Source organism: Callorhinus ursinus, unplaced genomic scaffold (assembly GCF_003265705.2).
Source record: "Callorhinus ursinus isolate GAN/ISIS: 27379988/994484 unplaced genomic scaffold, GSC_fseal_2.0 scaffold45, whole genome shotgun sequence".
In the NCBI taxonomy this organism is placed as follows: Eukaryota; Metazoa; Chordata; class Mammalia; order Carnivora; family Otariidae; genus Callorhinus; species Callorhinus ursinus.
Genome location: NW_027397107.1, coordinates 5,260,892 through 5,403,350, shown reverse-complemented (window position 1 = coordinate 5,403,350; position 142,459 = coordinate 5,260,892). Strand labels below are relative to the sequence as shown.

Here is a 142,459-nt window from a genome sequence, read left to right as displayed (position 1 = left end):
CGGCCGGGGCTCCGTCTCCACCTCGGCGGGCGGCGGTGGCGGCCGCTGCTGGGGCGACTCGCGGCTGCTCTGGCTCTGCCGGGAGCACGTCTGCTCCACAGGGTCCAGGGAAGCGTGGCTGGGGCAGCTGAGGCAGTCTGTGGGGGCCAGCCCCTGGCAGGTGGCGCACGAGCTGTGGCAGGGGGCGCAGACGCTGGCCCGGATGATCTCCACGTCATTCTCCGTGCTATAGTGAGTATCGAGGACTTGGGGGGTGAAGCCTGGCGGGCAGTGCTGGACACAGCTCTTCTGGAGCAGGGAGAAGCCTTCCTCACAGACTGCCGGCAAGGGGGAGAAGGTGCGCGTCAGCTCAGCAGGCATGGCGGCCCCAAGCAGCCTCCAGCCCCAGAACTGTGGCGTCCCGGGGTCTCTTCAAACCCCCTTTCCTCCTAGCCCTGGGCTTCAGGACAGGTCCCCTCTGTGCCCGCCGCCTCCCCCCCCCAAGCCCCAGGAGCAACCACTACTGACCCACACAGGCCTGGCTGGTCGTGAGGGTCTTGCAGCCGCTGCTCTCGGGAGGCGGGTGCGCCCCCTCGGGGGCCGTGCCATACAGCACGAGGGTGAACTTGGTCAGTGTCCCTATCCCAGGGTGGGGGAGGAGACAAGAGTTAGGGAGCACTGGCACCGCTCCTGGAATCCCAGGGCCTGCCGGCTCCCATCTTTGCTCCCCCCTCAGTCCTCAAACACCCCCAGTACCATAGTTGTTGGCTTCGCTGGTGTTTTCAATCTCCAGGACCCACTCGCCAGAGGGGTCCTCATCCCAGGAATGGGTTGTCATGAAGGCCCAGTCATTAAACCCATCTGCGGAGTAGTCGTGTGGCCTGGGGGAGAAGGGTGCCCATGGCTGTTGGAGGCCTCTGGGAGACCCCAGCCAGGGGACACCAAGGCCACAACACGTGGACCACACACCCTCTCCCAGTGCAGCGCCAACCCCACTGGGCTGGAAATGCCTGTAGCTGTTGTTTCCCAGTAGGCCAGATGTTCTCCACCACAAGATTCTGGAAACGCGCAGGGTGCTTGCTACACACGGGAAGGCACGCTCCTGGCATGTAATGAGTAGAAGCCAGGAACTCCTTCGATGTGGGACAGTCCCTTAGGACAAAACCATCCCTCCTAAAGTGCCAACAGCACCCGCACTGAGAAGACCGTGGTGGCCACTAAGAGTCTGTGACAAGTCCAGGAGGGTGAACGTGTGCGAGTGTGAGGGACGGAACAGGCTGGGCAGGGGAGAGGGCAGGCACCTGGCGGCCAGCAAGGTGGAGCGGGTGCCCATGGGGCTGAGCAGGTGGATGGCCAGGTCACCACGGCGATTGTAGGACAGGGTGAGGCGGGCCTGCGCGTGCTCTAGCCGTGTGATGTGGCTGGGCTCCCCTAGGCAGGCGGTCACCGTCTTCCGAACCTCCAGCCGCTTCCCGATGTCCCTGTGCAGACAGCAGGGACGGTCTGCCGGCCTGGCCTGGAGGGCGGGGCCTCACACACACACACACACCCCCACCCCCCCCCCCCCCCCCCCCCCCCCCCCCCCCCCGGCACCAGCTGCGAGCCAGGCCTCACTTGGGTTCAGTGAGGATGTCGATGATGCATTTCCGCTGGGGGGGCACCATCGTCCAGTTCTGGGCCAGGGTCACCATAGCACCCGCGTCCAACAGCCCGTAGCCGTATGAATGGCTCACTGCGGGGGCAGGGAAGGCCGGGTCATCTGGGAGGCGGAGGGCCCCCCTACCCTCCCCCAGCCCGTGCACTGGGGGAGCCCCTGTCCTCACCTTTCCGGCCCACACCGTTGGTGGCCCAATCGTTAGCATTGAGGTGGGCGGGCTTTGAGGTCTGTACCACCAGGTGCTGCATGTCCCGCCAGGTGAGGTTCTTACTGCAAAGGGGGGAGGGTGAGGCCGGGGGCTCCGGCCAAGGGCTGCCCTGCAGGAGGCACTGGTGGGGGCGAGGTTGCTTACTTGGCTTCCAGGGTGAGAGCGATGATGCCAGCTGCCAGGGGGGCCGAGGCCGAGGTGCCCGTGTGAGACTCGGTGCACTTCTGCCGCAGGTCCGTGGTCACCTGCCGGGAGAGCGCTGTGTTGGGCCCGTGATGGGTGGAGGGACTAGAGGGGCCACCTGCCCGCCCCCTGCGCACAGGCCCAGGGCACCAACGGATGGCAGGGGAGCCGGGGCCAGGACACCTCAGGCCCAGCTGCTGCCTCGCTCGCTAGCTGTGAAGAGGCCAACGCCTGGCCCTCCCGGGGCCTCAGTTTCCCCAGGCACGAGGTGCGGAGCTCCAGGCTGGAGACCATTCAGAGCCGTGCCCATCTTCAGAGAGTCTGCCCTCCTCAGGGGCTTCGCACAGCCCCGTGGCCCCATTCCCAGCTCCCGTCCCACGATGACTGGGCCACCGGTTCCCCCAGCCACACGCGGTCTGGGAGGGGGGCCCCGAGCAGAGCCAGCAGGCGGCCCCCCCCCCGCCCTCCCCCCAGGGCGGGGCTCACGATCTGCTTCTCGTTCTGGTTGCCGCTGCTGTAGGTGGTGGCTAGCGTGGACGAGCAGGCCTCACTGTACCAGGGCACGTTGCCGAGCTGCGTGGCGCTGCTGATGGACAGCGTGTAGATGCTGTTGGTGTAGCCGTCACAGTTGCAGCTGTCGTGCTCCCGGCCCCCGTTCCCCGAGGCCCACACGAAGATGGAGCCCAGCCCGCCGCGGCCCTGCGGGCAGAGCGCGCCCCGTCACTCACGGACGGGGCCTGCGGGAGGCCCGGCGGGAGGGGGCTGGCGGGAGGGGGCCGCCGGGGGGGGCAGGGCCCCTCGTCCGCACACGCCACCCTGCTCCGCACCCCGTGAGACGCCCGCCGGGCCGGGCACTTGTTGTGCAAGTCCGTCCGTCTGTCTGTGCTGAGCAACAGACCCGGGCGGCTACTGAAATGCCCAGACCGGGGACTGCAGGGGCGGGAGCCACAGGGGATTTCCACCTATTTTTCTCTTTTGCTATCTGTCTGGTCCATTAGCATTTTAATAAATAAGCCTTGTATAAACTAAGGTATAACACAAGAATAAATGAACAGGAACAGAAAAACATGGGGAAAAAAAACTAGGGAGCAGACAGCGCCCGGCCTGGCCCAAGGGGCTGCACAGGGACCCGCACCGCACCTGGCTAACCCCCCGGAAGAAGGCCTCCTCGGCGAGGCGGGCAGGTCCATCCACGGTCTTGCCGTCATCCTCAGGGCCCCAGCTAGCACTGTAGATGTGGATGTGGTTGGGGTTCAGGCCCAGTGAGCGAGCCTCCACCGCGTCTGTCACCTCGCCGTCCAGCATGCGCACCCCTGGCCACGGAGGGGGGTGAGGAGAGGGATGCTGCGTGGGTCTAGCCGCCAGGGGCACCCCCAAAGCACACCCAGCCCTGCACCCAGAGGATGTGCGGGGGAAGGCAGAGGCCGGTGCTGGGAAGCCCTGAGCCCCTAGCCCCCCGGGCCTATCTGCCTCGCCAGGCCAAGAGCCCGAAGGGAAAAAGAGAACACACCCTGCCCTCAACCACACAGCTTGGCTTAGAAAGAGCCTCTGGGTTCCCTAGGGGGTGTGGCGATCAAGGCCTGCCCTGTAAGGACTCAGTGGGGGTGGTGGGGATTCAGGGAGGCTCCTGCTAAGAAGCCCTGCCCTGCCCCGCAGCGCAGGGGACTCAGTTCTGAGCTGTCGCGAAGCCTCTAACGAACAGCCACGTGGCCAAATGGATCCATGGATCCACAGTGGGAAAGTGACAGGCGCTGGCCGGATGGGAGAAAATCCCACCCACAGGGCCCTCCCCATGGACAGGGTGGCCAAGGCCCACACCCACCTCCGATGCGGGCGTTGTAGGCCACGCCTACACCACAGACACCGTTGTTAGCCACTGCGGCCACCTCGCCCGCACACCGTGTGCCATGCCTGCCGGGGCCAAGAGCACAGCATTAGCGGCGGACAGAGCGTGGCGGGTGCAGCCTGACGGACAAGAGGGGCCAGCACACCCCTCCAGCCACGGCCCCTGTCCCCTCCCACGCTCTCCGCTCTGTGGCCACCCCTGCTCTGACCGGAACTGCAGCAAGACCACGGAAACGTCAGCCTACTGGGGGAGTGGGTCTTAGTCCGGGCTCGACCGTGCTTCCTCAGTGGAAGGGAGGAGAAGGCAGGCAGGGGCTGGGGACCCGCCGTTGCTTACCTGTTGTCATTCATCTGTGTGTACCGCGGCTGGGGGTCAGGGTCCTGGTCGTTGACGTCGAAGCTGGCCCCGGGATCCTGCAGAGGACACGGCCATCGTCAGGAACAGTCTGACCACACTGGCAGAACAGGACCGCCCTGAGACACCCTTCACCGGGGATGGCTGCCTCCCTCCCCCACCTCCTCACATAATTGCCTGCCAAGTCTGGGTGGTTCTTCTCGATGCCATCGTCCAGAATGGAGACCACAATGCCATGCCCCGTGTAGCCCTGAGCCCAGGCCTCCTTCACGTTCAGGTCCCGCTGGGTGACGCCGGACTGCAGAGACACCCGCCCCATCACCCCAGCACTTACAAGATGTGGCTGGCTGTGTGCGGTCGGGGTACCATGAAGAATCCCCTCACCACCCCGAAACCTCTTTCCCCGCCTGCCCCTGTGCCCGCAATGCCGTCCCGGGCCGCCTGCGCTCCATGGGAGTGTCCAGAACTCTGGAAGGGCAGCCCCCAGGCTCAGCAGGAAGGGGCAGGGAGGGAGTGCTGGGCAGAGAGAAAGGAGGAGGAGGAGGGGAGGCCTCCACATCAGCCTCAGCCTCAGCCTCAGCCTCCCGCGGGAGCCCTCAGTGGCCAGATGGGTGCCGCCGGGGAGGAGTACCCACGACCCGAGGAGGCAACGTACCAGGTACCACTGCTGGGGAAATTTGGGGTCTGTGGGCTCCTGGTACACATCTCGTTTGGTCCTTCGCTTTGCCACCTGCTGCTCCAGCCACTGCACCTGCGGGGAGTGAGGGGGAGCCGGCGTGGGCGGGGGAGGGGGGCTCAAGCGGCTCCAGAGAGCGGCAAGGGAAGGGTGGCAGCCAGAGGGGCTGGGGCCACACTCACTTGAGGCTCCCTCTGCAGCCGGCTGTGCCGCGGGCGGTGAGGCGACAGGGACCGCTTTGTCACCGCTCGATGCCAGAAGTGGTAATAGTCGCCGAAGATCTGCAACAGAGCAGGGAGACTGGGCTGGGCTTTCCATCTGGCAGTCCCCGGGGAGGCAGCGGACGGGGGTGGACAACCGACTGCAAGGGGAGGCTCACGACGCCAGGGGGTGGTGGGGCATCTGCTCTCTGCCCAGGCCCCGGCCAGGGGGTGCAGGGGACGGAGAGGGACTCACCCTCCCGGGCAGAGTCTGGTCCCCTGAACAACCTCTGTTGGAAGCCGAAGGGCGGTACCAGCCACGGCTCCCATCCCCCTACAGCCACCCAGAACATGCTTCCTACCCAGATGGCCCTGAGAAGATAAGCCCACAGTCCCGGTCCCAGTGCCCAAACCCCTGCCCTCGCTGACCCCACCCCTGGCAATGACCCTGCGCCTAGGCCAGCTGGCAGTCGGCGCACCTACCTGGCCCAAGTTGAGGAAGCCGTGCTTGCGCGCCAGGCTGTCAGCCACGGCCGGGCCTCCGGGAACGTGCACGGCCCACGTGTTGGTGTAGACCTTCTGGGCATGGGCATCGGCTACCAGCAGGACCAAGGCTCCTGCCGCTACCACCCATAGCAACCAGGGCCTCAGCTCCATGGGGGGGGCCGGTGGCCGGGACCCCGGAGCCCCCGTCTCCTTGGCCTGGTCACAGGGCCTCGGTTCCCACGTGCCTGCTCACTGCCTGTGGCCCGGGGCTGACTGGCGGGGGCATGGGGCCGAGCAGGGCAGGGCTGTGAGGGGAGGAGGGCCGCCGGCTCTGAGGGGAACAAGGGAGGAAGAAGGGTAGACAGTCAGTCCCCCCCCCCCCACCATGTGCAAAAGCTGCCTTCCCACCCCCGTGGCTCAATCTAGGTCTGAACAGGGCCCCCGGGGGAGACGGGTGAGAATCCAGCCCCCCAAGGTCAGCCAGCCAGCCAGATGGACCCCCCCCTACACACACACACACACACACACACACACACACACACACACACACACACGGCTCCTAAGCCTCTCTCCACACAAGAATACGGAAGTGGGATGAAGAGTATCAGGCTTGAGTCATCCAAAATCAGAAACAACAACAGAATAAATGTTCACCGCAATCAAAGTGAAAAAGAGATGGGTTATAAAGCAGTATGTATACATGACCCCATTTTGTTTTTAAAGAACTATTTATACGTGTGTATTTATATATAACCACAAAACAAAATCTGGAAGGACACATGCTAAAACGTTAACCAACGATTCTCTCAAGATGGTGACGATTATGAATATTATTTTCTTCTTTGTGCCACTGCATATTTTCCAAATTACCTAGGTATATTTCATAAAATGTTGGCTTTTCAAAGTTTTTTAATGGGTGGTGTCTACCCAGCTCACCAGGGGTTCCTGGTTCAGCAAAGCAGACCCAGCCACAGGGAGTTACCTGCATGAAGACCCACAGCCCTCTGGGAAGAAACAGCGGGTGACCCTAGGAGGGATGGGGCTTTGGGGCTGAGCACAGGGGATCCCAGTGGCTTCACCTCCCTCCATGGGCAGACCCCAGACCAGTGTCCGTCAGCAAAGTCAGGGGCCCAGACTCTTTTGAGGCTGTTTCCTGGGGGAACACTGGAGCCACCCAGCCCTGCCCTGCGCAGGTCCTGGGCGCAAAGGCCTCCGGCAGCCCCCTTGCACTCCACGCCCACCAGCCTTGCGTAATCCGAGCCCAGGCAGCCAGGGCAAACACTGGCTGCTGAGCCAGGAGCACCAAGGTGAGGCTGAATCAATAGTCTGCGTGTTGTTTTTCCTCCTTCAGCAAACAGACAGCGGGACCTCTCTGCTCGGGGCCACATAACTGTCCCCACAGAGGGCCCCTGACTAGCCAGAAGCCAAGCCCCTGGGGTGGGGAGAAGCTGGGGGAGGCCCCAGTGGGGCTGTTGGAGGTATCCTGCCTCAGTGCCAAGCTCATTGAGCAGAGGGCCTGCCCACAGGGCCCCAGATGCCCCCACCACTCCCAGCCCCAAAGAAGGCCACTCTGCCAGACGGCTAAAATGAAGCTCCCCAGCTCACCCAGGCCGTGGGGAGCTGGGCAGGCGGGTTCACCACTGGGAAACCTTGCCCCTCCAGGGGCTACCCTCAGCCACAACCAGCCTTGCTGGCCGCTCCTACTGCAGTCCCACCCTGCAGCCTGGGAGGGACTCAACACACAATTCCCAGGGTATTTTCAGTTTACACCAAAATAACCTGACAGCTGATGGCAGGAGGCATCCACAATACGGCTCCTCCTCACCCTGGATGGGGCAGAGTCCACGGGGCTCCAGGACAGGCCCATGATGCCTTGGGCATCCAAGTTCCAGAAAGCCAGTCTTAGCAAAGGCTGGGTGGCCAAACATAGGCCCTAGGGTGTGAAGAGATGCCAAGCCCCTCATCTAACAGAGGATGTGGGGCCCTGAGGGCAGAGCCACGTAGGAACAAGGCCGCTTCTGCTCCTCTGCCCACTGCAATAGCCCCCTCTTGGGTCCAGATGGCAAGTAAAGCTGCCCCGGACCACAGTGCCGTGAGCCCCGCCAAAGCCCCCAAATCAAGACGGGCTCATCTGGGTCTAGCCTGGGTTCCAGCACATTGTGAATGGAACTGCAGCTGCTTGGTCTTAAAGGTGATTAACCAACTATTTAATTACCCTGCAGCACCCAAAAAGAAAACAGGCTTCAGGCACGACCCAACTATCCCCCAAGAAAGGGCCTGCCTCCCTCTGCCCAGCATCCCTAGCCATGGTGAGCTGTGGATATGGCTTCCACAGAGCCCCGAAGCGCCCCCCCACCCCCAGCCCTACCTCAGCATCCTGGAGGGAAGGAAGATTTCCCACCTCCCTCCCTCCCAAAAGAGCAGGCTCTGAGAACAATGAATGAATGGGCTTCTCCCCACCCCCATCCCAGACTCTGACTCACCCTCTGAGTCCCAGTTCAGCTTAAACCCCCCCCCCACCCCCCCACCCCCCGGCACCAGGCTGGCTGTATTTCTAGCCTTCTGCGATGCCCCTTCACATGGGACTGAGCTCTGGGCTGTGGCCCCAGAGAGAGCTGGGAGTGCCCTTCCTCGCTGTATTCTTAGGCAAAGCCCTTTCTCCAGAGGTCCCAGGAACCTCCGACACCGCTCTGAGGCATCAAACTGAACCTACCCCCAGGTCCGGAGGGTCTGGTGTGTACAGGATCCAGTCTCTCTAGCAGAGACACCAAGCCAGGTCCTGTTACAGGCACTGAGAGGCTCCCCTGAAATTCTGATTTCCAGTCTCCGCTCAACTATTCATTTGCTGTGCGATCTCGAACAAGTTACTTCCTCTCTCTGGGCCTCAGTTTCCTTGGTGGTAAAAACTGCTAGATATGAGATTTTCAAACTTTTTTTTAAAGCCAATAATCCTTTTTTTTTTTTTTTTTTAATCAAATCTTATGTGAAAGCCCCATAGAGGAAACAGTAAAATTTGGGCTGCTCTCGTTGAGAGGCGTCAAGCTTCGCTAGTCTGGTGCTCCGTCCCCACCTGGCCAGCAGCTGCCCAGCCCTCACTAGGCCACATCACCCGGGTTCCCCTCACGCTTCCCGAGTCAAAAATAGAATTCCAACACCCTCTCCCGGCAGAGGGTCTGCACCCCCCTCCCCGGGGCACGCGGAGAGCAGGTACAGACCAGACAAGTGACTGCTGTCAGACCTGTCTGGCAAGCAGACAGCCCCGCAGCCCAGCCACCCCACGGGGGCAGCAGGGGCCTGCGCCAGGCCTCGGCGGGAGGCAGCCCCAGCACCTACCTGAGCCAGCCTCCCCGAGCCCGCAGAACCCGCACCTGCGTCTCCGTCGCCCAGGTGTGCGGGCGGGGCCGAGGCCGGGCCGGGCCGGGGACTAATCCCCTCCGCCCGGCGACCGGCCGTTCCTCCCCTCCCCGGCGGCGGAGTGGGCGAGCCGGCGGCGGCCCCCGGCGGCCGGCGGGGAGGCGGGAGCACCCGGCGCCTCTGGAATTCTCTCCCCATCCCGCCCCCAGCGGGGGCCCCCGCAGACGCTTCCTGAGGTCAGAGGGCTCGCCCCGGCCCCAAGCGGAAAAGTACCGGCACGGGCAGGGGGCCGGGGGCCGGGGGCCGGGCCGGGCCCGGCGCGCTCAGGTGGGCTGCAGGGCGCCCTTCCTGCTCCCCGCGGCTCCACCCTCCGGCCGGCCCCCGAGCCAGTTCCGAAGGCCGGGCGGAGCAGCCGGGGCCTGGGGGGGGCCCGGGTCAGGACGGCCCCGACCCTCCCCGCCGGGGCGCCGGGGCCGCGGAGCCCGCTCCCGGGGCACAGCGGCCCAGTCCGGCCGGCTCTCTCCGGGCCCGGCGCCCCCGCGCCCCGGCGCGCTGCCTCCCCGGGCCCCGCGCCCTCCTGCTTACCCGAGGGAGCCCGGGCGGGTAACTTTTCCAGGCGAGCGCCGCGGCGGCTCGGGCGCCCCTCGGCCGAGCGGAGAGCCCGGCGGCGGGGGCCTGGGCTCGGCGCCGTCCCCGCGCCCAGCAGCAGCGTCACCGCGCGGAGGCGGGGAGGCGCGGCGGGCGGTCCTCGGCGCGGCCCGCGACCAGGGGCAGGGCTCGGCCTGGGCTCGGGCTCCAGCGCGGGCGGGGGCAGCGGCCGGGGCCCGGCGACGCTGCTTGTTTACTCCCGTCGCTGTCAGCGGCTGCGGCGGCCCGGGCTCCTCCTCCTCCGCCGCCGCGCCCCTCCCCCTCGCGGCGCCACCTCCGCGCTCCCGGCCCGCCGCCGCCGCCGCCGCCGCCGCCGCCGGCCCGCCGCCCATGCCGCCTGCGTCCCGGCCGGCGTTGGGCGCCAGAGCCGCGCGCACCCAGAACGCCGGGCCCCGAGCCCAGGCCCTGCGGCCTTCTGGGGCGCCCGCTGCCTCCGGCGCCCGGTAGGGGCAGGTAGAAAGTGGGGCCGGAGATCCCAAAGCCCAGGCGGCCGCCCGGCGCGTCCCCACACCCCCTACCCCCCGGCCCCGCTGCCCGCGCCCCCGCGCCCGGCTCTGCGCGCCCCAAGCTCCCGGGGCAGGCGGCGGTGGAGACCCGAACTCGGAACCCTCGGCTCGGGCTGCCAAGGGCTTGAGGAGGCACTCCGAGCTCGGTGTCGGCTGGATTGTGGGGGAGCCGGCCCTCTCGTCCCCAACCCCCCACGACTGCCCCATTCCTGAGCCAGGAATTTGGGCATGACCCAGTTAAGTGTCCCGGGAGACCGACCTGGGGTAGCTCCCCCTGAGAGCGAGGCGAGGCACCCCTTCCCAGGCCTACTGTTAGGGGAGTCACGACTGTGTGCGTCTATATAGACAGGTGGATAAGCTGAACCAGCAGCCCACGCCTTTTACTTTTTTTTTTTTTTTTTAAACACCAACCGCGGGCCAGGCACTGGGACAGTCACTTTACATTACCTCCTTCTTAAGTACATTATTTAATCCACATAATCCCTCCGGCCGACATTATTAATCCCATCTTACAGATAAGGAAACCGAGGAGCACAAAGTTAAATAATTTGCCCAAGGTCCCCCAACTAGCAGGCCTCAGAGCCTGGGCGAGATCTGGGGCTTTGGCAGAGCCTGAATCCAAGCCACTTGCAATATACCAACGGGCTCCTCTCCCTCCCTGGGTCCCTGCCCTAGAAAACGTCTGTGCTACTTGGCTGAGGCGGCCACTGCTTGAGCTGAGAAAGAAAAGAGGGGAAATGTGGCCAAGAGCTCCCTGGGCTGGGTTAGTCCAAGGTCGTGGAGCAGTCTCTGCCCATCCCTTCCTGCTCCTTGTGAGGTTACCTGGCAGGACAGTATTATCCTCTGGTGTCCTCAACACAGGGGGTAATGACAAAACCCAACACTGCCCAGTGCTCCCTATGGGCCAGGTGCTATTCTTGGCTCTTCTCCATGTGTTAACTTATTTCTTTCTCCCCACAAACCCCACCAGGTGGGTACGATACATTTTCCTTTGGCACCTTTTATGTAGCATTTATGTCTACATTTTACAGAAGAGGAAACCGAGGCCCAGAGGGGTCAAGTAATATCCCTAAGGTCACTGGGTGGCAAGTCAACTGGCAAGCCGGGGTCCAGATCCCCCGGGGGCACTGTTGCATACCCCGCCCCCTTGGACAAGTTACTTCCTTCTGAGAGCCTCCATTTACTCCTCAGTAAAGCAGAGATGATCCTCAACGCATCGATGAGGTACCACTGGGACACCCTTTCAGATGCCGCGGAAATTGGAAACTCAGGTTGCAGTGTGGGGTTCCGAAAGTCGGGCTGGGGCTAAGTCTGGTTGGCTCCCACTCAGGGTGGGAACTTCCCTCCCAAGGAGCTGAGACTCCTGGGGCCACCCTGGGGTAGCCCCACCAGCTGCGGAGCAGCATTTGGGAAAACAATGCTTGTGCAGTCAGACTGAGGCAGGAAGTGAGTCATGATTCTTCCCTAGTCTATGAGCTAGAGAACCCCATTGAGAGGAAATTTGGACTGGGCTAGCCCCACCTAGGCTCGGAGTTCCCTAGTGCCTTTCCCACTTGTCCTCTGGCCTTGGAAGAAAGGTCACCGCAGAAAGGGAGCAATCCTGGCCGCCTCGAGGTGCCGCACCCATCCCTGAGGCTGGCCCCAGGGGCGCTGCAGCGGGTCTCAGGACGGGGAGGGGCCGGCCCTGTCTCAGAGGGCCGCCACCCCGGCAGGGCCTGACTCTCCAATCCCGCCTTGGGCAGGAGGTGGAATTCTTTCAGCTGTGTTGCTCAGAGGTGCATCCCTTGAGGGGAGGAGGGAGAGAGGCCTGAGCGAGTGAGCACCTGTCCTTACTTCGCCCAGAGCATCTTTACCTTCGTCCGTCTCCCATTTGGGAGTTTCACACACACAATTGTATTTTACAACAGTCCTCTTTGCTAAAACGGATTTGGAAGCCACTCTCCATGAGACGAGGCCCTTCCGGAGAGAATCCCACCTTGCCACAGCTGGTGACCGTTAGCCAACTTCTTCCTTTATCTCCCCCGAAACAAGTCCTGGGGGTATGTATTGTTCTTTGGATCACGCCCAAACATTTTCCCTGAGGCCTTAACACCTGAAGGAGCTAAGCTGCCCCTGAAGCCCAGGTCCGCCACGCTCCCCCCCCCCCCCCCCCCCCCCCCCCGGCTTAGGGCCTTAAGAGCCCAGGGGTCTCTGGATCCGTTTACCAGTTTTACACAGCAGTTGATAAGATGGTGGCACCACATGACAGAAGCCTGGAGCAGGAAAGCCTGGGGGTGGGGTGGGGGTGGGGGGAAGCAGGGCCTGCCGGGTAAGGCCCGAGGGACAAAGGGGCTGGGAAGGGGGTTCCCACCTTCCTAGCAAGGCTCTGGGAGGAAGGATCCAGCCAGCCAGGCCTCTATCTTCGAAGTGGGGCGAATCTGCAAGGCTCCTGAGGGCAACCACCGTCCTGTGGCTACGTTCACCCAGACACTCGCATGTCCCTGAGTGCTCCTGGGGGGGGGGGTCCTCTTCTCCCCAAATCTCTTCCCCGCTCTCGGGCACCTCAGAGCCCTCCACAGCAGCACCCACACCTGGCTTTAATCAGACCCATTCGTGCATGCATGTTAGGGCCCCTGACAAAATAACTGGTACTTTCTCTGAAAGGGTGGTATTTTGAGAGCTTTTTTTGTTTTCTTCCTTTTTGCTTACCTGCATTTTCAGGAATGTCTACAGTAACTTTTCTAATAAAATAATTAAACCTTGAAGTCATGCAAAATTGAGTAAAGCTTGCCCATACTTCACCAGCTAGCGCCTGAACACCTGGGGTCCATCCTGAGCACCTCCGCCGCCTGCCGGGGGCGACAGCCAGGCTCCTTCTGTCTGGTCACAGGGCAGGGCCTCTTCAGTTCTGGCAAACCACTTTGGGAAAACCTCCTTTATATGACAGGCAAACAGGGTGTCTGTGGGTGGGGGGAGGAGCCAGAAGTGATTGGGTGCTGACATCTGAACCCAGCACGGCCAGCCCTCCTCATTTTCCTAGTTATTGGGGTGGGTCTGCGCTTACCTTTGCCTTGTGGCTCTGCCACATCCCCAAGTCATTTACCGGCTTAATGGCTTCTCTCTGCCCACTTTGTGTCTTCTTCCTCGCCCTCAGTGCCCCAGCCAGTGTTACCCACAGTTGGGCACCTGACAGGTGCATCGGGTGCAGTCTAGCCTGGCTGACATTCATTGAGCACCTGCTGCATGCGGGGTCCTGGTGCCTCAGTGCTGAGTCCCTTAGAGCTTGTCCTCAGGAAGCCAGTGACCACCTCTGCCAGGGTTGGAAGGAGGTGCCTGTGAGGACACCAGTGTCCCCGAAAATCTGCACCCTCCCGTGCCCTTCCTTCTCCCTCTTGATCCAGAAAAGTAAAACAGTTCATTTTCATGACTTCTTGTTGAGTTTTCCAATCAGTTTGTCATCATCCAGAATGGGGTTTCTCAACGTCAGCGCTATTGACCACTTGGGCCACCTGATCATTCTTTTTTTGTGGGGACTGTCCTGTGTATCGTAGGATGTTTAGCACTATCCCTGGTCTCTAAACACTAGGTGCCAGGAGCACCACCGCCCCATCGTGACAACCAAAAAAACAGCCCCCAGACATTGCCTGATGTCCCCCGGGGTTGGGGGGGGCAGAGTCGCCCCCAGCAGAGAGCCACTGGTCCAGAGTGAGGAAGGCGAATGGTGCCGGAGGCGGCTGGTGAGCCCGGGTGCGAGACAGCAGGAGTTGTCTATGTGCCGAGACGGTTGGCAACAAGGGAGAAAACTGCCAGGCCCCAAACCGCCTGTCATAGCAGCACAACAATGGGGCCATTTAGTGTCCAGGGCAAACAGTCCTAGGTGTCTCTACAGCATCTCTTCGGTAACATTTGTGATAAAGCCAAATCCAGGGTAAGAACAACCATGGTGATCACACCGTTTCCTAAGGTCGGGAAGACAGCTTTGCCGTAAATATGTATTTAGAAAGCAGATTGGTAGCTGCTTGGGGAGGAGGGGCCAGGAGAGGCTGGAGGAAACTTTCAGGAGTGACGGAACAGACTTCATTAGCTTGATTGTGCAGAGGGTTTCATGGGTGTGTACAGACGTCAAAATGGGTCAAGCTGTACCCTTTAAACACGTGCAGTTTACGGTGTGTCGATCACCTCGACTCATCTGTTTTTAAAATGTATTTGTCTCAAGTTTTAGTGCTTGAAAGGCATTATTTTGGAAAATTGACTAACATGCACTAGCCTGCTTTTTTTTTTTTTTTAAAGATTGTATTTATTTATTTGAGAGAGAGAGAATGAGAGATAGAGAGCACGAGAGGGAAGAGGGTCAGAGGGAGAAGCAGACTCCCTGCTGAGCAGGGAGCCCGATGCAGGACTCGATCCCGGGACTCCAGGATCATGACCTGAGCCCAAGGCGGTCGCTTAACCAACTGAGCCACCCAGGTGCCCTGCACTAGCCTGCTTCTTGACCATGACGGATAAATTGGGGGTCCTTAAGATCAACGTGGTACTCAAGAAGAAAACAGAAAAAAAAAAAAAAAAGAAGAAGACGATCACGGGCCTCAAGGCTGGCCTAAGAAAGGAGGGAAAGCCAGCGTGAAGCCGGTGAGAGCCGGGTTCCCCCCCTCCCTCCCCCGCTCAGGGGAAGCGCAGGAGTTCTGCCCTTGGAGCATGCTATCAAACCAACGTGTCTGGAACTGTATTATCAGGGGCTTGGGGAAATGAAATGACAAATGTGGTGCTGGCTGCCAGGAAGGGAACAGATGATTCTGGACCTTACAGGCTCCTCCGCTAACTTTAATCCCTAAAACAAACATTGCTGGGGAGAAAGTCAATTAATACTGGAGGAGGGTGGGCGCTACCGCTCAGGGGGGCACGGTACACCCGCGGAGCAGAGAGCCCTTACGGGGGCCACCTGCCCATTAAAGGCACCAGCGCTAGTGCCCGAGGGGGTGCACTTGGCAGGGCGGGGTGCTGGAGATGCCCAGGAGGGAGAGTCATTGCAAACAATGAGGGGCTTCGGGAGCTTTTTAGCTGATGGAGACACCCAACCAAGGTTCTCAAGAACCTGTGAGTGCGGCCGGGGAGCGAGGGGAGGACTCGGGTGAGGCTAAGGTATTGGGACCGTGAGACCCTGTTTGTGGAGGGTTGATTGTGCACCAGGCGTTTCATACGTTCGTTCCTTAGACATTGACTGAGCACCTGCTGGGGGCAGGACCTCCTCCAGGGCTCCAGTTGTGGTAAGGGAGGCAGACAGCGGGTAGGTAAGCCAGGTTCCAAGAGGAGTCCAGATCACTGTAAGTTCTCTGGAACACAAATCACAAAGACGGTCATGCGGAGGGGCGGGGAGGGCGGGGTGGCAACGGCCGCTGTGGGGCGACGGCCGCTGTCCCTAGGGTGATCAGGGAAGGCTTCTTGGAGGAGGTGATATTGGAGCCGAGGCTCAAGAAGGAGGCAGTGATGTGGAGATCTGGAGAGAGGGCGTCCCAGGCCAAGGAAACTGGGAGGTCACAGGCCTGGGCGTGAGCTCGTGTGCTTGGGAAGCAGACACTTCTTGGTGCGGTGGGAGCAGCCAGAGCGGAAGAGATGAAATGGGAGGGTAGGTCAAGGCGAGGTTGTGGAGCCCGGTGGCAGGCCAGTCAGAGTGTTGAACTGAATTCCCAGAGCACTGGACAGCTTTGGGGAAATGTTACTAATTTACCTCTTTGCAAGGTTCTCTGACTACAGTGGGGAGAAGACACGCAGGGGGTACGAGTGGGAGCCCCACAAAAAGCCCTGCGCGGGAGGCACCGTTAGCGACCCTCCCATGTTCCCTGTGGGCTAGGGGTCTGCCTAGGGGAAGCTGAGTGACTTTCATAGCTTGGTCAGCGGGTTTGTGGGCTCCTGAGTAAGCCTGGGAAAGATGGGGTGTCACTCATCACCTTGAGAAACCAGCACCTCTGCAGGCCAAGAGTTGGCCAGGGTTGCCAGGTCTGCAGTCATCCCACTACAGCGGGGGCTGCTCGGGTGGGCTCAGGGATGTCTTCCAAAACCACACCTATGTGGGCGTCCTAGCAAGTGACTGGGCAAGGGGGTTGCTTTGAGTGAATGCCTGAAAGTCACAGGGCACTTGTTGGCTGCTTCTGTGACGGGGCTAAGTGCTTTGTGCTGGTGGCTTCATTTATGGCTCAGAACACCCCTGAGGCAGGCTCCATTAGTAGCCCCATTTTACAGATTCGGAAACTGAGGTCCGGGCGGCTTGCTGGGAGTCACAGTTAGGAAGAGGGAGACCCACGGTATGAACCTGGGGACCCGTAATGGAAAGCCCACAAACTTAAACCACTCAGCTCTCTGCCTCTAGAAGAGGCTGAATCACAAGCCCCAGTTCCCTCAGGCGTGGTGGCATAGGCTGCTCGGCTGTGATTCACCTTTGACTCTTCTTTGGACAAGGCCCGCTTGGCCACATCCTCCCAGAAGTCCATGTTGCCGTTTCTGGAACGTGCGTCCTGCTGCGCCGCGGACCCGCCCCACCCCCACACACACCTTGCGGGAGGCCTTCCAGGTGTGCTGGTTGTCTGTCCAGATCCCGCTCTGAAGGCCCCCTGGGCAAATTACGTCACCTCCTGGGGCCCCAGTTCCCTCCTCTGGATGATGGGATAAAAATCTACCCCGAGCATCAGGTGATACCTGTAAAGTGCTCAGCCCGGCACCTGGCTGGAATTGATGGCCTCTCTGATTAAACGGCCCCCTCCTTCCTTCCGAGGCAGGAATGCTTCCTGATGCTTCCACGCTGGCCTAAAACCAGGCTCTTGGGCACGAAATCTCTGCCCTCACTGCAGCTCCTCTGGGGCTGTCAGACTTTTTTTCTCTTTCCTGGACAAGAGAGTTGCTAGCCTCCTCGCACTGCTGTCTGTGCTCGAGGTGGCCTTTGGGGTGGCCTGGGCCCTGGGTGGCCCGCGAGGTGACTTGTACCCATTCTGCAAGCTTCCTGCTCCTTCGTCCTCTTCTCTCTGAGGGCAGAGACCTGCAGGCAGTCTTCCTGTCTTGGTCACATCATGACTCGCAGAATATGGGGGCAGCCCGCTGGGGCAAATGGACCAGGCTGGTTGGGGCTGGCGGGGCCTTGCCGGCAGCAGCCACCCCACATCCTGACGCCTGCTTGCAGGGCTGTAGGAGCCATTTCAGGCACACTAGAGGGCAGGGCTCTCGAAGGGGCACCTGGCGGGCTGGCCACATGGGGGACAGGTGGCTACACCCCATCTCCCAGCACCAGCCACAGCATCGTGCTCTCTGGGCTCATTCTTCAGAGAGTCCTGCCAGGGCTAGTCCTCCTGACCCTCTCATTGTTTAGACAGAAGGAATACTTCCAGAGAGTATTCTAGGAAGATAGTTCTCCTGGGAAGCAATAGGGCTCTTTATCAGCGACAGTGTGCTTCTAATCCGAGCCTTGTACATTCCCTTTATGGGACAGAGACCCCTGCAGCCTACCCAGCGCCGATTGAGGTACATTATTTTTGTTCTATTAGGTGTACATTCCTTGTCACACTTCTTATGCAGCCATCCATCCAGAATGATTCAAAGGTCAACACCATACAGAAAAATACATAGAAAGCGATCCTACCTCAGCCCCTTCTACACGGCCCCCCGCTACACCTGAGCACCAACTTTTACTAGATCTGATTTATCCTTCCAGAAAGAAAAAAAAAAAAAAATATATATATATATACACACACACACACATACACATTTATCTTTCTCTCCATGTATATTCTTATACTACCCCCTTCTTATCAAAAGGTAGCATATAACAATTTGTTTTTTACTTACCTATACATTCTGGAGAAACTCACATAATAAATACAAACAAAACTACAAACCCAATACAATTCAAAATGAACATTTGTCTAAAGGGAAGGATGATGTTGTTTGGCTGAAACCAATCATCGCCGCTTGTGGGGACGTGGGACTGACCAATGAGAACAGCGCTCCTTTTGGGTTTGAGATGCCTACGGATGCTGCCATGTGCTGGGAATGATGCAGTGCTCCCACTACTTTTCTCTATTTGAATTACTGCAGTACTTCTGTTTACACAGTGGGCTGTTACATCATTTGGCCTTCACTTGGCTTCAACGCATCATTTACGCATTAAATCCGCCTCTGTTCTTTTCTTGTTAGCCAGCAGCAATTAAAAAGGACTGCTTGATGCCAACACAATCATAAACACAAATGCAAACTTGGGCAGTGAAATCCTGTGTCAACAGTAGATTGTAAGGTGGTCAGGCCGACAGTAATGATGATGAAAATAATCGTAATGGCCAACACTTACTGAGTACTTGCTATGTGTTCACCGTGCTGAATGCCTTTTACATGCGGGGCCATATGTAATCCTTTATGAAGGAAGCACTACCCATTTTATTTTATTTTTTTAAGATTTTATTTATTTATTTGACAGAGAGACAGAGAGCACAGATAGGCAGAGTGGCAGGCAGAGGGAGAAGCAGGCTCCCTGCTGAGCGGCGAGCCCGATGCGGGGCTCGATCCCAGGACCCTGGGATCACGACCTGAGCCGAAGGCAGCCGCCTAACTGACTGAGCCACTCAGGCGCCCCGAGCACTACCCATTTTAAAGATGAGAATGTTTGGTCTTACAGGGATGAAATAACTTGCTCCGGGTCACATACATGGACAGGAAGTGGTGAACCCATGTCACTGACTCCAGTGACCACTCTAAAGGCTGGGGGCTGAGGCAGGGACCTTACTAAGCTCTTTGACATCAGATCCTGGCCATAACTGCTCACCTTGGCCAGGCCCTGCTGGGCTGTGCTAGGCAGGATATACGGGGCTAGAGCAGAGGGCGAAAGGGGAACATGGGGGTCACAGTCCCTGGTGGGACCTGGACTCCCAAGGGACCCTCTCCCCGAAGTCCTGGGTGAAAAAGTGTGCCGAGCCCGTGATCCTGCCTCCTTTCTCTCAGTATCAAAGCAAATAAACACAAGCCAAAAATACCTTTTAGAAGAAAACGATCTATGTCCGTGACTGTAACAATGACACGTTGTCAGGTCCTGGCGGAGGACTGAGGGCTCTACATGTCCCCGTGGAGTCCCTGGCCAGCTCTGCTGGGCTGGGGCTGGGCAGGAGCTAGGCAGTGTTTAAGATAAAAGTGCAGGAAAAAAAAAAAAAAAAGATAAAAGTGCAGACTCGATGGCCCTCACCTCCCCATGGCCTACTATTTGCCCCGGCTCCTGCCCTGCCTCACTTCACCTCCTACCCCTTCTCCTGCCACACTACCCGTTTGTTCTTTCCCTGTCCTGGAAAGAAAGTCCCTGACCCGTAGCCCCGGGTCCAGGAGAGAAGGTGGTCAGGTAGGTCCGGAGCTGGAAGCCTCCGCCCAAGCCTAGGGATGGGGTCACAGGGCATGTCTGAGCTGCACAGCCTTCCTGGCAATGGGCAGCAATAGTTTGATGATGAAGAGGGTGACCCAGTGAAGTCCCCTCCTCAATGGCCGCCCCAGGGTGGGTGGGGGTTTAGCCCTGAAGGATCAGGACCCTCAGGGCCAAGCAGGCTGCTGGGGCTGATTCACTGGAAGGTTCACATAATGAATGCCTGGGCCCTCTCCACGTCTAGGTATTCCTGCTGTCTGCCCAAAAACTCTCTCTTGACGAGGGTCCTGGGAGGCACTCCCAGGCCCAAGGCAGCCGGGGAGGGTACCACTCCACGCCCACCTTTGCACCCTTCCTCAGATCTAGGCCTGAGAACACTGACACCCTCCCCCGACCCCCACTAGGCCCAAAGAAGCCCAGCCCTTTCTGTGAAGCCTCCTACCAAATTACATAATAATTTGGTTTCCATTTTCCTATGTCAATACAACTGTTTATAAAACTAAGTTGCCCTGTCTCTTTGGCTCCACGCGACGTGCCAGGCACTGTCGGAGTTCTAGAAATGCTGGTCCCATCGTCAGTTCCCAGCGTGGTCTTCACTTGGTTCGCCATGATTGGGTCTGGGTATTCTTTTTATCTGGGTTGGAGCTTCTGCTAGAGTCTAACCCTTTCCTATTTAAAAAATTTGGCTTCTTGCCTTACGAAAGCCATACATCTGCAAGCACCATCTGCTCTACCCCTGGGCCTTCCTGACCCCATCTCATCTCCCATAGTTCTCCACCTGGCTCATTTGGTTCCAGCACACTGGCGTCCCTGCTATTTCTCAGTCTCTCCAATAGCACTCCTACCTCAGGGCCTTTGCACTGGCCATTCTACCTGGACTTCTCTTGCAAAACACCCATGTGCCCTAGTCTGGTCATCTTGCTCAGGATTTTGCTCGAACATCACCTTCACTGCCTACAGTATGTTAAAATGCAAATGTAACACTCCCATTCCCCCTTCCCTTGCTTCATTTTTTCTCCACCGGACAGACTCTGTCTTCTCTTTACGTGTTTGTGTTTGTTGCCCCCCCAACCCCACTGGATTGTCAGCTCTAGGAGGGTGGGATTTTTGTCCCTTTTTTTCACTGCTTGTCCCCAGGGGCTACAACAGTGCTGGCACTGTGGTAGGCACTCCGTTAATTTGTTGAATGAATGGTTTCCCTGTAGAAAACGTGAATCTACGTAAAGACACAAAGAAGGAATAAAAGATGCCTACAATTTCCAATCCTTCCAGTGGAGCTCCTCATCTTTGGAGGCATGTAAGTGGAAACTGAACATCCATTTGGTGAGGAGTTGTGGCAGGGATGTGGGCACTGGGTGGAGGCGGGACTCTGCTCTCAGGAAGATTTTGGGGGATCCTGCAAAATGCTCTCCACCACTCTGCAATTTAGAGCCACCGAGCAGCATAGGACTTTCCTTTGGTCGTCAGCACTGGGCAGGGAGCCCTATGGCCCAGAAGGCTTGGGGAACAGGGTGGAGTAGAATTACTTATCACAGTCAAACAAGACCATCCCCGGAGAAAATGCAACAGAGACCTGCAAAACAGTGACAAAAGTGCGGAGAAACCAACCCAGACACTCACCGGCCCGACTGATTTGAGGAACGTTGGCCCGTCCCCACATCGCCAGACACGTCCCAATGACCAGCCACAATGTCTGGAGTTCCTTCGTTAGAGAGACTTAAATTTCTGCTTTTTAAAATGCACTCCTGAGAAGGTCACGCGTTCGGCCACGTCAGCCATGTAAACCAGGTCCGAGTTTGCACCTCAGCCCCGAACGGGTCACGAAGCCGTGTGAGATTTGGTCCCGGGGGCATTTAGGAGCAGGGTGCTGCCTGGAAAGAGAGCAGCCTGCAAGCCCCGTTCTCCAGGACAGGAGTCCCCAGAATTGAAGAGCTCAAAGACAGCAATGTGACATCACAGGTCAGCCCCGGTGCAGGTACTGGAGTGAGTTATCTGGGACAGGAAGTGGCTATGAGAGGCAGGAACCAATGCAAAATCCCCTCTCAATAGCTGCGTAATTTCTCCAAGGAGCCTGTCTTCACAGAAATGAGGTTACTGGGGCACGTCACCTGTGGGGAGCACTTGGGGAACTCCTTGAGGGCTCCCTTGGGACAAGACACTTGGGGATCACAGCTATGGCAAATGTGCAGTGCACGCACTACCACTTCTTCATCCTTGCCCATGGCAGACATTGCTAATCCATCACCACACAGCTGTGCAGTCCTTCCCTCTCCCGAGTTCCAGACAGTCACAGCTAATCTACCGGCGCTCAGACACAAGAGGTGAAACATAATGGCTATCGCTGGTGGGAGGGCCGTGCCTGAGGGGGAAGGTGGTGGGCAAAAGAGATGTCTTCACCTTGCCTGCCCTTCAGGAATCATGGGGGTTAGGATTCCTCAGACGAGGAAACCAAGGCTTAGGGAGGGAGGGAGACCTGGCCCAGGTTACGCTGGACGTTAGCGGGGACAGGTGGGTCTGGCGCTCTGGTCTCCCTGCTTCTCACCTGGAAGCTGTCACCTGTGACTGGACAGTTGGTCCAGGAGATGGAGCGCGTGCGTATGTCCCCACACCCACATGCCCAGCGGAAAAAGCCACTCTAGCCCTGCATGTCAACAAGTGCAGAGAATGTGAAACCCCAGGGTGCTTGGGTTGACCTTATAAAATGTGGACTTTCTGGGCTCTGTGAGTCAGCAGGACAGCAGTGGGCAGATGTTGGGGAGGCCCCGTGCCCAGAACATGGCTGCTGTCTGGACAGGCCCATTTGAGCCTTAGTCCCTGGCCTGTATCCGGGGCAAACTCCCCAGCATCCTCAGGCAGAGGGAGCCGGGCCCAGTCCAGGGGACAAGACTTGCTTTGGGATAGTCCCTGTCCTGGGCAGGCCATCTCTGCTCCCTTGGCCTCAGATGCCTAATCCATCACTGAGGAAGCTGACCTGTGACTTCACCTTGCTGAGGCTCAGTTTCTTCATCCATTAAATGGGGATAATGACACCTCCCTGCTGGGATGTCACAAGAAAGGGATGAACTAATTCTATAAAGTGCTTGGCGCAATGCCCCGCACACAGCAGGTGCACAGGAAGGGCAACTGGAATCACCTGAGGTCTTTTCCAGCTGCCAGAGCCCAGCCCGTGACCCACACCTTCCTGTGGGAAACAGGCCATCTCACCCTGGCTCTGCGGTCACCAGAACTAATACACCTTGGCCACGCTTGGAGGGGGAGAAAATTGATTTCTCCTGGATCTGGGGAAGGGCAAGAGGGGAAAACAATGCCCTCTGTCTGCAAAGCAGCCCAGGAGGGCCCAAACACCTGCCCCCGAGTGCCCTCGTTCTGTGCTGGGAGCTGCAGACAGAGAGCCCCTTCCACTCACGGAGGGGACTCCCCGTGAGGCCGGCTGGCTGGGGATTGGGCGGGACAGATCAGTGAATCTCCTGCTTGGAAGCCGGTTCTGGCAAAGACAGGGCGGGCGTCACCCTGCCTACCTCTGGCTCCCCAAGAGCCCGTCCCCAGTGACCTCAGCTCCCGCGTGCCCACCCACATCACACAGGCCATGCTGGGGGACCGGGTGGCGCCACTGGGTGAGAGAAGGAAGGGCTGGTTTTGCCTTGTCTGTAGTGTTTGAAAACACAAAGATGGCCCATACTGAAATTTTACAAGATAAACAAAGGACCAGGTTATAAAATAGTACGTGTAAATGGAGTTTACATTCGCACACTGAGCCACAGCTAGAAGGAAATGTGCCGGCAGGCTGAGAGTGGTTGTCCCAGCTGATGGGCTGGAGGCTGGGTTTTTAGTTTCTTCCTTGTGCCTTTCAAACTTCTCGACTGCGAACACGATTTGCTTTTGTCGTCAGAACAGCAACAACAAACCCCACTACCCTTACACGATGTCCACGAAGCCTACGGTTTGGACCCCGAAGCGAGCAGAGGGCAGACTTCCTCAAGCTGCGCCGCTGCCCCGCCCGCCCTGCCCCCGTGGCTGGTGACCCTCAGGCAGGAGCGGGGCCAGGTTGGCTCCTGGGGAATGGTTAGATCTGGTTCTCTGGCCCTCAGGCTGGGGGCTGGGGGGGGGGGGCACCTCCTCCCTCTTGCTTGGGGGTCAGGTCTCCCATCCCCCAGTCCTGAAGGCGGCAGGGGTCCCGTGAGTTTGGGTTTGGCCCACACCCCCCAGGGTGCCGACTGCCTGCCTGCCGGGAACCGGGCCGGGCGGAAGGACATGGTAACAGGCCCCGGTGACGTTTCCCCCACTTCCTTTACCTGCCCCACTGCGTGTGCTGCTGAGTCAGGGTCCCTTTGGGGACTGACCAAAGGAAGTGGCATGACACAGCAGGATGTGGCGATGCTCTGGGCAGTCCCCGAGGGCTCGGCAAGAAGTCCCAAGGAAAATGGGAGCAAGAGCAGAGGCACGGGGCGCCTGGGTGGCTCAGTCGCTGGGTGGCTGCCTTCGGCTCGGGTCAGGATCCCAGGGTCCTGGATCGAGCTCCGCGTTGGGCTCCCTGCTCGGCCGGGAGTCTGCTTCTCCCTCTGCCACTCCCCCTGCTCATGCTCTCTCCCTCTCTGTCAAATACATAAAATCTTAAAAAAAAAAAAAAAAAAAAAAAGGGAAAGAAAGAAAAGAAAAAAAAAACAAACAAAAGAAAACCCAAACAAGAGCAGAGACACTGTGTGTTCCCGCCCATAGGACCACATCCTGGTCCTAGAGTTGGTTCTCTGCAGCCTCTCTTCCCGGGCCTTGGCCAAGGGCTGCCCCCCAGACCCTCACGTCTGTGTGTGCATTGGCCTGAGCGCATCCCAGGCTCCTGGCTGCCGCCCGTGAGGCATATGTGGTGGCAAACGCCAACCCATGTTTCCAGCTCCCCGTTTCATCGCTTCCGCTCTAGAGACCACAGAGCTTCGGAGTTTTTCAAAGGGAGAGAGACGCTCTTGGCATCGTGAGGGATAATCTTTCACGTACAAGTGTTCCCTGTGTCGCCGTGGCCCCTTCCACTAGATGCCCAATCACTGTGACGACCTGACGTGTCCCCCCCAACCCTCCATTTCCAAGCACCCCATAGACGCTTAACCAACTGAGCCACCCAGGCGTCCCATGGAGAGCTTTTTCTAAGAGAAGGGACAAAGATCCTCTGTCCCAGCTCCCAACCAGCACCAGCAAACCACACACATCTGGGCTTCTCCAGAGGAGAAAAACAGAGCCTCTGTCCTGCCAGCGCTACTGCGTGTTGGGTCCTCGGTAACCTGATGACTAACGCGTTCCTCACGTCCTCATGTGGGGAAGCAGAGACACAGAGAGAAGGCGTCACTCACCCGAGGTCTCCTGCCCGGCGAGGAGCGGAGGCAGGATTCACACCTGGACGCTCTGGGTCCAGAGGCCCCACACGTCGTCACCACTGAGCTAGGCGGACTCTGAGTGCCCTGGGGCGCTCGGCCTCGGTTTGCACGCAGGCGCGCCTGAGTGCACTTTCTTTCCCCTGAGGGGAGGGTTCATTCCTTCCGTCAGATTCTCAGAGGATCCACAATTGAATAAGAGCCCTCCTCCCTCTATGTTTTTTTGTCCCACTCATTTTACAGGTGATAAAAGGCAAGCCCCAAGGAGGAGAGTGCCTCCCCGCACTGGTGACCAAGCTGAGATGATCGGCGGGCCTCACCCGCAATCCTCGACAAGGCCTGCGCTGGCGCAGCGGCCTCCCTGCCTCTTGTCGTCCCCACCGGGCGGCCTGAGAGGCTCCTACCCTTCACCTGCTGCAACTCTGCCCAACTCATTCCGGCTCGAAATACGAGTATTTTCCTATGTCTACTGCCTAAAAATGGCCACAGAAATCTTTTCAGTCCCACGCCGTCTGCAACCTTGCTGCCCCCCCACAGGAGGTGGAGGTCATCTCCCCTCTCCTTGAACCTCAGCAGGGCTTTGTGGCTGACTCGCTGAGGCAGCCGTGGGTGGCAAGGTCATAAAGGTCCTAAAGATGATAAGGCTGCAGCCTCTCTCTGCCCTACAGTCTCTCCTGACCTTTGAACCCATTGCCATGCTGTGAGGACGTCCCCGGCCGGGACCTGCGGAGGCTCCGGCCAATGCCAAGCCAAGATCTCCGCTGATCGATCAGGATTCCAGTTTTTGCTGTCGAGTCTTCCAGCTGAGGCCCCAGGTGTGGTGGGGCAGGCACGGCTGTCCCCTCCGGTGGGCCCTGTCCAAATTCTTGAGGCCAGTAACAGTTAACTCCCTTGAACGGGAGACCCCTACAAGCTTGGGCTCAGGAGTCAGGAGCCATGGGGGCTGCTGGATGCTTTGGAGTCCTATGGGCTTTCTTTTCCTGCGAGGTGTTTGCTCACAACTTAGGCTGAATTTTCTGTTGGGTTGGTTTGTCTCTCTTTTTGGTTTGCAAAAGTCCTTTACATCTTCTGAAAACTAATCTCCTGCTGGTTGTATGTGTTGCAAATATCTCCTCCCAGACTGTAGGCATATCTTACCATTTTGGTTATGGTAGATTTTGTTGAAGATTTGAATGTAAATGTTATCAGGCTCATTTAATATTTTCCTTTATGGCTGATACCTTTTGTACCTGGGGTATTCTTCCTTATCAAGGGGCACCACGGGACTTTCCAAGTTGCTGGCTGTGTCCCATTTCCTGGCTTGAGCCCTGGGTACAAAGCTGGCTTCGCTTTGTGAAATTGTACTGAGCTGTGCATGTATGACATGCACTTTCCTTTATGCATGTTGTAATTAACAAAAAAAAAATTTTTTTTATAAAAAAAGAAATCATTCCTTACCCTGAGGTCATAAAAATATTCTCCTAGGTTTTCTTCTAAATGTATTAAACTTTCATTATTCACAGGTAAGCCTTGACTCCACCTGGAGTTGTGTGTGCGGTGTTAGGCGGGGATCTAATTTTACTTTCTCCATATGGATCACCACTTGTCCTGATGCCATTTAGAAGAGTCTTTTCCCCACGTGGGTGATGCCTCTCTGTCACGTAGCAAGTTCTCATTTACGCACAGTTGTGCCCCTGAGCCCTTCTTCTGTTCCCTTCACCTCTCTGTAGCCTGATGCCAAAGCTGGGGGGCTTTGTTTCTTTAACAAGCTTTAATATCTGGTAGGATCCAGGGGAAGACACGAAGGCCTGATAAATGACCGAACGAAGGCGGGAAGGGTGGGGGTGGGGGTGGTGCCATCCCACCTCCTGCGACTGTTGCATCCTCTGGGAGGATGAAGGACCACCCTTCTTGTTTTACACAATTCTCTCTTTTAGGGCACCTGGGTCATGCCCCCCAAGCAGGACTGTCCTTGCTGTGAGGGGAGAGGGGCATCCTCCCTGCCTGGGTGGTGGCACCGCCCCTGAAAATTCCAGCTCAGGGCTGGGCCTCCCGGACTTCTGGTCCCAGGACGCTGGCCCGTGGAAGGCTTCCAGTCCCACGGGAGGCCCGAGGAAGGACAGAAGCAGGCCCGGTAGGCTGTGGGTCGGGCTCGGTCACCCACCTCCCTCCTCGGTTACAGATGTGGCCTAGGTGCATCTCCACCCAGTTATTTTGGGAGCCTGTGCTATTTGCCAGGATGAAGCAAGGAGCCTTTGGCTTCACCTGGGCGTGAAGGAAGCACCTTGGTGGAGAAGCTCACAGCCTCCGAGGCCTTGCTCGTGGGTGGGGGCTCAGACCTGGGCGTTTTCAACCAGATCATTGCTCTGTTTACAGTCTGCTGCTGGCTCATCATCCCCAGCTGTTATGAAAACACCTTTAGTTCATAAAACTTAGAAATTGCCTCTGAGCACTCAAGCTGAGTCATTTCTCTGAGCAAGCCTTCAGCTGGGGCAGCATTTTTGGCCAGGCCTGGGGTGCGGCTCTGTGTGGGTCTGGGTTTTGCCTGTGGACAGCCCCAGGTGGCTTGGCAGGTCCACTCAAACCCCAGAGCATGGGCTTCCTTCACGGAATCAAGGCCCATTTTAAGCCCCTTCTTTGTTTTGTCACCAGGGTGGCTGAGGAGGAGAGAGGGACCCCCGGGGCCTCAAGTTCCCAGACAACTCAGGGGGTATGCACAGGGGGGAGGCCTGGCGAGGAGGAAAGGGGTAGGGAGAACCTCGGCTGGTGGGGGAGAAGGCCAGGCTCGGCCTGGGGGCGGCTTTGTCCGAGCGCCTGGGAGCCCTCGGCCTGAGGTGGCCGTCCGTCCCACCACAACCCTGGCCAGAGGTGACCTTCAGACTGGGGCCCAGCATGGCTTTTGGATGGGAAGGAGGAAGGAGGGCAGTACAGAAGGAACCAGTCTTTACTAAGCACCTACTTCATGCCAAGCCCTTGGCTAGCTCGTTCTTCGGCCTCGTGCCTGGTCCAAGAACCTTGGCCCCTTGCCAGCTGCAGGACCTCAGGCCAGTGACTTCACCTCCTGAGCGTTCTGGCCTCACCTGCCTTACCTTCCTCATCCGGCCTCAGAGCCATTGTTGACGGTCAAGCACGGCGGTACAAAGACAAGTCAATAAATGGGTTTTTATAAATAAATAGTGACACAGCTCACATCTATTGAGTACACACTGTACCGGGTTCAATGCTGCATGTTTTTCTCGCAGAAACTCATGGAACCCTCCCAGCAACTTTGAGGCGAGTTCTCTTTTTAGTCCCATTTTACAGATGAGGAAATTGAGGTGCAGAGACATCGGGTCATCTGTGGAAAGCCCCGGGCGCTCTAATGCTGAGGCCGACACTCTGACACAGGTAATAGTAATTTCTGTGACATTACATAAACCCAGGCAGGCTGGATTAAGTTGGTCTCACTGTGAATTCTCCAAAACCCTCATCTTTTCTTCATTTTGAAAAGCTGCTTCACAAGGGCGCCTGGGTGGCTCAGTCGGTGAAGCATGTGCCTTCAGCTCAGGTCGTGATCCCAGGGTCCCGGGATCGAGCCCCACGTAGGGCTCCCTGCTCAGCGGGGAGTCTGCTTCTCCCTCTGACCCTCCCCCCTGCTTGTCCTCCCTCTCTCTCTCTCTCCCCTCCTCTCAAATAAATAAAATCTTTTAAAAAAAATTTTAAAAAGTTGCTTCACCATCATATAAGCATGGAAAACACTGGAACATTGCATTCTCCTTCTAAGACATTCATTGGGAACTTTGATATAGTAAAGGCTCTCGGAAGTGCTGTGGTTAAAAGGGAAAAAGCAGGGCACCTGGGTGGCTCAGTCGTTGGGCTTCTGCCTTTGGCTCAGGTCATGATCCCGGGGTCCTGGGATCGAGCCCCGCATCGGGCTCCCTGCTCGGCGGGAAGCCTGCTTCTCCCTCTCCCACTCCCCCTGCTTGGGTTCCCTCTCTCGCTGTGTCTCTCTCTGCCAAATAAATAAATAAATAAAAATCTTAAAAAAAAAGGGGGGGGGAAGCAGACGACCTGTTTGTGTTTAACCCAGCATTTCTGAGCTTGTTTGCTCTCGGAGCCTTATTTCTGAGGAGCCCTTAGTAAGATCAAGCTTGAAGCCTGCACAGTTCCACAGCCTGCATGCAGGTCTTTGCCTGTCTTATGGGGGCACCCCATGGACCGCCCTGGGTCCAGCACCCTGTGTTTCTCCTTTGTTCTATCATTCATTCACCTATTCCACATGCCTTGACTTTTTTTTTTTTTAAGATTTTATTTATTTGAGCGAGAGAGAGAGAGAGAGAGAGAGGCGGGGAGAGGGAGAAGCAGACTCCCTGCTGAGCAAGGAGCAACTCGGGGCTCAATCCCAGGACCCTGGGATCATGGCCTGAGCCAAAGGCAAATGCTTCACCAACTGAGCCACCAGGGCGCCCCACACCTTGACTACTCACTGGCATGATGAGAGGTAAAAATGCGACTTCAGCTTTAAGAATCCTGTTAAGACTGACGGGGGAGACAGGACAGTGTGATCAGAAGCTCAAGGGCCTGAGGAAGCCCGGTGGATGGCACCTACCCGCTGTGGGAGCGGGGGTGGGTGGCTGCCTGCTGGATAGGATGTGGGCTCAGTTGCCAGGTGAAGGACTTTGGGTGGTCAGGTCACGGTTGCAGGAAAACGTGTGCATCTGTGGAAAAGCAATGCATTATCTAGACTCTAGGGGACACCTCTTGGATTATCTGATTCCATCCTCTGTAGGCTCTTGTACAACTCTGCAAACTGTAGATAATGCAAAACCATTCTTATCTATAGACCGGCGGACTCCGAATTGTCCTGTAGAACGCCGACTGATCTCCCCCTCCCCAGTTTTGCCTTCATTTGCACATTCCTGATCGATAAATGCATCTGTTTTTCAGATTCTCTCGTGAACTGGTAATGACATGTGCCTGGTTCCCTCACTGATTTAGGAGTTTAATAAGCCTTTTTTTTTTTTTTACATTGTATTTATTTGACCGAGAGAGTGAGAGAGCACACAAGCAGGGGAAGCTGCAGAGAGAGGAGAAGCAGGCTCCCCGCTGAGCAGGGAGCCCAACATGGGGCTCCATCCGAGGACCCTGGGATCATGACCTGAGCCGAAGGCAGATGCACATTAACTGAGCCACCCAGGCGCCCTGGAGTTTAATAAACTCTAACACATGTTCATTTTTATATATGTATGACAGTCATGATTCTACCTCTTCTTAAAAGGATGATGGTAAGAGCCTCCCTCGGCAGAGAGACGCACATGCAAAGACCTGGAGGCTTGCTCTCAGCACCAAGCATTGAGTAACAAGTACCCTGACCCGGATCCTTATCCGAGCAAACTATCAGGAGCTGCTGCAATGGGCTAATTTTTCAGCCCCCACTCATGAAGGGTGGAGGCAGCTGGGGTAAAATGAAAACAGCGGGTGATCAACTGTCAGGTGTTGATGTGCATATGCCACTGGGGATGGCATGACTTGGTGTCACCTTGATTGGTGTGTTTACAGGGGAGCTAAATGCACTTCCGACATGGAATCTATCACAGCTTCTGACACTGCAATTGAGGCGGGTGCTCCTCCCTGACAGGGAGCCCAGAGGGAACCCCTCTGCTCCCCAAGCTCTGCTTCCTTGTTGGATTTGCATGACCACCCGCCCAGACTTGCTATGTACCTTCTGCAGTTCGAGCTGGAGCCCAGCACTGCCTTCTGGCCAAAAACAGAAACAACCAACCCACCAGCCAAGCAAAGCTCCAGGCAAAAGGAATGCCTGTTGGGGTTCCTGGGCAGTCTCTCTGGGGAATCCACACTTGGGAGCCGGCTGGCTCTGGCGGGAGGGTTTGGGTCAGACCCTGGGGAGGGACCCTCCTTGAAACCACACACCCTCCTAGTGTGAGGCCCAGCATTCCACCTGCGGGGCCTCGCAGAGCCCTCGGAGGGTTTCTCCTACACACACCTACATGCAAAGGGATGTAGGACAAGGGCAGCCCTTGCGGCACCGCTTGGCTGGAAATAACCTGCATGCCCCACACTGGGGGATCAGTGATCCTGGGCATCCATTCAGTGGAGTCCCCAGAGCCCTTAAAAAGAACGAGGTTTCCGGAGTGTTCTCACACAGGCAGGGCAGCCCCTGCGCCCCCCTGCAGGCACCCAGCCCATCCCCCGCCCCAGCGAGCCGCCCCGGGGCCTTCAGAGCGCCCCCTGCAGCCACCCTCAGCACCCCTGCTTTGTGTCACTCTGTCCCTGGCCTGGCACTGAGGGGGGCCAGAGGAGTGAGGTGGAAGACGGGAGACTGCGGAGCCGGGTGGGCCTACCAATCCCAGCTGTGTGGCCTTGAGCCACCCAGCCGCCACTCTTTGCCTCAGTGCCCCCCTCTGTAGAGTGGGGACAATTTACCGACCTCACAGGTGACATGAACACCAGACCCGCAAAGCAGGCATTCCGTAAAGGCGACTATGACTGGAGTTTTGCCTCGTAGGGGCTATGGGGGTGCAGACCGGGGGCAGGGCCAGGCTCGGGGAGGTGCCCTGAGTCGTCTGCTGGGAGGAAACCTGCCCTGCCTGCCACAGGCGCCGGGTGAGGGTTACGCGTTGGCCTGTGGCTCCCCAGGCCGCCCCCACAGCAGACGACGACGACGGGCCCGAGAGGAAGAATTCATGCCATGAGGGAGGAGGAGGCGCATCAGGTGACGCGGCGGTTGACAGCCGCAGCCCTCACTCTCGCCTGCCCTGACAGCCAGCCCTGCTAGTGGCGGGGGTGACCTCAGTTCCCCCACCGGCGCTGGGGCTCGCCCTGCAGCCGCGGTGGCTCGCCCCGTGAATACTGTATGACCTGGGGGAGTTCTTCGGGAGTGGCGGACACTGAGCCTCCCGAGGCTCTGGGGGGCGTGGGGGTCTGGGCTGGAAGCGGGGGGGGCTTGGGAAGGGAGCCCCGGCTGGGCCTGGCAGCCAGAGACCCAGCCCCGACCAGGATCCTCAAAGTGCGTGACCCCGCGGCCCCCACAGACCTTCAGCTGGCTCCAGAAAAGCTAGACTTCTTTCCCAGTTAATTTTTTTTTCTTTCCTTCCCTCCCTTACTCACTTGGTGATTCCTCCTCCTTCCTCACACCGGTTGCCATTCTTTTAGCAAACATTAAAAAGGCATACTATTTTCTTTATTCCTTTCAAGGACCCCATGAGGAAGATTTTACCACGTCCCTATTTTTCGGATGAGGACAGCCAGTGAGGACAAGGGCCCTGCTGGTAAGAGGGTGAAGGCCCAGACTCACCCACGTACCTTCCTGCCTCCCGTCGCCGGGCCCTCGCAGGTCACTGGGCCGCAGGAATGATCAGAGCCACGCTGGCCCGTGGGGAGCTCACAGCCGGTGGCAGGGGCCTGAACTGTGGGGTTGGGAGTATGTCAGGGAAGGCTTCGAGAGGAGGAGACCTGGGATCTGGGGCGAGGGAAGGAGGGTCGGAAAGTGATTCCAGGGGCGGAGAAAGCATGTGCAAAGGCCCGGTGGTGTGGGAAAGGGAAGCTTAGGCCAGTGGGGCTAGAGTGAGGGTGCAAAGGGAAAAGGACGGGAGACAGGGCTCCGCTCAGACGAGGTGAGAGTAGATGAGGGTGGTGGAGTCAGATGGGGCTCGGGGGCCTCCAAGGCTGCAGGGAGGAGAGCCTTGACTGGCAGGCATGTCCCAGACACTCTTCAAGGCTGGGCTGGGCCCCCAGCTGCCTGGGTCCTGTGCCAGCTAGAATGGGCATCTGTCAGGAAACCTGGGTGGCTCAGTGGGTTAAGCACCTGCCTTTGACTCAGGTCATGATCCCAGGGTCCTGGGATCGAGCCCCGCACCGGGCTCCCTGCTCCGCGGGAAGCCTGCTTCTCCCTCTCCCGCTCCCCCTGCTTGTGCTCCCTCTCTCGCTGTGTCTCTCTCTGTCAAATACATAAATAAAATCTTTAAAAAATAAAAAATAAAGTGTCAATGGCTCAAATGAAATGTAGCAGTACTCAGTTCTGGCTGTCTAGAATCATCTGAGGCGTGTGTGCTTTTATAAAAATAACACTTGCCTCATTCTCAAAACACCAACGAGTGATACAGGGAAGTACAAGGAAGGAAGCAGCAACCTGCCCACCCCCATTAGAAGACCAGCTTCCTAAGGGCAAGGTCTTTTCTCTTCTCGCTGTCCTCCCAGCACCTAGAATTTCCTGGCACAGAGTGGATGCTTAATACAGCCCCACTGCTCAGTGTTCACACTTGGGGGATGTCATCTATACACAGAGAACTTTGGAGAGGTAAAGAGGTGTCGGTAGACAGAAAGGTAAATAGTCCTAAATAATTTTAAAAGATGGGATTGTACCACACCTGCTAGATTGAAAACTAAAAGTAATTTTACTTGAGTTTAACAGGAAAAAAAAAACCCTAAAAAATTGCTGAATCTTACCTTTCCACAAAGGTATTCGTTCATGATGAATGTGTCTCATGTTAAGAAAAAAAGATGATGAAATTCATCAAGAGATTGGAGTCTTGGGGAAAAACAAGAAATGCTTCACTTGGGCAGGCGCCATCATTCCTCGGGATGAAAAAGGTGATCACCTGCCTTACCAGTCTTCCCTCTGTTCCTGACTCTGACTCTAATATTTTCCCTTTGTCAAGGTTTCTAACACTTAGACTCTGCTCTGCAGTCATAATTCTCCTAGTATCTCATCTTAGTCCTGTATTTCAATGGACTCCATTTCTTTTTAAAGCACATTTTGTCCCTGAGTTTTGCATTAGGAGTCATCTCCTGGTTGTACCAGGAAAAGTGGGGAAAGACTTTGAAATGGTATCCCTGCCCCTGAAAACAGTCTACAGGGGTTCCTGTATTTAGGGACCTGTGCCTTTCATCATCTTGGAGCAAGTCTAAGTTGTAGAAAACTTCGGGCAATGCAAATGGTTCTTGTTCAGAGACATGGAAACGAATTTTGTGCGTTGGAATGCCTCGGATGGCCGCCTTGTGGCTCTTGTCAGTTACATACGTGCATGTACATTCATTTCGGGACTCCTTAGTTGCCTGTTTGTGTGTACTTGTTCTAATTTTCCTTTAAACCAGTTGGAACCTATTACTTGTTCCCTAATTATTTAACGAGTTAAATAAATTTTTTGACATGTGTTCATTTTATATTGTAGGAGAGTCATGATTTTACCTTTAAAAAAAAAATGGACCCTTTTAACTTTCGGCTACATTTTCATTGCTGAATAGTTGTTTTTTTTTTTTTTTTTTGTTTTTTTTTCCCAAAGAAGGCTCAAGGGTGCTGTTTTCCCTGATCCTTTCCATGTTGTCTATAAATCAGAACAACCTCACTGGATGTAATATTCTTGGGTTCCCCTTTTTCCACACAACTTTGAAGACTAAGCTCCCTTGTCTTCTGGAATTGAATGCTGCTGGGGAAAAAATGAGAGGCCAGACTGATTTTTTTCTCCCCTTGTTCGTGACTTGGGTTTTCCTCCTAGGAGCCTGAATGCTTGTTTTCTCTGTCCTTAAAGTTCAGTAACTCAGCCAGAGTCAGTGTGTTCCTGATGGTGATCATCCTGAATCCCTCTTTTTTTTTTTTTTTTAAAGATTTTATTTATTTATTTGACAGAGAGACAGAAGAGCACAAGCAGAGGGAATGGCAGAGGGAGAGGGAGAAGCAGGCTCTGCACCGAGCAGGGAGCCCGATGCGGGACTCGATCCCAGGACCCTGGGATCATGACCTGAGCTGAAGGCAGACGCTTATCCAACTGAGCCACCCAGGCGCCCCATCCTGAATCCCTCTTGTGCCCTCTCCATCTCTAAATATTCTTAGGCTTCAGCTGTCAGAAAATCAAGGAGCCAATCCTTCTTAGGTTGGAGGCTCTGGGCTCCGTAACGACCATCTTCTCTCTGTTTGACTCTGTCCTTCTCTGAGTTCATAGTGATTATTTCACCTTTCTCTCTGCGCTGCGAGTTTGCCTTTCAGATGTGCGTGCTACACTGGGACTCGGTTTCTTAGATGTGCTGTGGTCCTACTTGGGTCCTCCTGTCTGCGAGCTCCCTCGGTATGTCTTGATGTGGTTTCTTGACTGTCTCTTCCTGGTGCTCTTATATATTGGATTCGGATTCTCACGCTCTTTCCTCTGTCCTGGGGCTGCTGGTTTCATGGAAGCTGCCTTTGATCCTGGGCCCCTTTCAGCTTTCATGCCCTCATGTGATTTCCTTCCCTTTCCTGGTAGTTGGCAGGGTGGTCCTGCAGGTTCGTTTCATGGTTTGCTGAGCATGTCCTGTGGTCTTCTACTCGCGGCTGTAACATGGGAACCAGCCTGCGTCTCCCCAGGACAGCTGTGAGGGCTGCGTGGTTCTCAGCTCCCTTTCCGGTAGCCCGGCTGTGCGGCGATGGAGTCCTCTACGGAGGCTGCCTGGCTGGGGCCTACAGGCCTTGTCTTTGCTGCTGTCCCCTACACACTCTGCACCCAGAACCCTCTCTGCCCAGCCAGGAGGGTGTCCTTCACCCGCCACAGGGCAGCGCGGGATCCGTGGAGATGGAGGGTCCTGGAGGCCACAGCTATGGAGACTCTTCTTGGTTTGTGGGTCCTTCTTTTCATAAACAATTGGTCATTGTTACTCATTTCGTCTGTATGGGGTAGGGGAGCCCGAAATCTTCCCCTCACTCTGTCCCCCAAAGTCTGAGCTCCTCTCCTGGGCAGCCTCCTAAAAATGCCAGGGTCCAGGACCTGAGAGACTGCTTCTGTGGGTCTGCATGGGACCTCTCCCTCCCCGCCTAGAGTGGTGGGGTGTCTAGACCTGGAGGCGAGAACTGCTGAGTCATCTACCAGGGCCATTTGCATTTTGGTCACATTAAGGGAAGACGGCTCCGATTATGTGAAACCACGTGGCTCTGAACGGTTCAGTTTTGGAACGTCTAAGTGTGTGGGCAAATCGGATCACTCATTCTATTGGTGAGGCCGAGGAGGCCCAGAGAGGGCAAGTGACTGGCCCAAGGTCATGCGGCGAGCCGGCAACAGACAGTTTTGAAGAACTGGAAATGCCAGCCCCAGACGTGGGGTCTGGGGGTCCGGGTAGCCCACCTCCGAGGGCAGGAAGGGCTTTGTCGGTGGCATGAGGAGCCCCCCCTTCCCATCTCCCGGCCTCGCGGAGAGGAAATGGTTGTGGCCCTGCTCCCGGGGAACTGTGGTCACGAGCTTCCTTGGGGGGAGGGTGGCCACCCCAGGAGGCACGCTGTCAAATCCAACCCTCCCGGAAGGGGTGGCCCCACTTCCTCTCACGCCTGCCCGCACCCCCTCCACCAGCTTTCAGCACGAGCCCAGGGCCTGCTGACGACCCGGGGCCAGGCGGCAGGTGGAGCGGTCCTGGTCAGGAAGCAGAGGCGGGAAAGGCAGGGAATCTGGGATGAGTGCCGGCGAGGCCTCGGCTCGGGCCTCTCTCAGAGGGTCCCCCAGCTGCCAGGGGAAGGGGCTGCCGGAGCAGCTAGGGCCCTGGCCGGGGCCCTCAGGGCAGTCAGACAGAGCCGCTCGGCGTGTCCTGGCTATTCGTCGGCCCCTGGCTCCGTTCTTGTCGCACCCCACCAGCCTGGTGACATCGGGCAGCGCGAGGAGGAGCCCAGGTCCACCCCCTCCCTCCTTCCACGGCCCTCCACGGCCCCACTGGCTCAGGGAAATAACAGGACCCTCTCCACGGGGTTGTGGCAGGGATTGATTTCTGCAAAGGCACACGGGGGACAAGGCTCTCGGTAACGGGGCCACCAAGCCCAAAATAGATCCAGTCCACAAGGTAGCAAGAAGTATCTCACTGGAGTTTTTCGTGAGGTCATGGGGAAAGGGAATCCACTGTCCACCACAGAGCTGCAATTTTCTCTCTGGGGGCACTCTGATCTTTCTCTGCTAAGTCCCCCCCCCACCCCCCACCTCTTCCCAGCGTCCCTTCTACGGCCCAGACCCAGCGCTCTCTCACGCCCCCCCCAACTGTGTCCTGGGGAGCATGTGAATCACGACAATGGCTGCAACTGGCGCCAGGCTCCAGCAAGTACCTGGCGGGGACTCTCCGGGCCCCACCAGACCCAGGAGCACCCGGGGAGCGAGTGCCGACTCTGGCCTCAAACTCAGGCACCCAGGCTCCAGCTGCTTCCACAGCGGACGCTGAACATGTCCCCCCCCCACCCCCCCGGGGACATGTGCACGGCCTTCCTGGCTCTTCACAGCAACCCCAGGGGGAAGAGGGGCCAGGCAGCCACCGCCAATTCTGGCCCCAAGGAATCCCGTTTTTCGGATGAGGAAACGAATGAAGAGAAGCTAAGGGCTCATGTGGCGGAGGAACACAGACCCCGAACACCCCTCCACGTCTGACAGTGTGGCCGCCCAGCCGTCCCACTGAGCAGGTCGTCGCTGGGTCTGTGAGGGGCAGGCCCGCTCCCCTTTCACGGGGCCCAGACCGCCTTGTTATTACGGCCAACTGTCGTCACACATTTTTGCCTGGGATTTCACCCTCCTCATTTGCTCTCACCATCTTACTGTGGAGTCTTCCTCCCACTGTGGAGGAAGCCTGGCTCTCAGGGAAGGACAGGCAGGGCTGAGCGGCTCCCCCCATCTCTGCCCCAGGGGCTTGGCTTGGGGGAGGCCCTGTGTGTTCCTGGGAGTGGCTGTACTGTCCGGGGAGCCTGGCCAGGACCTCAGGGGCGCTGGCCCCTTTGACAACCTGATGAGAGTCGTGGCCTCTTTCCCAGAAATCTGCACAGACTCACAAACATAAACTTATAACTTAGGAGTTGATACACCCTCCGACATCTCTCCTTGGGTTTCCCAGGGGCTCCTGGTCTAGATTAAGGCCTCCTACGTTACGGGGTGCTGTGTGCCAAGCTCCAGAACCCCAGAATCCGGATGCTTATGATGTTTGGATAGCTGGGTGTGGCCATGCCTGAAGCAGGCATCTTTTTTGGAGAGAACAATTTTATGAGAGGATTATGTTGAGAATGGCTGACCCCGCTGAGTGAGAACGACGTCCGGATTGTTCGCCTGCCAACTCTGGCACAGATAGAGGCCACATAGGACAACAAATATATAGCGTGGGTCTCTGCCGGAATGACAGCCACCCACGTTCAGTGAGTGCCAGGCACCGCGCTGCACGCTGCTCATGTTTTATCTTAAATCTTCCTAACAAGCAATCCCACGGGGTCATGCTATTCTGATCTCTCTGAGGCAAAGGAAAGTTAAGTTACTCAAGGTCACGCAATACACTGACCCAACTGGTGGCCTTTGACCTCAAATACTCTGACCCAGGAGCCTGTGACAGTCTTCCTTTCTGTGAGCTGGTGACACTCACAGCCAGGGGAGGCCGGCCCCGATCTGTTCTGAGACAACTCTGTCCCCAGCTCCGTTGGATCCTGTTGGGTCTGGGCAGAGAGAGCAGGCGCCAAGTAAACACCGAAATGGCGTTTTTCTGGAAAGCCTCTGTAACACATTGGCGCCCCGGCCCCCTTGTCTAGGAGTCCCCGATGGACCGTATCATGAAGTGGCATTTGCCTGGCCCCGGCGGGGAGACAGAACTCCGCTCTCAGGCAAATTTGGCCGGTAATGTGATCCCATTTGACCCCGCAGGCTGGCAAGGCCTGGGAAATGTCAGCTTACACTCCTTTCCACCCTTTCCGAGGGGGTTTCCTTTGCCCCCGGGGCGCTCTGCAAAGCTGCTTCCCTGCAGCCGAGCCACGGGTGAAGACGTACTTTGGCGCTGGAAGGGGCTGCAGAGCCTGGCTCTCTTGTGACACCAGACCCCTGCCTGCACAGGGCCCCGCCGCTGAGCAAGGCTGTCGCACTGCCATCTCCTTAAACCCCTCCGGGCGCTTCTGCCCCACCCGATGGGCTTGTCCAACATCAAGCACGGAGGGAGCTTAGTCATCCGCGGAAAGCAAGGGTGAAAGAGAGGAGAATGCCTTGCCCAAGGCCCAAAGCTAGAATTCACAGCAGCTGAGGTTTGTATTCACCCTGAGGGCTGACCCCTGGTGCCCTTTCCTCTACCCGAGGCCAGGGGTTAGGGGCTGGGCCGGGGGCGGGGAGGGGTGAGGGGCGGAGGGGGGGGTGGGGGGCGGAGGGGGGGTGGGGGTGGGGGTGAAGGGACTGGCAGCATCTGCCTCACGGGGGGGCGCTTGTCAGGACTGCAGACCCTCGGGCCCCAGCCCCGATGTTCGGAATCAGGAACCGTCTGCACTACTTCTGTAGTGATGCCGAAGCTGAGAACCACTGCCCTAGGCCTCCGCCTTCTCGGCTGCGACGTGAAGCCCTGTCCAGGCAGGAATGACTCAAGTTTGAATTCCCACCCTCCCCGCACCTCGGTCCCTCCCTGGAGCCTTTCCCACGCGTGATGACTCCAGATACGTCGCAGAGAATAGGGAGCTGGCAACAGATGCCGGTGATGGTACAAATCTTAGCACGTAGGGGATGATGCATCTCCGAATCAGTAAGTGGGTAAATCAGCTAGCTCTCTGATAACCAAAAATATCAGCGAACACACACAAAAGGGGATCTCAGTGAACAAGGCCAACTGGAGGGCAACTTCCCCTCGCCTTCGCGAAGCCAGCAGAAGCGGTGAGGGAAGCCTGGAGGGGCGGGTCTGCCCACCGGGCTGTGCGATTCCAAGGTTCGGCAGGCCCGAGGCCCCTGTCCCCACCCTCCGACCTCATCCTCCCATGAAGGGGGCAGTGCAGGCAGATGCCTTTACAGTGGCCCTCTTCATCCGCCCATCCGCCCCTCTACCCACCCCCCCCGCCATCCCCCATCAAACAGACGTTGTGAGGCACCTGCTGTGTGGCAGCTTCTCCCGCCACAACCCCAGTCTGGGGCAAAGCACAAAGCTAAGGTAAGGACTGAGGAGGGAGTGATGGGACTTGTGAGGCGGGGGTCCTTGCAGCCTGGCTGGGGCCCCCTCCCGCTGCCCCTGTGCAACACCGGCTCCTCGAGTGGGAGTTCCTGCTGTGCTCCTTGAGGCCCCCTAAGCAGGTGACCCAGCCCAGGGTGCTTGTCCCCTTGAAGTGAGGAGGGCGGTCAGGTGGAGAAGGGTCACTTTCTTCTCAGAAGTGGGTTCCTGGGCTGGCTCTGGGATCCTCTCACCCTTCGAGAAGGTGAGGAAAGGAGAGCTGGTGGGCCTGGATGAGCCCTGGGACCCCCAGCCCAAGGCCGACCCCACTGGAGCCAGCAGGCCCGGCGCGGCTCTGGGAGGGGGTGGCCGCCCACGGCCCCACAGCCCGTTCCGAGTCCACAGGGGTTCCTACCCCACAGCCCTTCAGCAAAGGTGGCCGAGTGGCTGTCTCCTTGCTTTATTTGATTATCAAAATGATACAGAGCTTGTTGTAAAAGTCAATCCGTTCGGCAAAGTAAAAATCACCTCAATCCTGCCACTTCTACCGTTTTGGTCAGCAACCTTCCTACACACACACACACACACACACACGTTCTCTCTCTTCAGTAGCCATGCTGTTCTGTAGCCTGCTTTTAGGAAAAGAAGAGCTGATGTTTACAGGCTGTATGACCACCGAGCCCTCCCTGCAGCTGTGTGGCTGGGGTTCCGGGCCGGGCGGTGTGGCAGCAGGGACTCGCAGGGAGGCGGTGGCACCCTCCTTGCTCCCCAGTAACTGCTGTGGGTGACTCCCCGGGCCAATGAGCAGTGCGTTCACCACATGCTCTTCGATAAAAACGTAACTTAGCACAGAGGGGCGTGTGTGGCCTTTGAGGGATCACTCCCTGAGCTTGGGGCAGGCGGTGTGGGCGAGAGAACACAAACGCACACACACGCACGCACATCGGGGGAGATCCCGAGCCCAGGGGGCTGCACCGGGGGCCCCAGATGGACCCTCCAGGCAACAGGGACCTCCCGCCGGGGAGCGGGGAGCTGTTGGTATCACTCAGGCAGACACGCCATCTCTCTGGGGTGTCGCCAGAGCATGTTGGCAACCCCTGGCCCTGCCCATTTTCCCTCCTTGGCCACTGGGATCGGTCTGCTCCTGTCGCCTGTGACCCTGAAAGCTGCCATGGTGTCTCCCTGGACACCCAAAGGCCTACTGCCTGTCTGCTGGCGTCCAGCTCACCCGCTCTGGTCTTTCCTGACCCTGCGGTCAGGGCAATTTTTCTAACCCTCACACCAGATCATAGCTCTCTCCTGCTTTAGCACCTTGCCTGGGCGCAAGGACCGTGTGTGGATTGGCTTCTCTCCCTCCCCCAGCCTGTCCTGAGCCCGGGGAGGCCCCCTAACGGGGCCGTGCTCTGTCACACCTCCAGCCCTCCCCTCTGCGGTTCCCTTTGGCCGGGGGCCTCCTTCTCTTGTTCTGAATTCCTCATTCTTCAGGGCTTGAACTTCACTTCTCGTGCCCCCCCTCCCCCACTGGACTAGGCCGCCCCCGGGGGCTCCCACAGCTCCCCAAATACTGCTCTGTTTGCCTTCTCCTGGGGCGTGAGAACCTGTGCCTCCCTCCCTGACCGAAGCTTGCCGAGGGCCAGGGTCACGCCCGAGCCTCTGGGTTCCGGGCAGCACAGGTTCACGGAGTACGTGACCACAGCGGTGCCCACCGCCACCACAGCCCGCAGGGACCCCGTGTTTCCTTTATTGTGCGGATGAGAAACGGAGGCCCAGAGAAGCCAGGGAGCACGCGAAGGTCACTCACCTCGCGTGGCGGGCGCCGGGTTGCTTGGCTGGGTGCCGAGGAGCCGGCGGTGACAGAGGGACGGCTGTCCCTGCGCCCGCGGTGCACGTGCACGCTGAGTCGCAGTGGGGCTCGCGTGGGCGACTTCTCTCTGGCACCAACTGTTAAACCACAGCCGCCGCAGACGTTCACGCTTCTGTCTTGAGGTTAGAAGGGTTACAGCCTCCCGAGGGTCACGAGAGGCACGAGGTCCCTCGCTGGGGAGGCCCAAGGGTGCCGGGCGTGGGCAGGACTCCAGCGAGAGGTCTCGGTTTCCGAGACGCACTTCCTTCCCGGCTGGGATTCAGTCTCACGGAGGTTCTTCGGACCCTTCCTAAGTCCGTGAAGGTCGGCTGGGTCAGGGTTCCCAGCTCACCGCCCTACCTTCCACTCCAGGGTTCTGCCCCACGGAGGGAGCGCTCTCTGCGGGCGGCAGGGAGCTGCATGCTCCGCTCTAACCCGGAGCTGGGCCAAGGGCCAGGGTCTGAACTTTGTGGGGCCCCAGGGCTCCTGTCCGGGACCGGGGACAAGCGGACACCCGTGGCCTGTGTGTCTGCTGGGCCTTGCGTGGGACTCAAAGGGACAGGCCCACAGGGGTGAACTCCAGCATCCTGAGAAGGCCCAGGGGCCATCCGAGTCACCGATGGTCACCAGTGGTCACCGAACCCTCTGTGGGATGGAGGAACCACAGCCAAGCTGTGAGGACACCAACACTCGGCAGGCCCCCATCCCTGCTTGAGGGATGCCTCCCTCTCCAGGGTTCTGTGGACTCAAGTTTGCATTTCTGTCTACCCTGTTAGCTTGTCCTCTGCCCTCCCCCACCAACCAGGAGAACAAGGGCCCAGCGGCCACCCCAACCACGGTGGAGACTTGTTCCCTCTTCCTCCCCCCCCCACCCCCGCAGGGAAAGCGGGTCCGCGGGTGTGAAGAACAGGAGTATGAGTGATTTGGGGAAAGCAGCTTTCTGAAGGCCAAGGGTGCTTGTCCTAGCGGCTCTGCGGTGCCCTGCACAGTTGCGGACGCTGCAAGAGGGGGGTCTGGTCAGGGCTCGAGTGCCAGCCGGCTTGTCCGAACTGTCTATGAGGCCACGTGGGGGCCGAGGCAGCTGCGCTGAGGAAGTGGCCACTGCAGGCTCTTGGGGACTCCACCCTAACCCTCACAAAGGGCCCACAAGGCCAGTGTCTCTCCGCCCAGATGTCTCTGCCAGGATGGGAGCCCAAGGCTGGAGGCCCATGCAGACTGGGAACTGCTCAGAGTTGGAGAGATGGGGCCGGGGCTCCGAGAGAGGCTCCTGAGGGCTGGGAGCAGCTCCAAGTCACAGGAGAAACAGTTTCTTAAGAAGAGCAAGGGGGCCCGGACCACAGCCTCCACTTCCTCTTCTGTTCTGGAGAAAAACCGCAGCTCAGCTGTGCTGGCTGATAATTCTGCAGCTCTATCCCTGATGTTTCAGCAGGTAGTGGCAGGTGGCCCCTGGGGCTTTGGCTGGAAAAAACGGGGTTGGGAGAGGAGGCTGGATTGTCCAGGCAAAGAGCATAGACCTGGATTCCTCAGTCTATTGTCTAAACTGGAGCACTTTCAGGAATGAAAGGGAGCGGTCTTAAATACTACACCAGGAGAGCAAACACCAACTGGGGCTCTTCCGGGCAAACCGGGATGTACGTTACCCTACTTATCGCCGCTTCCTAGCTGTGCGGATTCGGGCAGTTACATAACCTCTCTGAATTGTGGTTTCTGCATAAAAAAGGCTAATGTCTTGTGCCTGCCTCCCAGGGCTGTTGGGAGGGATTAAAGGAGTGAAGTAAACTATGTGAAAATTCATGGAACAGCCCTCGGCAGAGAGTGGCGTTTGCAGGTTTGTTCTCCTCCTGTGAAGAAGTGGGGTCCCTGTTCTTAAAAGCAAGCAAGGACCTGTCCACTTGTTGGGAGTCCTCACGGTGGGAGAGCCCAGCAAGGGTGCGTATACAGCTGGAGTCAGATTCTAGCCCTTGTGTCCTCCACAGGGCTGATGGGGGAAGGTGGTAGAGCCCCAGGAGCCCCCAGCCCCCATCCTCAGGCCTTCCTGCACCTGGGGAGGGTGGGACAGTGAAAGGTCCTAGGCTGGAACTCTGGTAGACTTGTCCCCCACCTTCCTTCCACACCATGGTGATTTCTGTGCACGAAGACCCCAGTAGGGCCCGGTGGCTTTGCTGTCATGGGCTCTCTTTGGCTGCCGGGGGCACACACAAAAAGTCTGTGTGCTTCTGTTGTCCTGAGATTGCCCCACGTGGATGTGATGCGGCCTCATTCCACCCCCAACCCCCCCCCCCCCGCCCCGGCACCCCCTTGCCCTCCAGCAGGGGGAATCTGAGAAGGCTGGAGGCTGAAATGGAGGAGGAGGCCACTTTTATTTTCTGTGCCTGTTCCTGGGGCCTGATGAATTGACCAGAGCCTGTTCCAACCCAGAATTTCTTAAAGAGGTGGGTGTGGGGCCCTGCTCTGCTACTGGACCCTGGGCTGGCCCCAGGTTCCTGCTGCGAGGTGGGGTTAGTGTTAGGGTCAGAGTCGGCTCCCTCTGCATGGCCCTTCTCCACCCCCCGCCCCGGGAGATAGGGGCACTCCCCAGAGATAGCACTCTCCAGGATCTGGGCAGAAGAGGCCTCAGGAAAGGAACAAGTTAGGTTGGAGCCAGGAAGTGAACCAATGTCTCTGTGCAGAGCTGCCCCGTCACCCCCCTGAAGATGCCACAGGTGGATGTGACTTCCTGCCAGACACCCTCATGCATTGTCAACATTCCCAGGTGATCCTATCCCAGCAGCCTCAGCTACAGGCTACTTTTGTCCTGTGTCCTTTCCTCACCCAGAGAAGGTTCTTCTGGCTGTTCGAGTCAGAGCTGGCTGGAAAGATGGTTTCTTTCGAAATGTCAGCTCTGGGGGCGCCTGGGTGGCTCAGTCGTTAAGCGTCTGCCTTTGGCTCAGGTCATGATCCCGGGGTCCTGGGATTGAGCCCCGCTTCAGGCTCCCTGCTCCGCGGGAAGCCTGCTTCTCCCTCTCCCACTCCCCCTGCTTGTGTTCCCGCTCTCGCTGTCTGTCAAATAAATAAGTAAAATCTAAAAAAAAAAGAGAGAGAGAGAGAGAGAAAGAAAGGAAGGAAGGAAGGAAGGAAGGAAGGAAGGAAGGAAGGAAGGAAGAAAGAAAGAAAAAGAAAGAAAGAAAGAAAGAAAAAGAAAGAAAAAGAAAATGTCAGCTCTGGAAGACATCTTGAGACAACAGAGCACAGCGCTCAGCAGAGTCCTGTTGGGTCAGTCTCCTCCGTTCAGTGTGGAGCCCGAAGCCCCAGGTGGCAGTCACGGGAGCAGGAAGTCAGTGTGCAGCTGAGGGCTGGCCCTCGGGGTGGGTGCAGGCTCCACAGCGCTACTGAGCCTCTGGGCAGAGGCCACAAGGCTTCTAGCCACATCCCACCTCAGGACCTTCGGCCCAGGCAGGGCCTCCTGTGCTCCACTCTCTCCTGACTAAGGTCCAGGAGGGAAGTGGGACGCCAAGCAGGTCACCAAGATAACTTACAGCTAAGAAACGAAAGGTCTCCAAAAATGAGGCACTAAAGCTCCAAAGAGGTGCAAAAATCCCACGTTAAGACTTTCTGGCCAAGCAGCCTACCTGGGGAAAGTCTTGAAAAGTGAGGCCTCCCTAATATTAACCACAAACGGCTCCTATATTCTCACCAGTAGAATGTCTGACCATTCTCTTGTTGGCCCTAGATTTTGGGATATTATCCAGTGTTGGCAACTTAAGTGGCAGAAGAATGGCATCTCATTGTTCTAATTTATATTTGTAACTGGGGAGATTGTGCGTTTTTCACATATTTGTGGGCCATTTGTACTTCTTCTTCTGGGAAGAGCCTGTCACAGCCTCTGTTCATTTTTCTACTGAGCTGGTTTTCTTTTCTTCTAAATGACTGATATAGGTACTCTGTATTATGGATATTAGTTCTTCGTCAGATATTTTTCTCTGTTATTTGTCTTTTAATTTTGTTTATGTCACCTTCTGCAGAGTTTTACAGTTTCACAATGTCCCATGCATGTCTCTTCCTGCGGCTTCTGTGTTTCATGTCGTGCTTAGAATTTCTCTCGCTGAGATGATTCAACTGCTGCTTCAGACGTTCTGAGAAATGACGGCCACAAGGCTTGCAGTGGCAGCAAATCATGCTTATTCAAAAGAAAATGTTTATTTTAAAAATAAGAACTGTCACCCCAAGCATTTATTCAAATATTAATAGTTATGGGTAAAAATTATAAATGGTATAACAAAACTAGCAGCTTTATATTCACAGATGGTGAGATGCTGACAAACAAGAAATAAGATCTATGTACATTGAGATTTGGTTGTTATGAAAATGCATATGAAGGCTTAAGAAACGGTCTATTTATAGGCTTTGGTGGAGCCATAATCCCCAATTTTCTAGTGGCTCCTGATGCTGCTTGAGAACCCTGCACAGAGGAATGGGGTCCAAATATGTTGGAGGATTTACTTTTAGAAGATGTCTTTCTGCACACGGTGGACCCCCTAAAAGGTGACAAAGAAAAGAGAATTAAAATGTTAAATAAAATCAGAAGTGAACTTGCTCTCCACCTGCGCAGAGCTCTATAATCAGTCTGCGATTTTCCTTGCTCTTCTGTGTCTCTGTGCATTTCCTGCCTATAAATCCCCTGGAAGTTTCCTTTACAATTCAAGGAATAAAGGACTGCTGCCCTTCTCGCAATTCTGTCCTCAACTTGTCTTCTTAAAATGGCAAGGACTGTTTCTTAATTTTAGGACTTGAGACCAACCCCCTGTGCCTGCTCCCCACCCACACCATTACGGCTGAGAGATAAACCCCTCCCTCTGGACAACAGAGCCCAGATCCACAGTGCTCCATCTATTCTGCCCAAGGAAGGGAGAATACCTTGATTTAAGGTCCCAGATGCCCGGACGATAGACACGGTGGAGTTACGGTGCTTGCCCAGCTCAGAGAAAGGTAGCTTTGTGGCTGAGTGGAACTGGGGTCCTGCTTTCTGCCTAGTGGGGTGGCAGCAGAGCACAGAGGGGAGACTCCTCCAGGTCAGCAGCCCCAGCGCCGGGAGGGGGGAGGGCGGCAGATGCGGCCCCCGGGGGAGGCGCCTGGGTCTGGCACCTTGTCAGGGTCGCCAGCAGCTCGCTCTCTTGCCCACTCTCCTCTCCTACTCGCTGCCTTTAAAACCAGGCAAAAAGCCCCACCACAGCCTATTACAAAGTCCTGCCAGCACCTCACTGCCCCCCACCCCCCGCCCCCAACCTGAAGATACCAGCTCTTTTTCTCTCCGCTATTGAAACGAAAGAAAAGAGCCACCGGGCTAGCATTTTACAAGGATAACGGGAGAAGCCTTTCCAAACTGCTCGGGTTATTATTCCCCATGGCTTGTAACGGGGCTGAGTCTGTGCCCAGAGTTAAATCGGTAACATCAGGGCCTGCAAGTGGCCTCCCATCTCTGAATGTAGAGGCCGGGGTCTCAGGGCCACCCATCTGCGCTTAAGGCATTCTGCTGGGCTGGGGGTGGGGGTGGGGAGTGCCTTTTTTAACATTTTTAAACTCTTGCTTGAGGGCAGTTTTACTGCAGAACTGGCAAAGATCTGCTGCACCCAGCCAGAGAAGCAGCCTTAAATTTCCCTACGCTGATTTCCTGCTGAGAAATTAAGCCCTGAGTGAAAACCTGCTGTTTATGTTGATTTACAGAACGAATCTGCCAACAGCGGTCTCTGGTGCCCAGGCCAACCATTTCACGCCCACTCTGAGAGCCCAGAACACAACTGGTTCATTGTGTGTTATTCGGAAGATGTAAAGCTCGTAAGGTAGGGCGGGGAGTTAAGGTCTCTGGCACAGAGCCACGGTATTCCGGGGTTGCCTCTCAGCCAGGTGAGCAGCCTGGAAGTGGTGGGAAACGGTCACAGTGGTTCAGCGGCGACAAGGGGAATGCAGCACGTGCACAAAGAGGCTGCTACCGAGGGTCAAAAAAAAAAAAAAAAAAAATTACAAAACTCCCTGGTTTTGGGCCAGAAGGGATTAGAAGAGAATCCCATGGTAAACACGTAGGTTAATTAACAACTAGCATTCAAATCAGTACTGGCTTTTGGGGAAGTGTGAGTTTTACTACTTCTTCCTAGATTAGGCTCGAACCCACAGGGGGAGGTGCTTCACTCTTACAAACAGAAATTGGAAAAACTGCAAAGGGAGCCAGGGGCAATGAACACTGAAATATGGCGTGCTCTGTTCGAACAAGAAAGAATGGGAAGATCACAGTCATGTGTAAGGGAGCTCCACGGGCAACGTGCAGAAGTGAAAGCACCCTGGGTGGGCGCGGGAGAGCCAGAGGCCGGTCCTACCCGGGAAACTGAGACCCAGCTGGGAAAAGCCTCACACAAGCCTTTCCCAGGCCAGGTCTCAGCTTCCTCATCATAAACCCCGGGGGGGGGGGGCTGGACCAGACGCCCCCCCCCTTTTTTTTAAGATTTTATTTATTTATTTGACAGAGAGAGCGAGAGAGCACAAGCAGGGGGAGCAGAAGAAGGAGAGGGAGAAACAGGCTTCCCTCTGAGCAGGGAGCCCGATGCAGGGCTCGATCCCAGGACCCTGGGATCATGACCTGAGCTGAAGGCAGACGCTTAACCATCTGAGCCACCAGGCGCCCCCAGACGCCTTTTAAATTCTCCTTCTACTCCCTGAGCTCCTGAGGAAATGAGTATTTCCCAAAACAGAGGAATAAATGAGGAAAATAAGAAAATGTCCCCACTGAAGAACATCTGCTGGTCACTTGCGCATGAAAAACCACAGAATTAAACTAACATTTACTAATGCCTTTAATTTCTGTACCCTGGCAGAAGGATTAGCACATACAAGATGTTTGTTTATGGGCTTAACAAGAAAATGACAATTTGGTAACATTTGCCTTCCTTTCTCTTCCCCCACTCAATTTTTTTTTTTTTAATCACCCAGAAGGAAAAGAGGTAGAAAAACTGCAAAAAAAAAAAACAAAAAAAAAAAAAAACACAACAGCTTGCAAAAGTTTACTGAGGACTTGCTTCCTTTTTCCTGTAAGCATTTCTGTTAGGTTATGCGGTTACTCGGGGGGCCACATTCTCCAGGCTGACGGGATGGTCCCGACCCTGCCAGACCTTGCTCACCTACAAGGCAAGGGCAGTGCAATTATGAAGACATAAGAACACTGCACGGATCATCGGCCAGGACCTGACAGGGCCCCGGTCCCCGCTGGTGTGCAGGGAGTGCCCCAAAGGTGCCGCATCCCAGCCCCGGGGCCAGGAAAATGTGGGAGACGGGAGGTGGAAGACATTGCCACAGCCCCTGGAGGCCTGGCTTAACTGACCTTTTGGTTTCCTCTTCTCTGCTACCCTGCACAGGTTGGGAGGTGGGTTTTCCCAGGTCTTACGGAAGGGCAGGGAGCAGAGCAGGGCCTGGGGGCAGAGGCCCGGAGATGCCACACCAATGAAAGCAGTGTAGCAGGTACTGATGGAATCATAAAAGCAATGGAGAAACAAAACCCTTTGTTTACTCAGCTAGTATAGGATTTGTAGCATTTTAGGTGGAAAAGTCCCTTAAGAAGAGAAATTATAGGCCACCTGGGTGGCTCAAAAGGCGGAAAAATCCCTTAAGAAGAGAAATTATAGCCACCTGGGTGGCTCAGTCATTGGGCGTCTGCCTTTGGCTCGGGTCATGATCCCAGGGTCCTGGGATCGAGCCCCGCATCGGGCTCCCTGCTCAGCGGGAAGCCTCCTTCTCCCTCTCCCACTCCCCCTGCTTGTGTTCCCTCTCTCGCTGTGTCTCTCTCTGTCAAATAAATGAAAATCTTTAAAAAAAAAAAAAAAAAAGGAAGAAGAAGAGGAGAAATTATGAAGAAAAAAAAATTTTTTTTCAAAGGTAACCTCAAAACTGGAGACATTTTGGCAAAGTAGACAACTTGAATGATAACTTAGGAGTAAGAGATTTTAAAAAATCTGAAAAATGTTTCTGTTTTGGATTCAGTCTTAATCATTACTCCATTCACTAGAGAGGCAACATTTAACAGTGAGTGAACTTGGTGCCGCCTCGCAGCCCTGGGGCAGGACCTACCCTTTGGTCTTGGAGCCACCAAAGCTGGTTTTCCTCCTCTTAGGCCTTTGGGAGGCTGGCATTCTCTTCCTCTTTCTTTCGTTTTTCGTTTTATTTGCAAAGTAGTGAGAAGATACGGGTGTTCCCTCATCGAACTCCTCAGCGCCGTTTCTTCTGGTGCCTCTGTGGCTGCCCGGGCTTCCCCGCGGGGAACCGTCCTCAGCTACAAATGGACAACGCAGACGTTTGTCCCTGATGCTGTGGAGGCCCACGCGCTGTGAATGTCCACGTGGAGGAACACCAGCAGGGGTGCAGTTGGGCAGATACCCAGCTGCTTTCCTGGGGGCCTCCTGCCACATGGGTTCAAAAATTCCGCAAGAATGGACGATTTCTTTTATGTCAGAGCCCCAGAGTCCTCAGCGGAAATTTACTTTTAATGTAAGGAGATCAGAATTTGTTAAAGAAGCTGGTGAGATATATATAAAGTAAGCCCTATGCCCAATGTGGGGCTCGAACTCACAAACCTGAGACCCAGAGTCACATGTTCCACTGCCTGGGCCAGCCAGGCGCCCCAGAAATTTGTGAAACTCTTTAAGTTAACTAGCGTCATCAAGTGTCTGTTGCACATGGTCTGTGTCCCTGTTATCGCTTGGGCAGTTAATCCTGCTAAGCTCTTTGAAAAGTATCAGTGCTATATAAAAGACAATTTTATTTATCATTTAACACAGGCTGGAAAAAAAAAAAAAGCCCAATATAAGAGAAACGTAACAAACTATGCTCTGTACTTCATGTTTGAGCAACGGCTACGTAGCAAACGCATGCCAGAAAACCCTAGACCCTATCATACTCTTCAAACACAAAAAACGCTTCTTCTTGTTCCGGTTGGGAACATTTCCCATACCATGCAGGAAACGGGTCGGGAGGAAAGTGCTAGTTTGCAAAGAAGGTGGTAACTTCCACGAGTATTGGCATCCTAAGGCACCTAAAAAGCATGAAACCTCCTTGTGGGTCAACAGGGATCCCGGCTCCATTCTCAAAGGAAGGTATTTTGGGGCTGGTCTGGCTCCCCCTTGGGCTCTGCTACTGCCCGACCCGAAGGGCCCTAATCCATGGGACCCCGTGTCCGCCCAGCGCTGGTTCACACGGGGAGGCAGTGAGGCTCTGGCAAAGCTGCCAGCCCGTCATCCTAGCTGTGGGGCTTGGCAATAAAAAGGCTATGAAATGGGGTGTTGTGAGGACTGAATGATACAAAACAGGCCAGGCTCTTGGCACGGCGTCTGTCCCTCAGTAAAGTGGGAGCGATCATCACCACACTGTGGGCTCTTTCCACAGAGCAGCCTGTCTTATGTGGGCAAAAATCCCCTTCCAAACAAGTTACTACACTAAACAAATGTTAAGTTCCTATCAATATTCAAAGCAAGGCTCTTAATGGAATAATTACCACATAGAGGAATTTATAAAAACCCCACTTTTCAGCACTTTGTTAATGGATAAAAAACGGAAGAGGAGGGACAAAACTTGAAAGAAACGCTCACTCATTCCTCATTCTGCTTACCTTTTCCAACAGCCTTGGGAAGAAACCCCCGCCGTTTGTTACAGAAACGGGAGAAACACTGAACTTGGCTTGTCTATTGTGTCTTACTGCATGGCCATGTGCGGGAGGAGGGCATGGACCTCACTCACATCTCCTACAAGATCTGTCTCTCGATCTTCTCGAAGTTAATGCTGTCTCTCGCTCAGTGAGGAGGCTCACAATGAGGGGCCACATGACGGGCCCACCGTAACCCTTGGGGCTGTCTGCTAACGATGCGCGCCCTTGGGCAGATTCCTTCTGATAACCATGATTATCTAGCATTCCAATTGCACATTCATTTTCCCAAAACATTTAAACTCTGCTCTTAAATTTTATCTTTAGACACGCTTGTCAGATAACATGTTCCTCCCGCAGATAAGGAAACCAAGCACAAAGAGGGTATTTGTGGACTGCCAAGGATAGCAGAGTCGAGATGGGAGTCCTTGGGCACTTGCCTTAACAGAATTGGAACTCCTGGGCCCAAAGATCCTTCTCTGGGTCCTACCAGCAGGTCCAGTCACGGGCGTTCCCCAGGGGGGCCTAAGCGCCAGTGTCCTCTAAGAGGTGCCTGGCACAGCACCGGGACTGCTCTGCACTTGAATGTCAGTGTGACAAGGTGGAGGAAGCATTAACACAACCCAGAAACCACAAAATTCTAATCCAGTGAGATGCATTGCTTAACATTCAAACAGGCTTTTAGAAAACACAGAGTTAGCTGTGTACCGAACCTGGCAATGTCCACTCAGAGTATTTCTGTAATACTGCCATCACTTCTGCACCATATTTTTCCAGTTTGTCTTCAGTAACACCATCAATTTGAAGCAAAACCTCAGGATCAGAAGATAAAGATTCTGTGCATGGGCATAAAATTAGGAATTTAAATTACCACCCATAGAAAACCCACTGAATTCACACTCATTCACTCATTCAGCACATGCCTATGAAGTGCCAACTCACTGCAGGGCACCAGGCACACGGGCCAATTTTCTAAAAGGCAGTGAGTGCTAACAGAGGCAGCCAACAGGCCTGGAGGACAGGAGCCCCTCGAGCAATTCCAGCAGCAGAGGTGTGTAAGTCAGGGCGGGGGCGGGGGGGGGGGAAACCGGAGGCAGGTACCTGTGCTACGCGCCTCAGAGTTTAACCAGACTTTGCTCTCGCCCGCTGTTCTCACAACAAAGACTTGTCTAGCTGCCACAGTGATGCTCCCTGTTTTTGGAGAACGCCCACATTTGTATTTCCCAGCTCCGACTGCTCCCCAGCACTCCAGACATGGATATCCTCTTCCATAAGGGCTGTAACTGAGTTCTTCCTCCGCCCCCAACCCAGCCCCGTGCTTCCTCCAGTCTCTCTGTGGGGGGGGGGGGGGGAGGGGGGCGGGCGGGGAACAAGTATTTGGACTTGAGCAAGTGGGGCCATTAAGAGTCCTCTGCATACAGATGGCCCATCAGTCTTGCAGCCAGACAAGCCTGTCATTTTAAAGATCACTCTGGCTGTCGCATGGAAAACGAACTATCAGGGAGAGAGGAAACTGGGAGGCTGGTGGGAGCCCCTGTGGGAGCAGGCAAAGATGCCGTGAACTAACAACTCGGTACTGGATTTGGACGGGAGAGCGATCCGGACACATTTCAGAGGCCGGGTCTGGCTCTGGGGCGTGAGGAGGTGATAATTCCTACTATTTGAGCAAAGAAAGAGCCAATCTCAAATTTGTGATTTTCACATCATTTCTATGTTTAGAGGAAAAGGAACAGACCTGTGGGACAGACCTGCAGCTTTAGGGAGGGTTAACGAAGATGAAGTTGGACAGGCAAGCAGAAATCTGTCCCTCTTCGAAAAAGCTGTTGGAGTTTTAGAGGACTCTGTGGGAGATTAAAATGTGTCTCCTGTTCATATCTGGAGTTAGAGACCAGGTAGGGAAGTCACTAATAGCCTAGAAACAAAATGCTGTATTTCCTCAATTCGAAGACACACCCCTTTCCACGCTGTGCCGTTCCTGAGGTCAGCATGCGTCTGACGGGCTGCTGGCCAAACGGCCGCCGCCACCCGTGCGCGCGAGGCCTTGTCCCGGCCGCCACACGAAATGTCTGCTGGAAGAGACTGAGAGAGTGCTGGAAAGATGACCGTGATGCAGAAAAGCTCAGGGTCACAGGGAACGGATTTGGCACGAATAAAGCCGATGTCTGCCTTTGAGGAAAAGGCCACAATTCCCTAACTTCTTGCGAGCCACAACCAAGTGCTTATGGGACCCGAAAAGGACGCCGGCAGCCGATGGAGCAGCGTTACATTTGCGTCCCCGAGAGATGTGCAGCCTCCTGCCGACGCCTTCTGGCATCATCGGGGGACACGCCACCATCGTATCAGAGCAGCTGGCGTGGGATTTGGTTAAAATGCCGGGGAGAAGACTGGAGTGTGCTAAAAAGTCTGTGTCACTATCGTTCTCAATGACACGAGGGAAAGACACGGACAGCCGAGTCCAAAAATAATTCCCAAGAGTCGGGCTTTGGCTATGAATTTCTCTAAGCACCTAAATCAACTTGCTTTGATTTTATGCGATTTTCATATATGCAGTTATTACATACAATAAAAATCTGTATTTAAATAAGTCAGAAACAATTCTTTCCATAAAAGCACTGTGTCAGTTTAATTAGCGTAATTTTTTCTTTCTTAATAGTCCACAAAATAACAGTGTCTGAAAACAGCATCTCAGAGTTGATGAGACGCCGTGATGACCTAGGGTGGTAGGAATGGGAATAGAACAGAGAGGAGGCATGCATCATGAGATTTCATGAAGGAGGAATGTAGAAGGTAACATGTACACTAATCAGTCAACTATGTGAAGGACTTATTTTATTTTCCAGGGGCTTTCCTGTTAGGATTCTGGTTTGAGCTGTCAGAAGCTATGGAAATAACTCAGGTCACCACGTATTTCTTAACTCAAGATAAGCAGTGTGCTAGGTCTGGGTTCAAAGAAGCATGAAACAATGTCTTTTCATAAGGAACGTAGCTCCTTCTTGCAAAGACATTTGTACTTAACATAGCCAAACATCATAAAGCAGGCAGAAAATGGAAGACAAAATCTCTGAGTGACAGCTGGTATTAGAGGTTACAATTATCCAAATCCTAACATCCGGCATTAGAGGGAGAAGTATAAAATTAAAACTACGCTGTGTGTCCGAATAACACAGTATTGCTATGTATCTTATTATTATTTTTAAAAGATTTTATTTGTCAGAGAGAGAGAGAGAGAGAGAGAGAGAGAGAGAGAGAGAGAATGAAAGCACAAGCTGGGGGAGTGGCAGGCAGAGGGAGAAGCAGGCTCCCCACTGAGCAGGGAGCCTGATGCCGGACTCGATCCCAGGACCCTGGGATCATGACCTGAGCGGAAGACACTTAACGACTGAGCCACCCACGCGTCCCACTGTATACATCTTAAAGACCATATTTCATCTCAAGTTTAAGTTGTTTCTTTGAGCTCTCAATTTAGAGATTAAATACAAATAATGAAAATAAACTGAGCTAGATCTATGCACTTAAAAAGTTCCTTAGCAAGATTAACTTTTGGCTTATTAATTCATGCCACGTAACAGAAGATTCACCCATACCTACCTGCAAGCTTCTTGAGAGTGACAGTATTAAAAATATTAAAGTAGTGAACACCAAAAACTTTTCCCAGAGATTTGCAGACTTCTGTCAGTTCTCCAAGACACTTCTTCACCACCTCTTCCCTCTGAGATATCTTTGCCACTAACGCTTTCTGTTTTTTCACACTGGTGGAATTTTCCGTTTCCATAAAGTCTACCTTTGTGAGAGAGAAAGTGATCACAGGTGTGGGTACACACGCACTTGTATCCAAATACAGGCTTCATTTAATTCTTAATTGCGTTTGTGTGCTTTTTTTTTTTTTTTTTGTATTTCTGTTATGCTAAGTAGCTATAGCAAGCCCCTTAGGAATCGGGGCTGTGCATTTCTCATCTTTACATCTCCAGTGCCTGGCACAGAACAGCTTCTTGATAAATGTTTACCTAATGAATGTATGATGATTCAGAGATCGGACGACCCGACTGAATTTACTTTGGCAGGTGCTACATTACTTGGGTTTGATTTTAAGCTCTCTTTCCAGATTATGAGGAACCGGGTACGTTCATGTAGGACAGTATATATAAATTCAGTATCCATAAGCTTTGGAGAATACCCTCTAATTTGCAGTAATATGTTTTTGCCCACTCACATTAAGATAATTAAAATAAACATTTAGAACCTCATACCTTTAAATGCCCATTTAGTACAGTTTGGGCTTTATTTCCCAGCATTACATAGGCAATCGGCTGGTCATTGGCGTTGATATATAAGTCTTCATCCAAAATCTTGTCAAGTATCAATTTTTTAAAAAGTCTCTCGGCATTGTGTCGTGAGTAAGTAGAGCCCTTTCCAAATATCCCCGACTGCATCTTTGCGTTCTTACTCCCTGGTAAGAAGGCCCAAGGAGTTAGATTAGTAAATGCAGGTATGTCAGAAGCCGCTAGTAGGAGAGGCTGAAAAAGTCATTTATGGACAGGTCTGGATAAATGGGGTAGATAATCTGTTCCACAGGAAAACCCACAGCACAAGTACACACCCATTTCCATAAAATGAGAATACGTGAGTAGAACTCTAAAGTTTCTACGGTTCTATGTACTTTTCCTCATCTTTTTACAACATGCAGTGACCAAAACCAGCAGCAAAATAAGGCTATCATTTTAGGATGGTGCACTTACAACTTATAAAATTACATTAGAGGGCGCCTGGGTGGCTCAGTTGGTTAAGCAACTGCCTTCGGCTCAGGTCATGATCCTGGAGTCCGGGGATCGAGTCCCGCATCGGGCTCCCTGCTCGGCAGGGAGTCTGCTTCTCTCTCTGACCCTCTTCCCTCTTGTGCTTTCTATCTCTCATTCTCTCTCTCTCAAATAAATAAATAAAATCTTAAAAAAAAATTACATTAGAGCAGAGAAATCAAAGAGAGAGTTGACATAAACTTTAAGCACTTCATATCACTGTGCTACATTAGGATAACTGTGCACTACTGATCTAGTTACAAACAAATCTGGACAACCATTTTCACAAATACTACGTCTGGTCCTATACTGAAAGCACTACTCGTGTGCAGTCCAATTACTGAAGCCCACACTTTTTGTGACCCTCAGGGAGGAAGCCTTTATAGACTGTAAGACAAAAATACATCACTCTCGGAGACTGCGTCCTTCCCTCCTCCTCCTACTGGCTGAAAGCACCACACTGGGCTGGATCTTTGGTCTCACATCCAATCTGCTGTAATCATTAATGTCTTCATTGTAAACGCAACTTTATTATAGCAATCTACTTAAGAAGCCTTGTGACGCTGATTATAATCAGAATTAACAGTTACTCTGGAAAGCTTTAGTTCTATTTTAAGAGTTCCAAATAATTACATTAGTGTAAATGTCAGATGGCTTCTGGTCACATATGCCTCATGATTCAAGTTTTCCTTCCTTTGGTGGTTTGTATCCCTGAAACATCACATTACAGGACTAGCCCTAGTACTGGGGATAACTAAGTAAGCTGGAAAAATAAATAAACTTAAATTAAATAAGGGGGGGGCCTGGTTTGAGTTCGAGCCCCACACTGGTTGTAGAGATTACTAAAAAAATAAAATGAACTTAAAAAAATAAAGCTGAACCACAATTTTCTTAAAAACATGAAAGAGCTAATGAGAAACTGGGTATGTCAGAAAAATGCTTGATTTAGTAATCTTTCTAGGAAACTACATGAAAGGTGCAATCAGAGATGCAGTTGAAGGTATATTTAAAAGGCCATTTATCACATCATTATGTATAATAGAAAAATATGTCCTTAAATAAGACTACTTAAATACATCTCATTAATATGATAAAATATAAATTACTAAAAACTACTTTAGAATAAAAAAATTAAGAAATGCTTATATCTTGTTATACAGAAATGATATAAATTATATGTACAATATGATAAATATGTGATTGTGAACCAATACTTGTATTTTCTACACACTGCAATGTGGAGTGATCACATATCACTCTTATAATACATTATTTTATCTGCAACCCCTTGTTCCTTCTGACTCCCAAAAGAGGTCCAAACTCAAAGGCAAAAATCCAGAAAGGGGGGCGCCTGAGTGGCACAGTCAGTTAAATGTCTGACTTCCGCTCAGGGGATGATCTCAGGGTCCTGGGGAGTCCCGGGATCCAGCCCCACATTGGGCTCTGCGCTTAGCAGGGAGTCTACCTCTCCCCCTGCTTATGCTGTCTCTCTCTCTCTCAAATAAATACTATCTTAAAAAAAAAGGAGGGACGCCCCGGGTGGCTCAGTCCCTTAAGTGTCTGCCTTTGGCTCAGGTCATGATCCTGGGGTCCTGGGATCGAGTACTGCGTCAGGCTCCTTGCTCAGCAGGGAGCCTGCTTCCTCTCCCTCTGCCCCCTCCCTGCTCGTGCTCTCTCTCTCTCTCTCTAATAAATAAAATTCTCCCCCTGTCCTCTGCCCCTCCCCCTGTTCTCTCTCTAATAAATAAAATCTTAAAAAAAAGAAAAAAAGAAAAAAGAATCCAGAAAGGGAAGACCAGCACTAAAAGTTGCTTTTGTCTGGAGGAAAGAGCAGATCCAGAAGGAATGGTTGTGGAACTGAGTAAACCACATTCCTACACCAATCTAGGTTATTAATGTTTTAAAAAATAAATGCACCTATTAATTGCTTTATCTGTTTTTTAAATTAAAGTAAGGTATGTACATGGGAAAAATAAAATATAGTACAGAAAGGTTTAGGATGAAAAGCAACATTCCTCTGTCCCACCCTTCCCTCCCACATCCTCCTCTCTTCTGGAAAGCAATCATGTTTTATTTTATTTTTTTTTTCATTTTAATTTTTAGTAATCTCTACTCCCAATGTGGGGCTTGAATTCATGACTCTGAGATCAAGAGTTGTGCTCTTCCTGGGGCGCCTGGGTGGCTCAGTCAGTTAAGTGTCTGCCTTCGGCTCAGGTCAGGATCCCGGGCTCCTGGGATCGAGTCCCCCCATCGGGCTGCCTGCTCCGCGGGGAGCCTGCTTCTCCCTCTGCCTGCCGCTCCCCCCTCTGCCTGCCGCTCCCCCTGCTTGTGCTCTCTCTTCTCTGTCAAATAAATAAAATAAAACCTTAAAAGAAAAAAATATATATATTATAAAAGAGTGTGCTCTTCCTACTGAGCCATTTGGGCGCCCCAAGGCAGTAATTTTTTTTTTTTTTTAAAGATTTTATTTATCTACTTGAGAGAGAGAAAGCACGCTCGAGAGAAAGAGTACACACAGGGCACAGAGGAGGGTGGGGGAGGGGCAGAGAGGGAGGGAGAGGAAGAAGGAAAGACTCCCAAGCCAACTCACGAGCCCATCTCAGGACCGAGATCATGACCTGAACGGAAGCCAAAAGTCGGATGCCTAACCGACTGAGCCAGCCAGGCACCCCAGTCCTGTTTTATTTTTTTTAAATCTTTTTTTTTTTTTAAGATTTTATTTATTTGAGAGAGAGAGAATGAGAGATAGAGAGCACGAGAGGGAAGAGGGTCAGAGGGAGAAGCAGACTCCCCGCCGAGCAGGGAGCCCGATGCGGGACGCGATCCCGGGACTCCAGGATCACGACCTGAGCCGAAGGCAGTCGCTTAACCAACTGAGCCACCCAGGCGCCCCCCAGTCCTGTTTTAAATAGCTTTTGTTTTCAGCTCTTCTGGTGGCCACCTCCACAAGGAACCTAAGCCCTTGCTGTCATTCCACTAGCCAGAGCTACTGCCTGACACTTACCTACTGACCCCCCACTACGTAAGATGAGGCTTCATCTCATTTAGACTACTCCCTATACTTCGCCTTGCCCCAAATTTGGCTAGTTATATAATATTGTTTAATCTATTGATTATTTTGTCAACTTAATTTTTATTTATTTTTTTTAGATTTTATTTATTTGACAGAGAGAAAGAGCGAGAGAGAGCGCGCGAACACAAGCAGCGGAAGCGGCAGGCAGAGGGGGAGGGAGAAGCAGGCTCCCTGCTGAACAAGGAGCCTGACACAGGGCTCGATCCTAGGACCCCGGGATCATGACCTGAGCCAAAGGCAGACACTCCACCCAGGTGCCCCTATTTTGTAACTTCAGACAGAACTTCTGGTTACTCTACCTTCTACATAGGAGGTTGTGAGCACCCCAAGCCTTTTATTTATTGTACTTTTATTTTTACATCATCAAGATTAACACACCCTGTCCTGTTCTCTAAACATATTTCAGTCTATGCGTTGACTCTAACTGTTGCAGCTTGTCAGCAGTGTTTATGACAAGTTTCCTTCCCTACTTAGAAGGTCCTGACTCCCGGGCAACCCTCAGGAGAATGTCTACCGCACCCAGACAATTGGACTGCTTTTTGTACATCTTATCAATTACTCAAAATCCTGTAACAATTTCCTTTGTTTTACATTTGACCTTGGCTCTCTTTGTATAATCTTTCCCATGGAATTTCTAAATGTCTTTCTCCTTCTGTTGAGAGTTAACATTTATATTCTTTACTGCCATCAAAAAATGTCATTTCTTATTCCTTCTCACGTTGCTTGGGACCTATTTTTCTTGACTTTGTTACAATTTGCACAGACTGCTTACTGCACCGTGGATCCGGGCTTTCTCTTCCCTGGACCCATGGGTCAGCTCCCCTGTTACGGTATCAGAATGAGGGCACTCACTTTCTTTGCCTTCTAGCCTCTAGGGTTGCTGATATTAATCACCAGTTTGGCTTTGGTTTCTTTCTTTCCAAAGTTTTCAGGATTATCTCTGAAGGGGTCCAGAATATGCCACTGTGGCATAAAAATTATTTTGAGCAGGCTTTTGAGTTCCTGAAACCTCTTATCGGCAAAAAAGCAGAGAGACCCCCCCCCGCCCCAAAACTCAACTGTCATAAATTCTCTCCCTGGGAGCAACCAAAGAAGACTAATTCTTATCATTGGAGATGAGAAGTCTCCATACCACTCCTAAACACTGTCACAAAACTATTCTATCTCCCTCTCATCTATTCTCCTAAGGGCCCACTCATCTTTCCAAAAAATCATTTGTTTTTCCGTGTTCTTCTCCCCCTCCCTTTCTGCTATTAAGATGGTATACAAGCCCCAATTTTAACTGGCCCTTTGAGTCACATTTTGATGAAATCTGTCTTTTGTCAGTTTAAATCACAGGTCCCCAACCACTAAATCTAACAGGATGGAGGAAAAGTTTTTCCTCCCCAACATCAATTTATTCTTGGTATTCTCAAATCCTATAAAGCATCTCCGTTGGCATTCAGTGAACATTTTAATCTGAAGGCTTTTTTCTCTTTCACTCAGGGAAATTTTCTTGTATCACTGATTTGATAACTCCATCAAAAATTTTGTCAGATTTCACATCTCTTTAAGACTTGATCTATATTTTTTCTCTCATATTTTCCATATATCTTTTTGCTCAGGTCTCAGAAAATTTTCTTGACTTTATCTTTCAACATTTCCACTAAATTTACTTTGTCAATCATTTAAAATTTTTTAGCAGCTCTTGGAATGCCTGGCTGGCTCAGCTGGAGGAGCCTGTGACTCTTGATCTTGGGGTTGTGAGTTTGAGCCCCATGTTGGATGTACAGATTACTTAAAAATAAAAAATTAAAAAATAAATTTAATTTTTTAGTTTTTTATTTTTTTTAAGGTTTTATTTATTTGTCAGAGAGAGAAAGAGAGCACAAGCGGGGGAGCGGCAGACAAGAGGGAGAGGGAGAAGCAGCCTCCCTGCTGAGCAGGGAGCCTGATGTGGGACTCGATCCCAGAACCCTGGGATCATGACCTGAGCTGAAGGCAGATGCCACCCAGGCGTCCCAAAAAATAACTAAAATTTTTAACAGCTCTTTCTCTTTGTTTCTTTTCCATAACATTCTATTATTACTTAAGTCTTTGTGAAGATTCTAAATTAGGAGTTTCTCCTCCATTCTCCCTAACGCTACTGCTTATTTTCTAAATTCTCTCTATCCTCAGGGTCAAAAACTTACTTGGTTTCTCTGATTGCCCAGTTGTATTTACCCTCAGGGATCAGGTTAAACTTTTGAGGTGGATTTCCTCTGTTATTTAAAAAAAAATTTTTTTTTAAAGATTTTATTTACTTATTTGAGAGAGAAGCGTGAGCGCCCGGGGGGAGGGGTAGAGGGAGAGAGAATCTCAAGCAGACTCCCCACTGAGTGTGGAGCCCGATACAGGGCTTGATCTCATGACCCTGAGTTCATAACCTGAGCCAAAACCCAAGAGTCAAGATGATTAACTGATTGAGCCACTCAGGCACCCTTCCTCCGTTATTTTATATCTATTTCCCCTCAAATTCTTCCCCTGAATGGGAATATCCAGGTTTGCTTTTGGGCAAGTGGGTGGACTGGGTGGTCCCCAAATGCCACTTAGGGGCTCTGGCCCCTAACTCAGCTGCCTTTCTATTCCTTAGGCCATTTATTTCTGTTCTAGAATCAATTCCAGGCTGGCATTTGATGCAGTTCTTTCCCCATTTCTGGCTCCTCTGCTTTCACTCCCACCCCCTTGGACCCGCAGACTCAGTCTGAGGCCTCCTGATCAGTGGAGTTCTGCCTGGTCCATAGTCCCCCCTCTTCTACGACACTCGCCTCTACATTCGTTTTGCAGGTGGCTTATTGTTATTTCATTCCACATGTCACCATGCTTCTATCCATTTCCTAAAAGATTTGAAAAATCTTCAATCTGATGATGGTCTCTCCCTGGTTCTCCATGCCCTAATGAATTGAATCCCCATTTTATTTCCTATTATTTTAATAGGGTCTCAAAACTCCTTTTTACAAGACATGCTTTTACCCAGGCTGCCATCCGGAACTGGAAGTCACTCAACAGGTAATTTTCCAAGGAAGTTATATTCCACTAATTCAGATGAAATTGTATATGCTATAATAACTTCTGTGTATTTATTATTATTACTATTCTCTTTATTATCGTATAGTTGACATACAATATTTTATCAGTTTCCAGTGTACAACATAGTGATTCAACAATCCTATACACTACACTACGCTCAGCATGATAGGTGTAGTCACGTTATTACAATGTCACTGATGACATTTCCTATCCTGTACTTCTCATTCCCATGACATACTCATTTTATAACTGGAAGTCTGTACCTCTACATCCCCTTCACCCATTTTGCCCTATTATTTGCTTTTCTGAATGTGAAAACCTCACCTTAGTAACATATAAATTCTATATAAATAATTGGTGTAATTCAATAAAGTTGATTTTCTTTCATTACTCGAGAAAGTTTTATTCTGAAATCTTTAATTTCTATAAGACAGACAAGAGAGATTTTTTCTATGTACTTGTGATGAATTCTTTAGACGTTCAATTTTATTTTTAAAAATATTTATTTATTTATTTGAGAGAGAGTGCGCACCTACGCAAGCGAGCACACAGAGGGAGAGGTAGAGGGAGAAGCAGGCTCCCTGCTGAGCAGGGAGCCCAATGCAGGACTCGATCCCAGGGCGCCCTGGGATCATGACCTGAGCCAAAGGCCGACGCTTAACCAACTGAGCCCGCCCAGGTGCCCCTAGATGTTCAATTTTAATTGCTATAACTCAAACAATAAAAAAGATAACTTACCCAAGAAAATGTCGACCAGCATATTCATAGTAAATCTCCCGGAAGGACCTATATGGTTTTTATTTCTTGTTCCTTGCAATGAACTATGTTCTTGAACAAATCTGACAATATTTTTTACATCATCAGTCACATCTCTTGTCTTATAATCCTATGAGTAAAAAGAGATTACCTTCTGCTGTAATTAAGATGATACTTAGATTGCTAGGGTTTCATACTGTGGTAGTCTCGTAACCAACCATTTCCACACCAAAACCAAGATCCAAACCCAAATTTCAAATATTCTTTCTTTTCTAAGCTCTTACATTCAGCTTGTGTCCAGGACATTAGCACTCTACGACGTCTATGTTATTACTGGGTTGCAGACACACCTCTCAGCATGCTGTGGGTAGGAGTATCCTCTGCTCCTTTTCAAACACTTCATACCCTCTAGAACAGTGCTCTGTCACTTGGACGGTGATTTTTGGGATCAAAAACACTGTCCAACCATGCAAATGTGTGAGTTCTGATCGCTTTTGGGGCTTTGGTGTCATAGTGAACCCTTTTAATGATCTCCTGTCGGTTCCCTTTCTCCATCTCCTCACTGGTCTCCAAACTCGGCCTACTTTTTAAAGCCCCCTTTACTGTATGGTCTGTCTGCTTTCATCCATCCTAGATCTCCAAATTAGCAACACTAACCAGCCATTGTTCTCCAAAGCAGCATCATGCTTCTGGCCTCTGTCTATGCAGCCTCCTCACCTTCTAACCCTTGTTCCTCTGCCACAATCTCACGACCTCAAGACAAACCTCAAGGTTTCTTGTCTCATTCTAACAGTTAGTAGTGATTCTCAGGCTCTATCTAGACCCATCGCGAAACAGTGCTCTGTCATTCTCTCCAACATCATTCCTGCCTTAATTCTTGGTGACTCAGCAGACAGATGGTCCTCCCATCTTGGCCTCTGGCATCTTGAGCTCCTCTGCCCCACTGACCCCATCTTCCACGTATTCCAGCCGCTCACTCCCTTGGTCACGCCTACGACCTTGGCCTCACTAAAATCAGCAACCCCTTCATTCTCTGACAGCCACCTCACGCCATCTAGTATATTCTGATTCCAACAGCCCACTGAGCCTGACTATCTACTCCTTTCCATCCTCGGAGGCTCCCCTAACTCAGCTTAAATTCCACAGCCCCTCATTACAGTACTACCGCTCAGGTACCCTCGGCTCCTTTGCCCTCAGGTCAATTCATCCCATTCGCTGACGACACACACTAGATCCAACTCTTCACCATTCTGTGCCTCAACCTCGGTAGCTGACCTTGGCTGGAGAAACACATGCAACCATGTGGAAGGTCTGCACTTCCAACACATGGCCACAAACCTCAAGTGGACCCTTTACGCGGCCAGGTCATCATCACACATCCTTGAGTCGTACTCCTCTGTTCTAGAACGGGAGTCAGCACACTGTGGCCCATGAGCCGGACGCCTGTTTCCGTACATCACATTTTACTGGAACACAGCCATGGAAAATCGATTTATTTATTGTTTATCATGTCTGCTCTTGGGCTAAAAGAGCAGAGTTGAGTACTTGTGACAGAGCCTGTGAGTCTAAGGCCCACAAAGCCTAACGTACGCACTCTGGCCCTTTAGGATAAAGTTTGCTGACCGTTGTCCTAGGTGACGGGACTACTTCACTTACTCCTTTCTCTTCGAGCCCCTCTCTTATCCTGTCAGCTGACAACCTGGCCTGCGACTTCACTGAGAAAACTGAAGCAACCACGAGAGCTTTCACAAACTTCCCTCACAACATCTGTCACCAGCAAACGCCCCACACGGTCTTCTCCCTCCTCCTGCTCTTACAGATGAAATCTCTTGGTTCCTGCCTGAAGCCAATCTCTGGACTTGCACACTAGATCCCGCCCCCCCCCCCCCCCCCCGCCCAACCTATTCAAGGACATCGCTTCAGTGGTTCTCCCCTCTCCTTACACATCAGCTTTTCATCCTCTGCAGGTACGTTCCTATCAGCCCAGACAGATGTCACTTCTCCTGTCTTTTCCCGAATCCACTTCCCTGCCAGTTGCTGTTTCATTTCTCTGATCATCCTTGAAGCAAACCTTGAAAGAGTTCTCTGTATTCGTCGCCTCCAGGTTTGCCCCACTCTGCGGAAACTGTCAAACACATCCAGCCCCAGGGACTCCTGGGGCGTGAAAGCCAGCGGCGTCTTCTCAGCGCCTTGCCACCTGGCTTAGCGGAAGCACTCCCTCCTCCCTGGGATGCTTTCGGTACGGATTCGGGCTGCTCCTCTTACCTTGCTAATTCTCTTTCTTGCTCTCCTTCTCTAGTCCCCCCTCTTCTCCTTAAACTCTTAATGTCCCCGGACTCGGCGGTCTGGTTTTCTTCTCTGTGGGCTAACCTTATACCCCTGAAGATTTCAGCTGCTCTTATGGCTCTGAATACCATCTGTACGCCAACCACTCCCAAATTGGCAGGTACCACGAGCCTCTTTTCAGAAATTCTGAATCTAACAGATACATCTAACTCAAAACACCCCAAACCGAACCGATCTGCCCTGCCAAATGGCCGTCCCGAGGCATTTTGGCCGAGGGTCAGTCACACCACCCTTCCAGCTGCGGCTCTGGCCCATCATCTCTTTCCCTGCGACTGACTCTTAGCCCTGCTCAGCTACACGCGCTCCCTTTGCTATCCGCCATGTGCCCAGGCATGCCCCCCACACCTGGGGGCCAAGAATGCCCATGTCCAGGGAGCCGCTCAGCTAACTCCCTTCTCAGGTGTCCCCTGCTCAGGCTGGCTGCATCTCTGTGGTAAGACTTCCCTGGGCCACCGCACCTGATCCTGTAGCTTGCATCCCACCCACTACTCCTGGCTCCCACACTGCTGAGCTTCACGTACCCTTACACTGTCCGTACTCAGCCTCCCTCGGCCACAACGTAAGCCCCGCAAGGGCAGGGATCTTTTTTGTTGTTGTTGTTCAGTGATGCATCTCAATCTCCTAGAACAGTGCCTGCCACAGAGCAGGCACTCAAATATTTGTTAAACAAGAACTGACACTGATCGGTAACGTCTGCAGGGCAGGGCGTGGGGGGTGGAAATGGCCGTGAATCCGCAGACCCCACCCTCTGCGCTGGCTAGTGCCGCCGATCTTTGCGACTGCTTATCACACAGCATCATTACAATCATGTGAATACGTGTATGTCTGTCCCCCTCCCGTCTATGAACTGGCCCATAACATGCTCGTCTGTGAGTCCCCGGCACCTCGCACAGGCATTTCAAATAATGTATCAAATGTGAAAATGCTCTGTAAACTGTAAAGTACGGAGACATTAAAACAGAATTACCAGGAAAGGTAAAATTAAGTACCTGATGATTGACTTTAACAACTTCTCACGGTTATTTTTAGGACAGATGATAGCAAATTCATCTAGAAGCTATTGCCATTAATTCTTTATAGTTTTTAAATAACCAATTTATAGTATAATGTTACTGACCTGATTCAAACACATAGTACACCAGTTATTATAACTCTTCAGAATGAGAACTTCAAATATATATTGGGATTGAATCTAAATATGCTACCTGCCCATGTTGATGTTTTTGGATATTTACAGATTAATGATATTTCTAAAACATCCTTATAGTACACACATATAACCTCAATATTTTAGATAGGTCCAGTATATTTTTTTTATAGGCTTCTAATTCAAAAGCTATTCCACAGAATTACTATTAAATGTTTCCATTTCAAATTACTATAGGGAGGAAGCCATCTTTCCCCGGTTCAATCCCTGAGGGCCCATTTATGGTAACCTAACTTGTATCTAACTTTGCTAAAATAAAGTCTCGGCAATTTCCTGAATTACAGGGAATTTAAAACTTTCTTATTTTACCTTTGTTTTACAGCAATTATCACAAGAAACATCTGGGTATTTCTTACAAAAATCAGGATTAAATCCATTTTCACCAAAGTAAGCCAAAAGCTGTATTCTCCTGCATTCTGTTATATTTTCACAGTAATGTACCATACTGTACAAATTATTGAAGTGAGTCTCTCTGGTATGATGGTTTCCATCTTTTTCCACTAAAAGAGGTAAAGAACAAAGTAAAAATACTTATTAGAGTAGGGAAACAGAAGAAAATATCACAGAAATATGTGGAATAGATTCATATAACTTTAAATATTAAATGAAATAAAATTACTAATAGCATTATAGATCAGTATGACATCATTCTATATCATGACCAACCTTGTACTTATGTTTATCCCTCAAATTTTTAGTTTTATAAGAATAAATGAGTAGCTGAAAAAAACTTTCAAATCTGCATGATTCCCAATGATGAAGATTTGAATCAAATTTGCTGTATTTATCAGACAAGCATGTCCTTAGCTGGACGTCTGAAGTCAGCAGAGCAGGCCCTTACGGCAGCAGGCCAGGCGCCTCCCTGGGTATCTGGGGTCCAAGTAGTTAAGCCAGTGGTTCCAAAGCCGCGTGCCAAGGAGCCCCGGGGTGCTGCAGTGAACTCACGGGGGTGTTGGCAGGGTATTTTAACTTTAAGGGAAACACAGCAATATTTGAACGCCACCCAAACTGCCAGTCTGAGGACATGGTGCGCTACACTCCTTCGAATGCCATCACTGCGAAACTGAACTTTTGGCAGTTGTTGTGATAAATACAAGTACCTCCAGAAAATCCATGTGAAACAGGAAATAAGGGTGGCAGTGTCTAATCCAATTTCAAGGTTTGAGAATCACATGCACATACTTTCTGTTTGTAAGCAAATGAGGTTAGTTAAGAATGAAAATAAAATGGTTTTTTCTAGTTTATGACTAGTCTTTTTTTCAAAATGTTGCTAAGCATTTAAAACTTAAATGCTTATTGAATTATTTGGGCCTAACAATATAGGTTCTGTTTAAAAACACAAATGGTCACGCTAAGTTTAAAAGTCTCATTTTTATTTTTTTAAAAAGATTTTATTTATTTGAGAGAGAGAAAGAGAGAGAGCATGAGAGGGGGGAGGGTCTGAGGGAGAAGCAGGTTCCCTGCTGAGCAAGGAGCCCGATGTGGGACTCGATCCCAGGACCTGGGATCATGACCTGAGCTGAAGGCAGATGCTTAACTGACTGAGCCACCAAGGCGTCTGGATAGACTTGGGCCCCATCAGGGCTCTACCACCTACTGAGCCACCGAGGCGTCCACTGGATAGACTTGGGCCCCATCAGGGCTCTACCACCTACTGAGCCACCGAGGCGTCCACTGGATAGACTTGGGTCCCATCAGGGTTCTACCACCTACTGAGCCACCGAGGCGTCCACTGGATAGACCTGGGCCCTATCAGGGCTCTACCACCTACTGGTTCTACAGCTGCCGTGCTCCTGTGTGAAATGAGAGTAACAGCAGTACCTGGAGGCCTGTTGTGATGAAGGGATATAATAAGCAGTGAAGACAGCGCATACAGCAGGTACTAAGCAATGTCACCTGTCAGTACTGCTACCACCGTATGCCCCCCCCTCCGCCCCCCACACCTACCACAGCTGCTGCCCATCAATGCTTTCTTGGAGGTAATCACCTCTGCCGGTTTCTCGGGATGAACTCTACCTCAAAAGCTAGGGGTTATGGGTACAAAAGATGACCCAATATTTGGCACAGTGCCCAGTAAGTGTCATATCCCGTGTGTAGTATCTCTGGCAGGATCCATTCAAAAGTGGTCTCAAAATAGCAAATTTATTTAGGAAATGTATTTAACTATCACAACTTAGTAGAACAGTGGGCAAAAGGCATAATAAGATTCTAAAATATGTATTCACTTTGACCTGGCAAGTCTAAGTCTGGAAATTTATCCTATATAGACAATTGTCCAAATGCCCAAAGATACCTGCAAAAGGTGCTCAATACTGCACTGCTGATAACCATGAAAAACAATAAACAATCTAGGTACATATTCCAAGAGGACTGGTTAAACAGACATGGAGGGCACCTGGGTGGCTCAGTCGGTGAAGCGTCTGCCTTTGGCTCAGGTCATGATCCCAGGGTCCTGGGATTGGGTCCCGCACCAGGCTCCTTGCTCAGCAAGGGAGCCTGCTTCTCCCTCTGCCTGCTGCTCCCCCTGCTTGTGCTCTCTCTCTCTCTGACAAGTAAATAAAATCTTTTATTAAAAACATAAATAAACAGACATGGAATTCCATGTAGTTGAACTACATGTATCAACTGGAGTCATAATTACATCCTAGTGTAGACTGAAAACAAACTATATGTACCTAACAAAGGCATATAATATAATCCCCAGCACAAATGGCAAAATATATGCATTTGGCAGGGGTAAACACCAAATACAAGACACTGCTTCTCTCTGATGGGGGAGTGGAGGGCTGAGGCAGGAGAGGGATATACGGGGGGTTTTATTTCTTAACCGGGTGGTGTGTGAGGGTTCGTTATTTTTCCCATTCTACCTTTCTGCATGTTTGAAATATGGGTTACAAGCAAGGATGCATGCACAGGTTGGATCTGGAAGGATACACAGGAAGCCAACAGCTGGAGTTATTTCCTAGGGCAGGATTGTATGCAGGGCATGGTTTGGACATCTTCTGCCGTGTACATGTCTGTATACACACGTCTGGATCATTTGAGTTTTACATGACGAGCATGTAATATTTTTATAACCATTTAAAGAAAGCTGGAGCAAAAGCACCACAGGGGTAGGAGCAGACTCCATCAGGAGACTGAAGAGGACGGGCTTAGCTTACTTAGTAAGAGTCTCTTCAGTCGGATCACATCATGATACGTATAGAAGAGCAGGCAGTGCGATATTTCCCCATCTCTCCCAGCTCTGCCGGATTCCTGGTAGTAGCCCTCCACAGATTTAGGGAGAGATGCGTGGATCACAAACCGCACGTCGGGTTTGTCGATCCCCATTCCGAATGCTATCGTGGCACAGATAACCTGATGAAAGAGCAAAAGCCGCTTAGGCTCATAATAGATAGAAAGGGACATTTTAATAACAGGTGCCTCTAAAAGCTCTACTCTCTATTTTACTCTGTACAGCAATCTAGTATCTTAACTTGGTCCCGTTATTTAGCATGACTAATGTGAGGTCTTACTATTGTTAACCTGCAATCCTATGAAGTCCCGAGAAGGTAGAGGAGCTCATGGCGGCAGGCACTTCCTTGTGTTATTTGGCATCATTAGAAGGGGCCAGAATCAAGAGCTGTGATGTCTTGGTGGGCGGCCACAGCTTGCTCTCTTCCGTTTCTGATACGGAGGCGTGAGGGGCACTGTCCACACAGCCATGACATCCAGTGCCAGGGTCAGGAACGAGGGTTCCCAGAGCTTGAGCTCCCAGAGGTCACCTCTGCCGGTTTCTCTGATGCTCCGGGAGCCTGCCCCCGCGCTTACTGTCTGTGCTCCCAGTGGGAGCAGCTGATGGATCACACGCCAGCTCCTTTTCCTCAACAGCTGATTTCAAAGTAAAAACTTGTGAAATTTTTATTGGAACTCACGTGGGTGAAAGTCTGAGAGGTGCTTATACTAGAAAAAAAGACTGGAGACTGTGGATCTTGGCCTATGCAAATTACTTAGGACAAGCAAGGTGACAGTTAAATTTCAAGAGCTTCATAAATCCGCTTTTAGTAAAAAAAAAAAAAAAAACCATTTTCAAGAATATCCACTTCCGTTGCAAATGTAGGACTTATTAACCCAGACAAAAACATTTCATCTACAGGCAAGATTATATTATACAAATAAAGCTGCAAGACTTTTTTTTTTTTTTAGCTCTCAAGAAAATAAATAGCAGCTGCAAGAACAGTATTTCAAAAGCAACTGAACTACCTGGCAGCCAGACTGAGGCTGAGGACGTGGTCTTGGTGACTGAGCACCAGGGTGAGCAAGTGCAGGCGGTGGAGAACATGGCCAGCGAACGGGCGTGCTCGGCAGTGCCTGGGGCGGCTGCGGCCTGAGCTACAGGCCAGTCAGCCCTCCAAATTTAGGGCACTTTGATCGAAGGAAGTGTCCTTGGAAAAGAGAAAGTCTACTGGAGCCTCTAGTGGTGGAGAGAAGGTGAGAGGCTGTGCAGGGACGTGTGGCAGCCCGCAGCCATCCAAGAAGCAGGGGTGCGGGTGCGGCTCCCCAGGTCGGGTGGGCCTTGGCCACGAGGCAGTGTGTGGGCTCCCAGTGAGGCAACCCTAAAGCCAACTCTCCCTTGAAAGCCTTTACTTCTTGTCACTGGGAAAACTGGCTTAGTCGAGCTGTTACTTCCTTATTTCTGTGTTGCTTTTGAAACTTCAGACTATAACCATTTCTTTGTGAAAAAAAACAATGAAGTTTTATTCTATCTTACAAATCTAACAAGATCAAGGTTGTCCAGTGACTGTATAATTATATCTTGACTGTGAGGATTAGTCTGAAAACAGAAACAAAAACTCACCCATTTTCTTGAACTATATTTTTGATCAAAGTGTTTTATATACATATATACAGATATGTATATATATGTGCATTGGTATTATAGAATATTTATACTGTACAAAAAGATTTAAAGAACTTGAAAAGAATTAGCTTTTTTCTTTTTTTCTCATCTATTTTTTTTAAGATTTTATTTATTTATTTGACAGAGAGAGACACAGAGGGGGAGTGGGTGAGGGAGAAGCAGGCTTCCTGCAGAGCAGGGAGCCTGATGCGGGGCTCGATCCCAGGACCCTGGGATCGTGACCTGAGCTGAAGGCAGACGCTTAATGACTGAGCCACCCAGGCGCCCCTCATCTATTTTTCTATTAATTTTCTTTTTCATTTTTTTTTAAAGATTTGCTTATTTATTTGAGAGAAAGCTAGAGAGAGCAGTGGGGAGGGCCAGAGGGTGAAAGAGTCTCAAGCAGACTCTGCACTGAGTGGAAAGCCCAATGTGGGGCTCAATTCCAAGACCCCAAGATCACGACCTGAGCCGAAACCAAGAGTCAGACGCTTAACTGCGCCACCTAGGTGCCTCTAAATTTTCTTTTTTACGGTTGAGATTTCACACATTTAGGTTCTATTTGTCCCTATGTTTCTCCATCATCGACATCTGAACATTTTCATATCATTATGAAATTCTTCATAAACCATTTTCAATGCCAGGAATGCACTATAATGTACCCAGTCACTCTCTCAGGACATTTAAGCTACTTACTATTAAAAATAATACTATCAGGGAGCCTGGGTGGCTCAGTTGGTTAAGCGACGGCCTCCGGCTCAGATCATGATCCCGGAGTCCCGGGATCGAGTCCCACATCGGGCTCCCAGCTCAGCGGGGAGCCTGCTTCTCCCTCTGACCCTCTCCCCTCTCACGCTGCTTCTCTCTCTCTCAAATAAATAAATAAAATCTTTAAAAAAAAAATACTATCATACAGTCAATGATATTGTAATAACTTTGTATGGTGGTAAGTGGTTGGTACAATTACTGTGGCGAGCATTTTGTAATGTATAGTATTGTTGAATCACTATAATGTATACCTGAAAGTAATATAATACTATATACATCAGCTATACTTCAATTAAAAAAAAAAACCATTGCACAAACAATGAATCATGGAACACTACATCAAAAACTAATGATGTAATGTATGGTGATTAACATAACAATAAAAAAATAAAAAAAAAAAACCCAAGCAACCCATAAACAAACTCTGATGTAAATTCCACACATGCATTTCAGATCTGAGGCTCCTGTAACAGTCTGCCATCTTCTTTTCCAGAAAGGCTCTCAGGAACATTGCAGGAAATTGCCTCTTATAGCACCGTCCCCAACAGTTAATAAAAGTCTGCTGATACAGAGGTGAAAATGGTCTCTCACTGTTTTAAGTTTGGATTCCTTTAATAATTAGCAAAGTTGCACTTTGAAAAACAATTCTACTTAGTCTTTTGTGGCTCCTTTTCGATGTCTCTTGATAGCCTGGGGTAATTTACTATTTGAGACCCACGTTTTTCTCATCAAAGTTTTGGGATGTTTTATTTGCAGAAGACATCATTTCCCTAGTTGTTTCTTATTTGCTATTGCCTTTAATTTTGTTCATCGATATAGAAATGTTTATTTAGATTTTTAATAATTTCTAGCAATTACTTCCTTTTGAGCTCTTTTTAAGTTTGGGTTCTCTTCCAGCCAGAGTTCATACATTTAAAAATACCAATACTTCTGGGGCGCCTGGGTGGCTCAGTCGTTAAGCATCTGCCTTTGGCTCCGGTCATGATCTCAAGGTCCTGGGATCGAGCCCACATCGGGCTCCCTGCTCAGGGGGAAGCCTGCTTCTCCCTCACCCTCTCCCCCTGCTTGTGTTCCCTCTTTCACTGTCTCTGTCAAATAAATAAAATTAAAAAACAAAACAAAACAAAAAACAATACTTTTATTTACCTGTAATTAATTTTGGTAAGAGGATCCAAAGCGATTCCCCCCAGCAGGTAAGTGCTACCACGGGCTGGATCATCCTCCTTTCCTCATTCTTTTTCTTTTTCTTTTTTAAACATTTTATTTATTTATTTGACAGAGACAGACACAGCGAGAGAGGGAACACAAGCAGGGGCAGTGGGAGAGGGAGAAGCAGGCTTCCCGCGGAGCAGGGAGCCCGATGCGGGGCTCGATCCCAGGACCCTGGGATCATGACCTGAGCCGAAGGCAGACGCTTGACCACTGAGCCACCCAGTGCCCCTCCTCATTACTTTTCAATGCATCCTTGCCACATATTGTTTTTACATGTTTTCCTTTTTTTTTTTAGATTTTTTTTGGGGGGGGTGGGGGGAGAGAGAGGGAGGGAGGGAGAATCTCAAGCAGACTCTGCCCTGAGCACGGAGCCCTGTGCAGGGCTTGATCTCACGATCTAGAAACCAAGAGTTGGATGCTCAACTGACTGTACCACCCAGGCACCCCGTTTTACATGTTTTCCTTCCTAATTCTGGATTTCTGTCACTGATCTGTCTGCAATGTACTGCAAAAGCTAGTGTTCACGTGTTTTCATTTTCTTGCCAAATTCTTTCAGTTATTTTAACTTGAATATTCTTCCAGGCAAACTTTAGAAAAAGTTTATCAAAGAAAAAAAATCCCACTAGAATTTTGCTTATTCAATATACAAATTAGGGAAGACTGGCATCTGGCACTACTTGAGTGAAGATAAGCTGGTGATGCGTTTCTGGACTTGACGTATCTGAAAGTGCCTTTCTGTTGTGCCCAACATCTGTGAAAATGAGCTGGCTCTGAAATCCTTCAGTCCCAAGCTTCCCTCCTTTGATTCAAGACAGTGTGTTCCTGCTTTTGTTATTTAGTGAGACAGTCTCAGACCTGCCTGCTTTTTGTAGAGCATCCTACCTCTGTATCTTTGTGAGTATAATTTCTTTTAGCTCTTTGCAAATCAAACAAAGTGGTGAACTTTGTCTACATGTTAAGTTTTCCCCCAGCGACTCTGAGATAATGCTTTTAAATTTGTTAAATATTTGTTATGTATTCATTTAGAACACATCTGACTACTTTAGCCACTTCAGCCATCTTCATTTCTTCCTTGGATACAATGATTATTCTTAGGCTGACATTTTCAAGTTATTCACTACCTCACTGATGCAGATGTCTGCACCGAGCTGAACCATTTGTGCCTTGATAGTGATTCTACTTGTTTTTTTGCCTTTTGTGCATTTTCTTATCTAGATAAACTGCATTTTTATTTGTGCCTTCATCGCAGCCTGTGATCTTCTTATGGCAAGTACTTCTAGTTCATATACGCCAAGTATTCTGACATCTTTCCAAAGACACTAGGCTAATATCCTCTAAGATTTTCTCCTGTTTTCTGTTACAAAATAATTTTGAGAGATATTTTTCCATTGAATCTTTGGGGTAATTTCTCTTTTTGTGAACTGAAAACTTCATAGGCTAAAAAAAAAAAATTAGTCGTTTTTCTCAAATTCATCCTTGTATTTAGAAAGATCTATCCAGGGCGCCTGGGTGGCTCAGTTGGTTGGGCGGCTGCCTTCGGCTCGGGTCATGATCCTGGTGTCCCGGGATCGAGTCCCGCGTCGGGCTTCCTGCTCGGTGGGGAGTCTGCTTCTCCCTCTGACCCTCTTCCCTCTCGTGCTTTCTATCTCTCATTCTCTCTCTCTCTCAAATAAATGGGTAGAATCTTTAAAAAAAAAAAAGAGGAACTAAACCTTTAAAAAAAAAAAAAAAAAGAAAGATCTATCCAAGGCTGGCACCTGCCACTGTACGGGATGCCTAGAGTGTTCTTAGCTTCCTCCCTCTTGATCCACTTGGGTGACAAATCTGTCATCTCAACACAATTAGTTATTAGGGAAATGCAAATTAAAATCACAGTGAGATGCCACTTCACATCCCCTAGGATGGATATAGTAAAAAAAAAAAGTAGTAATAATAAGAAGTCAAGAGACATTGGAAGCTCATAGATCACTGGTAGGAATGTAAAATTCTGTAGCTGCTTTGGAAAACAGTTTGGTAGTTCCTCAAAAAGTTAAACAGAGAGTTACCATATGACTAAGTAATTCCACTCTGAGGTATCTACCCAAGAGAACTGAAAACATGTTCATACAAAAACATGTACACAGATGTTCACAGAAGCATTATTCACGATAGCCAGAAAGTGGGTGCAACTAAATGTCTACCAACTGATGAATGGGTAACAAACTAGGATATATCCCTACCATGGAATGTTATCTGGTGTACAAAGAGAAATAAAGTATTGATACATGTTACAACAAGATATACATTGTCTTAAAAACATTATGCTAAATAAATCAGTCACAAAAGAACACATACTGTATAATTTCATTTATATGAAATGTCCAGAATAGGAAAATCTATAGAGACAGAATAGCAGTGGTTCCATTAGTGGTTGCCAGGGACTGGGGAGTGGATGCTAAAGGGTATGGAGTTTCTTTCGGGGATGATGAGATATTCTGGAATTAGTGGTGATGTTTGCACAACCTTGTGAATATACTAAAACCCACTAACTTTTTTTTTTTTTTTTTAAAGATTTTATTTATCTGACAGAGAGAGACACAGCAAGAGAGGGAACACAAGCAGGGGCAGTGGGAGAGGGAGAAGCAGGCTTCCCGCCGAGCAGGGAGCCCGATGTGGGGCTCGATCCCAGGACCCTGGGATCATGACCTGAGCCGAAGGCAGACGCTTAACGACTGAGCCACCCAGGCGCCCCTAAAACCCACTAATTTTTTAAGCTATGAAAGGGCAAATTTTACGGTACGTAAATTACAACTGAATAAAATTTTTTTTTATTTAAGAAAGAAAAAGCAACTTAAGAAGTCTCAAAAAGATGTTTTTAAATTTTAGTCTTATTTTGATGTCTGCTGTCTTTAAAGTAAAAACAATTTTCATCCAGCACGTACAAGCGTGTTCATATACTATAAAAAATTATTTCCTTTGTTTATTTTAAAAAATGTTACCTGGCAGCCATCCTGATTAATCCACTTGTGCTGTACTTCATCCCTGGCAGAATCACTGAGGCCAGCGTGATAAGCAAGAGCAGCGAGACCATCTTTCTGTAAAGTGTCAGCCATGGTGTCACATTCTCGCCTGGAGAGGCAGTAGATTATCCCGGAGTCATCTGCCAAGAAACCAAAACAGTACTGAGACATGAGAGCTTTTAACATAAATAACAACACAATTTTTGTCATGTTCTTTTTTTTTAAAGTAGGCTCCACATCCAGCATGGAGCCCAATGTGGGGCTCGAACCCACGGCCCCGAGATCAAGCTGCAAACCGAGATCCAAGAGTGGGACGCTCAACCAGCTGAGCCACCCAGGTGCCCCTCATTATGTTCTTAGAAATACACAAACCACAAGCAGAACTCCATAGTCTTCTTAGAGTAGAGCGGGGTCACACAGAGTAATTTAAGCAAGGAGTTCAACGTGTACTGGAAATCACAAGATGTGACCTTTTGTTCTGTCCCCCGAATGGCTCCTGGGGTGGACCTGGACGAAGCCTGGGCTCTAACATGGGCTCTAACATGGGAGGGGACGCTTACACAAATGCTGTGGAAAGCGTGTAGCAGTACGTATCAGCCTTACAAATGCTTCTAGCTTTTGATTCGGTTTCCTTCTAGGAAACTAATCTAGGAAATAAAGTGGTACAAGGATTTCTACGAAAAGTTTTGTTTCTCCTTTTGAAAATTAGAAAAATTTTAATGGCCAACATTAGGAAATTAAGAAAGGACATTAGGAAATAAGATATACTGAAACTTTTTAAGTGATTTCTAAGTTTAAAAAAAAACCCATGAAAATGCTTAAGATATAAAACAGGTTAAGGGTAGGAACACTGTAGACACAGTATGCTAATGGAAAGAAAAATGCACACAACAACTGCTGGAAGGAAATAAACCCCGAACGGTAACGGTGACTTGTCTTGAGGTAAGCTTTGCGTTTTGCTTCTTTCTTCTTGTTGCTTTCACGGTTTTTCTTCAGTGAGCACGTATTATAGGTACGGTTTTTAGAGTCACAAAATTAAAGTTATGAAAGAAAAAGTCCTCTCTCCTTGGCAGAGCCAAAGGTATAGACAGACAAGCTGTCTACATTCTCTGCTTGGGAGAAGGAGGCCTGGGAGGGAGATCATGGATGACTTCTTAGTCTATCCCTGCATCGTTTGATCTGTTCAAACGAACACATATACTAATTTTTTTAAGATTTAATTTTTTTTTTAAAGTTATCTCTAGGGTGCCTGGGTGGCTCAGTCAGTTAAGTGTCTGCCTTTGGCTCGGGTCATGACCCCAGGGTCCTGGGATCGAGTCCCGCATCGGGCTCCCTGCTCCTTGGGAGCCTGCTTCTCCCTCTGCTTCTCTCTCTCTCTGTCTCTCATGAATAAATAAGTAAAATCTTAAAAATAAAATGAAATGAAATTAAAAAAGAAAAAAAAGGTGATCTCTACACCCAACGTGGGGCTCGAACTCACGACCCCGAGATCAAGAGTCGCTTGCTCCAACGGAGCCAGCAAGGCGCCCTGCAAACATGTATACTAGTTTTCAAAAAATGAAACAGAGGTGGTTAGCAGAAACAATTCTCTGCGGGAAAGTAGAAAAGGAAAACTACCAGGCATTTCAGGATCTCATTTTAGTTAACAGAACTCAGAGGCACTCTTGGGAGAAGGCCCTAACACAGAGATCGGCGTAATTCATACCAACAGAAGCCAGAGGAGAGACACTGAAACCGTGAATTATAACACGGCTGTGTAGGAGGGAATATTTCGTATACTTTTTCTTAGGGTTTATTGTTATCAAACCAAATGCGATTTTATAATTTCCAGGATTGAGAGAGTTGCAATATTCTGTTCTATAAATAGCTAGTTAGTGCTATTGTAACGAAAAAAAGAAATGTTTAATATGCACATTGATATATTCTATTGTGGTAACAAAAAGACATTTATTACTTCTGGACATAATCTGTCACATGGCTGTACTCACATGGGTGATGCTTTCTGATCCATTCTAAGCAGTCAAATGCCACCTTCTTGGGTTTTTTCGGTAACACGTAGTATTTCAGATTATGTCTGTTAAAGCTCATGCTGAACCTAGAAGTCCCAAACATAAAATTTTGTTATCGTAAGAAAATATATTTTAGCCACCTTCACACATTAAACACTGATTTTCCACTATGCCAACCTAATTATCAAGCCCTCTCAAGCTGAATATGACCACCGGCAGCTTGCGCCACAGAACGGGGTAAGGAGCGAATGTCTACGGATGAGATGACCAGGAATCGGGAGGGCTGTAGAAGAGAATGTGTAGAAAGACAGGTGAATCAGGAGCCCAGTCGCAGGGATGAGGTTGACAAGCAGAGGCAGCCAAAACATTATTTAAAAGATTAAGAAAATCAGAGAAAACACATGTCTTTCGGCCACCGGCGTTCCCAAGTTTTGACTGTGTACATGAAGAACTGATGGCAGGGCGGCAGCGGGAGCTCACACCCTACACATCATGGGTCACCGTCCTCTGCTCTGACCCCCAAAGGGGATGTGGCTGACTCGGAGACAGACGCACTCCCCTTTCGATGGCCCTTTGCTCTTGGTGGCCCACGTCCTCCCTCTCGCTTCCTTAGGGAGCTTTTCTCCATTCTCTCCTCTCTTGTACTTCAGTCTCTTCCACGAATTCTTCCCTTTTGTCTGAGTATGTTCTATAGGACCACCAATCCTAAAAGCAAAACAAGCTCCTCTGGACCCCATATTCCACTGTGGCTGGCACCTCATCTCTTTCTTTCCCTCCAATGGCAAGTTTCTCAGAAGACACTTAGGCCCCCAACCAACTAACCATACATCCAATTTCAATTCTTGGCACCTCCATTCTAGCTTTTGCCATTACCATTCTGCCAAAATTGTTCTATCCAGGCTTTTAAAACTAAATAGGGGCGCCTGGGTGGCACAGTCAGGGAGGTGTCTGCCTTCGGCTCAGGTCAGGATCTCAGGGTCCTGGGATCGAGTCCTGCATCGGGCTGCCTGCTCTGCGAGGAGCCTGCTTCTCCCTCTGCCTGCCGCTCTGCCTACTTGTGCTCTCTCTCTCTCTGTCAAATAAATAAATAAATAAAATCTTTATTAAAAAAAAAAAACAAACCTAAAGAAAGGTGAGGGGACTGTTACAGGGTCCTTGGCCCTGCAGGGACCCCCCCACTACCCCAGGTCCCAATATCTCCACAGGAAGGAGAGGTAACACTGCAGAACAGTTAAGGTTAGAGCATAAAGACACGTCAGTGCCCGTGTGGATGGAAGAAAAGAAAGAGACCGTAACTGTGATGACCCACGGTTAAGGAGGATGCCTACGTACGGGGGTGTGGGGCTCAGAGAGAAGGAAGATGGGGAATAAAACCACTGGCTTTCTGGGCGCCTGGGTGGCTCAGTCGTTAAGCGTCTGCCTTCGGCTCAGGTCATGATCCCAGGGTCCTGGGATCGAGCCCCACATCGGGCTTGCTGCTCTGCGAGAAGCTTGCTTCTCCCTCTCCCAACCCGCCTGCTTGTGTTCCTGCTCTCTCTGTGTCTCTGTCAAACAAACAAACAAACAAACAAACAAACAAACAAAAAAACACTGGCTTTCTGTCTTTGTACCTGAATCCAAGCTAGTCGGGTCCAGGTTTTGTTGCCAGTGGTAGGGTAAGCTCATCTGGTCTGAGGACAGAATGGCTTGTACGTGGAGGGCAGCGTGTGCGTGAAGGGACTGCTATACAGGCAAGAAGGCCACGCAGCAGGGAGTGGTCACCCTCCCGCTGCGTGTGGCGTGTGCACGGGTCTTTGTGCAGACCTCCTTCTCTCTGACCTCTCCGTCACTCCGCACAGAAACCCCTTACGGGCACGGACGAGTTCACAGTCCACAGACTTGCCCCCCCCCCCCCCCCGCTCCTTTAATTTGTCTCCTTGTCTTCTTCCTTTGCTTACTCCTTAAGTGGGGATCACTCCCCAGCGTCCGGCTCCTTCTCTTCTCCCCGTCACCTTCTTTGGGGACCCCACTTGCCACTTTAAGCAGCACCCAAGTGTCGTCCCCACATGTCCCAACTTCCGTCCCCCGCTCAGACCTTAGAGTTCTAAACCACAGTCCAACTTCTTTTTAAATCAGTGGTCTGAAACTGGGGTATGCATCCCCCAAGGGTTCACAAAGACTTTCTAAAGGTACACAAGCAAAGACAACTGTAAAGGAATCAATTTGCAGATCCTCCATTTTCACGCGTACTTCCTCCCAGAAGACTGATCTGAGGGTGCTCCTGCAGTCCAGACATCCTGCTTGTCACCCCTGCCCCGCCTCTCCCGTTTACAACTGTCCCCTCGCTTTCTAAAAACAAACAAACCCTACTTTTCACCCATTCTGAACCTCATGACCGAGCACTGGTCTGGCAGTAAAAACCTCCAGGACACCACACAGAACAAACTGAATATAGTATGGGTGCAACTGAAACTTTTTCTTTCCTTTTCTTTAAGGGGGGTGGGAGGGGAGGGGGGCGCCTGGGTGGCTCAGTTGGTTAAGCATCCGACTCTTGATTTCGGCTGAGGTCACGATCTCAGGGTCGTGGGATCGAGCCCTGCACTGGGCTCTGTGCTCAGCACGGAATCCGCTTGTCCTTCTCCCCTCCGCTCCTCACCGGCCCCCCCTCCCCGCCACGCTAGCTCATAAATAAATAAATAATCTTTGAAAAGAGAGTGTGCATGCATAAGTGGGGGTGGAGAGGTGGGGGAGATAGAGAGAGAGAATCTTAAGCAGGCTCCATGCTCAGTGTGGAGCCCAACGCTGGGCTTGATCCCATGACCCTGAGATCAGGACCTGAGCTGAAATCAAGAGTCCAATGCTCAACCAACCGAGCCACCCAGGTGCCCCTGAAACTTTCTTTAATCAAAGTACCAGAAACCCTTGGTAGGGCTTCTTGTCTTGTCAGGGTTTTACATATTTCTGCTGGGAGTAAAGTGTGACACGAGGAATGAAGTACGCTGGCCCTTGCTGGGATATTCTGATTTCAGATACATCAAGAGCAAAGTGGTGGGAGTGGATATGATTTTCACCTTACGATGTTGCTTCTTGCATAGCTGGCTATTGTCACAGGATATCTTGCTCTAAGAGTCTTGTGAGATCTCTGTTAACTAATACTTTGAAACCATCCCTCTTTTGCTATTTATATGCACCAAACACTGAGAGCTCTTTTCTAGGGTTGGAAAGGCAAGAGGGACGTGTAGCGGGCTGTGGCAAGAAAAAGCAGTAGGTAAAGGACTGATCCGTCTATGGACTATTTTGATCGATCGCTCTCAGTCAATTATTTACAATCACTGCTGCAGCAAAGGAAACCACAGTCCTGACAGAATGATGGCATAAAAAGAATTGCTCAGGTATACAAATGTTGTAATGTTGTAGATGGTCTTTAAAATCATTTGAGTTGCTTTGGGCTTACGTTGGGAATGGTGCGTGAGTCTCCCTACCCACAAAAATGCTGAAATGACTATAAACAAGAATAGCCTTGTTACCTTTCCCTACATTTTACACTTTGCTTTAATTTCAGAACAATGTTTTATGTATTTTTTTTTTTAAAAAGGTCTGGGTCAAAAAAGAGACAATATCAAGTGCAGGGGGCATGAGGACTCTGCTGGTGGCAATGGGAAACGGTGCAGCTCCTTTGGAAAACAGCCCAGCAGTTCTGCAGGAGGTGAAAAAGAGAGTCACCCTACAAATGTGCACTTCACTCCTGCATGCGTGCCCACGAGAAGGGAAGACAGGGGTCCACACAAACACCTGTGCGTGAACATATATTTTAGCATTAGTCATACGAGCCCAAAATGGAAACAACCCCGATATTCACCAATAAATAAAATGGGCCACACCCATACGATGGACTATTATTCAGCAATAAACTTTGAAAACATCATGTTAAGTAAAAGAAGCCAGTTAGAGAAGACCACGGATCGGGTGATTTCATTTGTATGAGATATCCAAAACAGGCAGATCTAGAAACAGAAGGTGGATTAGTGGTTGCTGGGGGCCGGCGGGGGTGTGGGGGAGGGGCAGTGACAACTACTGGATGTGGGTGTTTTTGCAGGGTGAGGAAGACATTCTAAAACTGATTGTAGTAAAACTCACTAAAACCCACCGAATTGTACACTTTAAGTAGGTGAATTGTATGGTATGTGGATTACATTTCAATAAAGGGGTTATCAAAAACTGGCACATAATCTGAAAGAAAAAAATTTTTTTTTAAAGATTTATTTGACAGAGGGAGAGAGGGAACACAAGCAGGGGGAGTGGGAGAGGGAGAAGCAGGCCTCCTGCCAAGCAGGGAGCCCAATGTGGGGCTCGATCCCAGGACCCTGGGATCATGACCTGAGCTGAAGGCAGACGCTTAACGACCAAGCCACCCAGGCGCCCCAATCTGAAAAATTTTTAATATTTGTGTCATAATTAAAAAAAAACACCTTAGAAATGTTAACTAACTTAGTCAAACAAATTACTAAAAATAATAAAATGACATGAGATTAGGAAATAAAGCTGCCGATCTCAAACTCAAAACCACAACAGATATCTACTACAAAAGGCCCGCTGAACCCAGCACATGGGCCACTGGCTAAAAGCAGCTTGTACACAGTTTGCTATGATGAGAACGTGAACAGTTGCTTAGAGTTTGTCTTACTTGGTCTGTTGGAAAATGGGATGTTTGGAATTACCAAATATTCTAGTCAGAGAAAGGTCCCATCAACTGATGAATGTATAAACAAACACGGAATGCCCATACAATGGAAGATTATTCAGCCTTAAGGAACCCAGTACTGATACATGTGGCAACATGGATAAGCCTTGAGAAAACTCTGCTCAGGGAAAGCGGATGGGCACACACGAGAAGGGGAGCATGGGGAGTGGCCGCTAACAAGTACCAGGTTTCTTTTTGGGGTGATGAAAATGTTCTACGCTTAGATTTGGGAGATGGCTGCATAACTTTGTGAAAAGACAACCCCACCCCAAATGCTAACCTTTAAATGAGTGAATTTTATGATGTGTCAATTATCTCCCTCTTATTTATTTTTTTAAAGAAGGCTCTTTGCCCAATGTGGGGCTTGAACTCACCACCTGGAGATCAAGGGTCTCACGTTCTACTGACTAAGCCAGCCAGGCACCCCAATTATATCTCAATAAAGATCTTATTTTTTAAAAAGCTTGAGACTCTACTGTATCTTCACTAAGGGAGCACTGTATCAGCTGACATTTAACATGGTAACTAGGATTAGGTCCAGGGTGTCAAACTCATGTCATTTTAAGTGATGTGTCAGGAAATGGAATCAATTTGTGCTCAGCTCTTGTTGCTTTTGAAACTGAGATAGTTGTCGTGGGGATGTGTACTAAAGAGTTTATGTGGATTGAGAAACAAAGTCAGAATTTTCCTTTTAAATAAATGAAAGTAAGTTTAATTTAGGAGAGGTGTCTGGTGATGTACACTGGCTTTGCCAACCAGGTTATATAGTAGTCATGTCCCAGTATTTGAAAGAGCTAACTGGTAGCCACAGAATTTTGATAAAACTATTATTTAAAAGCATATCCCACAATAAAAATACCTGTCAAAAATATATTAAAAAGGTATACTGAAACTAACAGCATTTTGATTTCCCCAACTCTTCTGAATATAATGGATACAAGATTCATTTCAGTGAAAGAGGAACAAGAATATTGATTGACTGATTGATTGATTGATTGGTGGGGGAAGGGCAGAGGGAGAGAGAATCTCAAGCAGGCTCCATGCCTAGTGCACAGCCTGACACAGGGCTCAGTCTCACAACTCTGAGATCATGACCTGGGCCAAAACCAAGACTTGGATACTTAATTGACTGAGCCACCCAGGCGCCCCAGCAACTACAATATTTAATGGTCATTAGATAAGTCTTGGTAAAATATTTTTATAGCATGTTTCCCAGAAAAAGTAAAGTGAGTAACTAATGATCTGACTTATTTTGCCAAATAGTTTATAATTCTCTGCTTTCCACAAAATTTAAAGGACTTAAGTTGTAAACTGACAGATTAAAAATAATTTTTGATGACAGATCATTATGTAATTTTGGCATATATGTCAGAAAAAATTCAAATAATTGAGTGTTACTGCTATAATAAAATGCTTTTCATTCCCATCTACATGTTTATGTGAGCAATGGTTCTCAATGCTTACATCTATAAAAATAAGAAATATGAACTGTCTTGATTTGTCCACAGAGGTATCAGCTAACTGAAAAGAAGTCCTATCTCATTAAATTACATTCCCAATCAAAATGTATGCTTAAAATTTGAAAAATATGGTTAAACTATTCCGATCAGCTATATATAACTAATGATTATAGTAATTCAATCTGGAAGGAAATTTTGGCATGGGAGATTTAAAAACAACTTTTAATTTATATACCTATTTCTCTTGCAGGTAAGTATGACAGAGTAAGCAACAAGACTTCATGTATAAAAATGTATTACCTTAGGACAAAAATCTGTGGGGAAACTGAAAGAGAAATAGGAGTTCCAAGAGAAAAAGGAAAGATGTAAAGTATCTGTTAAAGAAATTTTTGAAGAAATTTAAAGTTAAAAAATGTTAACGTGTTTTTTAAATGAGTGAAAGTAGGTACACAATTGCTATTATATTTATATTCTACTGGATACATTTAAAAGGGCTAGGTAACAATTTTATTTTAAAATGTTATTTGCAACAGACCATATTCTCTTTATTTAAAACTCATGCGGAAAAACTTTTGGTGTCAGTTTAGAAATACACAAGTGGGGCGCCTGGGTGATTCAGTCGGTTAAGCGACTGCCTTCGGCTCAGGTCATGATCCTGGAGTCCCAGGATCGAGTCCGGCGTCGGGCTCCCTGCTCTTCGGGGAGTCTGCTTCTCCCTCTCCCACTCCCCCTGCTTGTGTTCCGTCTCTCACTGTCTCTCTCTGCCAAATAAATAAAATCTTAAAAAAAAAAAAAAAAAAGAATTGATAGGGCACCTGGGTGGCTCAGTTGGTTAAGCCACTGCCTTCGGCTCAGGTCATGATCCCAGGGTCCCAGGATCGAGTCCCGCTTCGGGCTCCCTGCTCGGCGGGGAGTCTGCTTCTCCCTCTGACCCCACCCCCTCTCGTGTGCTCTCTTTCTCATTCTCTCTCTCTCAAATTAATAAATAAAATCTTAAAAAAAAAAAAAAAGAAATACACAAGTGGTACGGTTTTCCAAAATTCTTTTAGGAGGCCCATATGACCAAAGAGTATGAAGACAGGCCATCACCATCGCCACTCATCCCGTAAACACCCTCACACCACAGATCTAACAATCAAATTCATTACCCACCCCCCCACCCGTCTCCCCTCCTGCACGTCCAGGTATGGGCAATGGTGCTGGTCACCCGCACCAGAAACAAGTAGAAACTTCCACGTTGTCTGCTTTCCTTACGCCATCAGCTGCCAGTCTTACCGCCTCGGCCGCGCTCTCCCTCCGCCCTGTCCCGCCTCCTCTCCCGCTGCCGCCGCCACCCTCACCCTCTCCTAGAACGCTCCAGTGGGCTTCCTCGGGCCGTCTGGCCTCTGGTCTCTCATCCCTCCGCTCCACCTTCTGCTCTGCTGCCAGGCTGGATCATTCTACCATAGGGTTCAGGTTAGAGATGCTGGCACAGTAAGCTGAAATCAGGAGCGCAGAGGAGTAGCAGGTTTGACTGTGGGCAGGGGAGGGCTCCGTTTGAAATACGTCAGTGGGGCACCCGGGTGGTTCAGTCATTTAAGCGTCAGACTCTTGATTTCGGTTCAGGTCTTTATCTCAGGGTTGTGACATCAAGCCCTGTATCGGGCTCTGCACTGGGCATGGAGCCTGCTTAAAATTACCTCTCCCTCTCCCTCTCCCTCTGCCCACAGGACAAAGTCCAAATACTTAATCATCGCGAAACGCAAGATCCCTGGGAGCGGGCATCGAGCCGCCTCCCCAGGGCCAGCCCTTCTCCAGGTCTCTCCACTCATCCCATGGATTATTCTCCATTCCTTGGAACCAACCTGTACTTTGATGCCTGAAACTTCAGCCCTGAATCCTCACTTTCCACCCCTGAAAGCGCCATTCTCACCACTTCACACCCACTAGGATGAGTATAATCAAAAAGACACACACTAACACGTGTTGGTGCGGGGACACGGGGAAAAACCGCAACCCTCACACACTGCATGCTGCTTGTGAAAACAGCCTGCCGTTCCTTTGACCCAACGACGCCACTGCTGGACAGATGTCCCCGAGAAAGGAAAGCGCCTGTCCACGTGACAACTTAGACACAAAGGCTCATGGCAATATTCCTAATAATAACAGCCACACAATGGAAACAACTCAAATATCCAACACATGATAAATGAACGAATAAAATGTAGTGAGTACGCTTACGATGGCGTATTTTCTGTCACTGAAACAGAATGAAGCACTGACGCGCTACGACACGGATGAACCATGGACACGTGATGCTACATGAGAGGCCAGCCACAAAAGGCCATGTTTTGTAAAATTCTATTTATATGAAATGTCCAGCTTAGGCAAAAATCTATAAAGACACAAAGCAGATTAGTGGTTGTCTAGGGCTGGGAGATGAGGGGGATAGTGGGAACTGACAGCTAATGGGTATGGAGTTTCTTTTAAGGGAGACAAAGATGTTCTAAAATTAGATAGTGGTGGAGTTGCACAACCCTGTGAATAAACTAAAAAAAAAAAAAAAATCATAGAATTGCATACTTCAAATAGGCGAATTTTAAGGTATGTAAACTATATCTCAACACAGCTGCTTACAAAAAAGACTACTCATTCTACAAAGCCCGCTTCCCTTATAAAATCCTATCTGACCCCTCCTCATTAACAACTAGTTGTTATTTTGGGTTATAGTCAGTCTTGCCTTCCTGAGTTCCTGCAGTCATAATTTACATCTCTAATTACCACTTACTTCATTCTGCAACTTATTAAAAAGTATTTAAAGGGTTCTAAAACCAGACTGTTTGGGTTTAAGTCCTCCCTCCAGCACTCACGAAACGTATGACCTTGTTGAAGTTATTTCTCTGTGCCTCCATTTCCTCATCCCAAAGTGAGGAAAATAGGAGTACTTAACTGCATAAGCCTTAACCTTTTGTGTAGAGAAATGAGTTAATATACATAAAATGTCAGGAATAGTGCCTGGCACATTGTATAGGCTAAATATGTAACTGTCAGCTCTTGTTATTGTTGTATTACAATATTATTGTTCTATCAGCTATCTATAAGTCTGTCTCCTCTTTCTCACTTTATATTTTCAGGTTCTAAGGAAAAGCAATAAAGTCTCTATTTTATTACCTATCCTTGTACTTCCCAAAGAAGAGGTCAGCACAGACTAACTGTAGGAGAGGAGCACGGGGGCCATAGCTCCAAGCCTAGGGAGACCTGCCTTCACCAGGGCCCACGACAGAGCAGCAGCTGGGTAAATTTAATCCAAACAAGGGCCTATTGGCAAAAGAGATCAGGAAAAAATGTACCAGAAAGTGTCTGTTAAAATCTTTTACTTCCACTAAGAGATTTAAACTCTCCCAAATATAGAAGTACCAAATATATTAAGGAATCAACAGACTTGCCCAAATTTTCATATTTTACCCACATTTACCAAAATTCCTCCATATGTTCCATTTATTCATTCTTACTGAGTGCCAATTATGCACAGGGCGCCACATGCTAGACTCAGGAAATGTACAATCTATTGCTTTTCCAGGCTGATCTCCTCACACGACTAGGAAAAGATATTAAAGGTGTCTGTCTCTAAATGCATATGTGCAATGTTTACTCAAACAAAAACGACAAATTCCATACTTACAGAAAATTATTCAAAAGGTGAGTTGAATTTATGCAATTTCTTTTAACTGTGTGCATTTGGCAATTAATATGACTGTCCTAAAAGAGTAGACTGCATCTGGCATAAATTTGGTGGAAAAAAGCTAAAAACATTGCCCATTAAAAAAAAGAAAGGCTTTCACAGATCAATATAGTACTTACAGAAGTGAATTTCTAGCATGTAGGTTATTCACTAGAACCTAAAGCATAATACGACACCTTAAATATAATGTTATAATGTATACCAATTATGGAAGCAAAATCTCCCGGCGCCCCCAAATTCTACACAAACACCCTTCTGCAAGTGAGATTAAAGTCAAATATTCCATTCCAAATTTTGTGATTTCACACACAAAATTCTGAGGACTCTAAAATTTGTGTGCTCAAGAATGCCAGTCTAATCCCTGTGGCTGTCTTACTCCCATACCCTTCATGTGGCACTTTTGGTTTTTCCCATAACCCGCTGAGGGATGCTGCTGTTTTTACCAACGACAATACTTAAAGAGCCAGCTTTACTTGTCTTTACTTCCAAATGAACAAAAGGTGTGCCTTAACAATTCACCCCAACTATTGGTCATTTCTTCAGGCATTCCTCAAACTCAAAACACCCACTAATAAACTAGAAGGGAACAGTATTAGGAGGGGAAGAACGAAGGGGAGTAAGTCGGAGGGGGAGACGAACCGTGAGAGACGATGGACTCTGAGAAACAAACTGAGGGTTCTAGAGGGGAGGGGGGTGGGGGGATGGGTTAGCCTGGTGATGGGTATTAAAGAGGGCACGTTCTGCGTGGAGCACTGGGCGTTATGCACAAACAATGAATCATGGAACACTACATCAAAAACTAATGATGTAATGTATGGTGATTAACATAATAAAAAATTTAAAGAAAAAAAAAGGAACAGTATTTTAACTGGGCACACAGCAGCTGTTCAGTAAATATCTGCTGAGTGAATGAACCTATCAGAGAATGCACCTGTCTCTACAAACTCATGCGGAGGTACGAAACAATCCAGGGCAACCTAGATATGTGGGGATATATATTTTTTTTATAGTAGTTTCTGTTACGAGTAATTATGGATTTGGTGGCAACAAGAAGCACTTTGCTGTTGAGATGCAAACAAAGTATAAAAGCTGTCATGCATCGTTTCTGGACGGTTTTCAACATCTTGGACATAAGTGGGACTTCAGGGCGCCTGGGTGGCTCAGTTGGTTAAGCGACTGCCTTCGGCTCAGGTCATGATCCTGGAGTCCCGGGATCGAGTCCGACATCGGGCTCCCTGCTCAATGGGGAGCCTGCTTCTCTCTCGGATCCTCTTCGCTCTTGTGCTCTCTACCTCTCATTCTCTCTCTCTCTCTCAAATAAATAAATAAATCTTTAAAAAAAAAATAAGTGGGACTTCAGGGGAAAATGACAAAGCAGGGTCATCTGTTTATTTCATGATGTATACTCTAGGATGTACAGGAGCTGAAATTAGATGAATAAAAGCTAATTTACTCCTGGGACCATCCTAGAGTTAACAGGTACAGCACACACTTTACCCCTACTTCCAAAATACTGGGGTAGAGTTTTAATGTTAGTAAGTAAAAAGCCGTTGGGCCTCGGTTCCTGAATTATCCTGCACACTGGAGTCACTTGGGGATTTTTAAAAACATAATGGCTCATGGCCCCCCAAATTGTGATCTAACTGACAGAGTGCAATCTGTGCCTGGGATTTTTAAAGCTCAGTACACGATTCTAATGTGCAGCAATCCAGGAACCACTGTCCCAGGGTTTTTAAATTCAGGACTTTCAGCAACTTACACCTGAGGTTGGAGAATCTTCAGCTGAGTGAGGATGTCCTTCTGTACCCTGGGATTAGCTGTGGCGGTAAGGGCCATCACTGGAACAGAGGGGAACTTCTGGCGAAGCATATTCATTCTTTTATAATCTTGGCGAAAATCATGTCCCCACTAGTTGGGAAAAAAAAAATACCGCTTTTCAGACTATTTGGATCTTCCCTCCATAAAAAGCAAACACTGCTCACTGTATTGAGAACTATCTTATTCTTCAGTGAGCTAGAATAAGTCACTGATTTCCCTCTATTCTGAAAATATATATCCTATTGGGAGTATGTATTTATTGATATTTCAAGTCACATAAACCAGTATTTACCTGACTGACACAATGTGCTTCATCAATAACAAAACGTGCCAAGAGCTTCCTCTCATACAGATTCTCCAGAGTGGAAATCAGTCTATTACTCGCACAGACCTAGACCAGAAATGTATCCATTAGAGATCTGAAAACATTTAGACACCACATCACCTTAAGGACTCTGTTGTCTTTAAGTTCCACTACAACTTAGGCTGTATCAACACCTCCATATAAAAGGAGTTCTTATTTCAGTGTATGAAGAGAATTGGCAGAAGTAATAGAAAATTCCAAATGAGACCTTCTAGAATATTCACCCTTCATTTAGCAAGCAGTCATGTATTAGGTCAATGGTTCTAAAACATTTTTTTTGCCTCAATATACCTGAGGTTCACCACACGTTTACACTGGTAACAGGGTTACAGATGTGTGTTGTGGGAATGCATGTCATTTAGGGGGGCGACGCACACTCTCGTATGTATGTTTATTTCATGGTTCTGTCTATACAGGGCCTAGAAGCAATGATGTCCCGGTAGCAATGACAACATCTGGCATCCACGTCTAGACAGGGACATGTGAAAAGGACACAGAAGCAGTGAGATGGAGCTCTTCTACTAGCCAAGTCAGGGACAATTAGAAGATCCAAATAAAGAGAAGTGATTATAGCCCCCTGACAGGTTAAGAACCCATGATTTTATGTTGATATAAATATATATGTAGGTAAAAGGGAAAGCTCTTCCTTACAGGAGAATGCCAGCTAAATTAGAAAAATCACCCTTTGGCATCCATTATAGTAAACACTGACAGGGAGTCATCAACGGATGATAAAGACTCTCCTGGGTAAAAGTCTGATGAGTAACAGGATACTTATATGGTCTCAGTGTACTCCACAGCAGGATACCTACTCATTACAAAAGCAAAAAGTGTGTTTATTTTTGTAATTATTATAGTAATTGCAACAACAACAACAAAGAAATCATTGTACAGTGGAGAAATCAGGCAGACACTACCTCAACTAAGTGATCAAAGTTAACATCACCAGTAACAGAATGAACGGACATCAAGCGTGTCCCAGTCGGATGCACTGAGCGCCTACCAGCACCTATGATACTGCCAAAATGAGTAACATAAATCTAATCATGAGGAGACACAAGATACATTCGAACTGAGGGACAGTCCTCAAAACAACTGGCCTTCATGCTTTACAACTGTCAAAATCATGAAAGACAGAAAAACTTTAAAAAGACATGACAACCGAATGCAATTCATAATCTAGGATTTCCTTTTGCTATAAAGGACACCATTGGGACAACTAGTGAGACTAGAATAAGGTCTACAGATTAAGTCATTGTATCAGTAAACATTTTCTCATTTCAATGATTTTTTTTTTTTAAAGATTTTATTTATTTATTTGACAGAGAGAGACAGGGAGAGAGGGAACACAAGCAGAGGCAGAGGCAGAGGGAGAAGCAGGCTCCCCGCGGAGCAGGGAGCCCGATGTGGGACTCGATCCCAGGACCCTGGGATCATGACCTGAGCCAAAAGCAGACACTTAACCGACTGAGCCACCCAGGCGCCCAGTAATTTTTTAGGAAATACACTGTGAAGTGTTTAGCGTTGAAAGGGATATCATGTCTGCAATCTACTCTCAAATATTTTAGGAAAAAAGTAAAGAGAGAGAAAGAACGATAAAGCAATTATAGTAAAATGTTACCATTTAGGGTTTCTGGGTGAAAGTTATACAGGAATCCTTGAACTATACCGTATATCAGAAATTACGTCAACGGCTAAGTCAGTTGGGTGGCTCAGTCAGTGCTCGTGCTCTCTCTCTCAAATAAATAAATAAAACCTTTAAAAAAAAGATCATGTCAAAAATTTAAAAACAATACGTATTCTAGTGGGCTTTAACGAGATAACAGAAAAATGTATTGGTCTCTGCTTCCAGTTCTTGGCACAGAGCTCTTGAAACCCTCGTAATTTGCTAAGTGATAAGAATAGAAGCCTCCCTGGTTCTAATATTTGTCTCTGACCCCATCCCTGACACAAGGCTCCTAAATCCCTTCTAAATTCTCAAGTGATAAGAGCAGCAGGAGTGTCTTTTGTTCTGGTGTGGTGACTCTGGGTGGGCTCCTGGATGGCTTCTGGGCGGGGGCTACTCACCAGAGAGACCGAGCCATGATCAGAAGCTTGGAATTTCCAGTAGTACCCCGTCCTCTAGAGAGGGGAGGGGGGCTGGAAATGATCCTGCCTACGCGAGGAGGCTGCCACAAAATCCTGAGAAGTCGGGGGTTTGGCAAGTTCCAAAGTGGACGGTGAACGCATGCACACCAGGAGGGTCACTCATCCCAGTGCCATGGGGACAGAAGCTCCTGCGCTCGGGACCCTCCCAGTCCCCGGCCTGTGTCTCTCTCATCTGGCTGTTCATCTGCATCCTTTATCACGTCCCTTAATAAAATGGTAAATGTTAAGTGTTCCCCTGAGTTCTGCGGGCCGCTCTAGCACATTAATCGAACTGAGGAGGGGGTCATGGGAACCTCTGATTTGTTAGCCAAATCGGACAGAAGGTATGGGTAACCTGGGGACCTTCTACTTGCTGCTGGCATCTAAAGAAGGGTGGGATCCATCTCGAGGGGCCGAGCCCTTACCCCATGGGATGTGAGGCTATCTCTGTGCAGACAGTGTCATGCTGGGGTCACAGAGAGCTGTCAGAGTGAGGAGAAACGTCCACATATTTGGTCACCAGAAGTGAAACGCTCTACGTGATGGAAAAGGAGGAAACACAGGAGGGGAAGACTGGGTTTTTCCCTCCTCGAGAGGCAGCACTGGCCTGTTTTTCTAACACAGCTTTAATACCATATTTTAAAAATAATGGTATCAATACAAACCTTCTCTGGAGTAACATATAGAAGTTTGACAATTGGGTCTTTCTTGGATAATTGCAGGTAAATACTTGTTGCTTCTGAGTCAGTCTTATCACCTGTCAGATATGTAGCTGGAATCTAAGTACAAAAGTGGTAAACGTAAGCATATATTTATCCTTAGGTTCTATAAATATTTTATAAGTCACATATCAAACCTGGGTCAAAGGAAAGATAATCTCAATGCAGTGAAAGTAAGTAATTAGCACATATTTAAAAAAACCTCTTAGCCATAACTCAAAATATTCTCCTTCTTGCTTGCTTTTTTCTCTTTTCTTTACTACCTTTGCTTTTCATATCTGTGAGAAGATGAATATGAATTCAGTACCCAGGAGAGTCACATCCTAAGGTACGGCTCGTCTGAGTTTGGGCAAATGTATCTCCGGCATTTTTAAAGCACAGGGACGATGAGAGGGCCGTAGCATCAGGCCTGGTGGGCCACTGGGGGTGGGCACTGCACAAACACATTCTTTGGGAGAAAAATCAAACCAGTGGTCTTGTTGAGGGGTGGGGGCTCATAACCTTGAGAATATGCAGGATTTGGCAGAACGCATTCATGTAGGTTCTTAACCTCAGCCAGGAGGAAGAAGGATGCACGTGTGGGGGTGCCCTTGTGTATGCATTTTAAGATGTGAAGAAAGGCAGGAACTACGCTGATCTCACAGTAGTAAGAATCCTTTCACACTAGTAAAAGAAATTCACATCAGCAAAATACAGGTTAAAAGTTCTTGCTAAATTACATTTTTCTAGAATAAAATCAGACTGAACTGCAGAAGGTTATCTGTTATCAGAGTTTTCAAAGACTCATACAACTTAATGAAACTGCTGTTTTATTCTTATAGTTCATGAACTACTTAATAAAAAAAGGTTACCCAGAGTGCTGAAATATATTTTTATGTTTATTAGTATTTTTTATTATAATTGGTAGTGTTTTAACTTACATCCAAGGAAGTCAGCTTTTGGACTTGATCTACTATGAGTGATCGCAAGGGAGAAATGACAATAGTGACACCAGGAGAGACACAGGCAGGAAGCTGGTAACACAGACTTTTACCACCTCCTGAAAGGACAAGGACAAAAACAAAAACAAAAACAAAACCTGTCAGGTTCTATCTTGAGAACATGAAGGCAAAAGTTACAAAATAAATCATATGGTAGTATTTAAAAAGCAATTAAGTAATAGGACACCAAGTGACATTCCCCATGGTGCCAACAATTTGCCATATTTGAATGAGTCAAAATATTTAGACAATTTAAATGTGCAAAAATTACCTTTTAGGACATCTCATGTAGGCATACATGAATGCAAAAGCAAGAATCAGGGCAGGAAACTTGGAGGCAATAGAATTGCTTTAAAAATCGAATTGGGAAATCCAAGTGCAATACAAGGGGTATTCTACCATAGTATTAGGACGAAAATAATTACTTTGTATAATATTTAATTTTAAACACTTAAAACGTGATAAACTACACATCACTTAAGACCACAGTGAACATGTTTAATATTTCTTTGATGATCCAGAAAACACTTGCAGGATCTCACTTTTTTAAACCACTGGTATGAACCTTTCAACATTAGATATCTGTGCTTTGACTCCCTGTATGCTTATCAAGAAGGAAATATTCCCAATCTTCCTTTAAGATAAAAAAAAAGGGTAGAACTACACTGGTGTGTACTAACAGAAGATGAAGAGAAAGACATTCTGAGATGCACCTCCATCTCTCTGTGTAACTCTAATTCAAAATGGTAAGACAATCAGTACACATTTAATGGTAACTAAAATGATTAGTCTCTAATTTTCAACTTCTCCCATCCACTAAAGGTAGAAGCTTGTGCCAGGCAGTTTCTAGGACTTTGTTGTTTTTTTTTTAAACTGTACATCAAATTCTACCTTTTTTTTTGCATGTGGGGTAAGCACATTTCATTTTGGTATATATGTATGTGTAAATGTCAAGGAAAGATTGGGAAGCTGTGTTTTAGCTTCTATTCCACTACTTAATAGGCTGTCTGACTTAGAAACACCAGCTAACCTTACCAGGCCTCAATTTTATCACCTGCAAAATGTACTAGATCAGTGTTTTGGTGGGGGGAGGGCGGTTCTAAAAGAAACCTTATCTGGAATCTTTATCCGTATAAATCAAGAGGTTGAAACCGGGGTGGGAAGACCCTCAAAAAGCCTCTCGAAGTCCTAAAGGACGATGAAAAGTCCTGAAACCACTGGACTAGATCATTGTCATGATCCCTTCCAGCTTCTGTTCTGCAATACCAAAACAAGTCAGAGCAGAAGACAGTGAACAAGTTAATGAAATATGAAATTCTGATTATTAAACCAGTGTTGTCTAAATTCTACAATCAGTTTGAAAAAGCTCAGATGCTTGCTCAACATAATTTAATAACGATGGCAAAAACTAATTGCTAAAGGTCACAACAAGGTGGGTAAAAGGCAGAGGGAAGGCTCCACATAAGTACCGCGGCTCAGATTCCTGAGCTCCCTATGCTAACTGCTGCTTTAATATTCCTTCTTGGATGACTATAAACCATCAGACAGCTGTTACAGACTTTAATGGCACGATGAAAAGTCCTGGATCTCTTCAAAACGGAGGCCAAGAAAGCTATGGCTAAACGCTTTCCGTTTAATCCTCACGACATTCTGTGCAGTATTATCATCCTCCTCCCTGCACACAGGAGGAAGCCGGCGCTCGGGGTGAAGGGCCTCGCTCAAGGTCACACTGCAAGTCAGTGGCAGAGCTGTGTGCTGAGGCCAGGCCACCGCTCCAGGCCGATGATCTTAACCACCCTTCAACACTAGACTGTGCCAAATAAAGTGCCAGAGATAGGCAAGGTCTCTGACGGTAATTTTTTTGTTCAAGTTCCAGACTAATTTAGACTTAAAAGAGAGAGAGAGAGAGAGAGAGAGAGAGAGAGAGAGAGAGAGAAGTTCTAGATCGATTCAACACAACAAGCTTTGAGCTGCAAATCTTAAAGGGCTATTAGTGTTATCATGTCAACAGAGGACATGAGGTAATACACTGTCTCACTGTGGCACAGGTGGTTTAGAGGTCCCTTGATGATGGAAATACCATGTGGGTGTTTGTTTTATTTCTATTAAAGGGCTTTCATTTAACATCTGCCAATGGACTCCTGCCAATTTACATCTAAAAATACATACCAGTGGGCATTAAGATAAAACAGTCTTCACCCAGCAGCGCAGCATTGATCGCCTCTAGCTGATTAGTTCTAAAATTATGCAGGCCAAATTTTTTATGAAAAATCTTCATCATTTCTTTTGTATGAGGAAAACTAAGACTTTGGAAACGCTCGTGTTTCAGATTTCTGGATGCTAAATTTTGTGCCGACTTGTCTGAGAAAATAATCAATGTTAAGAAAAATCAGTGCATTATTGTTAACAAGTCAGTTTTAGCATTTACCCTTTGCCACACAAAATCAAAGGCATACAATGTCCTCGCAGCACATCTTTCTTTAACCACTTATCAGGGTTTCATCCTCACCAAATGTCAAAGCCGCCAGAGACTTCCTGAGGCCAAATTCCAGTCTTTTCCTTGATCTTTCTGCAGTACCTACCACTTACTATTTCATTTATTTCCTTCTTCCTTCTCTCTTGACCTTCAAGACAATCATGGGTTTTCTACTTAAATTCTCTCTCCTGGCTCCACTTTCTCCACCTGCCCCTTACACTTGGGAGTCTTTGCAGACTTGGGAGTCTTTTAGCCATTCTTGCTTTGGAATTCTCCTAGTGCTCTGGTCTTAAACATCACCTCTGTGCACAGAATGCTCTTTCGTAAGGCCCCACTGACACTTGCCGAAGTGCCAGTCCTGCGCGTGTCTCCAGATGTCTGCAAGACATTTCTACCTGAATGACTTAACAACACTATAAGCTCCACAAGTCTTAAAATAGCCCTCCTCAACTTTTCTCCCAATCTGCTCTGCCTCCTGACTCCCCTGCTCTGCTAACGGCGTCACAGATTTCTCAGTCACCGGGTCTGAAACCTCGGAGGCATCTCGGCTTCCTCTGCTCTTTTTCCACCGTGTCTCTCACATCCACCCCCCTGCTCTGCTCCCTGCTCTGCATCCCTGCTCTCGCAGCCCTGGTTCAGCACATAGAACAAGGGGTGCTCACGCCAGCTCTGGCAGTCTCTCTAATCCCAACACTCAACTGTCTCAAAGATAATTGGGAACATCAAGTATGACACATTCTAACGTGATACAAAAATAAATCCATTAATGGTTATTCTAAAGGTCAACAGTGTAACCGTTAAGAACAACCTCCGTGGTATTAAGTCATCAATGGCAAAAATAGGGAAGGCTGTACTTTATAAAACCTTACACATAGAAACTTGTTTCAGTTAAAAAACACTCGGCAATAACTTTACAGGGTCGATGTAAGGTTTTAAAATTAATTTTGGCTTCTCTCTGCAGCCTTTCCAGTGGCTAAAGGCACTTCTCCACAAACTTCTCCTTCTAAACTGTGAGCTCCAGGAGGACAGGGACTACTTGTTACTCATCTGTCTATGATCAGAACCCAGCACAGAACAGGGCCCAGGGTGCGCACTCCATAAATATTTGTTGAATGAATTAAAAGGATTTTAGGCCCAAAGAAATAATTTGTCTTTTTTTTTTTGAGAGAGAGAGAGCACGCGCACGCACAAGCAGGGGCAGCGGCAGGCAGAGGGAGAAGCAGGCTCCCCACTGAGCAAGGAGCCCAACGCAGGGCTCCATCCCAGGACCCTGGGATCATGACCTGAGTTCAAGGCAGATGCTTAACTGCCTGAGCCATCCAGGCGTCCAAGAAATAATTTGTCTTAAGAAATTTCTGACTTCATGTCTTTCTTAGACTGCCCTGCATGTTTCTCTACTTTATAAATTGATCAATTCTCATCAATTCAGAGTTCTAAAAATACATACAATTACAGTTTTAACATATAAATTCAGCCTTGCTTTTACTCATCTGCCAAATTATTAAAAACTTGGTCTTCATGAGCTTTATTATTTTAGGGACTTAAAAAATGTTAATTTAAAGGCAAAGCACATTTGTAATGACTTTAGAGCTTTACTACAATAGGTTATAATTACTCATTTTATAAAACTACAGCTGCTATGGAGACAAAGGAGCAACTTGCTTTTGAAATTGTGATTTGTAATTCATAGTATCAGCAGGAATTTGCATAGAAACAATGTACTTTTCAGGCAAGGAGGATTTGCTATCGGTTTTTTTACACAATTCCAATTTTGGACAGTTATGTTTTCATATAAAATATAAGCATTTATTTTAAACTTACCAGTGTAATTCTGAATTGACTCTGAGTTTTTATTTTGAGCAGTAGATGCCACTGGAAGACAGTTTGTCTCGGCTGAAGAAATTCTTTCTGATACTGGCTTAACTGGCCGACCTTCCTTAATAGGTTGACAGGCAGCTGTGGAAGATTTGCTGGCTGCTAAATTATACATAATATTTTCCCAGTCATCATCATCATCGTCATCAAAGCCATCTATGTCAAAACTGTCAATATCACAGGCAGCCTGGATTTCTCTTTCTAAGTCATTTATTGGAGCAGCGCGTTTATTCTGATCTTTCACAGCCGTGCTTGTGAGAACATTTCCCGGGAAGTAAGAGCTTTCATTTCTTTTTTCTATCCTTGGTGTTTCAGCCCAGTTGCTACTTACAAAGGACTTCTGTAAATGGGGACTGAATAACGGTCTTTCAAAGGGATTCTTCGCGGTGGCCGAGAATCCTGTCTTTCCTGGGGTAGTAGCCAGTAAACACTCCCTAGTGGAATTAGAATGTGAGGGAAGGTGTGGAAAATTTAACTCCTTAACAGAATTCCCTGTAGGACAGGAATCACCCTTTGGAAATGCATCGAGAGCAGAAACAGATGCCATCTCCTCCGGAGGGCTACCAGGTAAGTCAGGCCTGCATCTCCACCCTGACGCAAGAATACTGGCGTCCCTTGTATTAAAATCGGCTTCAGCCAGGAGCTTCCTTCTGAAGAGGAAACAGAACACCACATGAAATGTGAGGCCACGCAAGTATACCTTTAGTTTTCATCCCAAACTGTGGCGAAATATATCCTTTTTTCCTCAGTCTCGAAAATGTGAATACAAATGCTAGAGGGGCGTTTGAAAAGTAAATAAATTTAAAATATAAAGCACAGTGACAATTAGCCTATTCCGTTTCCCGCTCAGAATGCCTGGAAATTCTGCCCTGTATGTTCTGACTTAGGTCGGTCGAAATGTAATCAGATATATTCCAGAAGAAGAAAAAGTAAGATACCTTATGTCCCGCTGCTGACGCAGTTCATTCCCACAATCCAGAGCTTTCAGTTCATCATCAGGAATAGTATCGACTAATTTACAGATCTGGTCCATCACGTGAATAAGCTGCTGCTGCAAACTTGTCTGTTTAACTATAAAGTGTTATAATTTCGTTAGTATTTTTCCTTGAAAAAAGACTTACAATTTTGACAGTCACGCATGTCAAATTGACAGTAGTTTAACAACAAGATTATGAACTACCCTATATTGCCATATTATCTGCCTGTGAAATAATCTGAAATCACGTTATCTCTACTCTATTTCATAAGAGTCCAAAACTGCATTATCATCATTTCGTTTCAGGTTAGTTTTCAATTATTTCTCTTAGGGTAACCAATGTCCTTGTAAGATGCAAAGGTTTATCAGCTTACTATTGTTTTTCACTAACTTCCGGGGTAAATCTCACCAAGCCCAGACAAGGTATCAAGAACCCCCACCCCACCTGCAGTCCCGGGCTGCCTGGCACCCAAGCTTCCTTCAAGGTAACAACTCAGCACTGAGACTTTCTCTGTGGAGACACGAGGCCCCCAACCTCTGGGCATCTGATGTCAGGCGGCTCAAAGAGAAGTAGGTCTGGGAGTTTTCTGACTGCAAAAGAAGACTTCTCTTCTCAATAAGCTGGACAGGCTGCTGGTGGCTGCCCCTGCCACCACCCCGGGAAACACAGCTTGAAAATAAGACCCACACAAGGAAAAGCGGAAAGCTAGAAAGAAAGGAGCGGGGGGACTGAGATGGGGGCTGGGGGTGGAGGAGAGGAGAGAAGACAGGTGTGAGAGAGAGAAATGCCTGATGACGATGTTTGCACGTCGAATCCGGCCAGCCCGCTCCACATTTTTTTAAATTTACATTATAGAACTAAGAAAAAGAATGTCAAAGGAGGTAAGGCTTTAAATGAAGGAAGAAAAGAAAGGGCTAGGGTAGCAATGGGAAGCAAGGAAGATGCCTACTCCACCCCAAGGACCTCGGGGATGTGGGAGAAATAAACGGTTTAGGTGAGCTGCAGAGGGAACTATTCTCAGGAGACACTCCGAGAGCGAACAGGAAGAGAACGCTCAGAGACCAGAATGAGGTTACCGGGAAATCACTGGAAGAGGGCAGCCCGCTGTAGGGTCCAAAGGGCAGGAAGGAGAGGGAGAGAGGACAGACGGGGGCCTGGGGGGACAAACGTCTATGTCAGAATGACTTGGGAAACATGGACTTTTACTGTGACCGGCACGGATCAGGACCTGAGGTCGAAGATGGTGAAGAGGGATTGCTGAATCCCTGTTTTGCCTGTTTTCTCTACATGGAGAACAGGTATCAGATTAGAAAGAGGAGAATGAACAATGGTCTGAACGAAATGAGAGCCAAGATAGGCTCAGAGAGAGAACAGCTATTGAAAAGGAGCTTAAGTCTCCTTGTCTAGACAGATTACACCTCAGAAAACAAAGGAAACCCACAAAGAAGATCCCGCTGATATGTGAGGCATTCAGTGAACAGAACAGTCAATGGAAGAGCAAAGACAGGCAAACACTGTTCTAATTTTCAAAAAATTCTAAACGGATTGCCAAAAGCTACAGGCTGGTGCTTTGGATGTTAATTTAAGGCAAGATTCTAGAACATGTTATCAAATGGCTGCTTTGTGAGCTCTAAGAAGAGGAAACAATTATAGAGTTAGCAAGAGTTCATACAAATAAATCAGTAATCTTAATGTATTTCCTTCTTCAAAGGGATTACCAGACTGGCAGATAACAATAGCTACCATTTATCGAAGGCCGAGAGTACACTGGGCCCTTTACCATAAATCCTGACAAAAACTCAGCAAGGTAGATGTCACTCTTCTCATTTCATAGAAGAAACTGAGGTTCAGAGAAGCTTCACTAATTCTCCACAGTCTCCCAGCCAGGAGCAGGAGACAGGTTCGTATCTGGGGACTGCATCACTCGGAAGCCCATGTCCCCCGCCCCGTCCCCTCTTGCCGCCTCAGACCCTGAACCTGTGGAGTCCTGTGAGTACTTCTGCAGCCCCCCTTCTGGGCCAGGGAGAGCAGCACGGTCTCAAGGCAGGTTTGTGACAACACGAGGTCAGCTGAGAGGGAGACCTCTGATGACATTCTGTCCTTGCCCCCGGCCTAGCCCACCACTTTATCAGTGGGACCATGCCGCACAAGCTGCAGAGGGTGTGGTTACAAGCATAAACTCGGGAGCCTGCACACCACTGGGTTTCAATCCCTGTTCTGCCATTGTCTAATTCTGTGAGCACATGTAGTCCTAGTTAACGCTCCTGTGCCACGGTTTCCTTATCTGTAAAACGGAGAGAAGAGAAACTACCTTACAGGGCTGCTGAGAGGATGAAGTTAATAGCACAAAACATCCAGAAGAGCGCCGAGGGACATCAGGTGTTTCAGGGACATCTCTAACAATAAATTCAGACACCAAAATAAAGAAAACGAAATTGGGAGGAAACAGAAACAACACACATATGTTGTACATGCACACCACCACACGTATGCACGTGCACACACCACCACACATGCGCACTACATGTGTGACACATACCTCACTACACACACGCATGTGCACACACACAAGTACAGAACCCATCAAAAAAGGCCAGAACACATTACAGAAATATTCAGAGAATGAAAAAAGAGCTTTTGGAAGAGGGTTGATTAAAATGAAAAATCCCATAAACAAGTTAAAGATAAAAGTTGGTAAATCTCCCAGAAACCAGAGAAGCAAGAGATGGAAAATAGAAAAGATAACTCACGGAAGCCTAATATCCAAATAATAGAAGTTCCAGGAAGAGTGAAAGAGAAAAAAGAAGACAAACAAAAAAAGAAAAGAAAAAGAAATAGTATCAGAAAACTTTCCAGGATGGAAGGACACAGGCCTCGGAACTGACAGAGCCCCTGCGAAGTAGAAATCAGGAGTGGGAAAGGAGGCTGCCGCTTTCCAAAGTTGTAGGGTGGCTGCATTCTTTATATTAGATATTTAATAGAAAGTTTAAAAATGAATTAGAAACAAATCAAACAAAAAGTATTTAACTCTGCATGGACATCAAGTCATAAACCCAGAGTACAAACAAGGGAAAGTCAGGAGGATGGAAGGTCTCAAAACCAGTATCTACAAAGAAGAGTTAAAAGTCCTAACAATATTTAGCCCTTAAAAAAAAGCAGGGGGGGGGGGGAAAAAAGCTTCTAGGAGCTTTAGACTTATCTCACAAGGATTAAAGTTCCAGGAAGGCAAATTCTGGTTCAATGCGAGAAAAAACTCTCTAACTAGTAGTGTTTTCACAAGAGAGAATGGATTATCTTTAGAGAACACGAGTTTCTGGGTTATTCGAGCAAATGCTGGCTAATCAGCGCCCAGGGGTGGTTCTGTGTTAGAGCTGAGGAACGGCAAGTTTGCCATCTTATGCCAGACAGCCACGGGTTAAAAATACAACCATACTTTGTTTTCCAACGTTAGGTGGTTAAAATATGTGCTATGTCGAAATACTTTTTGTACCGTCACAGTCTGTGCTGGTATCTTGAGTGGGTTGCTGCGTAGTCATCCCCTCGGGCGTTGGCAAGTCCTCGGATATGCTAGGACCATCCTTTGTGCCAGAGGTGTCAAGGTCCTTTAACATACTGCAAATTAAAAAATATAAAACCAACCGCAGTACAGACTTAGACCAAATGTATAATTTTTCCTCTCATGTTTTTCCACAACTGGTCAGACAATATGTAACAGAAAAGAGAAACGTGTTTTTTTTATCTCCTCTATTCTAGAACCTCTTTGGCTGGCCTTCAAAGTCTCCCATCTTCTGGCCCCGAGAGACCTTTTCAATTCTACCTCCAATTATGTCCTTCCGGTAACCCCGTGAGGTGTCACAGGGCATGACTTACATTCCTCACAGGAGCCCAGCGTGGTCTACTTGGTCTACTTGAGGGATTCTGCCTCGCTTGCCTCTCAATTTGGAAAACCCGGGGTCCAATCTCTTCCGACAATTTATCATGCTATACAAAGTTATTAATACATATAAATATGGTCAGCCTGACTGGATACAAGAAATACTTTAAAAGTAACAAAATAAATGAGCACTAAAATTGGTGTTAAGAGAGGGTACCATGGAAATCCAAAGATAACACCTTCTGGAACTTGAGAAGGCTTTGCCAAAGAGGGAGATTTGAGGAAGCCTTGAATGACAGGTATGGGAAAATAACGGACCGTGAGGAGAGACAAAGGACAATTCTCTATATTTGATATCAACTGTACTTGCCTAAAGCAGGATTTTGGAATGCAATCTTATTTTTTTTTTTAAAGATTTTATTTATTTATTTGACAGAGAGACACAGCAAGAGAGGGAACACAAGCAGGGGGAGTGGGAGAGGGAGAAGCAGGCTTCTAGCTGAGCAGGGAGCCCGATGCGGGGCTTGATCCCAGGACCCTGGGATCATGACCTGAGCTGAAGGCAGACACTTAACAACTGAGCCACCAGGGCGCCCCAGAATGCAATCTCCTAACTTAATTGAACAGTGATAAATAACTATGCTTTATATAGTCTTAAAAACTGATAATTAAAGAAAAGGCCTTATATTTTTAGCAATGTTTTCTAGATTGTTGGTTTGTCTCATTTGGCTCATTGGAGCTTAGGGTTATCATGAGGGCGTAACTAGAGATAGAAATGAAGAGGTAATGTGGGGCCTGAAGATGGAGGACTTTGAGGGCTGACTTGAGAGGTTCGGGCATGCAGGAGATTACACGAACATTTTTCTCTTTTTTGTTATTTATTACCTGACCGCTACACCTGCGAAATTAATCCAGAAGTAACAATCAGTGCTTCAAAACAAGATAAAATACAAAATAAAATTTAAGTGTGTACTGCACATAGTGAGAGTATCATTTGTGAAAATTCTATTTCAGTTTTAAAATATATACAAATATATATTTGAGAGTCCAGTGGAAAATATATAGAGAGAATCTATTTTGGGAATAACCTTGGAAATAAACATTTTCCAACTGCTTTAAAAATCTAGGTAAAGTTAACCATGGTATGACAACTCAATAAATTAGGTAGCCATTAGAAAGAATAAAGACTACCTAGCTATGTGGAACATGTTTTAAAAATGTTAAGAGAAAATAATAAAAAACTATAGTTACATGTTGATTACAGCAATGCAAAAATCACATACACATGTAGAGGGTATCAAAACCTAACATGGGTAAAGAAAATGTCTGGTTTGTTGGAACTGCAAAACTACAAGCATCCTGGTAAGCTGGCTGCAAGGTCATCTGTGCAACACACACTTTTTTAATAAATAGAGAAAAAAACCCCAGATGTTCCACAGGAATCAGTATGGTCCAGGAAATAGCCCTACACTGGATCTTAGTCCATGTGCCATTAACTGTATCACCCTGGGCAATCCCCTGCTCCCCCCTGGGCCTTGGCTGCTTCTCTGTTAAATGAGAATCTTGTTTAGAATCTACATTCTATATGAACTCTTGCTCAGTTCTTTCATGTTCTATAATTCTGTCCTGATTTCTATGGGAAGGGAGGAGAGGGCAGCTCCTGTATTTTATTAGTTTTGTCATCAAATAGTAATCACACTCCAACCTTTCCCTCCTCTTTAAACAACTAACCCACCAGTTAAAGCACAACCCCAGAGAAACAAGGTTATGCAGGCAAACACCTCCTTCCTGCCTGCCTTCCTTAACTAAGGTGGTATACTAGAGGGACATGTTTCTCATCAAAATACTGGTTCACAGTAAATACTCCACCACTCACCTGGACCATGATCTAGATTGGGTCAGGGATGGAGGTAAGACTGACTACTAGTATTTTAAGCTATTGATGGGTTATGTGTACCACCTCTTTTTCCCATAATACTGCCCATTACCCACAACCACGTCACTGACTTACTAAAATTCAGTGAATGACAAATAAAATGGCCAATTCTATCCTGCAGGGCAAAGAGAAAAGAAGAGAAAAGAGAAAAGAATAGGACATATTATTTACTAAGTCACTTCCCAAATAAGGCATTAGTTTTGTGTCATTTCAGGTCTAGGAGTTTGGAAATATAGTATTTCTAGGAATATATTCCACACGTCAAAATCAACTAAATAAAACTGTTTGGAGGTCCCACGAAATTAATCATAACGTAACTTTACAGCTTTAAATACCACCAATTAAATAAAATGTGTAAATAGGGATTTTTCGGATGCTTTCATGTGGATATAAAACTTTGCAGAAGCATGAAACGAATCTAAACAGAAATGACACTACCTAGCTAAACAGAATTAGTTCAAATATCCCAGAAATAAATAATAATGTTCATTGATTAACATGCTGTTTTACCCGAAACATTTTAAAGAGGAAGAAGAGGCAGAAATCACTTCTTCTTCTGGAGAAGGTGGGACAAAGTCTGTATCGTCATCATCTTCGTCAAGCTCAACACATGGAGACGTCTCAATTGAATGTAAATCCGTTTCTTCCAAGTTGTTCTTTTCACTACCATCTAAAGTAAAACCGCGGATAAACACAGGTTACTTTCGTCGCTACTGAGACAGAAAGTGCAGGGCAGGAGCACCGGGGTGGGCGCTCCGGGCGAGTCATCACCAATGCCAGCACCCCCTGCGTGCCCTCCTTCCACACGTCCGTGCTGGGGCTTTCTTCATGAATAATGACGGAGTCACCTGGATTAAGTCTAACGGATGCGGGAATGAGGCTGAAGATCTGCTTACGGATTTGCATGACAGTCTCCAGTTCAATTATGAAACTTCTGTTTTTCTATTTTTCACTCATATTTCAATAAGAGGGAAGTATAAGAGATGAGCCTGATAATTGTACACTGTTAACTTTACCACAAAGGCACCCTAGTTACTAAAGTCCCCCACAGTCAGTGTCTCTCTCTTGACTATGTGGGAGAACGATGCCCAATGGTTGCTTTCCAGTTTACCTTTGACCCAATTTTCTCTTCATAAGCAGCCAGCATTTGATTAGACTACTGTTGTACTTATTATCAATCACTTCTCTGTCCCCTCTCACCCCCTAGTAACCTTGATGGGATTCGGGTGTGTAGAAGCGTTAGTCTCGCACATACAACCACTTCACAGGGCGGGTGCTTCCACACGTGGCAAATCTCAGCTGTGAGGTTCTGGACACCTAAAAACTAGGAGACCTAAACAGATAATGATTTCAATGTCATCTGTAATACTTTAACAGCATAATTAGATCACGTCATATAACCACATTTGGTGGAAACAAGCCATAAAGGAATTATAATGGAAAGGCTTAGTTTCACGTCCCAATTCTGCCACAAGCTAGCCAGTAGACCATCAAGAAACCATTTAACTGGGGCGCCTGGGTGGCTCAGTTGGTTAAGCAACTGCCTTCGGCTCAGGTCATGACCCTGGGGTCCTGGGATTGAGCCCCACATTGGGCTCCCTGCTCTGAAGGGAGCCTGTTCCTCCCTCTCCCTCTGCCTGCCACTTCCCCTGCTCTCTCTCTGTCAAATAAATAAATAAAAATCTCAACAAAAAAAGAAACCAATTAACCTCTATGGACCTTATAGAGCTACCCTTGGTGTTTATATAAAAATTATATTAGAATAAAATCTTTCATTTCATCCGTAGGTCCTGCCTCAAGAAAGTGGCCAACAGACTGTGTAACAGGTCCCTCCACAGAGCCTAAGGACAAAGGCTGTATCTATTTGCTATTGTTCCCAGTGCCTAGCTTTGAATAAATTAATACAGTCAACATACTGAAAGGAGATAAAATATCATTTTTACCTCTTTCTTCTCCTAAATGAGTTTTTAAAGGATAACTCTCCTGAGCATCTCCATGTATAAGCTCTTCAGGATTGGGGTCATCGTCAATGCAAATCACATCATTACTGAACCATTCCGAGTCGTCGTTCTGTTTCTTAGTCAAACATGCTTGCTTGCTTTCAGAGGAGGATGGAGTCAAATCAGCCTTTCCTGTATCTGCTTTGAGAAGCTGTGCTTTCAAAAAGTTTCTCTTAGACTTTTTCGATTTCTGAGCAGTGCTTACTCTCACAAAGTGATTTTTGCATGGCGTAACAAATGCTTTTGAATTTCCAGTAGTATCAAAGTCATCCATATCATCCCAATCATTGATGATAACAAAAGAATCTGATGAAGAACTAAATTCTAATTTCTTGAAAGTAGCATTACTGGATTTCTTTACAATTGGTGTGTTCGGGGTATCACATAAGACTCCCTGTGAAACCTGCAACACATCTGGCAATAATGGTTTTGAAACAGCTCTCCTGGTTTGCTGTCCTGCTGGAGCATTTTTGAAGTCGCTGGGCCTTGTCTGCTGACTTGTAGTGAGGGGCGGAGGTCCAGTGAAGGAAAAGGCCTCAGTGACATTAACATCTTTATCATTTAACACAGGTGTTTTTGCTACTGACACACTAGTGACAGATACATTGTTGGCCGTCGTTATTTTCTTTTTAAAAGTAAAACCTCTGAAAGACAATTGAAAAACTGAATTAGACTGATTAGTTTTAACAAACCCACCAACTATACGAACTCTAGAATCTGTTACTGATGTATACAGCAACTCCTTCGCCGTATCACAAACGAGCAAAGAATCTATCTCCCTCTGATTTTGAAATTTATATGGTAACTTCAGTTACACTTTGTATGCTCTGATCTTTCCAATTTAGAAGCTAATTATTCAGTTTTGAGAGTATCCGGGCCATTCCCACTACTTTATTTCTCAGGGAGGTCATCCTTAATGTCCAGCGGGAGAAGACAGCATAAAAGGAAAAGAGAAGAGACTCAAATGTGGTGACTTGTCTCTCTGATACAAGTTCTATGGGGAAGAGAGGTGACAACTGAACAGGCTACGTTGGAATCTGAAGGACAAGTAAAAGGGACAAGTGTCCTGGATGTCTGCTGGCCTTGGTGACGTGAAGTTTAATGGTAAATTTATAAAGTCCAGCACCCAGAACAGTTGGTAAAGTTCTAGAAATTATTATTAAACATATTACTATATTATACATAATTACATTATCAAATAGAATAGAAATATTTATTAAGGAATAGAAATTATTATTAAATACTGTCAGAAGGAGTTTGGAGTCTAGCTTGGAGGAAAGAAAAATGGAGAGCTACAGTGTCCTTACAAACTGTTTTTGGGAACCATGAGAGACGATGGACTCTAAGAAACAAACTGAGGGTTCTGGAGGGGAGGGGGGTGAGGGGATGGGTTAGCCTGGTGATGGGTATTAAAGAGGGCACGTTCTGCGTGGAGCACTGGGTGTTATGCACAAACAATGAATCATGGAACACTACATCAAAAAGATATATATATGGCTCAGGGGCACCTGGGTGGCTCATTGGTTAAAAAAAAAAAAAAACTGTTTTTGGAATGGATATAAAATTATATTAAAATATTAAAAGTATCTATGTGCCCAAATTTATAAGAAGATTCATTATTCATTCAGCCCACAGATATTTACTGAGCAAGTATTATGCGCCAGGAACCATGCGAAAGTACTGAACATTTATTACCTGAGCTGCTAAAGCAAATGCTCTACCGTTAATTTGCAAAGTGGGAACATCAAGGACCCCTCAGCTTCATTTCCTCATCTGCGCAGTGAAAGGGTTGAAAGATACTTCATTTGTATGATACTGTGGGTCAGTGCGTGTATGAAAGCCAAAATACTTACAAAGATCTTGGTTTAGAAGGACTTAATTTGTTATTAAGTTTGCTGGCTGAATGGCGCTCTAGTTGCTCCTGTAGATTATTCTGGGGAACAGCGGCCATGATCCTAAACAGTGAGGAAAAGAACTATCAGCGGAGTTACGCACTTTGCATTAATCACAGTATTTCTTGGGGGGGGGTGTGCAGTACTTTCCAACTGTGCTCAGATGAATTAGGGTTTTTTGGGTCAATAAACTGTTTTGACATTTTTTCACAACTGGTGGTATTTGAAATATAAAACCCTTAACTCACTGAAGGCTCACTTAAATAGCAAAATGACCTGGTTTCCCTCAATGCTAAAATAAACACAAAAGACATCAGAGAAGAGATTATCTGTAAAGGGTTTGGAGAAAAACAGGACCCGGCTTGGGCTTGAAGAGTAAACAAGCTGGATGGGAGTGAGGTGGGAATGAACGACGAGAGCACGCAGAAAACCACAAGAACAGGTGAAGAGAAAAGAAGAAAGGCATCACCAGTGAGAACAATGGTTTTCCCGCAAGATGCCGTGCTTCACAATCATTAAGTCTCTGCCCGAAAGAGTACTTTCATCATGCACCTTTATACCCCCCGTGCGACGAGTGTGACACTGCTGCGCTACCGTGCAGGATAATGCAGTCTCAGCCACCTTAAAATTCGTGAGGCCGAAGGAAGACAGGATAGCTGATATCTATGCACAGTCAAAAGTTCTCATTCAGGCTGACAGTTACAACCCTCTTTCCCATTCCATCTTTACCAGAGATCTTCGTTTATTTTATGCCATGTACCTTAAGAGGAAGGGTTAACAACACTAGATGATATTCATGGAAATACGAAGTTTTACATAAGTCATACTCCACTAGCTGATTATTAGAATGATCTGTTTAACAACTGTTTTACTTGATTTTTTTAAGTTTGTTTATTTTATTAATCTCTACATTCAATGTGAGTTAAGGGTTTCATATTTCAAATACCACCAGTTGTGAAAAAATGTCGAAACAGTTTATTGACCCAAAAAACCCAAACTCTCGACCAAGATCAAAAGTCACACTCCTCTGACTGAGCCAGCCAGGTGCCCCTATTTTACTTTAGATAGTAGTGAAAACAACTTGGAGGAAATGGAATTATATTCAATTGAGAAATTCCCATTTGTCCAGCTTGATGAAGACGATTATGATATAAATTTTGTTCCACATTCTCCAGAAGGAATGATTTCTGCCTCTTCTTCCTCTTTAATATGCTTTAGGTAAAATAGCTAATTAATTAATAAACACTGAATAATTCACACTGATAATGTGAATTATATTTTTTCTTAAAGACTTTTTATTTATTTGACAGAGACACGAGAGAGGGAACACAAGCAGGGGGAGTGGGAGAGGGAGAAGCAGGCTTCCCGCGGAGCAGGGAGCCCGACACGGGGCTCGATCCCAGGACCCCGGGATCATGACCTAAGCCGAAGGCAGACGCTTAACAACTGAGTCACCCAGGCGTCCCTGTGAATTAGATGTTAATAAAGTTGTTACCAAAGTAACCATAAAAAAGTAGACAGAGGGGTTATAATGAACTCCTACATGCCTGTCACCCAGAGTCAACAATTATCAACTCCTCCAATATCGTTTCATCTGTACACACATCCCAGTGTCCTCACCTTACCATTCTGGAAGTTAACCTCCTCAAATAATGTGTTGTAATCCTGCTGTCCCTTCTTTATTCATTACTTGCAATATTTCTATCAAGAGAAGCCGCCTCTGATCTACTATTTTGTTACCTAGTATAGTACAGTTCACACAGGAAAGACAGGATAAATGTTAGATTCTTTCCTTTACTTATTAATTTCCAAAACAATGACTTGATTTGTTTGTTTTAAAGACTTTATTTGACAGAGAGAGCACACGCAGGGGGAGTGGGAGAGGGAGAGGGAGAAGCAGGCTCCCCGCGGAGCACGGGGCCTGATGTGGGGCTCTGATCCCAGGACCCTGGGATCATGACCTGAGCCGAAGGCAGACGCTTAACGACTGAGCCACCCGGGTGTCCCTGACTTGATTTTCCAACAACCCCCAGTGAGGGTCAATTTTTTCTTCAGTATTATAAACTCACAGGTTAAACATATTAGGTATATTTTAGTCCAATAGTTATCGTCCTTATTGATTCTCCCATTATTTCATGTTTGGCCAGTGGGAGTCTCCTTAGTCCTTTTGACATAACCTTACTAGTCTTTGCGAGCTCCCCTGCTATCTGGAATGAAAAGATATTCCAGGCTAATCTTGTGCACTTTTTGCCCCAGACTTAGAATCAGTCATTTCCCCAAAGAGCCCTGATTTTTTTCATGAAGAATATGTTAAGACCACAGTCTCCATGTGTCCAAAGGCACCTTCCCATTTCGTCCCAATGTGGGGCTTGAACTCACGACCCCGAGATCAAGAGCTGCACGCTCCTCTGACTGAGCCTACCAGAAGCCCTGGCACCTCCCCATTTTATATCCAGTTAAAAGGAATGGTCTTTTGTTGAAATATGCTCTCTCCAAGGTCCGTCCAGTGTGGAAGTCCTTCACGGTATAAACGAGAAACAGTGAAGTCACACTGCTGCCTCTCAGAATTTCAACCTTAGCAGCTGACACGGAGGCAGGGGAACACAGACCTTCAACCTTAAGACACTAGGTAGAACAAAATGGTCCATGGCATCATCATTACTTAACTTTTTCCCACATTCCTTCTAAGTTTTTATCTTATCCCTCTATGAATTTTCCATGTCTTATTTATTTCTGGATCAAAACCAGCCATGGTACTCTAAGAGATTTCCAACATTACTCCATAGCATGATGATATGTGTATTTAGTCATCTCGATAGTACAAATGTTTGATTAAATATTTCATAACTGTAGTGACACATTATGGATTCATAGTTAGCATGCAGTCAGCCTTAACCCTGGACCACCTTTCCCTATTTTTAAGCAACATGACACTTTGGTTATTCCCAGAGGGCAGCATCCTCTAGCCAGAGACATATTCCAAAGCATGGTAGCAAGCACACAATTTTCTTTTATTTTCCTTTTTTTTTATTATGTTCACAATTTTCTATTCATAATCCTTTAGTGGGAACGCTCTTAAGAAGTTGGTGAGTGCTGGGGCGCCTGGGTGGCTCAGTCGGTTAAGCGTCTGCCTTCGGCTCAGGTCATGATCCCAGGGTCCTGGGATCAAGTCCCACATTGGGCTCCGTGCTTGGCAGAGAGCCTGCTTCTCCCTCTACCTGCTCTGCCTGCCGCTCCCCCTGCTTGTGCTAAAAATAAATAAAATCTTAAAAAAAAAAAAGAAGTTGGTGAGTGCTGAGAAGCAAAAAGGTGTCTCCTTTGTACCTACTCCATTAAAACATTAAATTGTTTAACACATAAAAAAATTGTTTACTAACAACAGCAAAGATCAGTGATATAAAATTAAAGGAGGAAAATAAATTGAAAATAGAGACCAGTGAAAAGTTTCACAATACCAAAGAAGAGGAACAAAGTAATGAGCCCAAAAAACTTAAAGGAAAATAAACTTCTGAATTAGACTCACCACAGAAATCACAAGTATAATTTGGAAAATGATCAACAATTTTCTCTCACTTACAGGAGGGAAATCATTCTTAAGCCACTGTAATAAGCAAAATACTGATTCAAAAGTGAGAAAAAAATTACTGAATGAAACAAAATAAACCACAAAACCAGAAAGAATAAATAAATGAGTAAAAAGAAGGAATGAGAGGATGATAACAACCCAGAGCCGGAATACAAAACATATACATAAACATATACCCAGTAAACGAGACTGCTGTAAGTCTTTGTAAATTAAAAGAAACCAAGGGCAAAAAATAAACGACCAAAGGGGTCCTATCTGAACAGTACCTTAAATAAACAAAAAGAATTTAGGCCAGAAATTGAGAGGACCTTTCTTTAACAAACAGACTGTGATACTAAGAAGTAGTCCAATGACATTAAACTGAAAGGAAAAAAAATTTAAGTAATCTCTACACCAACATGGGGCTTGAACTCACAACCCTGAGATCAAGAGTTGCATGCTCCATTGACTAAGCCAGTCAGGTGCCCCTAAAAGGAAAAAAAAAAAAAGATCCAAACAACTTTCATTCACTTGTGACAAGAAGAGAAATACCTTCTTGGAGTTCTTTTTTTTTTTTAAGATTTATTTATTTATTTATTTGAGAGAGGGAGACAGAGAGAGAGTAGGAGAGCGAGTAGGGGTAGGGAACAGAGGGAGAATTTCCAGCAGATTCCAGGTTGAGTGTGGAGCCTGATGGGGGGGCTCAATCTCACAACCCTTCCATCATGACCTGAGCCCAAACCAAGAGTCAGATGCACAGCTGACTGCACCACACAGGTGCCTAGAGTTTTAACATTGTGAGGTACAAGCCTTATCTCCCAAACTGGTTGTTAAGAAATTTGCAAACAGATGGGGCTCCATGCTCAGTAGGGAGTCTGCTTCTCTCCCTCTGCCCCTCCCCCAGCTCACACACACATGCACACTCTTTCCCTCTAAAATAAATAAATCTTGGGGTGCCTGGGTGGCTCAGTCGTTAAGCGTCTGCCTTCGGCTCAGGTCATGATCCCAGGGTCCTGAGATCGAGCCCCACATCGGGCTCCCTGCTCCGCGGGAAGCCCGCTTCTCCCTCTCCCACTCCCCCTGCTTGTGTTCCCTTGCTCGCTGTGTCTCTCTGTCAAATAAATAAATAAAATCTTAAAAAAATAAATAAATAAAATAAAATAAATAAAATCTTTAAAAAAAGAGAAATGTTCAAATAGCAACACTGACTTTATAAAAACACAAATTTTGGTAGACACAAGGGGTGGCTTGCAGACTCTGTGTCCCTGCCTTGCCAGGAAACTACGAAAGTTCCTGTGGAAGTGAAGCAGAATTTCCTAAGAACATCAGGGGTAGAGAAGAGAACACCTATGATGGCTGTGAAGGCCCATGGATGTCCAACTGATGTCTTTGGATGGTCACGAACTTACTGTGGAAAGAGAAGATGCACTAACATCCAGAACACTAAAAGCCACGTTGACGTGGCCCGAGTCAGTCTGCTGAGAATGAGACTACTGAGGTCAATTTCAGAGAGATCCCTTCATGTATGCTATCAAAAGTATGTGTGGGGGCGCCTGGGTGGCTCAGTCGGTTAGGCATCAGACTTGATCTGGGCTCAGGTCATGATCTTGGTGTCGGGAGATTGCCCCGCGTGGGGCTCCGCACTGGGCATGGAGCCTGCTTGGGATTCTCTCTCTCCTTCTGCCCCTACCACCAGTCTCTCTTAAAAAAAAAAGTACATGTGTATTTTCCCTACAAGGTTCACTACACTAACAGCGCCACAGAAATGCCCGAATTCTCAACTGCACCTGAAACTGCGCTGGAAATGCTGGTGGCTGCTAACTTCTAGGTTGTTAAATACGATAAATCATAATAAACCATTAACTTCTTTCAGTGTTTCAAAATAAACAAATAGAAACAAAAATTTAAAAAGTTCGTGGAAGGAGCGGCTCATCTGAGTTAACCAGGTCTGAGACGTATTCTGAGAACATTGGCAGGAAAACGACTGTTGCTGTGAAATGCACAGTTATTACAACAAAAGTAAGGTTAAAGACTGCAGAAAAACAGAAGGACATAGGACAGAGAAAGCCAAGTTTTCCTCCTCTTTTTTCTTTAAGGGCAGAATTTCTTTTCTTTCAAATAAATGAGACTAAAGTTACTATTATGGGATCTATCACAATCAGTACTACCTTCTTTCTAGGTCAAGCCTTTCTTTTATTCTTTTTGTTGTCTTAGGATGGCTACTTCAGGACATGGGGATACACTACTTAAAAAGACTGCTCTTAAGAAATCCAGTGCCAACTAACATTCAGGTATGTCTCGCACTGTTTCCACTTTTCTGCTGGTAGTGGAGGTTTCAGGGGTGAGCTCCACTTGGTTACTGTTCAAAGGGAGGAGCTAACTTTCCTGGGGCAAAAGTGAGGGCCAATCATAACCTTACAAACCTCAACTTCACCTCAACGAGGCACCAGGGACAAGCAACACTCTCTCTAACCAAACATCAAACAAACACAATTTCTAGAAGAAGAGGGACTTTTGACTAGGATTTCATAAATGTGTGTTTTCTTCATTTATTGTCATACATAGTTTATCTTCTAGGAAGAGGCATATCTGTTTGAGTTACCCAAGAAGAGCAGAGCTGTCAAAATGTGGAATCTGACTGTATCCCACAAGAAAGGGAAATTTATTAATTACTGAGTATCAGGTGGTTGCTAGGTCCATTTTCCCAAAGATCTTCCATATCGCTATTTTTATTACAAAGGTTTTAATTATCTCTCTCTCTCTTTAATACCTGTAGTAAAAGTGTATTTAAAGTAATTCTCCATCTTTTAGACTTTTATTTAACTTCCAGTTATATTTGATAAGTAAAATTAAAACGGATAAGAGCTATAAAAAGAACCTACACATTATATCAAAGAAGAGTCCAAGGCAAAGGGAATAAATAAAAGTCATTGCAGAATGATAAAAAGCCCAAACTATACTTAATCTCTATGACCCAAACAACACAGCAAGAAAATGAATAAAGCTCAAACTATTAAAAATGCAAGGAGAAATAATGGAAAGAAACAGAACTGTAAGATCAGCTTCACTTTACTACAAAACACAAAGACCAGTGGAAATGAGAAATGTACTAAGATCCCAGCTTCTTTGGTCAATCCTGCCACAAATTCACTGTGTGGCTTGGAGGAATTCATTTACTCTCTCTAGCATCCTCATTTGTAAAATAAGGAGGTTGGGTGGGAGAATTTCTGTGTTTCCTTCTAAAATTAGCCTTCTATGATTCCAGAACTAAATGGTATCTGGCAGGAATAAAATGAGAAGTAGAGAATATAATCCTTTAAAAAATGTTGATAAGCAATAAAAAAAACTGTCCAAAGAAACAATATACACAAAAAAGTAGAGGGGTGCCTGGGTGACTCAGTCGTTCAGTGTCTGCCTTCAGCTCAGGTCATGATCCCAGGGTCCTGGGATCGAGCCCCACATCGGGCTCCCTGCTCCGTGGGAAGCCTGCTTCTCCCTCTCCCACTCCCCCTGCTTGTGTTCCCTCTCTCGCTGTGTCTCTCTCTGTCAAATAAATAAATAAAATCTTAAACAAAAACAAAAAAGGTAGAGATTACATAGTTTCAACTTGGAGGCACAAGTTAATAAAAACAAATTAATAAGGAAAATAAAAGCAAAATTTAGAAAGTTTAAATTATGGTCTAAATAAAACAACTGGAGCTGATAAAAAAATCTCAATATTATAGAATAATACTATTTTTAAACAGTGAAAATTAAAACACTATATATTGAACTCTTAGTTGGCAGTGATTCTTAGCATTTTAGGTCAGAGATTCTGATAACAATCTGATGAAAGTAATGGACCCTCTGTCCAGAAAAATGAACACAATTTTGTCATAAGTTTCAGGTGGTTCTGAGTCCCACCAGAAACCCATAACCCTTTGTAAGAATCTGCTTTATCTTCTTTATCCATTCTATATTATATGTTAAAAAAAAAAGATAATAGGAAGGGAAAAATGAAGGGGGGGAAATCGGAGGGGGAGATGAACCGTGAGAGACCATGGATGCTGAGAAACAAACTGAGGGTTCTAGAGGGGAGGGGGTGGGGGGATGGGTTAGCCTGGTGATGGATATTAAAAAGGGCATGTATTGAATGGAGCACTGGGTGTTATATGCAAACCGTGAATCATGGAACACTACATCAAAAACTAATGATGGCGATTAACATAATAAAATAAAATTTAAAAAATCTGCTTTATCTGAGTATGACTGAAGGAAAGGAAAACAAGGAACTAGTTATACATTGTATAATCTTAGAAAAAGCACAGAATAACAATTCAAAAAAAATTTTTTTAAGATTTTATTTATTTATCTGACAGAGAGAGAGGGAGAGGGAGAAGCAGGCTCTCCACTGAGCAGGGAGCCTGATGCAGGGCTCAATCCCAGCACCCCACAGGATCACAACCTGAGCCAAAGGCAGATGTTTAACCAACTGACCTACCCACAGGCCACTAAAAAAAATTTTTTTTAATGGCATGAAAGCCAATAAAGAAAAATTAGGGGAACTGATAACACTAAGAGGTTGTTTCTAGAGCACAATAAAGGGACAAATAGTAAAATAAAATATGAAAGGACAAGGTAAAATACAAAAAAAGAAATAAAACATAAAGAGAAACATATAAACACTAAGTACAAAAGTATGATAGTTGATTTGAAAAATCCAAATTAAATACTTTTCTGAAAAAAATATGTCCTCCATATCGATACAAGATATAGGAAACCAAAATGAACAGTCAAAAACAGAAAGAACTATAAAGTTTCTCTAAAAAGCACCAAATTCATGCTGTAACACAAGCATGATCCTGACCCTAAAACATCATAAGAACAAAGTAAGAAACTTAAGTTCATGCTCACCAACCTCAAATGGGCCTGCAGCTCTGCTGGGGAAAAGTACATTTCTTTGGTTAATCTACTCTCACCTTACTTCCTCAAACTTCCTACTCCTCTCTCTCAGCATATGACTTCCTTTCTACATTACAGAGAACACAGAAACCACCACAGGAAACTTTCTCACTTTTCTGCTGCCAAACATGCAAGCCCACCCTTTATGCGGACCCAGCCTACTCTCTTTGACAAGATCAAGTTCTCCACCTGAAACTTTAGATTCCCCTACACATCCTCCATCTTCCCAAAAATCTTACTCTATTTATTACTAAAACCCCAAAACACGACACTTATATGACTCTGTATCTCCTTTCCTGTAGAGCCATACTTTTTTTTTTTTTTTTTAAAGATTTTATTTATTTGAGGGCACCTGGGTGGCTCAGTTGGTTAAGCAACTGCCTTCAGCTCAGGTCATGATCCTGGAGTCCCAGGATCGAGTCCCACATCGGGCTCCCTGCAGGGAGTCGGCTTCTCCCTCTGACCTTCCTCCCTCTCATGCTCTCTCTCTCTCAATAAATAAATTAAAAAAATTTAAAAAAATGGCACAGTTGGTTAAGCGACTGCCTTCGGCTCAGGTCATGATCCTGGAGTCCCGGGATCGAGTCCCACGTCAGGCTCCCTGCTCAGCGGGGAGTCTGCTTCTCCCTCTGACCCTCTTCCCTCTCGTGCTCTCTGTCTCTCATACTCTCTCTCTCAAATAAATAATAAAATCTTTAAAAAAAAATTAAAATTAAAAAAATTAAAAAAAAAAGATTTTATTTATTTGAGACAGAGAGCTCATGCAAGGGAGGAGCAGGAGCAGAGGGACAAGCAGACTCCCTGCCAAGCGTGGAGCCGGACGCTGCACTTAATCCCACAACCCTGAGATCAAGACGTGAGCTGAAATCAAGAGTTGGACGCTTAACTGACTGAGCCACCCAGGTACCCCTGGAGCCAAACTTCTTGAAAGACTTACCTTCACTCTCCATTTCCCCACTCAAACAACCACTCTTCTCCTCTTATAAATCTGGCTTCTACCCTGACCACAATGCTAAACGCTTAATAGGGCCACTAATATCTCTATGTTACTTAATCCAATGGCCTTTTCTGACCCTTCCCTTTTCTGACCTCTAAGTATATGACATAGTTGACTATATGCTCCTTCCTGAAACAAGAGGCTTCTATCAGACCCTCTTGACACAATTTACTCCTAACTCATCCTTCAACATGTCAACTGAATCATTACTTCCTTAAGGAAAACTCCATACTTAGGTAGTCGCATAAGAGGTTAAGAGCATGGGTCCTGGGCCAAAGTACATGGGTTTCTGTCCTGACTCTGCCACTTATTAGTTAAGTACCTTTGGACATTATCATTTAACCTCTCTGTACTTCAGATTCCTCATCTATACAGTGCCCACCCACCTCATGTGGTTGTTATGTGAATTTAAGTGAATTATATTTGTGAAGTGTTTAGAATGGTCTCTGGTAGACAGTAAGCAATATATATATGTGTGTGTTTGATAAAGAACAATTCCCCTATAATACACTCTTATAATAACAAATACTCCTCAACTGCAGTTATTGTAGTTTTAACTCTACATTCATTTTTGTAATTATTTGATTGGTTATTTCTTCTACTAGATTGTAAGTACTACGCAGACTGGGCCATTATTTTCTTTTTTAAGATTTTATTTATTTATTTGTGAGAGCGAGAGAGAGAGTGTGTGTGCGCAAGCAGGGGGGGCGGCAGGCAGAGGGAGAAGCAGGCTCCCTGCCGAGCAGGGAGCCCGATAGGGGACTCGATCCCAGGACCCCGGGATCACGACTCAAGCCAAAGGCAGATGCCTAACCAATTGAGCCACCCAGGCATCCCCATTATTGGTTTTATAACCCATAGTGTCTCTAAGTACCTAACACTTAACTAATACTTATTAAATGAAAGAATAAAAACAATTTTAAAGAATATAGAAAGGATGGCTCAAAAGGACTTTATTATTTTAAAGATTTATTTATTTATTTGAGAGAGAGAGAGAATGTGAGAGTGTACACATGTGCACAAGGTGGGGGGAGGAAGGGGCAGAGAGAGAAGGAGAGAGAAACTCAAGCAGACTCAGCTCTGAGCGTGGAGCCTGATGCAGGGCTCAATCTCACGACCCTGAGATCACGACCTGAGCCAAAACCAAGAGTCAGGTGCTTAACCAACTGCGCCAACCGGGCACCCCTCAAAAGAACTTTAACTGTGATCAACTATGCCTTATCTTAGAAATGTAAAGCTGGTTTAACATTAAGTAAAACCATTAATATGATATGTCATCTTAACAGTTTACATAATAAAAATCAGTATGATCAGATCAACAGATTTTAAAAATACATTTCTAGTGGGGTAAAACACATAAGCAGTAAAGTGCACTGAACTTAAATGTACGTCTCAATATAGTTTTACTTATATATTCAACTATATAAACAACATTCAAATCATAGTACAGAACATTTCTAACACCTCAATATGCTTTCTTGTTCCCTTTCCCAGTTAATATACCCCAGATGTAACCACTATCTGACTCTATTACCAATGATTAGTTTTGCCTCTTCTTGAACTTCTTTATTCATATATAGAGAATTATACAGTATGTACTACCAATGCATTTTTGAAAAGCCATCTGATAAAACTCTATTTCTAATAGACTAAAACACAGAAGTTAAAATTAAGGCCCAATGTAGTATTTTATATTTTACAGTAGGGGTGAATCCAATAAAAATAGGGGCAAAAAACAAGGCTGTTCTCTTCTTTTCACTCTCATATTGGACATTTTTGCCAATGTAAAAATACTCAAAAAGGAAAATACTAGAAAAGAAGAGATGAGAGTATCATTACATGCAGACAATATGATTATATACCAACACAATCCAAAGGAAATCAGTCTTAACAATAGATAATTAAAACTTCAGCAAAGTGGTTAAATAAAAGATAAATAGAAATCCACAGAAGTCAAGTGCATTCTTGTGTAGTGGTAATAACTAACTATAGAAAATACAATTTTTAAGAAGCATTCAGTTAACAATAGCAATGAAAAGTATTAAACTACCAATTAACCTAACAAAAGACATACATCTTCATGATATAAAGAAAATGACCAAATATTACTGAGAGAAATAAAGAAAAGTTTGGAAAAATATTTCATAGACAAGTATTTTATATTCTTCAATGAAAGTTTTAAGTATCATTAAGATAACAGTTTTTCATAAATTAATTCACGAGTTTAACAAAATTCCAATGAAAACACCACAAGAACACTTCACAAGACTCAACAAAAATGTTTCTAAAGTTCATCTGACAAAAGCACAAGACAAAATAACATTGGGAAATACAATTATGTTAAATATAACAGTAATTTAAATGGCATGGTATGCATCTTTAAAAAAGAAAATTCTAGTCTCCAAAACATAATGTTTAATGTGTGGTGAGAGAAACATAACAAGATAGGGAAAATAATTAGTATTTAACAAGCATTACTGGGGTGTTCAGCAAGCAATATATTCTAGGGCGCAAGGGTGGCTCAGTTGGTTAAGCGACTGCCTTCGGCTCAGGTCATGATCCTGGAGTCCCAGGATCGAGTCCCACTTCGGGCTCCCTGCTCAGCAGGGGAGTCTGCTTCTCCCTCTGACCCTCTTCCCTCTCGTGCTCTCTCTCATTCTTTCTCAAATAAATAAAATCTTTAAAATATATATATATATTCTAGATCAGGAGCTGGCAAACTATGACTCATGGGCCAAATCTGGACTGCAGCCCATTTTCGTAAGCAATGTTTTACTGAAACGCAACCATGCTTATTTGTTCACATACTACCTATGGCTGCTTTAACACCATAGTTGGGTAGTTATGACAGAGACTATCTGGTCTGCAAAGCCTAAACTATTTACTATCTGGCCCTTTATAGAAAAGGTTTGCTGATAGTTGCTCTAGATTACTGTTGGGTAAAAAAAAAAAAAAAGGAATTATTAAATACATCAAATCTCTGACAAGAAGTTAAAAAAAATTATCAGGCCAAAATCTAAATGAAAGTGGGCAACCAGAGAGTTATGGAAGACACTGAAATTGCTTTTGTCCTAAGACAGATGTCTAATCCCGAGAATCTAGATATCAATTTTGATAGCCTTGGAGGGAAAAGATGGAAAAAATGAGAATTAAGGCCTAAACAATGCGGGAAATGTTCCCCTATAAAACCAGCACTCCCAATGGCTATATGATTTGGGAAAACGTAAACCAAAAGTAAACCCCATTTCTATCCCTGGTGTCTGTAAGCAAAGGGAAGTTACCAGTTGCTGGGGGACTAAGTGGGACAGACCCTGAGACCACAAGCCCAAGAATATTTTCAAATCAATTTTTAGACCTGAATAATTCCTTAAAACTTCGAGTCATGAACTTAGATTAAAGTGATCCTAACTCCAAGGCACCTGGCAGAAGCAAATGCAAAAATGTCCCTGGAGAAATATACCTTTATCTTAGGGCTTAAATAATTTCCATAAATAATTTTTCAAGACAACGTGTAGCAAACACAGACAAAAATAGGCAAGTACACAAGAAAACAAGGCACCAAGAATGAGAACTAGTTGTAATAGAGAAACAGTCAAACAGTATTAGGCATAAAAGTTTGAAGTAATTAAACTTATTGTGTTTAGAAAAATCAAAAACGAGCTTGGAAGTATCTGCAATAAACAGAAAACTATAAAAATGATCTTGCCAAGAGACCTTCTAAAAATGAAAAATACAATAACCAAAATTAAGAATTCAATGAATGGATTTACCAGTACATTACACACAACTAAAGAGATAATTAGTAAATGGGAGGGAAAATCAGAAGAAAGTGTCCAGGATCCGTCTCCAGGGATTTCTCACATTCCTACATGGTCCAAGCCTTTTGAGCAAAGGACATGTTAAATTTTTGGCAGCTAGACATAGCATGTCCCTCAAAGAGAGATCTGGAGTCATACCTCCCCAGAGACATCCCACAGTAGTAAAGACAAAGCCATCTCCTTTCTCTCCCTGGAGACATTTCCTTACATTTCAGGGTAATAAACCTTAAGACACCTTCCCCATCTCACCCAGGGCAGATTTGCCTACATCCTAGGGTAACGAGTAATCTCTCTGGAGGGAAGGATGTGCAGTGTGTCAGCAATCCTTAAGTGCTCAGAGTCTCTAAATTTTGGAGTTCCTTTTCTGTGATGCACTAAGCTGTATGCATGCACAGGTATCACCTTGCCCTCATCACCTCACCCTGTGGGCATTAGGGCATGGGGAACCTATGCAAGATATTGTTGGCTGTATTTGCTGTAATAAATTGTCTATATCTCTGATCCAGGGGTCTTGGGTCTTGTCAGTACTATGTAAATGTACACATATGTGTGTATAAAAAGCTGTGACAGGCTAACTTGCTAGTTTAAAAGAAGGGCAAAATCTAAGATCCTTCATGGTTTCTGACTTAATAAATGCTTACACAGATAAAGAAAACAGATGGAAAATATGAGAAGTTAGAAGACATGGAAGATACAGTAAGAAACTGTAACAGAAATTAAACAGAAATCTAGTTCCAGAAAGGAGAAACTGGTGTAGAACTAATACTTAAAAAGGTAACAGCTGGGATGTTTCCAGAATCAAAGACACAAATCTTCAGATTCAAGAAAGCAAACAAATTCTGAGCAGGATAGATAAAAAAGAAATCCACACCAAAATATATCACTGTACAACATTTGAATAGAAAACTGATCTCTTCAGCAAAAATGAAAATCAGAAGACAGTAGAATGATATTTTTCATGTGCTGACAGAAAATAACCTGGAACTCTTTTCCCAGCAAAAATATCCTCCAAAAATTGAGACTGAACCATATTCTTTAAAAGGATGAATTTTGTGGTATATGAATTACATCTCAGTGAAGCTGTTACTTTTAAAACTGACTATAACAAAAGCAACAGATAATAAGTGTTGAGAATGCAGAGAAATTGGAACCCTCATACACTGCTGTTGAGAGTATAAAATGGTGCAGCTGTGTTGGAAAAGTCTGGCAGTACTTCAAAAGATTAAACAGAGAGAGATTTCACTCCTAGATATATACTCAAAAGAACGGAAAACATGGATTCAAACAAATAGTTGTACCTGAATGTTCACAGAGGCATTATTCATAATAGCCAAAAAGTAGAAATAACCCAAATGGCCATCCACTGACAGATGGAAAAAAAAAACATGTGTATCCCTGCGATGAAATATTATTTGGTCATACAAAGGAATATAGTACTGATTCATGCTACAACAATGATGAACCTTGACATACTACGTTAAGGGAAAGAAGCCAGTCACAAAAACCCACATATGGTATGATTCTGTTTATATGAAATGTGCAGAATAAGCAAAGCTGTATAAAGGAAGTAGGTTAGTGATTGCCTGGGGGTGGGGGTGGTGATCAGATTGGGGGGTGATGGCAAGGGGTGTGGAGGTTCTCTTTGGGTTGAGGAAAATATTCTGAAATCAACCGCGACAATGATTACACAAGTCTGTGAATATAATAAGAGCCACTGAGCTGTACTCTTTAAATGGGCGAATTTCACGTTTTGTGAATCACATCTCAAAGTTGTTCTAAAAAAATCAAGGTGAAATACAAACATTTTCAGATCATCAAAACCAGCAGTTTGCCCCCAGCGACTCTCATTAAATGAGATTCTGAAGGAGGTACTTAAGGTAGTAGAAAAGTGAGCCTACCTGGAAGTTCTCAGATGATAGCTGACTGAAGAAGTCAAGAAAGTGGCAAATATGTAGCTAAATCTATGAAAGCCTTGACTGCACAAAGTAACAATAATGTCTTGCAGGGCTAAAATAAATAGTTAAAACACTAAACAGTAATGACACATAAGTAAGGTAAAGAAAGTTAATGTGCTCCAAGGTCTGTGTGTTGTGAGGGGTGTACGGTGTTGTTTAGCTTTAGACTTTGAGAGGACAAATATGCATGCTGCACTTTCTAGGTAACCACTGAAGAATAAAAAATAGAGTAACTTAAAACTCTTGATTTCAGCTCAGGTCATGATCTCAGGGCAGTGGAATGGAGACCCGCCTCAGACTCCACGCTCAGTGGGGAGTCTACTTGAGAATTCTCTCCCTCTCCCTCTGCCTCTTCTCCTGCTCACAAGCTCTCTCACTCTCAAATAAATAAATCTTTGGGCGCCTGGGTGGCTCAGTTGGTTACGAGACTGCCTTCGGCTCGGGTCATGATCCTGGAGTCCCGGGATCGAGTCCTGCATCGGGATCCCTGCTCAGCAGGGAGTCTGCTTCTCCCTCTGACTCTCCTCCCTCTCATGCTCTCTGTCTCTCATTCTCTCTCTCTCAAATAAATAAATAAAATCTTTAAAAAAAATAAGTAAATCTTTAAGAAAAGCTATAAAAAAGGAGAGAAAAGGAAAAATATAATACAAAGTACAAAATAAGTTAGTAGTAGATTTAAATCCAAGTATTTGTTAGTTACAATAAATATAAATTGACCAATTACTTTGGCTGAAAAGGTTATCAATCTGAACTTAAAAAATGAAATCTAACTATTACATTTGCTGTTTGTTAGAGACATATCTAAAACACCAGGTGTATAGGAAGGTTGAAAGATGAAAAATATATGTAAAAACTCACCAGAAGGAAGCTGAGATTGCTATATTAATATCAGACAAAATAGATCTTAAGACAAAAAGCCTTACTAGAGGTAAAGAGGGTCACTGTATAATGATAAAGAATTCAATTCACTAGAAAGATATAACAACTTTAAATCTGTATGGCCCATAAAGTAACTGCAAAATACATGAAGCAAAAACTGATAGAATTATAAGAAACAGGGCGCCTGGGTGGCTCAGTTGGTTAGGCGACTGCCTTCAGCTCAGGTCATGATCCTGGAGTCCCGGGATCGAGTTCCGCATCGGGCTCCCTGCTCAGCGGGGAGTCTGCTTCTCCCTCTGACCCTCTTCCCTCTCATGCTAGCTCTCATTCTCTCTCTCAAATAAATAAATAAAATCTTTAAAAAAAGAATTATAAGAAACAGAAAAAGACTATAGATTTAAAATTAGCTCTCAGCAGTTGATAGAACAAGTAACTAATCAGTAACAACCCAGAAGATCTGAATAACACAACCTTTACAACTACAAAATGTGCGTTCTTTTCAAGAATAGACGCTTACAGAAGCTGACCATGTATATGGTAGACTGGTCTTCTGCTTTTTTAAAATTTCATTTTAGGGCGCCTGGGTGGCTCAGATGGTTAAGCGTCTGCCTTCGGCTCAGGTCATGATCCCAGGGTCCTGGGATCGAGGGTCCTGGGTCGACCATATGACCAAGGCCATAAGGCAAGTCTCAACAATTTCAAAGGACTGAAGTCCCAAGATGTTCTCCAACCAAATGTAATTATGCAAGAAATCAATAATAAAAAGATAATTGGAAAAAGTAACTGTTTTAGTACCCATTGATGATTCATGCCTGAAGAAATAATAGTATGATTGTAAACAGCTTGTGTAATGATGGTTTTCATAACCCTATCCATCATTCTTTGTAGTTGGCACCATGATTCAGTAGCTGGCATAAAACTGTAAAGAACTTTCCCTTCTCCCCTATTTGCTTTTTATCAGTAAGGATTCTTAACATATTTGGTGGGCTGTAATCCATTACTGTCATTATTTTCATGCTCAAATGCTTTCATATTTGATTAGGGGGAATGGAGCTCCTTAAAGCTGACTCCTGTATCCTTTTATATTTTTAATTGTGCTAAAATACATGTAATATAAAATTTACCATCTTAATCATTTTTAAGCATACGGTTCAGTGGAATATAGTATATTCACATTGTCGTGCAACCAACTGCCAGAACTTTTTCATCTTGCAAAACTGAAACTCTATACCTGTTACACAATAACTCTCCACTTCCCCTCTCCCCAGCCCAACAATCACCATTCTTTCTGTTTCTATGGATTTGACTACTTTAGTGGACCCATACAGTATTTGTCTTTTTGTGACTGGCTTGTTTCACTTAGTATATTGTCTTCAAGGTTTATTCATGGCTGTAGCATGTGTCAGAATTTCCTTCCTTTTTAAAACTTAGTGATATTCCACTGTATAGATCTAACACATTTTGTTTATCCATTCTTCTGTCCATGGGCATTTGAGTTGCTTCCACTTTTTGGTTATTGTGAATAATGCTGCTGTGAACATGTGTGTACAAATTATCTTTGAAACCCTGCTTTCAATTCTTTTGGGTCTATACCCGGAGGTGGAATTCCTAGATTCTACAGTAATTCTATTATTTTTAATTTTTGAGGAATAGCCATACTATGTTCCACAGCAGCTGCACCATTCTACATTCCCACCAGCAGTGCACAATTTCTCCACATCCTCACCAATACTTGTTGTTTTCTGTTTTGTTTTGTTTTTTATAGTAACCATCCTAACGAGTGTGAGATGGTATCTTGTGTTTTCAATTTGCATTTCTCTAATAAATTTGTGATGTTGAGCATCTTTTCATGTGCTTTTTGGTCATCTGTGTATCTTCTTTGACAAAATGTCCATTCAGATCCTTTGCCCACTTTTAATTGGGCTGTTATTTGTTTTAAGGAACTACAGGAGTTCTTCATTCTGGACTAGGGGAAGGGAAGTAGAAAGGAGGCAAGACAAAGGGGCATGAGGAAACTTTTGGGAGAGATGAGTATGTTAATGAACCTGATTGTGGTGATGATACCTCCTATCAAAACTGATCAAACTGTACACTTTACAGGGGCACCTGGATGGCTCAATTGGTTGAGCAACTGACTCTTGACTTCGGCTCAGGTCATGATCTCTGGGTCATGGGATTGAGCACCACGTCAGGCTCCACGGTTAGCATGGAGTCAGCTTGGGATTCTCTCCCTCTCCCTCTGCACACCCCCCACCACACCCCTGCAAAAAATTGTACACTCTACATATATGCAGTTTATTATAGATCAATAAAACTGCTTTAAAAAACACAAAACCCAAAGACATCTAGAAGACTGAAAGTTTTGGGGAGATTTTATTTCACTTTAGTCCTTCAACAACTCAAGACAGATGACTAAACCAACAATAGTAAGAATACAAAGTTAACTAATCAAAAAAGAATTTGGAAGTTTTCCTTCATTTCCTATGCTCTGAAACAATGTACTTAGCACTGGAATTATGTGGACTCAAAAATTTTTCAATAGAATTTCTCTATGAAACCATTTAGATCTAGTGTTTTTTTTATGTCCAATGGGACAGTTCTTTCATAACCTTATTCTATGAAAACTGAGTTATTTAACTTCCAATCTTTGCTGGCGTCAATATTGGTAAATTATATTTTCCTAAATAATTTTCCATTTCATTTGAATTTTCAAAATCATTTAACACAGAAGTATGCAAATTAATATCATTAAATTTTTTTTCCACTTGTCATTTGTTATTTTGTATTTGTGATTTCTCCCAATATTCTTAACTTAGCTATTAGTTTACCTGGTTTGTTAAATAGTTTAAGATCTAAAATTGTGATTTCTTAATCAGATGTTTCTCTGTTCTCCATCTCATTAACCTCTGCTTTAATCTTTATTGTTTTTTATTCTTTTGTGCTTTCTTTTGTTTTCTTTCGTTCTTTTTCTAACTTTCTAAGTTTGGAATTTACTTCATTTATTTCCCTTCCTGAATTGACAATGTGTGTAAGACAATAAATTTCCCCCAACCACTACTTTATATGTATCTAACAGAAGCTGATGTTGCGTTTTCATTTAATTAATTTTAAGGAATCCTTTATTTCAATTTGTAGTTCCTTGCATCCAATAGTTCTTTAATTGAGGGTTTAATTTTCCATATGGACCGGTCTTCTGCTTTTTTAAAATTTCATTTTAGGGCACCTGGGTGGCTCAGATGGTTAAGCGTCTGCCTTCGGCTCAAGTCATGATCCCAGGGTCCTGGGATCGAGTCCCACATCGGGCTCCCTGCTCCTTGGGAGCCTGATTCTCCCTCTGTCTCTATCTCTCTCTCTCTCCCCCTCTGAGTCTCATGAATAAATAAATAAAAATCTTTAAAAAAAATAAATAAAATAAAATAAAATTTCATTTTAAATTTCCAGTTTTGTTGGATAGTGATAAGGACTATTTGTAACATTTCTACTTTATGGAAATTACTAATTTTTTCCTTGCAACCTAACATATGAACTATTTTTATGAATGTAAATACACTTAAGAAGAAGATAGATCATGGGGCACCTGGGTGCCTTGGTTAAGTGTCCAAGTCTTGGTTTCAGCTCAGGTCATGATCTCAGGGTCCTGAGATCGAGCTCTGCTTCAGACCCTACGTTCAGTTTGGTGTCCCCCTGCTGCTCCCCTTGCCCCCACTCCCTCTTCCCTCTCCTCGAATAAAGAAATAATCTTAAAAAAAAAAAAGATCATTACTGTACTAATCCGGCAACTTTTCCAAAGATTTTTAATTTTTCAAGGTAAAAGAAAAAAAATATAGGAAATCTCCATGTTTAGAAATAAATATACTTATAAATAAACTGTGCATCAAATAAGATATCACAATGGGTCCTGGAATATATTTGGAACTGAACATAATGGAAGTCCACGTATAAAAATGTGATATGCAATTGAAGAGGCAGTGACCAGGAAATGTGCAGCCGTAACTGTTAGAAAAGAAGGCGGAAAATTAATTAATGAGCAGAAAGCATCTATCTTAAATAGTTAGAAAATGTAAAACTAAGCCTGATGAGAATAGAAAAGAGAAAGTTATAAACAACTAAAAATAATAAATTATAGAGAGGATCAATAAAGCTAAAAGTTTGTTCTGTGAAAAGACTTACCAAAAACAAGAGAAAAGACACAAACCAGTTAACAGGACTGAAAGAAGAGACTTAACTATATATATCATAGACGTTAAAATATCATAATAGATCCTGAACATCATGCCAATAAACTTTAAAATTTACATGAAATGGACAAACTTCTTTAAAAATTAACTTATTGGGGCGCCTAGGTGGCTCAGTCGTTAAGCGTCTGTCTTCGGCTCAGGTCATGATCCCGGGGTCCTGGGATCGAGCCCCACATCGGGCTCCCTGCTCAGCGGGGAGCCTGCTTCTCCCTCTCCCACTCCCCCTGCTTGTGTTCCCTCTCTCGCTGTGTCTCTCTTTGTCATATAAATAAATAAAATCTTTAAAAAAAGAACTTATCAAAAGTCACTCAAAAAGAAACAGAAGGGGCACCTGCGTGGCTCTGTTGGTTAAGTGTCTGCCTTCAGCTCAGGTCATGATCCCAGAGTCCCAGGATCGAGTCCCACATCAGGCTCCTTGCTCAGCGGGGAGTCTGCTTCTCCCTCTCGCTCTCCCTCTGTGCTCTCTTTCTCTTACTCTCTCTCAAATAAATAAATAAAACCTTAAAAAAAAACAACAACAGAAAACCTGATAGCCTTATAACCACTTAAGGGAAATAACTATGGTTAAGACTTGCTCTGCCAGACACATAAACACTAATAAAAAACATCTTTAAAACCATACCAGTGATGGGGCACCTGGGTAGCTTAGTCAGTTGTGTGTCCAACTCTTAATTTCGGCTGAGGTCATGATCTCAGGGTCGTGAGACTGAGCCCCACATTGGGCTCTGCACTGAGCATGGAGCCTGCTTGAGATTCTCTCTCTCCCTCTCCCTCTGCCTCTCCCCCTGCTTGCATGTGCTCGTTCGCTCTCTCAAAAACAAAACAAAACAAAAGTGGTGATGATGTAAGGACAGGCAGGAAGACCAGTGGAAGAGTAAAAGGACCCAGAAACAAACCCACACACAGATAATTTGTAACAATTTATGACATTTATCACCGCAGAACACTAGAGAATGAGTCTTTTTGGTAGTTGGTGCTGGGACCCTGGATACCTACATGGAAAAGAAATGAAGTTTAAACTCTACTTCATTCACTCCAAACATAAATCACTTTCAAGTGAACGGCAGATCTAAACGTAAAGGGCAAAGCAATAAAGTTTCTGGGGGCGCCTGAGTGGCTCAGTCAGTTAAATGTCTGCCTTTGACTCAGGTCATGATCCCAGCACTCTGGGATCAAGCCCCATGTCCGGCTCCCTGCTCACCCAGGAGTCTGCTTGTCCCTCTCCCTCTGCTCTTCTCCCCCATGCGTGCACACTCTCTCTTTCTCTTTCTCTCTCTCAAATAAATAAAATCTTTTAAAAAAACCCAAGAAAGTTTCTGGAGAATAATATAGAATAACTTCATAACTTCTAAGGGATTTCTCAGATAAGATACAAAAAGTACTAACAAAAAAAGAAAAAGACTGTAAAATTGAATTATGTTTTAATTTAAGAATCTTTTATGTGTCAAATAGCCTAAAACAGCACCAAGACTTTTGAGACAATTGAATATAAAGAAAAGCAAGGTAATGATTACACACAAATCAGGATAATGGTTGTCTTTGGGGTAGAGGATGAGACGGGGCAGACACGGGGCCTCTGAGGGTGTTAGCTATGTCCTTGCTATTTCTTACCTGAAACATAGGTACAAGGGTATTTGCTTTGCCAAATATGTCATTAAGCTATTTCGGGGGCCCCAGAGACTACCCCCTCACGTTTGGTAATTCACTGGAACAACTTACAGGACTCAGCATATAGTAAGTACTACTCACAGCTAAGATTTTCTATAGCAACACGGACACACAGCCAGAGCAGCAAGGGGAAAAGACCTATCAAGAAGAGCTTGTAGGGCTCGGCTCTCTACCTCCCATGAGAGCACACTCTCTCTCAGGGAAGATGCACCATTTCTGCCCCAGGAAACCTATCAGAGACTCAAAATCTAGGGTTTTTACCGGGGCCTGGTCCCAAAACCCTCTGCCCACTAAAAATTTGGACTCTCAGAATGAAAGCAGATGTTAGTGTCCCAGGTGGGCAAAACAACCATATTGGCTCAGGAAAGGTTTCAAAAGCCAAATTCCCATTGACCAGCCAAGAACCAATCTTGCAAGTAGGTCATTCTAAAGATAAGTCTCAGGCCTACTATGTTAACTCATTCCTGCACAGCTTATATAGATGTTTTTTGCACTTTTCTCTATGACATTTCACAATAAAAGATGTTTAAAAATGGTAGACTACAATATACTAAATCTATGTTTAAAAGCTGCAGAGATGACATTTGCAATATATATAACCGGCAAATAATTAGTGTATGGGATGTTTAAACCATTCCTATAAAATAATGAGATAAAGGCAATACAGCTGCTAAGACAGAAAGACAGAAAACTTGAACAGACACTTTAAAAATAAGGAAACAGTCCATAAACCTAACATGGTGCTCAACTTCACCAATAATCCAGGGAATTAAAATCACAAGAAAATACTACTATACATATACTTACTAAATAGGCAAAAATTACAACACAATATCAAATATTAGTAAGACTGTGGAGCAAGGGAAAGTCTCACACGCTGGTGGGAGGGAATGCAACCACTTTTGAAAACAATTTGGCCTGCATAGGAAAGTAAAAGGTACACAATACTCTTCGGCCCAGTAGTTCTCTGGGTTACATACACAAACTTATGAACATGTGCACCAGGACACATGTACAAGAATATTCACAACAACATCAACAGCCAAAACCTGAAAACAATCCAAAATGCCATCAGGATGGATAAAAATAAACAAACAAAAAACCCCAAAAAGCCCAGGATGGATACTGTGGCACAATCACACATAGGAATATTCTACAGGAATAACATAAATTTTTATTAAAAATTATTTTAAAAATTTAAAAAACCCTGTATCCACAATATGGAAGACTCTCACAAACATTGTCGAACCAAACAAGAGAAAGTAGAATACATAAACTATACATCTCAAAACCAGGTAAAACTGAACTACATTACTTATGGATGCGTACATAGGGTAAACTATGAAGACAAAATAATCACAAAAATCAGAGTAGCTTTCTCTAGTGTGGGGACCAGGTTATGAAGAGAGAAGCCACACTCCTGGGGCTCCAGTAATATCCTATTTCTTGATCTGTTTGATGGTTATGTGTAATTATAATTTTATAATCATCTTTATGTTTATATAATTTTAATGTATAAACTTTATAATTTTTAACAATTCTTTAAGTTGCATATATATACATAGTGTGTATATATATATGTGTGTATATATATATATACACACACACATATATATATATACTATGTACTTCCTAAGATACTATGTATCTTCTTTCTCAAAAAATTTCTTTGAGAGGGGCACTGGGTGGCTCAGTCGGTTAAGCGGTTAAGCAGTTAAGGACCTGACTCTTGGTTTCAGCTCAGGTGGTAATCTCAGGGTCATGAGATCAAGCCCCAAATCAGGCTCTGCAGTCAGCTTGGAGTCTGCCTGGGATTCTCTCCACCCTCCTCCCTTTCCCCCTCCCCGCCATGCATGAGCTCTTTCTCTCTAAAATAAATAAAATCTTAAAAAAATTTCTTTGAGAAACAAAAGTTAGCAAAAACAAAGAATTAGTATTAAAAACATACAAAGAACACCCAAATTCCCACAAACAAATGATCAGAGAGTATAAACACACTGTTCACCAGAATACACAAACTTACGAAAAAATGTTTTCTTTTCTAATAATTAATAGCATGAAGCAACAGTGCATACTTATTAAACCAAAGAGAGTGCAATACTGTGATAATTTATAAGATAAACGACAACCATGAAGACTGAGTAGCTACATGGAATAATTTAATATTGGAAAAACAAAAGAGTAAATAATGAGTGCATTAGGTTTACAGCTAAGAAAACCATACAGCTAAAACTTGGAAAGGACTCATGACAAAGGAAAATAGCTGATGTGGTTGAAAGACAGGATTATGGCTGCAATATTTTCCTTGATATTGTGAATGGGTTTCATTAAGATATCGGAATTTCTAAACAAAGTAAATTCAATAGTTCCTTGCAATTCTAGAGAACAAAGTCCATATGTCATAACCCCAAGACCTTTCACAAGCTGACTTCAGCATGTTATTTTTCACTTTGTGCCAGGCACCATGCTGGGAACTGGAGCAGAGACGGGCAAGACAGAATTACTCCCCTCGATGAGCTTCTAGGCTGGCAGGAAATGGACATGTCAACAAATAATTACAACTCACTGAAGTAAGTCCCACAAAATAAAGTCTATTCTTCAAAGTCTATGACTTCCCACAGAAACAGACCCATAAATACAGAGAACAAACTGATGGCTGCCAGAGGGGAGAAGTGTGTGTGGGGGGGGATGGGCAAAATGGGTGAAGGGGAGTGGGAGGTCCAGGCTTCCAGTTACGGAATGCGTAAGTCACGGGGACCAAAGGTAGAGCGCAGGGAATAGAGTCGATGGTACGGTAGTAGCTTTGGGTGACGACAGGTGGTGGCTACACGTGTACTGCAGTGCGCACTGCCGAAAGACTAGAGCTGTCAAATCACTATGTTGTACGTGGGAAATGAAGGTAACACTGTGTATCAACTATACTTCAATTTAAAAAACAAAATGGGCCTGTGTGGAGATGGGGGCCAGTCTGTAGCTTCCCAGGTGAAGGAAAAACTCAGGAAAATCATAGAGAAGCTTTCAAAAGAACACTGAACTGGATCTTGAAGGACAGGTCAAAGCTTCCAGACAGGGTGGAGGTGTGAAGGGTAGTCCATGCCATATTTGTGCCAAGTCTGAGGTAGAAGAGCAGGTGCCTGGACAAGGAGACTGCTTAAAGACATGCTCCCGGCAATGGCGAACCACTAGGGTTTTTGGCATTTAGTTCCCGAGTACTTTGCAATTAAATTACTTTGGGCCTCTTTGTTCCAGCCTTTCTTCCCTTAAAAGAAGTATATAAAAGTATATACAGAGAATAGGTATTGTATGTTAGAACAAGTGTATATTCAGTTAAAATGAGTACTAAAATATATTTAATTTTAATATAGCCTATATTTAATTTTAAATATTTCAAACATACAAAAAAATGATACCCAGGTACTCACCAACCAAATTTAAGAAGTCCAATTCTGTCCTACTCTCTTTCAAAGGTATAAAATGTTTCAGATTTATTTAAAATCCCACTCACTCCTCCTATCTCCTTCTCTTCCCCCTCCCTCATAGATAATACTGACTATCCCAAAGTGGATGCATATGATTTCTCCGGGTATTGGTCTTTCACTACACATCTAACACTATGGGCTTTGCCCAGTTTTTAAACTCTGGGTTTCCTTATCAGTAAAATGAAGGCAGTAGCTACCTCTTCCAGTTAGTGGATCAGAAATAGAATGTATATGGTGGCTATCATGGTGACTGGCACTGAAAAGAACTCAAGACCCAGAAATTTCGTTCCCTCCCAGTAGACTATAAGCCAGTCTTGCAGCCTTGCTAAGAAAATGTTGGTTCAATTTAGTTCTATTTACATTCCCCATATGCAATACTTCTGCCTCCCTTCCTTCCCAATTTCTGACCTCTACACCAGTCTCTGCCATTACTGCCCCTTAACCTTGACAGGGACACAGAAATGCTACTTATCTACACTGGTGGCACCAGGAGCTGTAGGGTGGCTGCTCCCTCTCAGGCCATTAAATGTCCCAAGTGCTGAGTAACCTGAGGGCAGGTGAAGGGTATGGGAGAAAGCCTGGTGTGGAAGATGCCTTGGAGTCAGGCAGCTCTTTCAACACAGGGACAGTCTCCTGGTGCTTCAGATTCTCCTCGTCAAAAATCAGGACAATTTTACCAACTTCTCCGGGTAATGGTGATAACAGAACCCTTACTATGTACCAAGTACTCTCTGAAGCATTTATTGCATATATTAAGCCATTTAATCCTAACAAAACCTCCAGGATGTAGAAGATTTCCCTCGTATGACAGAAGGAAACCGAGGCACTGAGTTTAAATGAGTGGACACAGTCACTGAGCTAGTACGTGGGAGGGCCGAGATTCGAACCCAGGCAATGTGATGCAGGCTGTCCTTAACCACTCCCCTTTGCGGAGGTATGGTGGAGCTACACCTGCAAGATAAAGGGCCCCAAGCACGTGGCACGCTGTACACGCAAAACACAGCGGCCCGGCACGTGACCGTGGAAGGGCACAGGAAGCGTACAGAGTTTTGGTCTTCAGCGGGGAGGTGGGAAGTGCCAGAGGACTGGGCTGGGATCACGGCAGGCACCCGAGTACAGGAACAAGAACAGAATGGGTGCTGGGCCGGCTCTTCCACCGACGCCTGGGGCGACCCTGGCCCCACCCCTCGGCCTCTGTTTGCGGGTCTGCGAACACGCGTGCTTTCCTGCTCTCCTCCCAGGCTACTGGCCGCGACAGAGGAGGGCTCTGCGGGCCTAGCCGAACCGGGGCGGGCAACGGAGGAGCCGGCGAGCCTTCCACTCCGTCCCCAGGGCCGGGTCGTGGGAGCAGGCCTGGGCTGGGCCAGGACTGGGGCCCGTCCGCCCGTAAGTCCGAGCGCGCCGCACTCACCTGTCCCGCAGGCTCGCAGCGGGGGGAACCCGGGTCCAAACTCCCCGCGCCGCCTCCGCAGCCCCCGCGCGAAGTGCCGGCTCACTTCCCGCCGGAAGCCGGCCGATCCCGATTGGCTGCTTCCTGAGGAAACCGACCAGTGCCGTCTCCCAGTGGCACCTGTCCCCGCCCCCGGGGGGGCTGCTGGGGCGGGGAGTTCCCAACGCCCAATCAGAGTCCGGAAGTCGAGGTCACGCGACCACGGTTACACCCCGGGCTTCCGGCACCCTCGGGATCTTTGTTTTCTCCGCCTTTCTTAGTGTCGGCGGAGGCTTTAAATAAGACAGGCTCCTGAGACCGAGAGCTGTGGCGGAAGTGAAAAACTCCGGGTTTGAGAGGAGCCGGACACGTGGCAGTTTCCACAGGCCACGCTGAGGCTCTTGCCCGCTGTCTCTGTGAGGCTTTGGCGGATTCTCGCCTCCACCTCCTGGTAACGCTGGCCTCTGCCCGACCCGAGCTCCAGCGCGCGAGCGAGTGTAAATTGTCATTGACCGGAAAAGGGGTCGCAATCTCAGATGCTTCGGGGGACGTGTGCAGTACCCGAGTGAGAAACCACGCTGCTGTTCCGGCTGATTGTTGCCACGCCGGACTGTGGGCCCTGTGATGCCAGATTTGTTTTCCTTCCCCCTCCCTCTCTCTTTTCCTCCCTCCCTTTCTTCCTTCTTTCCTTTCTCTTCTCTAAGAAAAATTGAAAATGTGTTTATGTGTGAAATCTGCCGATTTTAATAACACGCTGCAGTCAAAACACGCTGGGAAAGAGCAAAAGCAGGTTTTTCACAGAAAAATGGCCAAATAGGATAGAGACAAAGTAGGAGGTATGAAAAATCTACCAAAAGAGAAAGCTCCTAAGACTCAAACGGTACTACTACCCAGAATGATAAGTAGGATCGTCTCAGAACTCAATGAGGGGTGACACTCAGCTGAAATCGCCTGGGCCACACACTGCCTGAATTTTCCTTTAGCTTTTTACTTCATCGTCCTTCACATTTCTGCCATTCTTAGTGCCAGGCATTGTGCTAAGCTCATGGAGCTTTCTAATGGAGCTCACAGGACATTAGACTTGCCCATAGGTGACAAGAGCGATAGGAATGCTGATGGATGTTTTAGGGGCACCCAGGAGAGACGCCTACACAGATTGGCCGCGTTAGGTAAGACTCTGGGAGATGAATAAGAGGTACGATTTGGAGGCAAAGGCCAGGAAACAGGAAAAACCACAGTAGGGTACCTTTGAGGAAATGTCAGGAAAATGAGCAACAGAGAGATGTCAGGAGAGGAAACAGGGACCAGATCTCAGTTTGGACTTCACCCCAAAGATAAATGGCCATTGTTGGAGGGATCTGGGAACAAGTGGGATGGGGGGAGCTTTGTTCACTAATTTTAAGTAAAATCAACGATTTTACATATATGTGTATATATATATGTATCTCCACCACCCAAATCGGGGTATATACCATTTCCAGCACCCAGTAAGATTCCCTTGGGGAGCTTCCCATCTCTCTGTGCCCCCAGCCATAAGCTGGTATCACAAAGTGTATACTCCTCCATAGCTGCCTTTTTTGCCTCAACATAATGTCTGTGAGCTTCATGTATATTATGTGTACCAGTGACTCATTCTCTCTATTACTGTGTAGAGAAAATTCATGAAAACTTAGAAATGGTCCCCAAAATATTACTTCTTGTCCAGTGAAAAGGTGTTGTCCAGCATACCCTCAGGGATATCTGATTCTATGCAGGCTCTACACCTTTCATTGTCTTCGATATAAAGAACAACTCTGTAAGGTTTTTTTCAAATAACAGTTCTTGTCTAGAAAAATACAAATTGTGTCCGGTGGAATGCATTTAATTGTCAATTTTTTTTTAAAGATTTTATTTATCCATTTGAGAGAGAGAATGAGAGATAGAGAGCACGAGAGGGAAGAGGGTCAGAGGGAGAAGCAGACTCCCCGCCGAGCAGGGAGCCCGATGCGGGACTCGACCCCGGGACTCCAGGATCGTGACCCGAGCCGAAGGCAGTCGCTTAACCAACTGAGCCACCCAGGCGCCCTGCGTTTAATTGTCAGTTTCATCAGTCCTGCCAGCTTTTCATCTATTTGTAAAGTATTTCATTATTTCTCATTTAACTACAGTATATATATGTGCGGTACTTTGAATTTTCCTTTGAATCAGTTGTAATATCTTTCTGGATCTCATTAATTAAAGAGCTAAACAGAACCTTTGATGTGTTTAAATCTTTATGAGAATCATGATTATACTTGATTTTAAAAATTATTCTTTAACACCAGTAAGCTATTGTATGAACACGCCACAATTTATTTATCCATTCATCTACTGATGGACATTTAAGTTTTTTCCCTTTGGCTATTATAAATAAAGCTGCTATGGACATTTTTGTATAAGGCTTTTGTAATTGTATGCATTACTTTTTCTTGAGTAAACATTATCTAAGAATGGGATTTCTGGGCTATCGGGGTAAGTATATATTTTACTTTGGTAGAAACAGTCATGTTTTCAAAGTGGTTGTATCATTTTATACTACCACTAATGCTGGGTGAGTGTCCCATTATCTGCCTCCTTGCCAACACTGAAATTGCCGATCCTTTCCATTTTAGCTATTCTGCAGGGTGTTTAATGGTATCTCATTGTTGCTCGTTGTTGTTGTTGTTTTAGAGATTTTATTTATTTGAGAGAGAGAGAGAGAGAGCATGGGGGAGGTGGGGAGAAGTAAGGGGAGAGGGAGCAGGGCAGGGAGACTGATAGGGGACTCCTTCTGGGATCATAACCTGAGCTGAAGACAGCCACTTAACACCCAGGCGCCCTCATTGTTATTTAATTAGCCATAGAAGGTTTTCAGGAGGGAAGTGAGTTGAACAGATTTTAGAAAGCTCTTTTTGGTTGTTATGTGGAGAATGACATTTGTATACCCACGCTCACAGTGGACATTGATAATGGCCAAAACGTGGAAACAAACGAGTCCATTGGCAGATGAACAGATAAACAAGTGTGTATACATGCAGTGGAGTATGATTCAGTCTCAAAAAGGAATGAAATTCTGACACATGTAACAATATGAACCCTGAAGACAGCACACTAAATAAAATCAGCCAGGTACAAAAGGACCATTGTATGATTGTATGACTGTATGATTCCACTCATATCAGGTACCCAGAATTCAGAGACGGAAAGTGAAATGGTGGATACCAGGATTTGGGATGGGGGGTATAATGAGGAGTTACTGTTTAACAGGTAGAATTTATGTCTGGGATGGGTGAAAAAGTTCCTGAGATGGATGTTGGGGATGGATGTGCAACACTGTGAATGGAATTGATGTCGCTGAACTGTACACTTAAAATGGTGAATAGTAAATTTTATGTCACATGCACTTTCACATGTGCACACGCACACACAGATAAACACATGAGCCTAGTATTCTGGGTCTGACGACTGAGCAGTGGCTCCTGTCTCAACTGTACCTGCAAAATTTTAATTTATGCAACTGACTGAATGAGGACACAGAAGATTTTATTAGTTAGTGTTTCCTGAAAGGAGGAAGCACACCGCACAGGGTCATGTGGGGAAGCAACAGGTTTGGTCAGGATGCAGAGAGGAGCAAGGGAAAGCCTAAGCCAGAGCCCTTATTGGGGTGTGTGCAGGCAAGGCAGGCCAGGGCAGGGAAAATAGCTCACGATTGGCTAGTGTGAATAATCCTGGTGGGCTTTGAGTCTGTTAAGAGATGTCTAGTACCTGGCCCTGAATGGATTTCGGCCAGGGGAAAACACTGGCATGGTGTGTGACAGTCAGATAAGGAGGTGACTGTGGTTACAGACTGGAGATTGGAGCAGGGTTTGTAATACGACTTTTCTGTGCTTGAAAAAGCAGGATCACAGACTTCGGCTATTCATCTGGCTGTGTGGTTAAGAGATGTCAAAAGGACAAATACAGAATTGAGGGGAAAAAACGAGTTGGCGCTGTGGCTATCTGCATCATTTCAAGGGAACTTTTGGGTGACGATAGTGGAGAACGTCAGGAAGTATGGCCTAAGTTGCCCCATACAACACAGAAAACATTTTACCGTGAGCGTGAAATGGAGGAACAGGTGAAGTATAAGGAGTCCTTCTAGGCCAGCCCCTAACCAGGTTTTCCATTTGTACAGCATTAGTCGAAAAAACACCGGAAATTTTTAGAGTCTCTTAACAATATTTTGGTCGAGTTTGTAAAGTGTTTTAAAAACATGAGTTTGACAATAATGTCTCCGTGTATTTCTCAGGCCAGTTTGTACCCTCAGGCCAGGTATATTTCTTGACAGTTATGTTGCTGGAGGGTATGAGCTGATATTTATAAAAGCAACATTGGATATGGAAAGTCACAGACTCAAGGTCTGTGAGAGCCTCTATTTCCAGGAGAGCCCAGTGTGTAGCCCGTTATTTGTTGTTTTAATAGTGTATAGCATGGGGGCGCCTGGGTGGCTCAGTGGGTTAAGTGTCTGCCCTTCGGCTCAAGTCATGATCCCGGAGCCCGGGGATGGAGTTCCACGTCAGGCTTCCTGCTCAGCGGGGAGTCAGCTTCTCCCTCTGACCCTCTTCCCTCTCATGCTCTCTCTCTCAAATAAATAAATTTTAAAAATCTTTAAAAAAAATAGTGTATAGCATGATGCTAAGAGAGCTAGTTTCTTGTATCACAAGCTCTTGGGCAACTTATGGCCATCATAAGTAGTCTAAAAGCTCCAGGAGGCATAAGAAGAGGTTGCCAAAGACTCTACAGTGAAGGAGTTTCTGAGGGCACGAATGGGAGTGCCTACTGATTTTAATTTGGAAGGAAATCTGTAAATGAGGACTATGTCACAAGCAGCCCCCAAAGGACTAAACGATATGGGACTTATATGTCTGCAAGGAGTGTGTCAAGTGAGTCTCCTTTGAGCAGGATGTCATCAGTCATGGCATACGTGTGCCCCTGGTGGGCATGGTGAAGACCTTGTTTGCACAGGCCATATGTGGTGGCAAAGCTGTTGAGAGTCCCCATGCTTGGAAAAGGTTAAGTTGTGTCCCTTCAGGGGTGAAGGCAAAAATGCAGCTGAGAGGCTTTTGGAATAGGCACTCGATATAACATCTTAGCCACATTTATAAGAGCAAAATATAAACCTATTACTGACTGGATAGATTCAGTAATCTTCATAGTATTAGATATTGGGTATCTAAATACCCAAGAATGGGACCAGAGCACTAATGTAGTAATCCACCATGAGTCACCTGTTATGGACTGATTATGTGTCCTTAGAAAACTGATATGTTGAAGCCCCAACCCCCACTGTGACTGGATTTGGAGATAAGGCCTTTATGAAGATAACTAAGATTCAATGAGGTCATAAGGGGCAGGCCCCTAATCCAATAGGACTGATGGCTTTACAAAAGGAAGAGAGTGATTTCTCCTTCGCTGCACCACCAGAGGGAAGGCCATGTAAGGACGCAGTGAGAAGCCAGGAAGAAAGGTCTGACCAGAAACTGAGTCAACGGACACCTGGATCTTGGACTTCCCAGCTTTCACAACTGTGAGAAAATCAGTTCCTGCTGGTTAAGTCACCCAGTCTGTGGTATTTGGTTATGACAACCCAAGCTAACTAATACAACACCCTTTATTTTGTCCAGGTTTAAGAACAGGCGAAATTGGACTGTCAAATGGGGAAGCAGCAGGGATAATCACCCCTTTGTTAATTAGGTTTTATATAATAAGTTTTAATCCTCGAAGGCCCTGTTGTAACTTACATTGGGCCATAATAGCTATTTTAACTAAGGGGTCCGTGGAGTGCCATTGTATCAAGCCAATTTGTGTCAAAGATTTAGTTTTAATTTATTATTCATTGTGCTAGAGTGTGTGTGACCAATATGGGATATTTTTAGGACAATGGGTATTATGACTATGGGAAATTTAAGCAAAGCTATAGTTAAAGTGAGACATTCCTACTTTTTTTCTCTATCTTATATTTAGTTACTTTCTTAAGATTATAGCAGGCACGATGTTTAAATTTAGTGGAATCTCTAGCTATAACTATAATTTGAGCCCCGGTATTAAGACCATGAAGTTGCGTCAATTGGCGCATTTTAGCAAATGCTGAAGTTAATTTGGAACTTTGGTTGCAGACGCACAAAAGACAATCAGCACCATTTTTATCTTTTTGTTACATAAATTCTTTTAGTATATACATTTACTGTACACAAATTTTGGATTTCTAACTGGGTCAAATTAAGAAAATTTCTTTTAGTTAGATGTCATCTATACATATGTAATGTAT

General features: G+C 47.1%; 2 protein-coding genes, 2 long non-coding RNA genes and 1 pseudogene across 9 annotated transcripts in view; 3 read left to right on the top strand and 2 right to left on the bottom strand.

Annotated features, from left to right (window-relative positions):
• FURIN (furin, paired basic amino acid cleaving enzyme) overlaps positions 1 to 12,893 on the bottom strand; it is a 14,739-nt gene extending 1,846 nt beyond the window's left edge. The window contains exons 1-16 of one of the 3 annotated variants that reach the window (XM_073882225.1): positions 12,874 to 12,893; positions 5,587 to 5,920; positions 5,086 to 5,184; positions 4,883 to 4,978; positions 4,397 to 4,525; positions 4,210 to 4,286; positions 3,850 to 3,938; positions 3,168 to 3,340; positions 2,514 to 2,726; positions 1,989 to 2,089; positions 1,803 to 1,906; positions 1,594 to 1,711; positions 1,281 to 1,460; positions 736 to 860; positions 508 to 618; positions 1 to 317 (exon numbers count right to left, since the gene is read on the bottom strand). The exon at positions 1 to 317 is cut by the window's left edge and continues 1,846 nt beyond it. In XM_073882225.1, the coding sequence (XP_073738326.1) occupies positions 1 to 317; positions 508 to 618; positions 736 to 860; positions 1,281 to 1,460; positions 1,594 to 1,711; positions 1,803 to 1,906; positions 1,989 to 2,089; positions 2,514 to 2,726; positions 3,168 to 3,340; positions 3,850 to 3,938; positions 4,210 to 4,286; positions 4,397 to 4,525; positions 4,883 to 4,978; positions 5,086 to 5,184; positions 5,587 to 5,760 (2,106 nt within the window). In that variant the 5' untranslated portion in view covers positions 5,761 to 5,920; positions 12,874 to 12,893. Of the gene's footprint in view, positions 318 to 507; positions 619 to 735; positions 861 to 1,280; positions 1,461 to 1,593; positions 1,712 to 1,802; positions 1,907 to 1,988; positions 2,090 to 2,513; positions 2,727 to 3,167; positions 3,341 to 3,849; positions 3,939 to 4,209; positions 4,287 to 4,396; positions 4,526 to 4,882; positions 4,979 to 5,085; positions 5,185 to 5,586; positions 5,921 to 8,302; positions 8,836 to 9,528; positions 9,772 to 12,873 lie in introns of those variants that run through there. The other 2 variants (XM_025892961.2, XM_025892962.2) reach the window with 2 other exon arrangements.
• Positions 12,894 to 45,656: 32,763 nt separating this feature from the next.
• BLM (BLM RecQ like helicase) lies at positions 45,657 to 136,303 on the bottom strand. 3 transcript variants are annotated; one of them, XM_025893015.2, is made up of 22 exons: positions 136,138 to 136,299; positions 109,148 to 109,249; positions 107,238 to 107,938; positions 105,805 to 105,964; positions 102,975 to 103,096; positions 99,446 to 99,578; positions 98,454 to 99,157; positions 96,326 to 96,517; positions 94,097 to 94,215; positions 93,123 to 93,236; positions 90,259 to 90,357; positions 89,908 to 90,056; positions 78,227 to 78,333; positions 76,218 to 76,378; positions 69,542 to 69,737; positions 66,690 to 66,880; positions 62,810 to 62,957; positions 55,405 to 55,604; positions 54,746 to 54,938; positions 51,871 to 51,993; positions 49,591 to 49,792; positions 45,657 to 46,016 (listed from the first exon to the last, which is right to left on the bottom strand). In XM_025893015.2, exons 2-22 carry the CDS (start codon positions 109,243 to 109,245, stop codon positions 45,839 to 45,841), a joined length of 4,290 nt encoding a protein of 1,429 aa, XP_025748800.1. In that variant the 5' UTR covers positions 109,246 to 109,249; positions 136,138 to 136,299; the 3' UTR covers positions 45,657 to 45,838. The 3 variants fall into 3 exon arrangements, with proteins under 3 accessions (XP_025748800.1, XP_025748801.1, XP_073738325.1); XM_025893016.2 differs by lacking the exon at positions 96,326 to 96,517 and having other exon boundaries at positions 136,138 to 136,300; XM_073882224.1 differs by lacking the exons at positions 45,657 to 46,016; positions 49,591 to 49,792; positions 51,871 to 51,993 and having other exon boundaries at positions 54,767 to 54,934; positions 136,138 to 136,303.
• LOC141370799 (uncharacterized) lies at positions 46,334 to 51,266 on the top strand. Of its 2 annotated transcripts, none has more exons than XR_012375162.1 (3): positions 46,334 to 46,467; positions 47,203 to 47,318; positions 51,137 to 51,266. It is a non-coding gene; the product is annotated as an uncharacterized lncRNA (long non-coding RNA). The 2 variants fall into 2 exon arrangements; XR_012375161.1 differs by lacking the exon at positions 51,137 to 51,266 and adding an exon at positions 47,997 to 48,157.
• Positions 114,120 to 114,579, top strand: LOC112839905 (elongin-C-like; annotated as a pseudogene).
• A 5,250-nt stretch (positions 136,304 to 141,553) lies between the features above and the next one.
• The window catches only part of LOC112840103 (uncharacterized), a 20,402-nt gene continuing 19,496 nt past the window's right edge, over positions 141,554 to 142,459 (top strand). The window contains exon 1 of the long non-coding RNA XR_003212388.2: positions 141,554 to 141,718. This is a non-coding gene — a long non-coding RNA (uncharacterized lncRNA). The remainder of the gene's footprint in view (positions 141,719 to 142,459) is intronic.

What these genes read in the sequence shown, in the direction of transcription:
- BLM (XM_025893015.2), bottom strand. Translation starts at nt 109,245, where the DNA reads ATGGCCGCTGTTCCCCAGAATAATCTACAGGAGCAACTAGAGCGCCAT. An exon ending in AAAAGCTGACTTCCTTGGAT is followed by an intron (nt 93,237 to 94,096) that starts GTAAGTTAAAAC and finishes TTTTGTACTTAG; the next exon opens with ATTCCAGCTACATATCTGAC. An exon ending in TATATGTTACTCCAGAGAAG is followed by an intron (nt 90,358 to 93,122) that starts GTTTGTATTGAT and finishes TTTCTGGTCTAG; the next exon opens with GTCTGTGCGAGTAATAGACT.